Genomic DNA, 120,234 nt, shown 5'->3' on the forward strand with positions numbered 1-120,234 from the left:
TCGTGATTCCCATTTCGTATTTGAACCAGGCTTCATTTCAAGAATTACTAAGCCAAGCAGAAGAAGAATTTGGATATGATCATCCAATGGGTGGTCTCACTATTCCATGCAGTGAGGAAGCCTTCTTGGACCTCACTTCTTGCTTCAACTGACTATATGTAATTCTAAAGGAGACTGACATAGATTAATTGAGACACAATTTTGTAGTGGAAGCTAGTAGTTATCATCTCACTGAGATGCCAAGGATGTAAATATCAGAATTTTTTTTTCACAATTTCAATGAATTTATACACTTTATCATTAAATACGTATAGACTCAATTAGTTTGGTGTATTCTCTTCAATGATATTTATTCCTTCGTTGTGCTGCTGCTACTGTCTTATTAAAAAAAGTTTATAATCGAATGCTGCAGAGTTTTACTTTCTAAAGCACATAAGCACTCCACCATGTGAATTAGCGAAATGAAGGAGAAGCATATGGTAAAAGTTAACTGGATTAAAGTTTGAATTTCGGATAATTCAATGCATTTTGAAGTGTGGTCTTTTGTTGTAGATACACTAAGTTATTTCTCTAGAATACTAAGAAAGTAGTGTCATTGATGAAATCCAAATTATATCATTCTCTGCAGCAACTTCTTCTATTTGAGAGAGGTAGTTCTTGTAAGTCTCTTAAAGTCCCTAACTGTTGTTGTATAGGACCTTCGATTCGGTTTGAAGCAAGTGAAAGAAATGTTAGATTCTTGAATTCACCCAACTTAGAACGAATGGTAGCACTAAGAGAATTGAAGGAAACATCAAGAACTATGAGTTGAGTAAGACTTGAAAGTGATCTTGGAAGCTTTCCATGAAGATTATTATAGGACAGATCAAGAGTGACAAGTTTCGAAAAGAGTACCTATCTCAGCAGGGATGATTCCGGTGAGGCACATTCGAGGTAGGTACAGAGTGACTAAATTGGAAAATGCAGTGAGGTTCAAGTTCTGAAGCTTCAATAATGATGACGGAAGGTTGAAAGGGCAGTAGTGTGCACCCATTTGTGCACTAAACAGATTTATTAGACAACTGAGCAACTGAGCAAATCATTGATGTTCTTGAAATTCTATCAACATGAGGACTAAACTTTATTAGACAACCCTCAAAGCTTCTGCTTCTATATATATATATATATATATATATATATATATATATATATATATATATATTATTTTTAAAACAACGGCACGGAACTATGGAAGTGCTTCTTCCTTTAATTTCCAAAGAGTCCTGGCCTAAACAGATTTACAATAGTGGTTTCAAACCACTGTTAAGAAACTGTAACTTAAATGTTTGAAGGAAATGAATCATCAAATTTGGCAAAAGTCAAACTTAGATAGCCTAACATATTTTAAGTTTTCAATAGGAACTTAATTCTGATATTGTTGCATAAATAGGAGATAATACAGATTCAAACAAAAGGCAAAAGGAGGTTTTAACAATGAGATGCAATAACTTTCTCATTCATATAATTTTTTTACACTTCCAAAGGAATTATAAAAGGAAAAATCAAAATGGACAATCTCCAAAGCTAAAAAAAGGAGCCTTCTGTACAAAATTTGTCTCAACTAATCTATGTCAATCTCTGTTAGTTGTTTATTGGCCACCCAACAGAGAAGTGAGATTTAAGAACTCATCCTCACTGCATGGAATTGTGAGACCACCGGTTGGATGATCATATCCGAATTCTTCTTCTGCTTGGTTTAGTAATTCTTGAAATGAAGGCTGGTTCAAGTAACATACAGGAATCACAAACCGCCTCATCTTATCTCCCACATATACTGCAAGATAGCCTTTTGGAACATTAGTCCCTTTTGATGCAGAAAGTGATGCCTTTCTAATACCTGGAATGCGGAAAGCCATTGTTTCTTCTTGTTTTTCAAAAGAGAAAGAAATAGATTGTTTTGAAGGAGTTGTATGAGATAAATATGTGAACTCTGATACTTGAGGAGATACAACTGATTTGTGTTGCTTGAGAGCACAAGAAGAAGTGTATATATAGTTGCCATCCTGAAGAAATAATTCCGATGAAGCTGTAAAATGGGGTCTACAAAGTGAAATGATCACATGGTATTGTCTTGGAGGTTTCTTTCAAGGACTTGAAAGTTAAGTGAGAGTTCATACATCATACCCCACCTTCTGACATAATTGCCAAGAGATTATGCATGTCAAATCAAAGACATCTACATTAATGCCTGTTCAAGCATTGTAGTTATACTAAAGATACCGAATTAGACATGCTATAGACATATCTCATGTTTCTTCAGATAGACATCGCTATTGATAATGAAATCTGTAGACCTTGGCCACAACTCTGAACCAAAATTAGGCACATCCTCACAAACCAATGTGAACCTGATTTTTCAAGTACACCAGATTCTTAGAAACATATCCCATGGAATCCGCAAAACCATAGGCAACATGATCTAATCTGTGTTGGCCTCCTCTTCATAAGGTAGACTTTGAATTATCTACTAATAACAGGTTTGAAAAAATTCCATAAGACAACACCATGTGACCTCTTATATGCCCTTGTCTCCTAATAGGTCCCATTTCATAGCCTGCAACCACAACCAACCATTCAATTACCCATTTTATTACATATCCTTCATCTATATATATGTTTATGGTTGCAAGGATATGGCAGCAACACAAGTCATTCACATCCTAAAGCACAAGAAACTCAAATACTTGCATCTTATTACAAGTCATTTGTAAAACTAGTCTTTCTTCATCACATACAAAAATGGGTTTTCGGTTATCCAGTATTGTAAGAAAGGCATCATTTACTTCATCTTCAAAAGCTATGGAAGTGCCAAAGGGTTATCTTGCAGTTTATGTTGGAGAGAAAATGAAGCGGTTTCTGATCCCTATATCATACTTGAACCAGCCTTCATTTCAAGACTTGCTAAGTCAAGCTGAGGAAGAATTTGGATATGATCATCCAATGGGTGGTCTCACAATTCCTTGTGAAGAAAATATGTTCTTAGATATCACTTCTCGCTTGAGTTGATGCTAGCATCATCAAGATTAGGCTGACTTAGAAATAGATTACTTAACACAATTTTTGTAACAATTTATTGCCCTGAGAAAGATTTTCTCCATTTTTTGTTATCCTACTATTCATCTCAATGAGAAATTTATGCACATAAACATCTGTCTCCCATTCTCTCCTCAAATCTAAATTATTATTAAGTTCAAAGGCAATAATAAGCAGAAATTAAAAGTGCTGTTCATAAAATCAATCTTCACTATGCTGTACAATAAGTGAAAAGGAACCATCAGGTAATTTTTATGATGATAGTAAAAAAATGTTATGATAAAAAAAGCAGTAACTAAGTTTGAATTTTCATAACATTAGTTTCAATAATGATAACTTGTTTGGTCAATCCAAGTATCCAATTAACACTATAGGATGATTAAACAGCTTAAAGGACCAGTCCCTGTATTTACCATGTCCCACTTTGCTTTTATCTGTCTTTGAAATCTCTGTGGACCCTTCCCAGTTTGTACATGGTATCACTAAAATGTGACCTCTGAAATGACAATTGAGATTGAAACACTAATCCAGTTGTATTCCATAATGTGATTGTTACATTGTATGATGAGTTACATTTGTTTGCTGCTATCAGCTAATGACCCCATTTCTTCACATGAACATGTTATTTGGTTTAAGGGCCACAACAAAATTATATACAATTGACTGGTTCCTCACTAATCCATATTCACCACAAACACATTTGAAGATATCTACTATTCATTGCGATATTTCCTTCTTTCCAATAATGTCAGTTTAACAAATCAAAGAAACTTTAGGTCTAAAATAACCAAATAGACTAAGGGCCAGTGACTTGTATAACAGCTGTCATGAGTATGAAGCTAAAACCAGTATCAAACCTTCCACTTTTTAATTTGAACAGATGTGTCTTGGTCTTTCTTGGTATGATACAATGGTTCCTACAAAAATTCAGAATTATCAAAAGGAATCTAACTGTTGTATGAATCCTTATCCAAGAAAAAAAAGAAGGAATTCAATGCATATATAAGTCTGAATCTATAGTCTGATTGGAGCATGCTTTGAACTTTATGAACATATCCACTGTCATGTTATCATGTATGCTATGTTGGTTCTCTTTGAAACAATATCTTCAAATATAGCAATCAGATCTTGCTCATGGTTTACAAATTTGATAATTTATCACTCTGGTATGAGTTGGCACCTTGTAGATTCATGTCATGATGTCAGCATCAATGTCAATCTGAGGGAAAAAAAAAAGAAAAGAAAAAGAAAAAGAGAACGTGTGATGTCTAAAGCATATGTTTATCTATGGTTTAATGCATGAAAATATTTTTGGTGTCACCTATGCTATGCATATGTCTTTGCTTTCAAGAGGGTAATTTGTTAGCCACTGTATCAGAAAGTGGGGTATCCAATCCTTTTCAACTTAGCAATCCTCAGTAACACCTGCAAGACAATACCATGTGATCCCTTATCACTCATAAAAAATAATTTCAGTTGGAAATTGATTTGAAGGTTCCCTTGGCATCTATATATACCAAATTTCTTGAGGTCTAAAGCAACACAACTCATTTGCATCCTCAAGTATCCTAACTCAAACACTTATTTCTCATACAAGTTCTTTGAAAAATCAATATACAATATGGGTTTCCGCATTCCAAGTATTCGAAGGGCAGCAAAAACAATTTCCAAGGGTCTTGAAGTACCAAAAGGTTACCTTGCAGTCTATGTTGGAGACAACATGAGGCGATTCGTGATTCCGATATCATACTTGAACCAACCTTTATTTCAAGAATTGTTGAGTCAAGTTGAAGAAGAATATGGATATGATCATCCAATGGGTGGTCTTACAATCCCATGCAGTGAGGATGAGTTTCTAAACATCGATTCTCGCTTGAATGAGATGTAGATCAAGCTATTAGGGTGTAGATAGATTACTTGAGAGATATATTTGTACAGAAGGCACCTCTTTTTTTTCTTCTGGAGAGTTTTCATTTTGCATTCATTCCTATGGAATTGTAAAATCAATTTTCTGAATGAGAAAGTAGTTATGGCAAGATACTGTTGCAACTTGAAACACCTCTTGCTATTGTAATATCTCAATTCTCGAATGAACTAACTCGTTCAAATGATATACTGAACAAGCGAATATAGATCATTAGCTAGCATTTAAACTTTGTCATCTTTCTTTATATTCCTTTACAGAGAAGCAAGAAAGATGTACATAACAAAAATCAAACACAGATTATTGCAACTTTATCACTATAGTTCAGTTCAATTTCTTTCTTTCATTTTCTCATGACTTTTTTTCCAAGTTATCAAGTAAATATATTTGCAGAATATTTATGCTAATGCATGAAACTGGTTAGTGACCCCTTCAAGAGTTGCTTCCTTCTTTATTTGTTACTTATGATTATTAAATTTTGTCAGTATTCAGATTCCTAGATAAATCAAACCCGGCAATGTAAGAAGCATAGATTACTACACCAAAACTAAATCCCCATGTTCTTCAAAGCTTAACAATAGGTACTAGCCTACTAGGTGAACAATAATGATCGAAATAGTTAAACAGTAGCGCCTTTCGAGGTCATAGAGCTGGTAACCTGCAGACCCCTGCTTAGAGATATTAGGTTAATGACTCAAAAGATAAGTTATTCATGCCATAAATTATCAGCTGAAAATATTTATGTATCTGGAGTCACTACCTATAATCAGAGATCCAGGTTCTAATTATAGTTTTCATGAACAAAAACATGCCAGCAGTTACAACTATAATAAGTTTGATCAGTATCTCCAACACAATTACTTAGCTTAGTTAGTTCCCATAAAAAACTGATAGCCGACTATATACTAACTGAATTTGAATAGGATCTGATGCATATATTTCAATTAATTCTGATTTAACAAAAGTGTTTCGAAAAGAACTTGTCATATATAACAGATTTCTCATTCAACCAACTCTTTTCCACTTCCAAAGGAATGAATAATGATACAAGGAAGAAACAAAAAGAATCTTCATAATAAAAGAAAGTGCCTTCTGTACAGATTTGTCTCAACTAATCTATCCTAGTCTCCATTAACATGATTTATTTACAGCCCATTCAACCGAGAACTGATGTTTTGGAACTCGTCCTCACTGCATGGAATTGTGAGATGTCCATTTGGATGATCATAACCAAATTCTTCTTCTGCTTGGTTTAGTAATTCTTGAAACAAAGGTTGGTTCAAGTATGATATAGGAATCACGAACCGCCTCAGGTTATCTCCAACATAGACTGCAAGATAGCCTTTTGGAACATTAGTCCGCTTGGATGAAGAAATTGATGTGGCCCGTCTAATGCTTGGTAAGCGGAAAGCCATTGTTTCTTGTTGCTCCACACAAAAAGCAATATATATTGTTCTGAAGGATTGCTGTGAGAGAAATATGTGAGTTCTATTACTTGAGGAGATGCAAATGATTTGTGTTTTGAGAGAAAACAAGATATAGTGTATATATAGTTGCCAAGGGGTTCCATTAAGCAATTCCCAAAAGAAATAATTTTGATAAGATGGGGTCTACTAGTGCCAACTGACAAAGGGATCACAAGACATCTATATTAATGCACAGGTGAAGCCTAATTCTTGTTCTTGCATTGTACTATTGACATGCTATAGACATCTCACATGTTTCTTAGGTACTGATAATGAAATGAATAAATTATTATCAGGACCTTATCTATAGATTTGTTAAAACAAAGTATTCAAATGACAGAAGTGAACTAAAATTAGGTACTTTCTACGGAGCCAATATGAACCTCACCTTTCAAGAGGAAACACCATGCGAAATTTCTCAAACCATGGGAAACATGATGCGGCATTAGACTTTATTTGCATATATATATGTCTATTTTACTGCCAGTGGAGCAATCTGTTGGCATGCTCTTGATGCATTGTCTCCTAAGTCCATTATCAATAGCTTTCAGCTTCATAATAATTCATCACACAGATATATACAGTTGGCTGTATCACCTTAGCATTGAATTGTGTTTTCAAAATGATGAAAACAATGCAGGTTACATGCATCAATCATGTCTACAAAAATATGGAGTATGCTATAAATAATGTATGAACTAACATTTAAGAAGCTAAGCTCTATTGGCCTGTTTTTGGAGAAGGTGGGGCATGCACTTAGCACTCTTAAACAATTGCTTACTCATTGTTAGAGGACTCTAAGACAGCATCATGTGATCTCTATATGTATGGTCCCCATCCTTAAACCCAAATCAAATAATGATTTCTCTTAGAGTCATAAAATCTATAAATACACTTGCTCTTACCTTCAAAATCAACAAAACTCATTGGGAATAAGCATCAATACCTGAACACATTCTTCTTATCATCTCTAGAGCTCTTGCTTTTTCTTACATACATAGAAAGATGGGTTTCCGTTTTCCTGTCATCCGAAAGGCATCATTCTCTGCTAGGCAAGCAGCTTCAAAATCTGTAGAAGTCCCAAAGGGGTATCTTGCAGTGTATGTCGGAGAGAACCAGAAGCGTTTTGTGATTCCCATTTCATATTTGAACCAACCTGCATTCCAAGACTTGTTGAGTCAAGCTGAGGAAGAGTTTGGATATGATCATCCCATGGGAGGTCTCACAATTCCCTGCAGTGAACATGTCTTCCAGTTAATCACATCTCGCTTGAATTGATGATGAATCTCACCCTATAGGACACTGATATAGATTAACATAGACATGTTGTGTACAATAGATTAGTATAGAGCATCAGAATGACATTCAAAGAGTATGTCTTCTGTTTTTTGTACGATGACAAATTGACAATGAATTAAATTCAGTTATTCAATTATTTCTGTTTATGAAATCTTTCAATTCCCCGAGCAATTATCATCTTATATGAGCAAATAAATTTGAAAGCAGGAGCAGAAAATGCCAGTAAGAGAAAGATAACTCAGTTTTGGATGAAGTTAATTTTCTGTCTTTGAACCAATATGTGCAAACGAATTATCATAAGGTTAAATAATTCCATTGAATAACACTACCATACTTCTAAAAAAAAATCTTTCTATCATACCATCGACAGTTTATCTATAAATTCGTATGTGCAGATCTTCTGTTCCTCCTCTGCATCAAATTTCCAAAACTCAAAGATATCAGGGTTGTATCTGTCATATTTCAGTGCTACTTACTGTTTCTTGGCTATTCCATATTGTTCTCATTCTAACTAGCTCAGATAAATTAGAAAAGTGGAAAAATATTGAATCGATTTCTTTGGTCTATACTAACACTGTAGGAGCTCAAAAACTCTGGATAGGCTCCATCGATAAGAGAATAAGTATTCACAAATCTGAGAAATTTAACACATAAATCAAGTAGAGTTATTTTAATAGTTTCTTAATATGCATGCTATTTACACAGATTTTAAGGATAAATTACATTAACCTCCTTTGAGATTAAACAATATTAGACATAACATTATTATGTAATTTCATCTAACCTCAAAGAAAACAAATAATTTATCCTAATTTTGAATACTTTATTGGGTAGATTGTATAATTGATGTACCTCTTGAACTACTTGCATAATGGAAGTACCTTCCTGGATGGTACAACCAATACATAACTACCCACCCTAAAGTAGACAATTATTACTATTTTAGTAACTAGTGTAAGTGGTTGGCTCAACTGTAGGACCATACTTCATTTTCATGTCTTCTAAGTACTAGTAGTATCAGGTACGGTATTTTCCGCAAAATGTGGTCTTCTATGCAGATAAGATTCTATTAGGAGGAGCCTAAGTGATATGTTTTGAAATTGTCTGCTACATAAGAAATAGGCCATTAAGTTTGCCATGCAATTATTAAGCTTATTTTGTTGTAAAGTCTCTTTCTGAAGGTGTCAACCTTGATGGCTTTGAAATTTGAATTCTCAAATCTTAAGTAATCTTTTAATCAAACACCTTGAAGACACTACCATGTGATATACCATATAAGTCCTTGTGGGCTTGTCTATATGAAGACCCCATCAAATAGTACCCTAATAAAGAGACTCTCATGTTATATCTTATGTCTATATATACACACTATGACTATGGAACTCTCAAGCAATTCAAGTAACTCGCAAAGTTATAACTGAAACATTTCCTTCTTACACAAGCAACAGAAAAAAAACAATGGGATTCCGTTTACCAGCTATTAGAAGGGCATCATCAGAAGTTCCGAAAGGCTATCTCGCAGTCTATATTGGAGAGAAAATGAAGCGGTTTGTGATTCCAGTATCATACTTGAATCAACCTTTGTTTCAAGAATTACTAAACCAAGCCGAAGAAGAATTCGGATATGATCATCCAATGGGTTGTCTCACAATTCCTTGTAGTGAAGATGCTTTCTTAGATCTCAAGTCTCGCTTAGCTTGAAGTAGCTACTTATTAATCATAGTAGAGAAATCTGACATAGATTAGTTGAGTCAAATTGTACAGCAGGCACTTTTGCTTTTCATTTTGTCCTCCGTTTTTGTAACTGCAAAATGCAGTCTCATTGATATAGTAATGAGCAAAAAATTAAACAGTTCCTCTATATTAGATGTTCTTTTATCATTTCAATTTATTGTCACATGAACTCTATATCAGCTTATAAAATGAGAAGAAAATGTTTAATAAATGAATAATTGAGTAAGCACATAATAAGAGTAGTTAATAAATAATGGTATGGGATAGTACAGTAGTACCAGTTTTGGTGACTTATAAATAAATTTTTGGAGAGAGTGACTATCCGATACATCATACAATTATATATTAACTACTCTTTTTAATGGAAAAAATAACGAAAAATTTTTGAAAATTCTTTTATATAAGAATATTTTAAATTCCGTTTTGAACTAAATAAAATATTTCATAAAAATTCTTAAAATTCTTTCTATTAATATTCAAATAATCCTAAAAGATACATTCCCCAGGTCAAAAATATTATTCAAACACAATTTTAATATTTTTTTGTTTACCCAAACGGTATCCTCCAAGTTGGTTTATTATATTTTATTTTTTGGTTTCTCACGGAGCTCCATTTAAGGGTTTTCCGCTAGCCAATGGGTTGCTGTATGCACAAGGCGGGATTCGAACCCCCAACATTTGCTTAAGCGAACTAGTGAGCTAACCACTAGACCAACCCAACTTGATTTATTATGAAAAAGAGAACACTGAGATAGTTGAGATTTTTTGAAATTAAAAAAAAAATAAAAAGCTGGGCTTCCATTTTTTTGTAATTAAAACGGAGCTAGCCCAAGAAGGAAGAGCAGGCTAAATCTAAAACCAAGCTAACTGTTTTCATTCAGCTGGCCCTCTTTTTCATGGAAAATGACCAATATGGCCCATAATTAAAATTTTCAGCCCAACTTTAACCAACTAAACTATCGCCGCCTCTGTCCTTAAAAAAAAAAATCTCCGCCTAAATCCAGAAGCTAGCTGCGGCTGCGTAGCTCGGTCCAGACTCCGAGAAGAAGAGGTTTTGGTGACTTCCCGTCTTCCATCGCTCGATTCGGAACTCCGAATCAAAATCGCAGAGATGTCTGATCCGTACGAGCGGGTGAAAAGTGGAAGATTGGCCTTCAAAGGAGGAACCCTAGCCACTCGCACCAAAGGCATCGACAAGAAGAAGAAAAAGAAGAACAAGAACAAGAACCCTGACGAACATGATGAAAACCCAGCCATCGACGAGCAGCAGCAGGAAGGTGAGGATGTTCAGCAGCAAGGTGAGGGATCTGCATCAGGAGAAGCGTACACGATTGACGCCGCGAAGCGAATGAAGTACGAACAACTCTTTCCCGTTGAAGCCAAGAAATTCGGTTACCAACCCAAAACTAACTTCAAGTCCGTGGAAGATGCTCTCGATGACCGCGTCAAGAAGAAGGCTGATCGTTACTGCAAATGAGTACTCCTTTTATTTGTAAGAATTCACCTATTACCCTCTAGTCCTTTACCTTTAGCAATTTTTAGGGTTTGGAAGTTGAATTGAATTGCTTGAAGATGCAGCCATTTTCGGCTTTGTGATCAATTCTGTTATGTACATTTTGAATGAGCTGCATTAAGATTAAAATCTTGTGTAATTTATCTCTCTTTCTTAGTTAATACTTAACACAGTGATTAGCCTTCATTACATTGTGCATAAAGTTTTATTTTTTATTTTTAGAAAAGAAAAGGAGACTATATAACTTATTGGTAATTGCCTAATTGGTAATTTGCAGTTATTTATGAGATCTCATAATTCTTTTATGTAATACCACAATAAAAATTTGCTACCTGTGCTTCAATTAGTGACTTAGGGATACTCATTGGTCAGTGATACTCATTGCTTCCTTGATCATTTACTTATGGGATGATAAAATTAGAATTAGTGGGTGTATGCTTGTATGGAGTTTCATTTTTTTCCCCATGTGATCATATGAAGGTGCTGAGGGGTCAGGATGATGTTTGTTTTCTAGTAAAAATAGGGATAGTGAATTAATGATTTCAATTCTATGTCCGTCGACTATGTTCCATTTTTTTGTGGTTGAATTCCTTAAACAACTCACCAAACATAGCACCACCGTATTCATTACAAGAGCAACGAGAACCAAACATGGCACCACCATATTCATTGCAAGAAAATTCCTTCTTTCAAACACAACAATGCTCTTACTATTCTCCGCAAATCCCCCTCTTTCAAGATCCGCCACACTGTCCCTGAACCTTGAATGCACCAATTCAATGATCCTCCTAAGCCTGAGATTGGCGGAGGTGATTGCAGTGATGGTGGATGTGGTGGCGACAGTAGCAGCACTGGTGGTAACAGTGGAGAAGTAAAAGAGAACGATGGAGATGAAGAGTTCAAGGTTTTGTTGTATTTTGAAGCGGTTATGAAGGAAGCGGAAGCATGTGGTGTGAAGCTTCCATTGGATATGGTGGAGGCAGTGAAGACCATCGGCATTCGAAAAAATTTCCTTCAACGTTACTTGGACTTACATGTGGGTTTCTTTCAAAGTTTGAATTTTTGGGGAAGGAAAAGATCATTTCAGTGGTTAAGGTCGATTTGGTGTTTTTGTGTTGCAGGGATTGACTTGGTCAGTATGGCTATCGTGTGTGATGAAGCACTGCTCTATTATGAGAAATTGAATGCTTGTTGACCCTCGTTTTCTATTTAAAGTTGGAATTAAGGTTTGTTTCTAAATCAATGAAGTGTTACATACTTACATTTCCCCTGCTTGATATAATGTAATCGTCTGGCTTACACCAAATGAAAATAGTTGTGACTATGGAATTGATAAGTTGTTACAAGATGCTAGAATATTAGGAGAGGTAAAGAGATGAAAAAAGTGAAGGGAAAAGATTTGCAGATCCTCATATGAACCCTATCTAACATACACGTTATGGTTATAATGGTAAAATCACAAAGTTGTGTGTTTATCTTTAAAGAATTTTTGTGTGTATTTATTATCATAAAATTTATATTTTTTTCCAATAAATTTATGTGTTTTTTTTATATTTTTCCTTCAAAAAATTGTGTTTATCTTTTAAAAAGATATTCTGTATTTATCGTCAATAATTTATATGTTTTCTTCTTTTATTTCTCTTCCAAAAATTGTGTCTTTACCTTAAAAAAGCTTTTGTTTACTGTTGTAAAATTTTTATACTTTTCCCAAACTTTTCAAAAAATTGTGTTTATGTTAGAAATTTCTGTATTATCATAAAGTTTCTGTGCTTACTGCTTAGTGCTTAGTGTAAAGAGTATATGCTTTTTCCTTATACATTTCTTCTTTTCCTTTTTTTTCTTTTTAGTCACATTTTAAAAAATACACAAAAAAAAAACCGAAAATGCCCAAGAAAAAAAAATAGAAGAATGGAGGAGAAATAAAAGATCTAGAAAAAAAAAAAATTAAAGGTGGAAAAAGAAAAAGACACAGAAGAAGGAGGAGGAAAGAAAAGGAAGAAAAAATGTTGGGAGCTCAGCGTGTGAATAAGATAAATGAAAAAAATCACTTAAAAATACTTGATTAGAATTGATTATAAAATTGACATGGTCACAACTCACAAGCATTTTTGAAATCTAAATATACGCTAACATAATAGCAATACATTTTTTTAAAGAATTTAAAAAATAACAATTTAAATATTGATAGAGAAATCTCAAGATAATTGCAGTGAAATAATCAGTGTCTCAATTGACAACTTGTATAAAACCAATCATCCATTCTTCCTTTGAAAAAAAAGTACAAATATATATCTGCATTTTTAGATTCAATTTGCACCTTACAAATTTTGTTGTTTGCTTGCATTTGCATTGGAATAGATAAAAAAATGGTGCAATAATTGAAGGAATACGAGTTTACATCTACTGGCACTATTAAAGGAATGCGCATTATGTTGGAAAGTAATATAAAGGTTAACACGTTACTGATCTAGTAAAAAGTATGTTTCCCACTTCAAAGTGTTTTCTTCTATTCATGCTGCCATGCTACGCTATCCAATCACTATGACGCCACTATATTTATACACATTTCCCCGAATCCTCGGTATGCATCTCATTCCCATACAAACTAATCCTGATTGCATTGCATATTCCCAGTGCACACACAAATGGATTGCAAGAGAATCCAAAGCACCCTGTACCATAGTAAGAACTGGAAATATGATGTGTTTGTGAGTTTCAGAGGAGAGACTCGTAACAACTTCACCGATCATCTTTTTGATGCTCTCCGCAGACACGGCATAGTTTCCTTCAGGGATGATACTAAGCTCGAGAAAGGAGGACCTATATCAGCAGGGCTTCTGCAAGCTATTGAAGGATCGCAGGTTCTAATTGTGGTCTTCTCAATGGACTATGCTTCGTCCACATGGTGCTTGCAAGAACTCGCACTGATAGCTGATTGCATTCAAATACCAGGACACCGTGTTCTGCCTGTTTTCTATAATGTGAGTCCATCTGAGGTCAGAAAGCAAAGTGGAAATTATGAAAAAGCCTTTATGGAACATGAAGAAAGATTCAAAGATGATGCAGAGATGATGGAGCAAATGCTAAGATGGAGGGCAGCTCTAACACAAGTAGCCAATCTCTCTGGCTGGGATGTCAAGGATAAGTGAGTAATCAGTTCTATGTTTTGCTATTTATTCTCTTGAAATAATTTGATCACCACTCCTAACAGTAATTAAGACATTTCAAAGATTTCATTGAATATAATTATGGTTGATAGATATGTAGGTTTTCTTTTGCTGTCTTAAGTGAAGATTTTTTGTTGTTCTCCTTTGTTTTTTCTTGATGTATTTAGGTCACAATCTGCTGAGATTGAAAATATTGTCAAAGTGGTAACAAGCATTCTGAGTCCCAAACAATCATCAAGTCTATCTAATGATATAGTTGGGATGCATTCCCCTGTACAAGAATTAGAAAAGCTTCTAGTTTTGGACTCAGATGATGATGTTCGAGTTGTAGGGATTTGTGGAATGGGTGGCATAGGAAAGTCAACTCTTGCCACCATCTTATATGAAAAAATCTCACATCAATATGATGCTTCATGTTTTGTAGATGATGTAAGTAGAATTTACGAAGGTTATGGTCCACTTGGTGTACAAAAGCAACTTCTTTGTCAAGCTTTCATGGAAGAAAATTTTCCAACATGCAATCTTTCATTGGCAAATAATCTGATTCAAACTAGGTTACGCCATAGAAAGGTTCTCATAGTTCTTGATAATGTTGATCAAGGGATTCAATTGGAGAAGTTGGCTATAAAACCGGAATGGCTAGGCAGAGGGAGTAGAATGATCATAGTTTCCAGAGATGAGCATATATTGAGAGAGTATGGAGTGGACGACGTTTACAAAGTTAAACTCTTAAATGATGAGAATGCTCTCCAATTGTTTTGCAGAAAAGCTTTCAAATGTAATCATGTTGCAAAAGATTATGAAAACCTGACAAATTCTGTGTTAACATATGCTAATGGACTTCCGTTAGCAATTAGAGTATTGGGCTCATTTTTGTTTGGGCGAGATGTCTCTGAGTGGAGTAGTGCATTGGTTAGACTGAAAGAAAATCCAACAAAAGATATCATGGATGTGCTACGAATCAGTTTTGATGGACTTGAGAATATGGAAAAAGAAATATTTCTTGATATTGCATGTTTCTTTCACAATGAGTTTGTAGGATATGTAAAGGATATTTTGAATATTCGAGGTTTTTATGCTGATATTGGTATAAGAATTCTTATTGATAAATCACTCATAACTTGTAATCACTGGGGTTGGATTGTTATGCATGATCTGTTGCAAGAGTTGGGTAGAAGTATTGTTCGAGAAAAATCACCCAAAGAACCAGGAAAATGGAGCAGGTTATGGGATCAAAAGGATCTAAGATATGTCCAGCAAGAAAACAAGGTAAAATAGTTATTGGTAATTATTCTTTACTACTATTTTTAGAATCTAAATAATTTTAAAAGGTCTAATGTATCAGACAGCTGAGAACGTTGAAGCCATAGTTCTGCGAACATATGATGAAGCTGGGAAAGAGTTGTCAGCTGAAACTTTGTCACAAATGAGTGGCCTGAAATTACTCATACTTCCCAAAGGAAATTTTTCTGGAAGCCTGCATTTTCTTTCTAATGAGTTAGGATATCTTGATTGGAAAGAATATCCTTTCACATATTTGCCATCAAACTTTCAGCCAAATAAACTAGTTAAATTAATCCTTAAGTATAGCAACATCAAAGAACTCTGGGAGGGAATAAAGGTATGATAGATATTATTGTCTTTATTCATGTTGATTTTATTTAAATGAAAACAAGAGGACAATTTTCTCATCTTTCTCTAAATTAACAATGAGTTGGAAAGTAGTTATGATGCCCCCTTTTTTTTGTTTTGTTGTAGGATCTACATAACTTGACACATATGGAACTATGTCATTCCAAAAATCTGGTAAAGATACCAAATTTATCACAGTCCCCAAATCTTGAGCACCTAGATCTTGAAGGATGTGTTAAACTTGTTCACCTTGATGCTTCCACTGGTTCTCTAGAAAAGCTTCATTTTTTGAATCTGAAAAACTGCAGAAGTCTTGTTAGTATTCCCAATAGCATATTTTGTCTTAATTCACTGTATGATTTAAATCTATCTGGCTGCAAGAGATTGTTTAAATATCAGTTGTTAGAGAAATCCAGGCAAAGTGAGCAGTTGAATGCGGGTCAAAGTGTAGAAAGGCACATGACATCATCCATACGCAAAACTCTTTCAAGGCCTCTTCAGTTTTTGTCTTCTAGAAGGCGTGCCAATTCAGTTGGTTTGTTGGTGCCTTCTGTGTCTCGTTTCCCAGCTTTGGTATCTCTTGATATAAGTTTCTGTAATCTGATTCAAATCCCTGATGCTATTGGACTGTTACGTTGTTTAGAAGATTTAAACATAGGGGGGAACAATTTTGTGACGCTACCTCATTGCATCAAGGAACTTCCCAAGCTAACTTGGTTGAATTTGGAGCACTGTAAGCATCTAAGGTGGATGCCTAGTACCCTTTTGCCGATACGAGGAGGTAGCAATGGAGGAATATTTGTTTACAACTGCCCCAATTTGAGTGACACGGAAGGTTGTCGTGTCACAGTTATTTCATGGATGATAAAAATGATTCAGGTGCCAATTTCAATTCCTCGTTTGTTTTCCCTTTTGGCTTCTCTATGTATATTATGAACTGATATGGATAGCTAATTTCTTTTATTCCAGGTGAACATGCAATGCCCTTTAATTAAATGCAAATTTGAAGTTGTTATTCCAGGAAATGAAATTCCAAGGTGGTTCAAAAAACAGAATACGGGTGATTCAGTGATCTTGGATCCATCTCACATTCTGGATGACAATAATTGGATTGGCATTGCTTGTTGTGGAACATTTGTTGCACATCATGCTCCAACTCAGTTGTTTGAAGAAACAATAGAATCTCAAGATCTAATTAGTTTTGGTTTCCGTTGTACTCGTTCTGATGGGAACATTTATTCCCGAGTTCCAATATGTCTTAAGAAAGATTTGATCACAACTGAAGTAGATCATATGTTGTTAAGCTTTATCTCCCGGGAAGTTTTCATTAATTTTTATGCAAGTCATATAAAAGAAGGAGCATCTGATCTTCATGGTATTAAATTGCATGCCGCAAGTGATTATCCAGAAGAAGTAGTAGAAGTGAAGAGCTGTGGTTATCGTTGGGTATTTAAGGAAGATTTGGAACAATTTAACCCAACAATGATGTACAGTGCCAATTCTTCAGCTCAGAGTCCGAAGCACAAGTTTCTGGCAATTCAAGATCACCAATAAATAGCATTCTCTTATTGTTTAATGGTTCAGTTCTTCTAGTGCTTTTTGCTTTACATTTACAAATGGGTTATTGTAATTTAAATCTTTTTTAATTAAACTACGATAACATAAACATAAATCAATCAAGTTCTTAATTCTGCAGGTATAAACTTTCTGCCGTCATTTTTAAAAAATATTGGATTCAAAATTAAATATTCAATCGAAGTTTATTCTGATGTCATATAATGATATAGATTTAAGTTAAAAAATATCCTTAAAACATTAGTTCAAATGGTAAAAGAAGAAATTTTATCTTTTCCAATACACTAAATACATAAAAAAAACTTTAAATGTTGACTTATACGTTATATTTTCTATGAAAAGATTTTCTTATAATATCCTTAATTATATATATAATAAAAACAATTTAAGGATCCAATCCAACCAACAATGGGTACACGTTTGTGTCTTTTAGAAGAAAAACTTCTAAATAAGTATAAATATTCTGGGAAATTTAGATGCCGAAAATATTGAGGCCAGATAGCTAGTATCTCCCAAAATTCAGCTCCAATTTCAATTGTTTCTTAATACACACTATTTTCTTGCAACAGTAACATCTAAAAACTAAAAATACATTTGAAGAACGTATGCAAATTGCAAAACAATAGCATATTAGAAATATTTGGTGATAAAATGTATTAATCCATTTCTAATATTAACATCTTTGACATCTAATTCAGATGCTAGTTTCCACTAAAAATGGAGGATGAAAAGAAATTTCTGACTCTCATATGTGCAAAGTTGTCTCTCAACTACCCTGTGTGAGTTTCTTTTAGTATTACTTATAATCCATTCAAGCATGAAGTGAGGTCCATGAAAGCATTGCGATCGTCCATTGAATGATCATATCCAAAATCTTCCTCTGCCTTGGCTTAGTATCTCTCAAAACAAAGGTTGATTTAAATATGAAATTGGAATCACAAGCCCCTTCATTTTCTCTCTTAACAGAGATTGAGATAGCCTTTTTTGAACTTCATCAACTTTACAAGATTCTTGGCTAACAGCAGATGATACTCTTCTAACATAGGCTATGGACCCCTTTTTCACATTTCTATTGGGATGGTTCTGTTTCTGAGTTAATTTTACTACTGCCTGAATTGAACCAGTCAACAAACTCGTCTCGCAGATTAGTATTTAGCACTTTTTTTGTTCTAAATTCAACTTAGTCATATACAAGTAGACACTAGTATTCTACAAAGAAGTCCACCAAAAAAGGGAACAAGTTTACTAGAAACGTGTATATTTGTTCTTGTTTATTCTCTGTTTCGTGATTGTAGCAGAAATGTTTTTCTACTCAATTGAAACATATTAGGAAGCTACAATTCATGTATATGAGATCCTTCCCTACAAATATGCATGAATTTCGTTAGTCATCCATCACACAGTCATAAAACGAAAATGAGACTAACGGCACTTATATCGTTCAAGAAATTGGGTAGGTGCCATAGAGAAAATGTTTAGCAAATCATGACAAAGATTTGGAGCAAAGAGCTACCAATATTGAAGCAATGCGTGTCAAATTGGAAGTTAAGAAAGGTTAACGTCACTACTTATCTATTTTTTTTTTTAAAAAAAAAAGTATGTCCCACACTCCCGTTTCAATGTTTTGTTTTGCTCATAATAAACTCTAAACCACTCACTGCAAGAATTTTCATCTATCCTTTCCTCCACAGAAAAACTACTACCCTGCAAACTAACCAAAAGACACGTCCATTGACTTTAATATATATATAAATCCCTTATCCTCGGTGTGCATCTCATTTTCATAACAACTAATCCTTATTTCTGCATTGCTTATTCCTTATTGACTGTGCACACTTACAATGGATTGCATGAGAATCGAAAGCCCCTTGTCTGTTGAGAAGAATTGGAAATATGATGTGTTTGTGAGTTTTAGAGGGGAGACTCGCTTCAACTTCACCGATCATCTTTATGCTGCTCTCCTCAGACACGGCATACTTGCCTTCAGGGATGATACCAGGCTCCAGAAAGGAGGACCTATATCAGCAGGGCTTCAGCAAGCTATTGAAGGATCACAGATTCTGATTGTTGTCTTCTCTATCAACTATGCTTCTTCCACATGGTGCTTGCGAGAACTCGCACAGATAGCTGACTGCATTCAAATCCCAGGACACACTGTTCTGCCAGTTTTCTATGATGTGAGTCCAACTGAAGTGAGAAGGCAAAGTGGAAATTATGAAGCAGCCTTTATTAAACATGAACAAAGATTCAAAGATGATGCTGAGATGACGGAGCAAGTGCGAAGATGGAGGGCAGCTCTAACACAAGTAGCCAATCTCTCTGGCTGGGATATGAGGAATAAGTGAGTAAACAGTTCTATTTTGCTATTTACTCCTTTAAAATAAAGACATTTCAAAGATTTCAGTGGACAATTATGATTCATAGACCATCTCATGCTATATATAGTTTTTTCCCCTTTTGTTGAACTAAGAATTTATGTAGATTTTCTTGTTCTGTCTTTTGTTTTTCACCTTTTTTTACTATATATTCAGGTCACAATCTGCGAACATTGAGGAAATTGTGAAAGCAGTAACAAGTATATTGAGTCCCAAACCATCATCAAGTCTATCTAATGATATAGTTGGGATGCAATCCCCTTTGGAAGAACTCAAAAAGATTCTAGCTTTAGGCTTGGATGATGATGTTCGTGTGGTAGGGATTTGTGGAATGGGTGGTATAGGAAAGTCAACTCTTGCCACCATTTTATATGAAGAAATCTCTCATCAATATGATGTTTCATGTTTTGTAGATGATGTAAGCGAAACATACAGACATTATGGTCCACTTGGTGTACAAAAGCAACTTCTTTGTCAAGCTTTCAAGGAAGAAAATTTTCCTATATGCAATCTTTCATTGGCAAATAATCTTATTCAAACTAGGTTACGCCATAGGAAGGTTTTCATAGTTCTAGATAATGTTGAAAAGGGAATTCAATTAGAGAAGTTGGCTATAAAACGAGAATGGGTAGGTCCAGGGAGTAGAATAATTATAGTTTCTAGAGATGAACATATATTGAGAGAGTATGGAGTGGATGGAGTTTATAAAGTTCAACTCTTAAATGATGAGAATGCTCTGCAATTGTTTTGTAGAAAAGCTTTCAAATGTAATCATGTTGCACAAGATTACAGACGTTTGACAAATTCTGCATTAACATATGCTAGTGGACTCCCGTTAGCAATTAGAGTATTGGGCTCATTTTTGTTTGGGCGAAATGTGTCTGAGTGGAGTAGTGCATTAGTTAGATTAAAAGAAAATCCAACAAAAGATATTCTAGATGTGCTTAGAATCAGCTATGATGGACTTGAGGAGATGGAGAAGGAGATATTTCTTGATATTGCATGTTTCTTTCCCTCTAGAGAATGGGATTTAGAAGATATTTTAAGTATTCGAGGATTTCAACCTGATATTGGTTTAAGAATTCTCATTGATAAGTCACTCATAACTAATGTGGGGAATATGATCTGTATGCATGATTTGTTGAGAGATTTGGGTAGGAGTATTGTTCGAGAAAAATCACCCAAAGAACCAAGAAAGTGGAGTAGGTTATGGAATCAAAAGGATCTAAGTGATGTCTTGCGGGAAAATAAGGTAAAATAGTTATTGCGAATATTGTTCTTGACTTCATTTTTAGAATTTAAATAATTTTCAAAGGTCTAATGTTTCAGGCAGCAGAAAACCTTGAAGCCATAGTTCTGCCAAGATTTCATCAAAATAGAGAAGAGATGTCAGAAAGGACAACACTGAGGGTTGAAGCTTTATCACAAATGAGGCACCTTAAATTACTCATCCTCAGAGAAGCGAATTTCTTAGGATGTCCTAATTTTCTTTCTAATGAGTTGGGGTATCTTGATTGGAAAGACTATCCTTTTACATGTTTGCCATCAAGCTTTCAGCCAAATAAACTCGTTAAATTAATCCTACATTATAGCAACATCAAAGAACTATGGGAGGGAATAAAGGTATGATAGATATCATTGTATTATTTATGCTTTGATTATATTTGAAAGAAAACAAGAAGACAATTTTCTTATTCTTTCTCTTTTCGTTCATTTAATTAAAATGAGCTAGAATATAGTTATAATAATAGCCTTCTATTTTATTGCAGGATCTCCATAATTTGACATATCTGGAACTATGTCATTCCAAAAATCTTGTAAAGATACCAAATTTATCTCATGCCCCAAATCTTGAGTACATAAATCTTAAAGGATGTGTGAAACTTGTTTACCTTGATGCATCTATTGGTTCTCTGGAAAAGCTTCTTCATTTGAATTTAGAAAACTGTAAAAATCTTGTGAGTATTCCCAACAGCATATTTCATCTTAATTCTCTTCGTAATTTAAACCTATCTGGGTGTTGGAAATTACTTAAATATCAGTTGTTAGAGAAACCAAGAGAAAGCAAGCAGTTGAATACAGGTCAAAGTGTGCAAAGCCATATGACAACCTCCATATGCAAAACTCTTATGAGGCCTCTCAACTTTTTGTCTTCTAGAAGGCGCTCCAATTCAGTTGGTTTGTTGGTGCCTACTTTGTCCCGTTTCCCAGCTTTGGTATTTCTTGACATAAGTTTCTGTAATCTAGTTCAAATCCCTGATGCTATTGGACAGTTACGTTGTTTACAATGGTTAAACATAGGGGGAAACAATTTTGTTACGCCACCTGATTGCATCAAGGAACTTCCCAAGTTAAGGGTGTTGAACTTGGAGTACTGTAAGCATCTAAAGTTGTTGCCTAGTACCTTTATGCCGATAGGAGGTAGCAGTGGAAGATATTACTATGGAGGAATATATGTTTTCAACTGCCCCAATTTGAGTGACACGGAAGGTTGTCGCCTCACAGTTATTTCATGGATGATAAAAATGATTCAGGTACCAACTTCAATTCCTCCTTTCTGTGTATATTATGAACTTATATTGTTAATCGTACCTAATTTCTACGGTGGCAGGTGAACCTGCAATGCAGAATTCAAGCTGTTGTTCCAGGAACTAAAATTCCAAGGTGGTTCAGCAAACAGAAGACGGGTGATTCAGTGAGCCTTGATCCATCTCCCATTGTGGATGACAATAATTGGATTGGCATTGCTGTTTGTGTAACATTTGTTGTGCATCATACTCCAACTCAATTGCTTGAAGAAGCCATATATCCTCCCGCTCTAATTGCTTGTGGTTTTCGTCGTAAAGGGTATAGGGGCAGTTATCCCCATGTTCCAATACGTCTTAAGAACGATTTGATCACAGCTGAATTAGATCATATGTTGCTAATATTTGTATCCCGGGAAGATTTCCTTGATGAGAATACAAGAATTGCAAAAGAAGGAACATCTGATCTTCATGGTATTACATTGCATACCATAAGTGATTATCCAGAAGAAGTAGTAGAATTGAAGAGGTGTGGTTACCGTTGGGTATTTAAGGAAGATTTGGAACAATTTAACCCAACAATGATGTTTAGCGCCAATTCTTCAGCTCAGAGTCCCAACCACAAGTTTCTGGCAATTCAAGATCACCAATAAATAGCCCGCAATCCTTATATTCATCAATGATAATTTTGTAACTTGTAACATTTTTAACACCAATGATCATTTTGCTTTACATTTATAAATGGGTTTTTGTAATTTAAATGTTTTTTAATTAAATTACTATAACATAAAAATAAAACAATCAGTCAGTTTTAAGAATATTGGATTCAAAATTAAATATTCAATTGAAGTTTATTCATTTGAATTCATATAATCATATAGATTAAGTTATAAAAATATCCTAAAAAGTAAAAACATTAGTTAAAATGGTAAAAAAAGAAATTTTAGTTTTTCCAATAAACTAAATACGTAAAAAACTTAAAATCTTAACTTATATTTTATATTTTCTATGAAAAGATTTTCATATAATAATAATAATAATAATAATAATAATAATAATAATAGCAATTTATGGATCCAACCAACAATGGTACATGTATGTGTTTTTTGAAAGAAAAACTTATAAATTTGTAAGTATAAATATTCAGGAGAATTTAGATGCTGAAAATAGGCCAGATAAATAGTATCTTCCAAAATTCCGCTCCAATTTCAGTTGTATTTTAATACACACTATTTTCTTGCAACAATAGCAGTAGCTAAAAAGTAAAAAATACATTTAAAGAACATATGCAAATTGCACAACAGTAACAGTCTAAAAATATTTGATGATAAAATATATTAATCCATTTCTGATATTTACATCTTTGATATCTAACTAAGATGCTAGTTTCACGACAAAAGAAGGATTGAAAAACAAATTCTAAGCGCCTTATCTACAAAATTGTAACTCAACTACCCTCTGTGAGTTTCTTTTAGTATTACTCATAAATCATAATCCATTCAAGCAAGAAGTGAGGTCCATGAAAGCATTCTCATTGCAAGGAATGGTAAGACCGTCCATTGAATGATCATATCCAAATTCTTCCTCTGTCTTGCTTAGTAACTCCCGAAACAAAGTTTGATTTAAATATGAAATTGAAATCACAAACCATTTCATTTTCTCTCTAATATAGTTTGCGAGATAGCCTTTTTTAAACTTCATCAACTTTACAAGATTCTTGGCTATCAGCAGATGATACTCTTCTAATAGTTTGTTTCTTTTTTTATTTTATTATTATAGGTTATGGACCCTTTTTCACATTTCTGTTGGGATGGTTCTGTTTTGAGTTTATTTTACTACTGTCCGAATTGAACCTCTCAACAAACTCGTCTCGCAAATTAGTATTTAGCACTTGTTTAGTTCTAACTTTAACTTAGTCATATACAAGGAGGTTGATGACTTATAAATAAAGGTGAGAATTTGAGTTGTAAGAGTGTGAGTTATTTGTAACAAATATTTGAATAATAATTTTTTTATTAAAGCTTTTTTTATTGTGTTTTTATTTGTATTTTTAGTTTTCTTATTAAATATTAAAGGTTAGGTTGATTGGTTTTAATTTAAATAGTTAAATAAATCTAAGTGTCAACACAATAATATTAGAGTGTGTCCAAAACTCTGATACTAATCTTTTTAGACAGGTAAAAACTTTTTTCCTATCAATTTTCTTTAAAGAGATCCATTAATTCATGAATTTTTTCAATAATTCATAAAATTTATAATTTTATAATATTATTTCGTAATATTATTACTAGCAAAAATAAAATTCAACTTAGTCATATACAAGTAGACACTAGTATTCTACAAAGAAATTGACAAAAAAAAAAAGGTTTACTAGAGATTTTTTGTTCGTGCTTTTTTTATTTTATGTTTTGTGATTGTAGGAGAAATGTGACCTAAAAAAGAAATTGAATATAGACTGTTACAGACTGAACATGTTACCAAGCTATAATTCATGTCTACGAGATCCTTTCCTAAATACTCATCAATTTCGTTAGTCACCATCACACAGTGTCATATAAGAAAAATGAGATGAAGATTTATAATAAGATTCTTATTTATTAATTTAAAAAGAAAACAAAAAATACTTAAAATAAAAGGACTTACTTAAAAATTTTAATTTAGTATAAAAATTTAATTATAAATTTTTAAAGTATAAAAATTTAATTAAAATTTTAATAAAATTATAAAAATAATAGAATAATTAAACTTTACATTTTTTTATAAAGACATCCTTTAGATTTGAAAGAATAATGTGATCTATATTGGTCATGTTAGAGATATTCTTGTTTGCAGCACAAGGCATAGTGGAGAAGACTCACTGTAGATAGTCAATATTGTAAATTTTTTGGGTCGTTCATGTGGAGAATACCGAACATGCTAAGAAGCTACAAGTCATGTATATGAGATCCTTCTCTATAATTACTCATCAATTTCGTTAGTCATCCATCAATGACATGGAACCAAGACACGCACCATTTGCCATAGGAAAAATATTTGGCAAATGAAAAGATTTGGACAAACGAATCTGTTTATCTATTTTTAATATACTGAAATTGATATCTACTAGTGTTCTAAAATAAAAAGTATTGTCACATCAGTTTAATAGTGAATTTTGCATAATTTTTTTCATCTATTTTTTGTTCTACATATATAGTAATATTAATATTCATTTCCCTTATTTTCTTCTTTTTAAAGTAGTTAAATGATATGCTATGAAAAAAAAAAAGTGAAATCTTAAAAATCTGATTTGAAGACAATTATTACAAATAACACTTATATCTTGAGGACTTTGTGCCGACCTTCCACATATTATTTATCACTAAGGGATTCACATGGGTGATGGGGTCAATTGAGAAAGGACAACATACGCGTTTACGATTTTTTAAAAATTAAAATCTCCACAAAGAATTCTCTACATGTATAAATTTGCTATTTTGATAAGAAAAATTATTCTTTTTTTTAATTATAAGTTTGGAATTTTATCAACAAAATTAGGGAAAAAACTCAAATGGGAGAATCTCATTGTCTTTCTTTTTGTCCCAATAAGGACACTTGTAATTTCATTGAAAGCAATAGCATTCTAGAAATATTTGGTGATAAAATGTATGAGTCCATTTCTAATATTTACAACTTTGACATGTAACTGAGACGCTAGTTTCCACTAAAAATGAAGGATAAAAAAGAAATTTCTGAGTGTGTTATGTGCTAAGTGGTCTCTCAACTAGCCTGTGTGAGTTTCTTTTAGTATTGCTTATAATTCATTCAAGCAAGAAGTGAGGTCCATGAAAGCATCTCTTTGCAAGGAATACTGAGACCGCCCATTGGATGATCATATCCAAATTCTTCCTTTGCCTTGGCTTAGTAACTCTTGAAATTTACAAAGATTGATTTAAATATGAAATTGGAATCACAAGCCCTTTCATTTTCTCTCTAACATAGACTGTGAGATAGCCTTTTTTTGAACTTCATTAAGTTTACAAGATTGTTGGCTAACAGCGATGATACTCTTCTAATAGTTTGTTTCTATGGACCCCCCCCCCCCTTTTTTCACATTTCTATTGGGATGTTTCTGTTTTTGAGTTAATTTTACTACTGCCTGAATTGAACCAGTCAACAAACTCGTCTCGTAGATTAGTATTTAGTACTTTTTATAGCTCTAAATTCAACTTAGTCATATACAAGTAGACACTAGTATTCTACAAAGAAGTCCACCAAAAAAGGGAAGTTTACCAGAAACGTGTGCTTTTATTCTTGTTTATTCTATGTTTCGTGATTGTAGCAGAAATGTTTTTCTACTTGGAAATTAAAAAAGGTTAACGTCACTATTAATCTATTTAAAAAAAAAAAAAAAAGTATGTCCCACACTCCCAATTCAAAGTTTTGTTTTGCTCATAATAAAGTATAAACCACTCACTGCAAGAATTTTCATCTATACTTTCCTCCCCAGAAAAACTATTACCCTGCAAACTAACCAAAAGACACGTCTATTGACTTTAATATATATATATATATATATATATATATATATATATATATATATCCCATATCCTCAGTGTGCATCTCATTTTCATAACAACTAGTCTTTATTTCTGCATTACTTATTGACTGTGCACACATACAATGGATTGCATGAGAATCCAAAGCCCCTTGTGTCTTGAGAAGAATTGGAAATATGACGTGTTTGTGAGTTTTAGAGGGGAGACTCGCTTCAACTTCACTGATCATCTTTATGCTGCTCTCCTCAGACACAGCATAGTTGCCTTCAGGGATGATACTAGGCTCGAGAAAGGAGGACCTATATCAGCTCTGCAAGCTATTGAAAGATCACAGGTTCTGATTGTGGTCTTCTCTATCAACTATGCTTCCTCCAGATGGTGCTTGGAAGAGCTGGCAAAGATAGCTGACTGCATTGAAACACGGGGACAGCGTGTTCTGCCAGTTTTCTATGATGTGACTCCAACTGAGGTGAGAAGGCAAAGTGGAAATTATAAAAAAGCCTTTATGAAATATGAAGAAAGATTCAAAGAAGATGCAGAGATGATGCAGCAAGTGCGAAGATGGAGGGCGGCTCTAACACAAGTAGCTAATCTCTCTTTGCTGGGATGTGAAGAAGGATAAGTCAGTAACCCCTTCTATGTCTTGCTATTTATTCTTTTCAAATAATTTGATCACCACTCTTAACATTGATTAAGATAACACAAAATTTTCATTGAAGAATTATGCTTGATTGATATGTAGTTTTTCTTGTACTGTCTTAATTGAAGATTTTGTGTTCTCTTTTTTTTTTCTTGGTGTATTTAGGTCACAATCTGCTGAGATTAAAAATATTGTGAAAGTGGTAACAAGTATAGTGAGTCCCAAACCATCATCAAATCTATCTGATGATATAGTTGGGATGCATTCTTCTCTACAAGAGTTAGAAAAGCTTCTACTTTTGGACTCAGAGAATTATGTTCGAGTTGTAGGGATTTGTGGAATGGGCGGCATAGGAAAGTCAACTCTTGCCACCATTTTATATGAAAAAATCTCTCATCAATATGATGCTTCATGTTTTGTGGATGATGTAAGTAGAATTTACGGAGGTTATGGTCCACTTGGTGTACAAAAGCAACTTCTTTGTCAAGCTTTCATGGAAGAAAATTTTTCGACATTAAATCTTTCATTGGCAAATAATCTGATTCAAACTAGGTTACGCCGTAGAAAGGTTCTGATAGTTCTTGATAATGTTGATGAGAGGATTCAATTGGAGAAGTTGGCTATAAAACGGAAAAGGCTAGGTAGAGGGAGTAGAATAATCATAGTTTCTAGAGATGAGCATCTATTGAGAGAACATGGAGTGGATGAAGTTTTCAAAGTTCCGTTCTTAAATGATGAGAATGCTCTCCAATTGTTTTGCAGAACAGCTTTCAAATGTAATCACATTGCAAAAGATTACGAGAGCCTGACAGATTCTGCATTAGAATATGCTAATGGACTTCCTTTAGCGATTAAAGTATTGGGCTCATATTTGTTTGGACGAAATGTGTCAGAGTGGAGTAGCGCATTGGTTAAATTGAAAGAAAAGCCAACAAAAGATATTATGGATGTGCTACGAATCAGTTTTGATGCACTTGACGATATGGAAAAGGAAATCTTTCTTGATATTTCTTGTTTCTTTTTAAATGGTCGTGATCGTGGAAAATACGTGAAAGATATTTTACGTATTCGAGGATTTCATCCTGATATTGGTATAAGAATTCTCATTGATAAATCACTCTTAATTCAAAGAGAATCGTGGATAGAGATGCACGATCTGTTGAGAGAGTTGGGTAGAAGTATTGTTCGAGAAAAATCACCTCACGAACCAAGAAAGTGGAGTAGGTTATGGAATCAAAAGGATTTAAGCAATGTCTTACGAGAAAACAAGGTAATATAGTTATTGAAATTGTTGTAGGTTGCCACTTTTATTTAGAATCTAAATAATCTTAAAAGCTCTAATATTTCAGATAGCAGAAAACCTTGAAGCCATAGTTCTGCGACAATGTTGTGAAAGCAGGGAAGAGTTGCCAGTTGAAGCTTTATCACAAATGAGTAACCTGAAATTGCTTATATTTAGAGATGGAAATTTGAATTTCTCAGGATGCTTGCATTTTCTTTCTAATGAGTTGGGATATCTTGAATGGGAAAAATATCCTTGCACATGTTTGCCATCAAGCTTTCAGCCAAATAAACTCGTTAAACTAATCCTGCCTCATAGCAACATGAAAGAACTCTGGAAGGGAATAAAGGTATGGCAGATATATATCCTTGTCTTTGTTCGTATTAATTTTATAATTAAATTATTTTTTTGAGATCTATAATTTTATCAAATTTATAATTAGATCCTTATAATTTAAAAATGTTCAACTAAATTCTTATACCATTAAGGTAGAAGAATAAAATCTTAAGAAGAGAAAAATAATTTAAAAATATAAAATTTTAAAAAAGAGAAAATTAATTTAAAAATGTAAAATTTTAAGTAAATGTCAAGTTTTTTATTCATAAAATATGTATTCTTTTCTAATTCTTGAAAATAGTCATTATTAACAGATTCATATTTACTTAAAACTTTATATTCACAATAAGTTGTTTCTTGTAATAGTTAATATATATATGTATTCATTAAGTTATTTGATAAAATTGTATTTAATTAGAATTACTTGCATAAATGAACTAATTATTTAAATTTATAAGTTAAAAGTAATTATTTATGCTATTGATTTTTGTAACGTATTCTCTAATTACAAGAATAAAACCCCCTTTAAAAAAATTATAATTAGATAGGTGGATATTATAAACTATATACAGTTATTCATAAAATATTAATAATAATATCAATATATACGAATACAATTGGAAAAATAATTTGAGTTGTATTTATATTTGTAATTATAAATTAAAATAATTGATAAGAAAAGTATATCAACTAAATAACTTATTTGTGAATTTAAATATATAGTTTCAAGTAAACTAGTGAAGAGCCCCGTGCATATGATAAGTTTAATGAAAAAATATTTAATATTAAGATACAGTTAGATTAAGTATTTAACATGGAGTTTTTATATTAAATTGGATCATAAGAATAAAGATATATAATTTTACTTTATTAAAGAATTCAAAAATATATAAGATAAAATTTGTGAACAAAACAATTTAATAAAAGTTAATAATTGTATAATAAAAGTTGTGAATAAAACAATTTAATATTAACTTCCCATAAAAATTTCTTTAAAATTAAAATTTTAATAAACAAATTAGCAATCCATACTGTGCACGGAAAAACCTTATTCAAGTTAATAAATTTTTTTTATGAGCATATTGAAAATAGACATGGATATTTATAGACTTCCATCAAATTTAAGAATAACTATGATCATATACAACAATAATTTTCCATGATTCTATCCAATGATTTTTTTTATACGGGATTCTATCATATAATTACATATATGATAGAATTTATATAATTTAACAAATTTTTTAATTAACAAAACAAAAAAATTAAAATGCTACGAAAAAATAAATGTTTTTATAACTCGTGAAAGAAAATTAATTTAACCATTATAGAAACAAATGAAAGATAAGATGTTATCTAAAATTTAAAAAGTCTTTCGTATGAAACGAAAATAAATTAATATTTTGACAATAAACTAATAATTGCCGTTTATAGTTTTTATATTTCTTGAAATAGAATGTTTACTTAATCAAACACTAACATTTTATATGCAATATCTGAATATATGAAAAGATAAAATGAAACATTGAAGTGGAAAAGAACTAATAAAGAATGTTATTCATATAAGGATATCAATGAACACAACATTATTTATCATCCTGAAAGTATATCAAAAGCGTAATGATAAGAAAAAATATTATTCACATGTAAATAAAATTTAGATTTCATTTATGAAGTAAGCAATCTCAAAATAAGTATAAAAAAAAAGCTACTATATAAACATCCCTCTATATGTTAATATAGAAAAAACTACCAAATAAGCATTTGCTTGTCAGGAGGGATTTCTTTTTTATCCTAAATTTTAGCCTTAACAATCGTTTTGGAACTTTAATTTCCGTCTCCATGGTGATGACCTTTCCCCACGAAGATTTGCATCTGTTTAAAACGAAAGCCATAATTGTAACCAGTTCAACCATTTCAAAAACCATTACTATGACAAAACACCCAAAAACTGCAAACCAATTGCTAATAATGGTTATTTTCAAGAACTAGAAAGGAAGAATACATACTTTCTAAATAAAAATATTAAATTAAAATTTATTTATTTGATTTCATATCATTTTTGTCTTTGTTCTTTTTAAGTAGTTACTTTTATTTATTATTTCTTTTGTCTTTTAAAAGTTACATTTAAATATATACTACAGCTTAAAAATGAAAATATTTGACAAAATATATAAGTATGAATGTAATGTTTGAATAGTTGACAATAATATTTAATTTTTTAATTTTATATTTTATGAATCATAAATACTATCTATTTTTAACAATATTATTATTACAACTAGGTCATATATATTAAAAGAGTATAAATTGTTGAAAGAGAAAAAAAAATTATATATAGGAACAAAAATAATGTATAAGTAATGAAAACAATTAGGTGAAAAAGGACAAAAAAATTAATGAGTTAGAAGGTAGTTAACTAGATAGAGTAATATTGCTTTCTTTTATTGGATTTTTTTTGGTTGCAGGATCTGCCTAATTTGACACATATAGCACTAAAAGGTTCTGATAATCTTGTAAAGATACCAAACTTATCTCAGGCCCCAAATCTTGAGGAACTAAATCTTGAAGGATGTGTTAAACTTGTTCACCTTGATCCATCTGTTGGTTCTCTACAAAAACTTCGTTTCTTGAATCTGAAATGCTGCAAAAGCCTTGTAAAGATACCCATCTTAGCTCGGACTCCAAATCTTGAGAAGCTAAATCTTGCAGGATGTGATAAACTTGTACAGCTTGATGCATCTGTTGGTTCTCTACAAAAGCTTCATTCCTTAAATCTGAACAACTGCAAAAGCCTTGTAAAGATACCCATCTTAGCTCGGACTCCAAATCTTGAGAAGTTAAATCTTGAAGGATGTGATAAACTTGTTCACCTTGATGCATCTATTGGTTCTCTAGAAAAACTTCGTTTCATGAATTTGGAAAACTGCAAAAATCTTGTTAGTATTCCCAATAGCATATTTCATCTTAATTCTCTTGATGATTTAAATCTTTCTGGCTGTTGGAAATTATTTAAATATCAGTTGTTAGAGAATCCAAGACAGAGCGAGCAGTTGAATTCAGGTCAAAGTGTGCAAAGCCACATGACATCATCCATATGCAAAACTCTTACAAGGCCTCTCCATTTTTTATCTTCTAGAAGGCGTTCCAATTCAGTTGGTTCATTGGTGCCTTCTTTGTCTCGTTTCCCAGTTTTGACATCTCTTGACATAAGTTTCTGTAATCTAGTTCAAATCCCTGAAGCTATTGGACAGTTACATTGTTTAGAATATTTAAATATCGGGGGAAACAATATTGTTGCGCTTCCTCATTGCATCAAGGAACTTCCCAAGCTAACTTGGTTGAACTTGGAGTACTGTAAGCATCTAAAGGGGTTGCCAAGTACACTTCTGCCGATCAGAAGAGTATATCGTGGAGGAATATATGTTTTCAACTGCCCAAATTTGAGTGACACGGAAAGTTGTGGTGTGACAGTTATTTCATGGATGATAAAAATGATTCAGGTACCAACTTCAATTCCTCCTTTCTATGTATATTATGAACTTATATTGTTAATCGTACCTAATTTCTACGGTGGCAGGTGAACTTGCAATGCTCTTTCCCCAAATACAGCATTAGAGCTGTTGTTCCAGGAAGTAAAATTCCAAGGTGGTTCAGCGAACAGAATGCGGATAGTTCAATAAGGCTGGATCCGTCTCCCATTCTAGATGACAACAATTGGATTGGCATTGCTGTTTGTGGAACATTTGTTGCACATCATGCTTCACCTCAATTTGTTCGACGAGAGACAGGATCTCTTTTAGAATGTGTTTTTAGTCGAAGTTTCTATCTGAGCGTTCATTACGATGTTCCAATACGGTTTAAGCAAGATTTGATCGCAACTGAATTGGATCATGTGTTTCTAATGTTTTGCTCCCGGGAAAATATCATTGATTTTTTTTCAGAGGTTTTAAAAGAAGGGCCATGTTGTCGTGATGGTTGTGAATTGGCCATCGAAAGTGATTATCCAGAAGTAGTAGAAGTGAAGAGTGTTGGTTATCGTTGGGTATTCAAGGAAGATGTGGAACAACTTAACCCAACAATGATGTACGGAGCCAATTCTTCATCTCGTCACAATCAGAAGCACAAGTTTTTGGCAATTCAAGATGAGCAATTAATGTAGCCCGCAATCCTTAAATTGATGAATGAATGAAAATGTTGCATCTGCGTTTTGTCTACTACTTAACATTTTTAACACCTCCCACAATACATAAAGCATTCTCTTACTCTTTAGTGGTTCAGTTTGTTTAGAGGCTCCTGCTTTACACTTACAAATGGGTTCATGTAATTTAAATGTTTTTAACTACTACATCAGTCTTTCACATTGGTCGCATAAATGGTCATTTAAAAAAATGGATGTAATTGCGTGACTGTGTAAAACGTTTTACACTGTTAATGCATCAAAATTAACGAGCCTGCTACACATACAAGCAAAAACGAGTTACAAGTTTTACAAGTTAGCCCAGCCCATAAACAATACACGCGCATGAAGAGGGATTGAATGGAGCGTAAAATTCACGCGCTCCCATTCAAACGGTTACGTACGCTTCGAGTAATGGTAGACTCTTCCACTTCTTCCACTTCTCAAAGCAATTCGAAAAAAACGCAACCCTTCCATTTTCGAGCAAAATTCGAAAATCAAAATATACAACTCGTCGCTAACCTTCGAAACCTCCATCAACACACCATCAAACTCTCCAGAGAAAACAAAGCAACAATACTCAAGGTACGTTACATTACGATTCCTATATATTTTACAGATTACGAACTAGATTTTTCTTTTCTTCTACGTTGTTGTTCTAGGGTTTACTGTTATTCTTACTTCTTTATTACACTGTTCTTCTACGTTGTTGTTCTAGGTTTTACTCTTATTCTTGTTGTTCTAGATCTTCTGGTAACTGATTTTTTGGGGTATATTCCGTAGATTGGGGGTGTATATTGCTTGACCTTGTAATATTACTTGACCTTGTATATTGAAGCATGTTTGAGTGATACCTGACTGATATATATGGATGTATCTGAATCATATCTATGGGTGTATCTCACTGTTATCAATGGGTGTATCTTACTGATATCTTTGGGTGTATCTGACTCATATATATGGGTGTATCTTACTGTTATTAATGGGTGTATCTTACTGATATCTTTGGGTGTATTTTTCATTTCAGAGAAAATGGCAGCAAGAAACCAAACAAAAGACCTTAAGTGTGCCACACATCTCCTAAGTGATAAATTCAGAAACATGACTGAGGAGAAGAAGGCGATAGTGAGGGATCTCGGATTCGGTGGGTTGATGCACATCCCACCACTAAGGGTGCATCACCAACTGTTAAGGGAGCTGGCAAACAACTTCAAACTTGGGGAGAACAGACTGGAAACAAGATATGGTTCTTTCAAAATAACACCAAGAAAGATAGGTCATGCGCTTGGCATCAATGCAACAGGTAACTAGCTAAAAATTATAGGTGTATATTAAGTTGATGCTTGGGTGTATTTAAGTTGATGCTTGGATGTATTTGAACCGACTTTGATACTTTGTTGTTTTCTTTTTGTAGGAGATCTATTTCCTCAGAAAGTCGAGTATAAGAAACTTTCTGAGGATGACAAAATAATATTTAGAAGATTCCAGGGTAAGACCCTCAAAAGTCTTACCGATGAGATGATGGATATCGGCGTTGGTAACGAAGAGGAACGCCTAATGTTCAAGAGGATTTTCATCCTCTATATACAGATGGCGTTCCTTTTGCCAATGACGATAAACAAAATCTCGCCTGTGCACCTAGCCCCAATTTTTGAGATGGACGGCATCACGGAGCGAAACTGGGCGGGGCATGTTTTAACCTTCATCATCAAGGGCATCACAGACTACAAGGAAAAAAAGAAGAAGGCAATTGATGGCTGCCTCTTTGCCCTGATGATAATTTACTTTCATCTTTCAAAAAACAAAGGCAAGAAGAGGGCTGAAAGACCACCAAAACCCTGGATTGCCAACTGGAGTAAGGAGCAGTTGGTGGAAAGAATGAGTGCAGAAACAGAGGAAATTTTGGTAAGTAAACATAATATGTTGGGTGTATTTTATTTACCTGAATGCTACTAACTAAAATATCTAATGTTTCAGGGGATTGTAAAGATGGCAGAGACAAGAGAAAAAATGAAAAAAATAGAAAAAAAAAAGGAAAAAAACAAGAAATAAAAAAAAACAAAAAAGGAAGGCGAGTTCAACATCGTCTTCGGAGAGAGAAACAACTACTGACAGTGACAGTTCTACCTCTGAGTCTGAGACTCAAGAAGACTCAGAGGATTCACCAAGGAAACACCCCAGCAAAAAGGGAAAAAAGTAAGTACCATACTTGGGTTTAATTTCTTTTTGGAGTTGGGTGTATTCGGTGGAATTATTTGGGTGTATTTTGTTGATCAAGTTGGGTTTATGTAGTTTATTAAGTTGGGTGTGTTTCTTTTGCTACGTTGGGTGTATATTGTCCATTCAGTTGGGTGTATCTTGTGCATTCATTTGGGTGTATTTTATATCTTTAGTATGTTCTAAACAATGATTGTTTGCCTTCCAGATTGGACTCCAGAAAAAGAAAGAAGAGTCAAGAGGAGTCAGATTCTGATTCAGAATCTGAATCTGAATCAAGTGATGAGTAATGTTCTGAAATTATTACTCCTTTCTTTTGGCTTGATTATAAAGATTTCGTGTATTAACTGAAGTGTCTCTTATTAACTTATAGAAGCGAAGAATCAATACCGGTGGAGAAGGAAAAGAAAAAGAAAAAAACAAAAACAACACCAAAAAAGTAAGCACTTCTTTGGATAAATATTCTTTGATAAAATTAATTTTTTATTTCTGATTCATACTTTTTTTTCCACCCAGAACACAATCAAAAAAGAAAAAAGTTGTTGTAGAGGATTCATCTCTTGAAGAAGATCAATACTTTGATGGCTACAGTACCTCGTAAGCTATATTACCGTCTATCATCGTAATTATTTTTGTTAACATCTTCTTTTATGAATGTAGTGAGAGATATGAAATATCAAGCGAAAAGCTAGATGAATTGCTAAGGAAAAACGTTGATAAATCTGCTGTAGAGGGGTATGTCTTGCTGGGCTGTCTATTTCAGATTTTGGTGTGTTTTCTTTGCTAATAATTGTTTCTTGTTTCGCAGGGAAAACGAAGATGACCTGCGATCGACAAAAGGTCGCTTTGCCTCCTCTGAAACGTAAGAAGCTTTATTTAATAAAATCTTGTTATCATGGTTTGGGTGTATTTTGTGGAACCATTTGGGTGTATTTTGTTGATTAAGTTGGGTGTATGTTGTTTATTAAGTTGGGATATTTCGTTTGTTGTGTTGGGTGTATATTGTCCATTCAGTTGGTTGTATCTTGTGCATTTATTTGGGTGTATTTAATACCTGTCTCTTATTTTGTCTGAATAACATGAAATCTGTTTAGAATACCGGCTGTGAACTTGGGAAGTGATGATCCTTCCTCTCAAGGACGCACAGAACAGAGTAGTGTAAACCAGCCGTCAGAGAGCATGTAATTTCTCTTTCAAATAACCGTTACTTTTGTTCTTCTATTACCTTATACTTCTAATTCTGTATATATTTTTTTTTAGAAAAAAAAGCTCTTTATTATTTTATTCAAGAAAAAAAAGGCAAAAAAAAGCAAAAACTGCAAGTATGTAAGTTCTCAAAAAATAAAGCCTTTCTTCTTTTTGAATTGTTCGGGTGTATTTTTTGACTTTCTTTGGGTGTATTTTAGGTTGAGTCCGGTTCAACAGTCAGCCAGTGAGCCGGCTGATTCGAATATGATGGTTGTGAGGGAACAGACACCGTCGGATGCGCTTGTAATGTGAGTTTTTCAAGAATATTTCAACCTTATTACCTTATTATTTTCAAAGGTGTTGTTAACCTTTCATTTTTCTTCTTGTTTAGAGTCCCAATTCAAGTTTTTGTGCCGGCGTCCCAAACAACACTGTGCCGGAACTTCAAGAAACACCTGAGTCAGATTTTGAACTAACCCCTCTGCTACAGATTGAAGGAACTACAGAAACGTAAGAAATAGTATTGGGTGAATATTTGTTTAGAGTTTGGGTGTATATTGGGTTACAGTTCGGGTGCATATTTGGTAACAGTTTGGGTGTATATTGTTCCTGAGTAGTTTTTTTACGCCATGATTAATTTTGTGTAACTGTGCAGTACTCCTGAACCCCCCCAACAACTTCAAGAAACCACACCCACGCTTCCCCCAGCTCCATCTAAAATGTAAGTTCATCAGACTAAAATCAATCTTTGCTTATGATCTGTATATTCTTACTCTTATAATACGTTATACATGATGACGCAGTCATCCAGCCGCAAAAGACGTTGCTGCCCTGATGATGATGGCACGGACAGCATCCTATGTTCCTAAAACAGATCCAGTGCCATCATTCAGCCTTGGCTTGACTGATTCAAGCCAGGAGGGAGCGTCAGCGCAGGAGACAGAAAAGGCAAAATCTTTAGAAACTGCAAATTTGCTAGAACAATTAGACGATTTGGTACAAAAAATAGCAAGAAATGCAGCGAAAGAAGAAAGTAAAAGTCCACAAATTCAAAGGGAGACTGGGGGAGAAAGTTCTGGGAGGTTTGAAACTCCTGCGGGGATAAATGAGAATACGGATGATATGAAACAGAAGTACTACATTTGGGGGACGCGAGTGAAGACATACGCAGATGGCAGAACTAACGAGTATGAAAACATGTGCACTTTGATGGCCAAAGATAAATACATTTTGACAAAAATGCACATTGCATCACTCCAGCCAGCAACTTATATAGAAGCTGAGGTAATATTAGAATAACACTAATGTTTTTACACCAAAGTTTACTGCAATGTTTATTAATATAAATTGATTTCGGCATATATTTCTAGATTGTATCTGCTATGTGCCTCATCATGAACCAGACAAATGATAAAAGGTTTCAAGAACAAGTATACTGTCTCCCCCCCGATATTGTGGTAAGTGTTACTTCTACGCATTTTGGGTGTATTTTCTGTATTCATTTGGGTGTATTTTTTAAGTTCACTTGGTTGTAAATTGTGTATTCATTTGGGTGTATTTATAATATTCACTTGGGTGTATTTTCAGTATTATATTTGTTGTCTCATAATTGTTGCAGAACATGGCTATTTCGAAGCACCCAAACGGGGAATTCATATCACCTAGAACCAATAAAGAATTCAAGGTGGAAGATTACCCAAGTTTTATTCCCTTCATAGATGCAAAAAAATTAACTTTGCATCCATATGTAAGTTTTCATTAGTAAAATTTGTTAGTACCGTTCTTTACTTATATGCCAAATAAAATAACACACTGTTGAAATATGGCAATCCTTCAGATTTTTGCATCTGTTTGCCACGCGGACCATTGGTGGTTATGGGTGATTGATACAAAAAAGCGGAGATTTCATATACTTGACCCGCTACACAAGAAAGCTCCAAGCGATCAGAGAAAAAAGCTTAATAAATTCACTGTAAGTTGGCTCTGTATTCTCCTTTGGGTGTATTTTGTAGAACCATTTGGGTGTATTTTGTTGATTAAGTTGGGTGTATGTTGTTTATTCAGTTGGTTGTATCTTGTGCATTCATTTGGGTGTATTTCATTCGGGTGTATTACTGATTTGTTTTGGTATTTAAGGGATATGTAATTTCAAGAATGAGAGCATATGTTGGCGGGGAACCTCTGAAGAAAGGCGAGAAGGAGAAGGAAATTAAAGCATCATACGTCAAAATATCAGGCCAAAAATCAACGTATAAATTTGTGACTCTGAACAATAAACTTTCCTAAATGAGATTTGTAATTTATTTTCTTCATTTTCAGATATGACTGCGCTATCTACGTTATGAAATGGCTTGAGTTAATTGAGCCGGAAAACATTAAAAAGGGGAAGTATGAATGGGATAATTGGAAACAGGTAACTGTCTTTAGAACTATATAACTCTGTATTACTTTAATGAATTAATATTGCTGTTTAAACAGAATATACTTTTTAATTGTAGGACGAGGTGGACCACTATAGAGTGGAGTATGCTTCGCGGATACTATTCAGTGAAATGAGTAAAGAGAGAGATGAAGCAATTAGAGCGAGTAATGCAATAAGACTGTCGAAGCCATCCTCCGTATTATTGAGTCCGTTTTGTCAGATAAATTCTACTGATATAGAAAATGAGTAATCCAACTGCTAGCTAGTTTGTAAATTGAACAAATGCTGTAAAAAATTGCCATTTATAAACAACTTCTATTCAATGAAATTTTTTTCCATAGTTAAACTATATGTGCTGTTAAACTGTCTGTGCTGTATTCAAAAGTTGTATTACAGGTGGTTAAATATGAAGGAAAATATCAAGGCAGATCTAAAGACAGATTATAAATTTTACACCCAACGGGGGGTTTAATATACATCCAAGATTGCTTAAAATATACACCCAAACTGTATGTGCTGTTAAATTGTCTGTGCTGTATTCAAAATGTATGAATTATAGGTACCAAAATATGAAAAAAAACATCAAATCAAATATACACCCATAACCTGTGATTTTTTAAACCCAAATAAAGTTGAATATACACCCTGAAATATATCCCCCCATGATGCTTTGAGACTAAAACCCTGAACCCTAAACACTTAAAATGTAAAATGTGAATTCACAAAAATACACCCAAGAGAAACAGTGCTTTTATACCCATATTCTATAAAACTATACACCCAAAGAGTTATCCACTGCTGCTGGTACCATAAACTGATAATTCATAACATGTCCTTGATATTGCCTGTTATTTGAATGCACCACTGATGCAGCATCAAACAGGTTTATCTGAATATAACAGTCACATATTAGCTAAACTATTAACGAGAAAAATAAACTCAATTACCACAAATTTAAAGAACATTACTTTTACCTCGCTTAAAACTTTCGTTTTCTTCTTCTTTGTGGCATTTGCAATCTGTTTGTCCAACTTTGAACCTAGCCTATTTTTTGGACGTCCTCTTGTTCGGATCCTTGGAAGGCTTTGAAGCTCGTTAATGGATTCCAAGTTGGCATCTTCGTGGGATAAAGAAGATGTCCCCTTCCTTTTGGCTTTTAATGATTCCATCTCAGCCATGACGTTATCGTACGCACGGTGCAGAAATGCAGTCAGCTCCTCCGATTCGGATGCAAATTCGCAAATATTTTGCGAACGAAAAACCAATTGGTCAAACCTCTTGCTTCTTGGCTCCATCAGTGGCTCGTCGTGGCTGCTCTTGATGTGTGTGTGTCGCCTCTTTACCTTCTTGCTCCATCGTTCCAGTATATATCTAGGTGACACTTGGCTTACTTGTTCAAAGCTTAACACGCTTAGTGCGTGACGACACAGTATCCCTCTCGACTCGAATAATAAACATTGGCATTTTACCTCAGCTGCAACTGAGTCGTAAGTAACCACAAACTTGTTGAATATTGAGCTGGAAACTTGTTCTCCGACTTCGTATAGTGAATAGCCTAGAGCGGAATTCATTAATCTGGTGATGCAATTCGCCTTTCCTCTGAATTGCGCTTGGACTTCCCTAAACTTTTGATGAGTGTACACATCTTGAAACTGAGCTTCAATGGAGGATTTGGTTGCACACGGTATGACCGTATGAAAATCTGCAGCATCTGATTCTCTCTCTGCTTGTTCCCTGCTTCCGAGGCAATTATCGTATTATTTGACGAACTGAATAAGCGAGCTGTTCCGAGTGATAAACTTGTTAAAAAATGAATGCATGCTCTCGCTCCTTTGTGTGCTTCTCATCCCTGCCCAGAAGTGGTGATCCAGATAGATAGGAACCCATATATGACGGTCTTCATACAGATCTGCATAATACACCCAAACACAGACTATAAATACACCCGAAAAAACATGCAATTTACACCTCTGCTGCAGATTTTAAAAAGACATTACCTGAAATCCACTTGTTGTCCACAAGACCAAAATTTAGCAGAAAATCGTTCCAATTCCTATCAAATGAGTCTTTGCTATGAGAGTTAAAAACAATTTGGCTCATTTCTCGTTCAATATCTGCATGTCCCTTGTACCCGTTTAATTTGCTTGGAATCTTCTTCATGATGTGCCAAATACACCAACGGTGAATTGTTGTTGGCATACAGGCCTCTAAAGCCCTTTTCATTGATGCGCATTGATCAGTGAGAAACCCTTTCGGAACGTTTCCTCCCATGCAACGAAGCCAACATTGAAATAACCATTTGAATGATTCAATTTCTTCGTTTTTCATCAAAGAGCATCTGAGAAGTGTTGATTGACCGTGGTGATTCACCCCGACAAAAGAACCACAGATCAAATTATACCTGAAAATAAATTACCATAGTGCAGAATGCAAAATCATTAGGTACACCCTAACACATGCTTTGTATACACCCAAAAAATAGCCAATATACACCTCTGCTGCGGATTCATAAAAATACATTAATTTAGCATCATAAACAGGGGCAGTTTGTTACCTGTTTGTATTGTAGGTGGTGTCAAATGAAATGACGTCTCCGAAATACTCAAAGGCAACTCTACTTCTTGCATCGACCCAAAAAGCCAGCTTAATCGATTGATCCTCCTCGAGTTCAAGCTCAAAAAAGAAATTCTAATTCTTCTCTTTCATTCTTAACAAATATTTCCCGAATTCCTTTGCATCTTATTGTTCGGAAACATTCCGCACTTTCCTGGTAATGTAATTCATCACGTCCTTTTCGATAAAATTTAACTCGCGGTGACCCCCGGCAGCCGCAACAAATGATTGGTAGGTTTTGCTTGGTCTGATACCGGCCTCCTCGTTATTCTCTATTGTACGACGAATGGACATGCTTAGTTCCCTGTGCTGTTTGAGCATCTCTGCTTTACTTGGACAGCAGGGGTATGAATGATCCAGCACAACCCTTGAAATGATCCAAGCACCGACATCCTTCAATGTGTATATTTTAGATTTCCATTTTCCCTCTCTGCTACATGTAATCAATTGATTCTTAATCTCGTTTCCCTTCCTATTTGTGCTCCGAACTCTTGTAGAAAAACCTGCAACCTTGGCGTAGTTCCTGTAAAATTTTCCAGCATCTTCAAGGGTGGTAAAGGTCATTCCAACCTTCGGAATAAACTGGTCATCAACAATAGAGAGAGGCTGCAGAATACACCATGTCAAAAACTATAAATACACCCATAGATATGATTCAAATACACCCAATCATGTCTGATATGATACACCAGAACCGCAACAACTCAACTAAAATGACAATAAAAGCCATAAACTGTAAATACACAGGCTGGAGAATACACCATGTCAAAAACTAAAAACACACCCAATCATGTCTGATATAATACACCTGAACAACAACAACTCAATTAAAATAACAAAAAAGTAGTAAAGTGTAAATACACCCACACTTCTAGCAAAAATACACCCAAAAAAGGTCTGATCTACACCCGAGCGTCTGCTATAAATTCCAGATAATTAATCAAAACTAATACATTACATTCAATCCACAGATTTATCTTCATGCATTATTTTGACAGTCAATGTTCACGAATTATTCCCCTACACATTGCTAAACAAATTGCTGCAACAAAATTCATACTAATCCTATGTAAATCAAACCTCAAGAACTTCGTTAGATTCAAATTCATCGTCCACTTCGCCTGAATTCAGCTGACAATCTGAGGTTGAATCATCCATTATCTTCAAAAATGAATTCAAACTTTGATTTCAGAAATCGAATAGAAAACGAAGATGGAGTTGCAGAGAGAGAAACTAACGTAAATGACAAAGAATATACCAGTGAGAAAGGATGAGAAAAGAACGATCGAGAAGAAGCAGGAAGAGGCGCGAGAAGAAGAACGAGCAAATCTGAAAATAAGGAGAACAAAAAAGGAAACAGATCTTTTAAATTTGGTAATTATATATACGCATGATATTTATAGAGCGCGTGTATTCGACGTATGTGTAGCAGCACGTTTTTTGGGTTTATTACGAAATGAACTTGTAAAGCATACAAGCCATTAGGGCCTGTATGCGGAGCTTTTCTGCAAAATTAAACTCATACATAAATAAAGAAAAACTTTAAAAAATTAACTTAAAAAGACACTTCTTGTAAGTTGTAACATTTTTAACACCTCCCAAAAAATATAAAGCATTCTCAGATCTTATTGTTTAATGGTTCGGTTTTTCTAGAGGCTCTTGCTTTACATTTTCAAATGGTTCTTGTAATTTAGATGTTTTTTATTAAACCACTTATATCTATTCTTAATATATAAAAGTAGATAGATAAGTTTATTCATATTATTTTTAAGACATCTTTCTCTTCTTACTAATGTCATATCAACAACATTGCTTATTTGGCAAAATTTTAGAATCAACTACTCATTTTTTGTCAAATTAACTATTATTTTTAAATTAGCACAAAAATAAAATATACAAAAAAATATACAAGTAATAGAAATATATACAAATTCGGCTGCAAAATTACCAAGGACAATAATTAGAAATTAATAGTATCTAACCAAATTTATAACCTATAAGAATTCATATCCCTATATTTATTACATCTTATCATTATAAATAATACAATAAATTTATAACCCCAATAATTAATTTATTAATTTTTATAAATAACTCATTAAATGTAATAAACATTCATATTACAAATGTCATAATAATCTATTAATCATAATAAATTTTACGTTACAAATATTTAAATTCCATACTATTTGAACTACTTATATAAGTCTCTTATCACTATTTCTTCAAATAACATCAAATTTAGCACAAGAAAATTATTTTCGCACTACACAACATCTCAAACTTACTCAATGGAGTATCATTCCTTGGACAATATCACCAAACAAATAGACAATTGGTTTATCAAAGTTCACGTGGTTCGTCTATGGAAAATATTAACACCCACAAATAAAGAAGAGTCTCTTTACTTAGAAATGATTATATTAGATGAAAAGGTACAAAAAAATATATTTATTGTATTTTTAAATTGAATTTATGAAAAAATACTTTAATTATTTTTGCGTTTTATACTTTTATATTATTTTATAATACTTTATATATAATTATATTTTAATATCGTTAAAATTATACTTCTTTCAATATACTATTCATTGTTCCTTTTCTAATAACTTAAAAAAATTAATGTAATCAATTTTTTTAACTAATTATTAACTATGATTTACTAACATTGCAGAAACACCTCTTCATGTAATTATGAAGAGAAATATGATGAACAAATTTAAACATTTGTTACAAGAAGAAAAAGTCTATATTATAAAAAATTTAAAAATAGAAGATGCAAATGAGTTGTATAGACCAATTAAACTTACAATAAAAGCAAACTTTTTACTCATAACTGTTGTGAAAGAAATTAAAGATTCAATTTTGAACATTTCTCAACACTATTTTCAATTTGCATCACTTGAGACATTGTGGCAGAGTGGGTCAAAGAAAAAATATTAACAGGTAATTTCACTTTATACTATTTCAGTTATTCTTATTAAAAATAACTTATTCAAAAAAAATTCTACACATTTTTGTTCTTTTTATTGTAGATGTCGTTGCAAAATTGCATGCACATTAAAAGATTAAGAAGAAAGAAAACCATACAAATTCAAGACACATCTTCGAAAAAAGAACATACATACAAAGATAGAACAAACAACACAATAGAAAGTGCATACAACTTAACAATTCATAAATAACATGTCTTCACAAGAAGCTACGATAGAAAGAAGAAAGCAACAACTCTAATGATAACTAATAAAGAAACGGGAGGACGAGCGTCACATAAGAAGACTAAGTCTATCAACTAAAACAAATTCAAAAATCAAACCACTAACGGTGTGTTTAGCAAATGTGATAGAAGGGAAGAAGCATATTTAGGTTTCTTGAAAGCTTTCAACTTTTGGTTTGACAATTTTTTTTATAAATACAGAAGTGATTTTGTTACTAAAACCACGTCTATAAGAAGCAATAATTTCTAACTTTTGCGTTTTTTTAACGGGCTTTTAGCCATGAATACTAAATATTTATTTATCTTTTACCAACTTTATCTTGTATGTATGTTATTGTATTATTTATAGAATTCTTCTTATTTATATTTATATGAGCTCTGCTTTTTTATTATTTATTATTTATATTTTTTTGTCAACTGTTTGTTTGACATTATACACTTTTATAATTGTGATTTTTGTGTATTATGTTTGTTATTATCTTTTTATAATATGATTTATTGATCCTATTAAGTAAAGTAAATTAAACAAAAAATTAAACATAAATAATAATAATAATAGTAAAAAATTATAGCATACTAAAAATATACTATATAAAAAATATCATCCAGAACTTCTAAATTTATTTCAATCCCTACAAATTAAATTTTTATTTTTTATTATTTTTAGTACTCTCTTTTATAATTGTAATTCTCCTATACTATGTTTTAGTATAATTTTTTATAATATAGATTATGATTTAATTAAAAAAGATAAATTAAAAAAAATTAATCATAGATAATAATAAAATCATAAACGTTAAATTTCAATAATATTAAGAATAAGATTATTGAGAGTACTAGAATAAAAGTACGATGTAAAAAAAATACTAAATTAACATTCTCATATTAATACTTAAAAAATGTAACATATTTGATTATATATATATATATATATATATATATATATATATATATATATCTAAAATTTATATTTTTTATTTTTATTTAAAAATATATTTTGTCTATTTTTATTTTAGTAAGTAAATATTAATTTTATTATAAAATTAACTAATAAGATCTACTATTTAAATATCTAAATTAAAATGATAGAATAATATAAAAAAATATTTAAATTGATGTCTATTTTAGTAATTTTTTACCTAGAGGTGATTTTGAATAGTATATTGTATAAGCCAAACAACTTTATTTTACTATAATCCATTTTGATACAAAAATTGTCAAACGTAAATCACTTTAACACAAACTTATTTTTTTATCAAAATCAAGTTTGCAAAATCAATTTTATACAAACTACCGTTTGTAAACTATAATCCAAACACACACTAAATAAAAATATCACTTTGTACAACTCCAACATTTAAATCTTTTATACTATAAATTATTTTAAACAAAACACCTTTCAAATTTAACTTTAATTTACACATATTTAATTTAATTTTACAAAACATAACCATTTTAAATATTTATTATATACTATCATTAATAGATGTGTGGGTCTCATTCTAGTTGAGTCCTTAATTCTATAGGTGCATACTTTTTCCAGCCATTTTAAAAATATTGGATTCAAAACTAAATATTCAATTATAGTTAATTCATTTCACATCATATAATTCTATAAATTAAGCTAAAAATTTTCCTAAAAAAATTGGTTAATTTTTTGTTACAATATCCTTAACTATATGGTCCATAAGTTTTTTATTGGTCTTTTTTAGGATATTTTCATATACTATATAGTAAAAGAAAAGAATCATCACATGCATGTAAATATGAAATATGAAGTCTCAGTTATTATTGTTATTGTTGTTGTTGTTCTGAAATTTAGCAAATTGATAACAAAAATGGTTAATAATAAAAGCAACTAAAGCATCCAACCAACAATGGGTATACTTACATTTCAGACATTACACATTATTAAGGATTTTTGGAAGAAAAACTTCTAAATTTGTAAGAATAAATATTCAGGGGAATTTAGATGCTGAAAACATTGAGGCCAGGTAGCTAATATCTCCCAAAATTCAGCTCCAATTTCAATTGTTTCTTAATACACACTATTTTGTTGCAACAGTAGCAGCTAAAAAAAACATGTGAAGAACATATGAAACTTACAAAATGTTGGGAAAACTCAACACAGGTTTAAAACAAGAACCTGTCTAACAGCGGAAGCACCAGAAATAATTTTCCCACAACCTGTGCAATTAAATGAGCAACACCAAAGATACTCCAAGTAGCAAATATAATGGCAGAAATTAAATAATCAGACACCAGAATTTTAACGTGAGAAAACCCCCAAAAGAGGGACAAAAAACCCACGGGACCTAGTCCAGAAAAATCTTCCACTATCAGAATAATGGGTACACAAACAGTCTTCCTAGTGACACTAGGGCATCTCAACAATCAACAAAATACATCACCAAAACTGGTGGAATCAACATAAATCCTCCACAAAAGTGGGTATCTCAAATCAGGCAAAAGAGAAGGCAATACAACAAATAAGTTATATCCTAATGTTCATCTCTACACCAGGAACAACATACTAAAATTTCATAAGAAATGGAGCAAGTTTACCAAGTTAATGTGATCAAGGTTCGCTTGCCCTTTTCTCCCTAATTTCTCTTCTCCTCTTCGGCGCTGTTGTGTTTTCTTTCTTTCTTTCAAATTGAAAGAAGCCTTTCACTCTCTCTCTCTCGTGGCTCTCAGCCACTTCCTTTTACTTTATTTATTTTTTTTTTTAAACTTGTGGGCCCACTTAGTTTGGGGACCCACCAACAAATCTCCCCCTCACCAACTAAGTGGGGATAGGCTGCTCAACCAAGCCCGCCTTCTCTTTGCAGAAATCAAACTTCACTGCAGGTAAACTCTTAGTCATCATATCTGAACCATTATCATCAGTATGGATCTTCTCAAGTGCATATGACTTCATCTCAAGCGCTTGACGTATCCAATGATACCTCACCTCTATATGCTTCGATCTAGAATGAAACGTCGGATTCTTGCTGAGATGGATAGCACTCTGACTGTCACAAAATAACACAAACTTCTCTTGATTGATGCCTAACTCTTGTAGGAATTTCTTCATCCACAAGAGTTCCTTAGAAGCTTCAACAACAGCAATGTATTCTGCCTCTGTAGTAGACAAAGCAACACATTTCTGAAGTCGAGATTGCCATGACACAGCTCCCCCTGCAAAAGTCATCATATAACCAGAAGTAGACTTCCTTGAATCAAGATCCCCAGCCATATCTGCATCTGTGTAACCATCCAACACAGGTTGGCCACTCCCAAAGCATAAACAAACTCTGGAAGTACCATTAAGGTATCTGAGAATCCACTTCACTGCTTGCCAGTGTTCCTTGCCAGGATTAGAGAGAAACCGACTAACAACTCCAACTGCATGAGCAATATCCGGCCTGGTGCAAACCATAGCATACATCAAACTGCCAACTGCAGATGCATATGGAATCTTCTTCATTTCCGCTTTCTCTTTCTCACTTGTAGGACATTGCTGCGAACTCAGCTTGAAATGACTAGCAAGTGGAGTACTAACAGGTTTGGAATTACTCATGCTAAACCTCTCTAAAACCTTCTCAATGTACTTCTGTTGTGACAACCACAGTTTCCCATTCTTCCTGTCACGAGTGATACTCATGCCAAGGATTTTCTTTGCAGGACCCAAATCCTTCATAGCAAAGGATCTGTTCAAGTCTTTCTTAAGACTTTCAATCTTCTTAGTGTCATGACCAACAATCAACATGTCATCAACATAAAGCAAGAGAATTATAAAATCACCATCAGAGAATTTCTTAACATAAACACAATGATCAGAAGAAGTCTTACTATACCCATGACCTTCCATGAAGGAATCAAACTTCGTGTACCACTGCCTTGGCGCTTGCTTCAGCCCATATAAGCTCTTCTTCAACTTGCATACAAGGTGCTCCTTTCCTTTAACCTCGAAACCCTCTGGTTGCTCCATATAGATTTCTTTATCTATGTCACCGTGAAGGAATGCAGTCTTCACATCAAGCTGCTCAACCTCTAAATTCAAGCTAGCCGCCAATCCAAGCACAACTCGAATAGAGGACATCTTCACAACTGGAGAGAAAATCTCCTCAAAATCAATACCTTTCTTTTGCTCAAAGCCTTTCACAACCAATCGAGCTTTGTACCTTGGCCGTGAGACACTTTCATCCGCTTTCAACTTGAACACCCATTTATTCTTGAATGCTCTCTTACCCTTCGGCAACTTCACCAATTCAAAAGTATGATTCTCATGCAAGGATTTCATTTCTTCTTGCATGGCCTTCAGCCAATCTTCCTTATGCTCATCAGACATAGCTTCCTGGTAGCTTTCTGGCTCCTCAGTCTCAGTGTTCATCACATACTCATGAGGAGAGTATTTCTGAGAAGGATGACGCTCTCTAGTAGATCTTCTCAATTCAGGCTCAACTGGTGGTTCAGGTGGAACTTCAACATCTGGCACCTCAGGTTGAGGTGCAGGTTCATCATGCAAATTATCACCATCATTATCAACTTGTACATCTCCCCCATCAACAGGAGGTCTAGTGGAAGGACCAGGTTCATCATCAACAGAACGTCTAACAGTTACTGTTGGCTTATCTGTCTTCTCAAGATCTTCAATAGTTTGGTCTTCAAGAAAAATCACATCTCGGCTTCTAATTATCTTCTTGTTCACCGGATCCCATAATCTATAACCAAAGTCTTCGTGACCATAACCCATGAAGATACACTGCTTTGACTTCCCATCAAGTTTAGACCTTTCATCTCTTGGAATGTGAACAAAAGCCCTGCAGCCAAACACTCTCAAGTGACTATAGGAGACATCTTTCCCTCTCCAAACTTTCTCTGGAACATCACCATTTAGTGGAACTGAAGGAGAAAGGTTGATCAAATCTACTGCAGTCCTCATTGCTTCACCCCAAAAGGATTTAGGCAACTTTGCATGAGAGAGCATACACCTTACTCTATCATTAATAGTACGATTCATTCTCTCAGCAACTCCATTGTGTTGAGGAGTCTTAGGAACCGTCTTCTCAAGCTTGATTCCATGTCCTTTACAATACTCTTCAAACGGACCCCTGTATTCACCACCATTATCTGCTCGAACACATTTTAATTTCCTTCCTGTTTCTCTTTCAACACTTGCATGAAAGTGTTTGAAGATACCGAGCACCTGGTCTTTAGATTTCAAAACAAAAGCCCACACTTTTCGAGAGTAATCATCAATAAAAGTAACAAAATATGATGCACCACCTAGTGTCTTAGCATCCATAGTGCAAACATCAGTGTGAACTAAATCTAGAACATGTGATCTCCTATGAGGTCCAGAATTATGAAATGATACTCTAGCATGCTTCCCAACAAAACAATGAGTGCAAGTATTTAAAGTTGTACCTTTCACTGGAAGTGAGTGCTTCTTGGCCAAGACGCTTAGTCCTTTCTCGCTCAAGTGACCAAGACGTATATGCCACAAATCAGAAGAGGAATCATCAGCTACATTCACATCTTCTTTGCACAACTTTGCTTGCAACCGGTAGAGAGTAGTAAGACTATTGTCTTCTCTAGCAACAATGAGAGCCCCTTTGGTAATCTTACATTTTCCACTACCAAAGGAAGTGCAATACCCCTCTTGATCCAATGCCTTCACTGAAATGAGATTGAACCGCATATCTGGCGCATGCCTAACATTCTTCAACTGCAACTTGCATCCCATATTAGTTTCAAGCCACATATCACCCATACCAATGATATCACACACTCCTTTATCTCCCAATTTGATCTTGCCAAAATTTCCAGCAGTATAGGAAGTGAAAAATTCACGCCTTGGAGTGACATGACATGAGGCACCAGAGTCCATAATCCAAGTGGAATCATCACAGACAAGATTCACATAATTTTCATCATATGTGATAAGAACATCTTCATAAACAATAGCAGCAGTTTCTTTATCACTATCTTTACCTTTGTCTTCGTTTCTTCCCCTTGATTGTTCTCTTTTCAAGAACCTACAATACCTCTTGATATGCCCCGGCTTGCCACAATGGTGACAAATGAACTCCTTTCTTGGCTTGTACTTTCCTCTTGACTTGCTTCTACTCTCTGACCTGTCAGAACTGTGAGATTTTCTACTTTGACTTCTCCCCCGTGACTCTGAAACAAGTGCTTCTGACTGGGAGGAGGCATTAGTCAAACCCCGCTCTCTTCTTCTGGCTTCTTCATTCAACATGCTCTCTTTAACCATTGCTAACGTCAACTTTCCTTTTGGAGCTGAGTTAGTCAGTGTCACAACCAGAACTTCCCAACTATCAGGCAAAGAGCTCAACAACAACAAGGCTTGCAACTCATCATTCAAAGTGATTTCATTATTTGTCAGTTGGTTCACTGTCTCTTGAAAAATGCTCAAGTGCTCCGGCATTGATTTACCTTTAACATACTTCATATTGACAAGCTTCCTAATCAAGAATGCTTTGTTTTGCACATTCTTCCTCTCATATAACTCCTTCAATTTCTTCCACATCTTCTCAGCATTCGTTTCGGTGTCAACATGTGGATACACACTAAGATCAAGCCATTGCCTAATCAAAGCAACTGCCTTCCGATTCAGCTTCTTCCATTCAGCATCGGATTTAGTACCTTTGGATTTATCTCCTTCCACAGGATCATACAAGTCCTTGCTATACAGCATATCTTCCATGAGGGTCTTCCAAATTGAGTAATTTTGGGAATTCAGTTTGACCATATTCGGTCCATGAGTATTTTCCTCCATTTAATCAGCACAGAGATAAACAACCAAAGCTCTAGATACCACTTTGTTGGGAAAACTCAACACAGGTTTAAAACAAGAACCTGTCTAACAGCGGAAGCACCAGAAATAATTTTCCCACAACCTGTGCAATTAAATGAGCAACACCAAAGATACTCCAAGTAGCAAATATAATGGCAGAAATTAAATAATCAGACACCAGAATTTTAACGTGGGAAAACCCCCAAAAGAGGGACAAAAAACCCACGGGACCTAGTCCAGAAAAATCTTCCACTATCAGAATAATGGGTACACAAACAGTCTTCCTAGTGACACTAGGGCATCTCAACAATCAACAAAATACATCACCAAAACTGGTGGAATCAACATAAATCCTCCACAAAAGTGGGTATCTCAAATCAGGCAAAAGAGAAGGCAATACAACAAATAAGTTATATCCTAATGTTCATCTCTACACCAGGAACAACATACTAAAATTTCATAAGAAATGGAGCAAGTTTACCAAGTTAATGTGATCAAGGTTCGCTTGCCCTTTTCTCCCTAATTTCTCTTCTCCTCTTCGGCGCTGTTGTGTTTTCTTTCTTTCTTTCAAATTGAAAGAAGCCTTTCACTCTCTCTCTCTCGTGGCTCTCAGCCACTCCCTTTTACTTTATTGTTTTTTTTTTTTTTTAAACTTGTGGGCCCACTTAGTTTGGGGACCCACCAACACAAAACAATAGCAGTCTAGAAATATTTGTTGATAAAATGTATCAATCCATTGAAATTGTGAGGGAGAAATTTCTAATATTTACATCTTTCACATCTCACTGAGATGGTAATTTCCATTACAAAAGAAGGATAAAATTAAAAAAAAAAAGTTTAAGTGCCTTCTGTATAAAACTGTCTCTCAACTAGCCCTATGTGAGTTTCCTTTAATATTACTTATAATCCATTCAAGCGAGAAGTGATGAGGTCCATGAAAGCATCCTCTTTGCAAGGAATAGTGAGACCTCCCATTGGATGATCATATCCAAATTCTTCTTCTGCTTGGCTTAGTAACTCTTGAAACAAAGGTTGATTTAAATATGAAATTGGAATCACAAACCACTTCATTTTGTCTCCAACATAGACTGCGAGATAGCCTTTCGGAACTTCCACAGCTTTGGAAGATTCTTGGCTAACAGCAGATGATGCTCTTCTAATAGCTGGTAAGCGAAAGCCCATTGTTTTATGTTGCTTCACACAAACAACAATAAAAATGATCTCAAAGTGTGTAAAGAAGAATGATTGTTGCTATTGATTTGTGTTGCTTGAGAATGGCATAGTGATTGGTGAGTATATATAGATATAACAGATATATGTTATGTGGAGGTAGTTCTCTTCTGAAATGAATGGTTAATGTGCTATTTGATGGGGTCTAGGGAGAGACAATGGCAAATGAGATCACATGCTATTGTCTTGTCTTCAATGAGGTTTCTTGCCAACATAGTTTTATCTTCAGAAAGAGACTTTTAGAGACTAAAGCCAATATAATGCAAATAAAGCCATGGCCTACTTGTTATGCTATAGACAGGCTCAAAACATATTACTTAGGTTCTTCATGTATATCCACCATATCCTATTTTATAATCAAGCAATTTGGTATGCTTTAATAATGCCAAATCTATCTATAATGCTAACCATAATTGCTTAGGGAAAAAAGAAAGCAAAACAAAAAGAAAATCATGTAATTAAAATCTTAATCCTTGATCCAAAATATAGTTTCTGTCCACCATGTCTAGAGGAAAGTTCCTACATCCACAAATTATTGTACTAAGATTTTTAGAACATGAGGGTGTCAAGTATTCCATCTTTAACTAAAATTGTTGGGTGCATGTCCCAATTTATACTTCTAATTTCAATCATAATTTAACACTTGACAGTGCTTTGAACAACAGAACCATGTGATTCATCAAAATGTTATTGTCTCACCAAATTTCATGTCGTTGCTTATCTCTAAATCTTGCTGAGTAAATCTATCTCTATATATATTATATACACATGCATCGTCTCAGAATCTTTCATCAAGATTTCACAACATTATCCATCAACAAGTACTTCTGAAAAAAGGAAAAAAAAAATCCACATTCTCAGAAAACTATGGCTATTCGTTTGCCTTCTTCGGTGATCCATGCTAAACGTGTCCTCAGCCGGTCTCTTTCAGGTGGCAAAAAAGTGTCTGGAAATGTGCAAAAAGGGTATCTTGCAGTGTATGTTGGAGAAGAGGAGCAAAAGAAGAGATATATGGTTCCTATATCATACTTGCATGAACCTGCTTTTCAACAATTGCTAAGTGAAGCCGACGAAGAATTTGGATTTAATCACTCAATGGGAGGTCTAACAATTCCTTGCAGTGAAGACATCTTTTGCAGTGTGACTTCTCATTTAAAAAGTTAGAAAGCAAGCAGGTTCATCATTCATTTCACATGCTGTTCTTTCCACTGATATGCCAAAAGCATGCAACACCAAAAATGCAAAAGCTACTTGAATCGAGTGGCAGTTAGTAGCAGATCGCAACAGCTTGAGAGCAAATTGATCTGGCTATGATCTTTGCAGCCATTTCAGATGGACTAGGACCAAAGATTTCAATCCATTCTGCTGTTGAATCTTGCTGAAATGGAGACCAAGCATCTTGGATATCACTTCATGCTTTATCCAATTGATGACCACACAAAATCCCATAATGGATAGAGTTTATTGTGAGAATTTGAGTTGATGATCAAAAAGCTGAAAATGCACATCAGCTCTATGTAATTTTGTTAGGAGCACTGAGTTGTTCCAGAAATATTATAAACATTTTTTTTATATTTATGAAATAAACATATCAGTTGATGGCAATATGTGAATTCTTATTTAGCACAGTGTCTCTCTTTTTGCTATGTTTCTCTGATGACTAGCTTTATCAAATGAAGTACTAATTTGCTATTTGGATTAAATTGTGATAAGATTTGAGAAGATTTGATGATTTGTTTAAGGATTATTACAAGCAAAATGAACAGATTAATTTGAGAATCATGTATGTGGTACATGTTAAAACAAGTACAACTCATAAAAGTGATCAAACTCATTTTCTTCTATGGTTCCCAGCAGAGAAATCAAAGTGAAACTTAAAAAGAAAAAAGGGATATGCCAGTAGCTGAGTTTACCTTGCTGCAATGTCTCAATCCCCAATTAAATTATATGCTTAATTATGTTTTGAAGATTAAAAAAATGTGAGGATGTAGATGGAGACTACATTCAGAAGTACTTTCGGTACTCTTCACAAGACTTGTCATGCAAGCTGTTGTGAGTTGTGACAAATAACACCTTTGATTTTGATTGGTAGACAACCATCAATAGGGTTGTCCCTTCTTGCCTCCAAAAACTACAATTATTTCTCTTTCTCTATGAAATTATCCAAAAGCTACAAACCAAATTAATGGATTGTATATCAGATTTCAAATTTCAAGATATAGTACTTTTAGCTGTCAGTTAGCATATAAATATTATAGAAAATGTTACATGTCTTGCTCATGTCTTGAACTTATGAAGCAAGGCATTGCATTGGTTAAATAATAACTAAGTTCTTAGCTGTGCAAAGTTATTTCCTTTTCAAGAAGTGATATTGTTAGCAAATCTTCTACAACACCTTGTGATGGCACATGAGCCTGTTCTTCACTAAACCAGCAGACTGCATCATCAAGTAACTGATTAACCATTCAAATCCATAAAGATCAGTATCCACACAAGTACCTCAGATTCTATATATATATATATATACACTCAACTCTGTGTTCTCAAACACAAACTAAAACATCAGAATTAAAAAAACTTGTTCCTTCTACAAGTAATTTGAGATCTTTCCAAGAAGAAACCATGGGCTTCCGTTTACCTGGTATCAGCAAATCTACACAAGTAACCTCAAAGTGTGGAGAAGTCCCAAAAGGGTATCTTGTAGTGTATGTGGGAGAAAACATGAAGAGGTTTGTGATTCCAATAGCATACTTGAACCAACCTTCTTTTCAAGACTTGCTGAGTAAAGCAGAAGAAGAATTCGGATATGTTCATCCGATGGGTGGCCTCACAATTCCATGCAGAGAAGATATGTTCTTAGATATCATATCAGTTCTGGCTTAAGTTGTTCATCAGAGCAAAGAGACTGACAACATATTTTTGTTGAAACCAATTTTGTAGTGTACAATAGTGCTTTGGTAGATTTTTTCCTCCCTTTGCTTTCATGCAAAACTGGAATGTGTTTATTAGTTTCATTACTTATTGTTAATGAAAATCTAAAATATTATTTAAGCTCATTGTGTTTCTGTTATTTCGGTTTCTCTTGTTTATTCTATGCCCCTAAGGCAATATGATAGAAGAGTAAAGACTATAGAGGCTATAAAATCCAGTAAGACTATCCAAAATTTGTGGTAGAATTTACCATACACAGAAGCTGCAAATTCATTTGCTAGAACCTAACTTGCATACAGGATATGGCCAAAATATTTCGACACAGCCACAAATTGTAAAAGCAGTGTAGAAAATTAAAGCCTTGACATATGCAAAGTTGAATACTTAGCCATCAAAATTAAAAAATTAGTTAATGCTTCTTTCTTCTTAGTTTCACACTCTACACTGTGACACCAAATATTTTATGAATGCAATTAGTATTATTGATTTGCTTATGTATGATCATATACAGGATTTTGGAAGCAAAAATCTGCAGATTAAAAGACATAGATAAAAGTTTCCAGGTACTGAAAATCAATGGCAGTCTATAAAATTCATACGGGAAAATATATAAATTAATTTAACTTTTAGGGAATATTTATCGAGTAAATGATTAAATTCGTATCTAAAAAATCACTCATTCTCCAAATAGGTCTCCAAAGTTTTTTTTTAGTTAAATTTATCTTTGAATGATATTAAGTTGGTCAAATTAGTGCTTTCATTATTTCTATTGCTCATGATATTAGAGTTTGTTGATATCACATATTAAGTGATACAACATATTAAGTGATACCACAATACGTACCGGGCTGTTTTAATTGGCTGCTAACATAATAAGTTTATGAATTTAAATCAAATCAACCCTAAATTGAGCAATGTCTCAAGATTTTTTCGATTTGAGGTTGATTTAATCTAATTGCATAAACTTATCATGTTGGTTGCTAAGTAGGACTACTGTGTCTGTGTGTGTTATGGTGAGCATGGTGTCATTTGATGTGCCAGATAAGTAAATTTTGACTCTATCAGCAACGGAAGTGACGGGATGACTAATATGACTAACTTAAAATCTTTGAAGGACGAATTTGATTAAAAAAATCTTTTAGAGATAAATTTTAAAAACAAATAATATTTCAGAGACAAATTTGAATTTTTTTTAAGCAAAGAATTAAACACAAAGTGATGGAGCAAAAGAACAAACAAAGAAAAAACAAAATAAACAAAATGTAAAACTTAACCTATAGTCATCTCAGGTATTGCCATCAACAATTATAGAAGTCAACACCTTTCCACTCTCGGTAGTTTTTAACCGTTCTATAGATGATTTCCTGTACAGCGGGGTGCTTATTTTTGAAAATTCTATCTTTTTTTTAGGCCAGATATTCTAAATAACAGTAAAAAAACTAATCAACCCCCGGTTCCGCTCTTCTTTCCTTCTAGTCTATTCAAGGCAAACAATCAAGCACACCACACTTGCCAAGTATACTCAACCAAATGAAATATATTTTCAATTTCCTTTTTACATAATACACAAAAAATTATCATTCAGACCAATAACACCTAACGACACAATCTTTTTTTAGTATTAACTCGCCCAACCAAGACAAGCCAAGCTAGAGAAACTATAACTTGTTATATCTTTTAGAAGTATTTCTGCTTGCATAACCTATACCAAAGAGTTAGTAGAATAATCACTTTTTTTTTTTATAAAATTTCGATACAACTTGATCCTCTATCGCATATGTTAAGGTGACCGACTATAAGCTTCCATGCAGTTAGTTAAGTAGCCCCATCTCCCATTGAAACAACTCTCTCCTCCTATGAAAAATCCATATCCATTTTAATTTATCGCAAAACCCACAAACCCGGATAAAAGAACCTCTTTAGTTTGAGACGGAGAAAAAGCTTGAAAAAGTATGTTACAGTGCACTGCTTTATAATCAAATGTCTTCCCAAAAATGAATCTTTCTTCCATTCCTTAGGTGTATAAACAAGTCTCGAATCAATTTCTCTCTTCTTTAATTTATAACTAACAAATATCTTTTTAAGGACTTCTCTTTAGGTATGGGAGGCCTAGAAAGTATTTTTGAAAAATTTAAATTATTACATGAATACACAATCTTTTTCTATAACAGATACTCTTTTTTTGAAAATCGCCACCACCATTTAAACAAGAGAGCTATATTTCAAATCACTATATCTCCAATCCACCTAGATTTTTCAGAGTCTGCACCAATCTATCTATCTATCTATTTATCTATTTATAATATATAGAAGCTGATACCAATTTTCTCCACAATGAGTTTAAGCCATCTTTTCTTTGCTAATAATGTCACATCAGCAATTCTAATGACTTGGCAAAAGATAAAAATCAACCAATCACTATTTAGTAAAATGTTTTAAAAAAAATAAAACAAAAAACTCTTATATATTATTATTCAATTGAAACATCAAGTACTAATTAAATGTAATAAACATACATTAAAAGTGTCATAATAATAATTATTATAAAAAAAATTTAGTTACAAAGATTCAAATTCTACAACTTATACATATTAAGACTCTTACTATTCTTTCATTTCTTAATCTCTTATAAACTTATACTAATTGTAAAAAATTTCAGTTACAAATATTCAAATTCTATAACTTATACATATTAAGACTCTTACTACTCTTCATTTCTTAATCTCTCATACTAATTGTCAAAAATTTCTTAAATTTAATATAATATTTCTATATATTTTTTATTCTCATTCATTTATTTTTTTAATTATTTGCAAACAAAAAAACCGCAAGAAAAGATAAAGTGTAGCCATTAATGCAAATCAAAAAATGAAAAAAAAATGAAAATATAGTTTTGTATAACTCTAATATAAATAGTCTATGTATTTTTTAAAAATAAATAAATTTAAAAATTATTTATAATATGTTCTCTAAAATATTTTTAATATAATATTTATTAAAATATACTATATAGTATAAATAATCTATCTCTCCGCACATTATGCAGGTCTCATCACTCTAGTTCCATTTTATTAAAGGTATTCCATTTTTTCCATCATTCTTATTCTACAAAAGTCTCACTTGCAGTGAAATTAGCTTCTCTTCCATAGACTTAGTACTTATTTGGGCGTCATTAAATCTATAAAAAAGATCTTTTTTTCAATAAAAAATATTTTTTTTATTTTTTATTGTATTTGATAAATTTCTAATAGTAAAAATAAAAATACTAGAAAAATAAAAAATATCTTTTTTAAAAAACTACAATTTATATATTTTTTTTAAAAGATCTTTTTTCCTTAAAAAATATTTTTTAAATAATAAATAAATAAATAAAAAGTACTTTTATCTTATTTTATCCAAACTTAATTAATAAATAAAAAATCTTTTTACATAAAAATACTTTTATTTTTATAAAAAAATTTAAAAAATATCATTAAAAAAAATTTCAAAAATAATATCCAAACAAATTCTTACACATCTTATACAAACTAAAATAATATACAAAGAAACTATTAAAGACAGATTTAAAAAGAAATAGGTTTTCAGTTTTATTAAAAATTTTCGCTTTTCACATGCCGAGTCTTTTGATCATTTACTGATTATATCAATACCAACTAGAATCTTATCTCATCTATATAGAAGATCACATATTGTAAAAATACCCTATCTAATATTACTAGTACTTACAAAACGTGAAAAAGGCTAGTTTTTACGGTGATTATCATTGTCATTTTTTTTTTCAAAGATAATAGGTTATATTTCATTAATTATTAAAAAATAAAATACAAAGATGTCCAAAAGCAGGACAGCATAATAAAATGTGGGGATTTTCCAAAAACACTACACTGAAGGTATTCATCCAACGGTGCGTGGTCGAAAAACGAAGAAAAATCTTAAAGAAGAAATAATGATAAATCAAATTGAATGCATCTAAGAGCTTGTCTCATGGGGATGACGACTTAAACTAGGAGTTCTTTGGATTTCACGAAGCAACTTGACAGAACTTGCTAGAATGGCAGACGGCATAGAAGTAGAACCTTCAAAAATCAACTGGTTGCGAGCTTTCCAGCAGTTCCAGCAAATGATGGCAAGCAATTGAGGATTACGGTCAGCATTCTTCAACGGGTTAAGTATCTCTGTTGATGCAGTCCATCATGTCCAAAAGTCGTTAGAACTCTGAGGGGGAAGACAGTCACGAAGATAACTCTGAGACCATACGTCTTTAATTCTAGAGCAATCGATCAAACAATGAGTGACTGTTTCCGTTGCTTCATGACAGCAAGGACATATTGGTGATATAGATGGGATGCGGTGATGAATCTGAGCAAGCACCGGAAGTCGGTCATGGAGAGCTTTCCAGATAAATAGCTTAATTTTGTGAGGCAAGTTCAACTTCCATAGATCAATCCACGGCTTTTTCTGTTGCATATAATTAGGGCAAAGCTCCAGAGGCGGATGGTAAAATAAATAGCCAATTATGTAACCTGAAGCTGTATCATATTGCTTAGATTTGTTCAAATTCCATTGCAATTTGTCCTTACTCTGCTGAATTTTAACTGACAAAATCCTGTTTGCAACGTCTTGGGGAAATAGTTCTTGAATGAGATTCTGATTCCAATTTCTATCTTCAGTAATTAGATCTTTAACTCTTGGAAACAACTCAGAAATAGCCTGTCTATTTGGCATGTCAGAAATCATTAAAGGATACGGAGGAGGCAGCCAAGGATCCTCAAAGGTTCGGATATCCTCACCAGTACCCACAACCCAATTAAGACCTTTTTCAACAATCTTTCGGCCTTCCAGTATGCTCCTCCATCCCCAAGAAGGTAAGACTCCAATTTCTACCGTTATAGCATTACCATTGCTAAAGTATTTACCTCTTAAGATTTTGGATAATAAGGAAGTAGGATGTGTTACAAGTCGCCAAAACTGTTTGCCTAAAAGCGCCAGATTTTGGATTCTGAGATCTTTAAATCCAAGGCCTCCTTCTTTTCGTGAGCGAGTCATAGTGTCCCAGCTAATCCAAGCCATCCTCCTTTCAGAACCTTTTTGTCCCCACCAGAACTAAGAAAGTAGAGAGTGAATTTCCAAAATTAAACCATCAGGCAACTTGAAGCAAGACAATGTATAAATAGGAATAGCTTTTCCCACTGCCTTAAGCAATACGTGTCTACCACCTGACGAAAGAAGATTGCGCTTCCACCCTTGGATTCTTTTCTGAACCTTTTCTTTGATCATACTAAAAGAAGCCTTTTTCGATTTAGAGACTGTAGAAGGCAAACCAAGGTATTTATCCTGAGCCCCAATATGATTAATATTCATAGAGTTAGCCAGTAGTGTACGAGTAGTGGACGGAGTGTTATGGCTAAAGAATACAGCAGATTTATTAAGATTTACCCTCTGGCCACTGATGCTTTCATAAGAATTCAATAAATGCAGGATATTTGAACATGCTTCAGAATTAGCCTTATAGAATAAAATGGAATCATCAGCAAATAGGAGGTGGTTGACCTTGGGACATCGCCTATGTATCTGAAGACCCTAAATTAGTCTGTTTTGTTCTACCTTGTGTAGCAAGAAGGAGAGACATTCTGCATAAAAAAGAAAAAGATAGGGGGATAGAGGATCTCCTTGTCGAATACCTCTATTTGGTTTGAAGAAACCATAAGGTTGTCCTTCCACAATAACAGAATAAGAAACAGTTGTCACTAATTCTCGAATCCACATGATCCATCGAGAGTCAAAACCAAACTTCTCCAATATAAACCAAAGAAAGTGCCATTCCACCCTATCATATGCCTTACTCATATCTAATTTTAGCGCCATTTCATTTTCGAGACCCCTTTTTTTGTTCTTCAAGTAATGCATACACTCGTGAGCAATTAGGATATTATTAGAGATTAATATGTCTTTAATAAAAACACTTTGCGTAGGGCTAATTAGTCTATTCATCATACTCTGAAGCCTATGTACAAATACTTTGGAGATAATCTTGTAAAAGACTGAAGATAGGCTTATTGGTCTTACCTGAGTCATATCTTTAGCATCAGAAATCTTGGAAATAAGACAGATCTGAGTGTGGTTAAAACCCTTCAAGATTCTGCCCCCAGAAAAGAAGCTCTTAACTACTCGAAACACATCACCACTAAGTATGTTCCAGAAGCTTTGAAAAAATTTTGCTGTCATACCATCATCTCCTGGGGCACTTTGAGGATGAATGCTAAATGTTGCGCGTTTCACTTCCTCCATAGTCACTGGTCTTTGAAGCCTACAGTTCATGTGAGCTGTAACCTTAGGTTCAAAATCAGTAAACAGAGGTTCAGGGTTCTCATGACAAGTGGAGGAAAAGATGTCCTTGAAATAAGATTCAGCCACAGAAGCAATACCAGCATTTGAAGTAGCCACTTCACCATCATTGCCAGTTAGTTGCCAAATTCTATTCCTTCGGGTTCGATTTCTAAATTTCTGATGGAAGAAAGCTGTATTCTGATCACCAGATTTGAGCCATTTGACTCTAGACTTATCTTTCCAATAAGATTCCTCATTTTGCAATGCTTTTTCAAGTTTGTCCTCTATTTCTGAAATGATGTCGCCTTCATGAATTCCTGCTAAACAAAGTTCCTCTAATTCCGACTGTAGTAAATCAATCTCCACCTTCGAATTAGATTTGTGTTCTTGCTACCATTTGACAATCTTATGACGACAATGCTTTATTTTTTGAGTTAGGATATATATGGCTGAACCATCAATCTGTTCATGCCAAACCTCTCTAACAATCTGCCGTATTTCATCATTGGAACACCATCTTTCTTGGAATTTGAATCGGCGTTTAGATCTCTCAGTTCTCGGATTAGAGTCTAGGATAAGAGGGGCATGATCCGAGCCTGATTTTGACAGTCTAAGAACCGTTGCATTGGGATAGAGTTGCTGCCAATCAACTCCTACCAGGAATCGGTCCAGTCTTTCCTGTATCAACTCATCACCCCTCCGTCTATTTGACCAAGTGAATGGTCTTCCGACCATACCAATATCAATCAGGGAATTATCATCAATAAAACTATTAAAGGTTTCAATAGAAGAAGGAGATTTAGCACCCCCACCTTCTTTCTCCAATTGATTAGAAATGGCATTAAAATCCCTATTAACACAATCTTACCATCGAACAGTTGGGTGAATGAAGTTAATTCAGCAAATTGAGCCATTCTATGTTGATCATTTGAACTGAGATAAACACCTAGAACACCATAGGGATCATTAACCAGCTGTCAGAACTGATGCCGCAATAAAAAATCTACCATGCTGTAAAATCTGAACAGTGCAACCATCCCTCCATGCCATTGCCAAACCCCCTGATAATCCATCCGGATCTACAATAAACCATTCCTTGAAACCACAAGATCTTAATTTTCCTTCAACTTGTCGAGATTGATTTTTTGTTTCACAGATAAAACCAACCTCGGGGGAGTAGGATTTGCAAATCCCTTTAAGATTGTGGATTGTCAGGGGTCTCCCCAAACCCCGACAATTCCACGAGAGCAGTTTCATATTTCTTTGGGTGCCACTTGAAGGCTGACACCCTCCACCGTCATAGCAATTATACGAGGGTTCTAAGTCTCTGATTTGTTGTTCATGATGTAAAGAAAATCAGAATTGGTATTCAATGATTCCAAAGAGACATAAGATATATGGAATGAGTGAATTAAAAAATAGAATGAATTAAAAGAGCAATGAATTGGGAGAGAAAACGAAAATTAGGGAGCTAAGTGAAAAAGAAATTAAGAAAAAATAAAAAATAGAAGAAGATGGAAAAGAATTTGACGAAGAAAAGACAAAAAAAAGGTGTAACCATGGAGGTGGCGCAGTAAAACCCTAGCAGAGCGTCGGACGCTAGATGAGAAGTACGTACTCCCACTAAAATGCATTTGATTGTCATTGTCATTTGGCATTCAAACGAAAGAAACTCTTTATATATATTAGTTGATTAGGATATACACGGTCTAAATGTTTAGAGTATTTTCAATGTTATTTGATTTAACTTTAGGAATATTTAAAGACAATGCCCTAAAAAATACTATTCAAACTAATTTTCACTCTTTTTTTTTTCAAGAGAAGAATTTAAGAAATCAGAAATAAACCTTTTAAAAATACATGCCACTTTGAATTTTCTAAAATAAAAAATAGAAAAATTTAATAAAATAATAAATAAAAAATTAATCATTATTAATTTTGTAACTTTTATAAAATATATACTCCATCTTAATATAAAATTAAAAGTGATTAACTCTTTATTTTACCACTTTATCAATATTACTTTGTAAATTAATTATTTTTGAATTTTGATAGTGAATAACTCCAAAAGAAAAAAAAATAAAGAGAGAGACCTTCCGGTGCTAATTACATAAATGCGAAAGTCAATTAGTCATTGACCGACAAAAGAAAAAAAAAGATTACACAGAATTAAAAATTTATAATTATAATTATAATTATTAAATGTCTACACACATGCATAAAGTACACTAAGCTTAAAACACCGCCATTGACAACCTATATAAGAATGCGAAACTCTCTTCTCGACACTTCCTACGCTGGTTGTGATTTCTCGGTAAACGGTTCTTGTTCCTCTTAAATTTGGTATTTTCCCTTCTTCTTTCTCCATTGTTGGGTTCTTTCTTTCTCTGCTATTACTTTGAATAATGGGATCAACACTCTACTGTGGGTGAATTCGGAGGCTCGGTTCAACAAAATTTCAACGGTGAATACGAAGGTAATTGGTGCTTTTGCAAAATCTGCTTGATTAGCGTTTTAAAGATGTTTATTATCTTCACGTTTCAGTAATGGGGATGGATCTCCCCCCCCCTCCCCCCTTTTTTTTGTTGGTTCTCTCCCCCCCTTTTTTGTTGGTTCTCTTTATAAAGATGTTTCTCTGTTCAAATCTTTTGCATTTTGCTACTTAGCGTCGGGGTCAATTGTAAAGATGTTTTTTTTTTTTTTTGCAAATCATTGCTGTTATTGAATATTTTCAAGTCCGAGAAAAGAAGAAGGGTTTGCTTTTTAATTGTGATGTTAGTTTTTGATTATCGTGGGAATGAATTGGTTTTGGAAAAGTTGGTTTTTCTTTATTTCCCAAGCTATTTTTCTGCTATTGAATTTCGGGCAATTGAGTTTTGCCATTTGATAGTTCTGGGATGCCCTGTTTTTTTCTCTCTTCTTTTTATGATTTGGATGTGACTTTGGACTTTAAATTTATTTCAATTCTACTTTGCACAATGCATGTTTAAGCCGTTTGGGAAAAGAATTTATTGCAGAATGATATATGAATGACTTTTATAGCAGGACAAACTTAGTTGCAGAAGTGTTTCAATTCTTTTGCAATGAATTTTTTACTATGTGGATCAAATAAGATGTTGTCTCTTGAAAAAGTAGTGTAATGGTTTGTTGATGGAAAAATTGTGCGATAATTTTCATGATTCTTGTGACCCTTTAAAACTAAAATGTGTGGAAGGGTAATATACTTGGCTTTTTCTGTCCAATGATATATGTAACCATATATGTGGCTCTATGAATTGTGATGAAGGATTTTATTCCTTATGACCTGACCCTATGAATTGTGATGAAAGATTTTAGTCTCTATGACCCGATAAAACCGGATAAGATGATATATGTGGCCCTACGAAATTGAATTGTGGCAAAGTATCTTAGTCCCTATGACTCAAGAAAATCGGATGCAATAATGTGTGGTCTTATGGAATTGAATTGTGATGAAGGATCATAGTCCCTATGACCCTAAAATATCAGATACAATGATGCGTGGTCCTATGAAATCGAATGATGGCGAAGGATCTTATCCCCTATGACTCGAATATATCGGATATGATAATATGATTGACCCTTATGTTGCAAAATGATGTTATTTTGCTTTTTTGGACCCATGAATATTGAAGTTTGATGAGATAGTCACCCTATGACCTTAAAATTTGGTGAAGGGTTTTTCTTGTCTCCAGTGTGGTTTGAATGTGGTGAAGGATCTCTTGTCTCCAAACTAGTATTTCTTTTCTCCGATGTGCTTTTGTTCATGCTTTGAAACTTATCAGAACAGTTAACAGTTAAATATGGTTTTTCTTATTGCAAGTAGCTTTGCATATAAGCTCTCAAGAACTGAAAGGTGTTATAGATAATTATTTTGTTGAAAAATGTTATGGATAAACAGAAAATAATTGAGTGACTGAATTCATTGTCAATCTGTGTTTTACAAAATTTTGTGTGCAAATCGTTGCTCTTATGGAATATATTCATGTCTTAAAAAAGAAAAAAGGTTTGCTTTTGATTATTAGTGCTATCTTTTTATTATCTTGGGGATGAGTTGGTTTTGGAAAAGTTAGTTTTTCTTTATTTCTCCAACTATTTTTCTGTTATTGAATTTCTGTTATTGAATTTATGGGCAACTGAGTTTTGCCATTTGGGTTTGGAAGTTCTAGGATGCACAATTTTCTCTTCCATTTTTATGATTTGGATTTGGATGGGACTCTGGATTTTGAATTTATTTCAATTCTACCTTGCACTTTGTATGCTTGAGCCGTTTGGGAAAAGAATTTGTTGCAGAATTGTTTCAATTCTTTTGTGATGAATTTTTTTTTACTATGTGGATCAAATAAGATTTTTTCCCCCTGAACAAGTTGTAATGATTTGTTGATGGTAAAATTGTGCAATAATGTTCATGATGCTTATGATCCTAGAAAACTGAAAAGTGTGGAAAGGTTATTTAGTTGGCTTTTTGTCCAATCATATTGAAATGTAATGACATATGTAGCCTTATGGATTGTGAATTTGTGATGAAGGATCAGTCCCTATGACTTGATAAAATTGTATTGATGATATATGTGGCTTTGCAAAATTGGATTGTGATGAAGGATCTTAGGCCCTATGACCCGAAATTGAATTGTGATGAAGGATCCCTATGACCTGAAAAAATCGGATATGATGATATGCTTGACTCTTATGTTGCGAAGTGATGTTATTTGGCTTTTTGGACCTATGAATATTGAAGTTTGATGGTATAATTTACCTTGTGACGCTGAAATATGGCGATGGATCTTTTGGCTCCAATGTGGTTGAAATGTGTTGAGGGATTTCTTGGCTCCGAAATAGAGTTTTCTTTCTCTGATGTGTTATTGTTCTATGTTTTGAGATTTATTAGAACATTGAATAGTGAAATATGGCTTTTCTCTCTACAAGTAACTTTGCATATATAAGCTGCTACTCAAGAATTGAAAGATGTTATCAGAAAAATAATTGAGTGATTGAATTCATTATCAATTTGTGATATAAACTTTTACAGCATGACAACTTAGTTGCAGAGTTATTTCAAGTCTTTTGTGATGATTTAGTTTTTTTGTTCACTTACTATTGGATCAAATTAAAATTTTGTCCTTTGAGAAAAGCTGTGTAATGATTTGTTGATAGTAAAATTGTGGGACAATATTCACTATTCTTGTGAGCCTAGAAAAATGAGATGTGTGGAAGAGTAATATGTTTGACCTATATATGACTGCAAAATCAGATTGTGGTGATGTATGATATAGCTGGATTTTTCTATCCAACAAAATTGAAATGTAATGCTAGATGTGGACCTACGAAATTGAATTGTGATGAAGGATCTTAGTCCTTATGACTCGATAAAATCCATTATGTTTATCGGATAGGATGTTATGCTTCCTTCTTATGTTGCAAAACGATGTTGTCTGCTAATTTTTTCCTCTAAAATATTGAAGTTTGATGGTATAGTTGTCTATATGAAGTTGAAATGGTGAAGGATCACTTGGTTCCAAAACAGAGTTTTTCTTTCCTTGATGTGTTCTGCTCATGCTTGAAATTTATTAGAGAAGCCAAATTTGGTTTTTCTCATACTAGTAAATTTGCATATATAGGCTGCTAATTGCTTCGAGATAATTGAAAGATGTTATAGATAAACAAAAAACAATTAAGTGATTGAATTCATTGTCAATTTGTTTATACAAAAAAAAAAGAAAAAAAAATAGTACACGCTCTTTGAATTTGTCATTCCAATTCTCTATATTAATCTATTATGACATGTATGCTAATCTATGTCAATTAGTCTCAGAGTCTAAGATTCTTCATCAGTCTCAACTCGAGGGAGATGTGAGTTGGTGGAATACATCTTCACTGCAAGGAATTGTTCAGACCTCCCTTGAGATGATTATATCCAAACTCTTCCTCATCTTCACTCAACAACTCTTGGAATGAATGTTAGTTCAAATATGAAATGGGGATTAAACATTTTTTATTCTCTTCGACATGCACTGCAAGATAACCCTTTGGGACTTCTACGGATTTTGAAATTGCTTAGCTGAGAATGCTGCCTTTTGGATGACAGGAAAACGGAAACCCATTTTTCTTGTGTATGTAGGGAATGAAAGAGCAAGGAAAAGCTCTAGAGCTTAAGAAGAATGTGTTAAAGTATTGATCTTCAGATTGCCAGTGACTTATGTTGTGTTGTTTTTGAAGGCAAGAGAAAGTGTATTTATAAGAGAAATAAGTGACTTATGTTGTGTTGTTTTTGAAGGCAAGAGAAAGTGTATTTATAAGAGAAATAATTGTTGAAGGGGGTTAAAGGATGGGGTCGTGTTAAGTGCGTCCCCCACCTTTTCAAACAATGGCGGCCAATAATAGATCATAGTCTCCTACATTTCAGTTCATGCAACTCAATAGCAAGGTGAAACAGCCAACTAGCATGATAAATTATTATTAAGTTGAAAGCTATAGATAATGGATTTAGGAGGCATGCAACAAGAGCATGCCCTCAGATTGCTCTGGTTGAAATAACACATACACATCTATGCAAACTGTTGAATGCCCTGAGAAAACTAATGCAAAGAAAGAAATAGAAGATAAAAGAGAAAGAGCAAATGGTCTCATTATTAGGAACGGAAAGATTCTTCTTTTGTCTCCTAATTATTTCAAAGAATTTCATGATACAAATGTGGGTGAATATTTTGGATACTTTCGGACCTATAAGAGAATTTCTGCAGTGATGTATTGATAAGGGATGAAAAGACAAATTCTGCAATACATCAAAGAATGTGAGGTCTGCTAAAGGAATAAGCACCAGACATTGCTACTTGCTAGCCTGTTATAACCATTACCAATTCCCATAAATGTTTGGTCTGATGTGTATCTATGGACTACATTGGGCGATTGCCCAAGGCTTTGGAAATAGACACTATTTTGGTGGTTGTGGATAGGATGACTAAATATGCTCATTTTTTTAGTCTAGCATACCTTTACATAGCCAAGGAAGTAGTTGATTTGTTTGTCAAAGAAGTGGTGCAACTTCATAGTTTTCTAAATTCAATTGTTCGAGATAAATCATTCAAGAGAAATTTTTGGGGTGAGTTCAAGGAAGCTGGGACCACCCTCAAGATATATAATAAATTTCCCTTTGGAACTTAATTTTTGCAAGAACCATTCATTTTGTTAGACTGATTATCTATATTCACTTGTTCAGTATCTCATTTAAACGAGTTAGTTCATTAGAGAATTGAGATATAACAATAGCAACAAGTGTTTTAAGTTGCAAAATTATCTTGCCATAACTACTTTCTCATTCAGAAAATCCTTTTTACAATTCCATAGGAATGAAAGCAAAATGGAAAGTTCCCATAAGAAAAAGAATGAAGTGCCTTTTGTACAAATATGTCTCTCAACTAATTTATCTACATCCTAATAGCATGATCTACATCCTATTCAAGCGACAATCGATGTTTAGAAACTCATCCTCACTGCACGGAATTGTGAGACCACCCATTGGATGATCATATCCATATTCTTCTCCAACTTGACTCAACAATCCTTGAAATAAAGTTTGGTTCAAATGTGATATCGGAATCACGAACCGCCTCATGTTGTCTCCAACATAGACTGCAAGGTAGCCTTTTGGTACATCAGTTCCCTTGGAAATTGTTTTTGCTGCCCTTTTAATACTTGGAATGCGGAAACCCATGTTGTATAGTGGTTTTTTCAAAGAACTTATATGAGAAATAAGTATTTGAGTTAGGATACTTGAGGATGCAAATGACTTGTGTTGCTTTAGAATCTCAAGAAATTTGGTATATATAGATGCTAAGGGAAGTAGGGAACCTTCAAATCAATTTCCAACTGAAATTATTTTTGATGAGTGATAAGGGATCACATGGCATTGTCTTGGAGGTGTTTCTATGGATTTGCTAAGTTGAAAAGGATTGCATACCCCACTTTCTGATACAGTGGCTAACAAATTGCCTTCTTGAAAGCAAAGACATATGCATAGCATATGTGACACCAAAAATATGTCCATGCATTAAACCATACATAATCTATTAGTAGATATGCTTTAGACATCACATGTTCTCTTAGATTGACATTGATGTTGACATGCATCTGTGAGGTGCCAACTTATACCAGATTGACTTTGAAAAGTAGTGTTACAAAGAGAACCAACATAACATACATGATAACATGCTAGTATATATGTTCATAAAGTTCATAGTATGCTCCAATCAGACTATGGATTTAAACTTATACATGCATTGAATTCCTTCTTTTTTCTTGGATAAAGATCATACAACAGTTAGATTCCTTTTTATTATTCTGAATTTTTGTAAAAACCATTGTATCATACCAAGAAAGACCAAAAGTGGAAAGTTTGATAATGGTTTTAGCTTCATACTCATGACAGCTGTTATACAAGTCACTGGCCCTTAGTCTATTTGGTTATTTTGGATATAAAGTTTATTTGATTTGTTAAACTGACATTATTGGAAAGAAGGAAATAAGGCAATGAATAAGTGGATTAAGATATCTTCAGATGCTTTTGTGGTGAATATGGATCAGTGAGGAACCAGTCACTTGCATATAATTTTGTTGTGGCCCTCAAACCAAATAACATGTTCATGTGAGGATGCTGCGTGACTCAAAATTGAGGAATCATCTGTCATAGAAAAAATGGGGCCTCAGTCACATGAAGAAATGGGGTCATTAGTTGATAGCAGCAAACAAATGTAACTCATAATACAATGTTAACATCACATTATGGAATACAACTGGATTAGTGTTTCAATCTCAATTGTAATTTCAGAGGCCACATTTTAGTGACCACTATGTACAAACAGGGGAGGGTCCACAGAGATTTCAAAGACAGATAAAAGCAAAGTGGGACATGGCAAATACAGGGACTGATTCTTGAAGCTGTTTAATCATCCTATAGTGATAATTGGATAATTGAACTGACCAAAAACGTTCTCATTATTAAAACTAATATTATGCAAATTCATACTTAGTTACTGCTTTTCTTATGATAACTTTTTTACTTAGGAGTATAGCATCATCATTTTTAAATCATGAAAGTTATCTGCTGCTTTCCTTTTCCTTTATTATAAACCACATCATGAAAATTGATTTTATGAACCGCGCTTTCACCTTATTATTGCCTTTGAACTTAACAATACATTTAGATTTAAGGAGAAAATGGGAGACATTTGTTTATGTGCATAAATTTCTCATTGAGTTTAATAGTAGGATACAAAAAATGGAGAAAATGTTTCTCAGGGTAAGAAATTGCTACAAAAATTGTGTTAAGTAATCTATTTCTAAGTCAGCCTAATCTTGATGGTGCTAGCATCAACTCAAGCGAGAAGTGATTTCTAAGAACATATTTTCTTCACAAGGAATTGTGAGACCACCCATTGGATGATCATACCCAAATTCTTCCTCAGCTTGACTTAGCAAATCTTGAAATGAAGGCTGGTTCAAGTATGATATAGGAATCACAAACCGCTTCATTTTATCTCCAATGTAAACTGCAAGATAACCCTTTGGCACTTCCATAGCTTTTGAAGATGAAGTAAATGATGCCTTTCTTACGATACCGGATAAACGAAAACCCATTTTTGTATGTGTTGAAGAAAGACTAGTTTTTCAAATGACTTGTAAATAAGATGCAAGTATTTGAGTTTCTTATGCTTTAAGATGTGAATGACTTGTGTTGTTGCCAAATGCTTGCAGCCATGAACATATATATAGATGAAGGATATGTTATAAAATTGGTAATTGAATGGTTGGCTGTGGAGGAAGGCTATGAAATGGGACCTATTAGGAGACAAGGGCATTTAAGAGGTCACATGGTGTTGTCTTGGAGGATTTTCTCAAACCTGTAATAAGTACATAATTCAAAGTCTACCTTATGAAGAGGAGGCCAACACAAATTAGATCATGTTGTCTATGGTTTGCGGATTCCAAGGTATATGTTTCTAAAAATATGGTGTACTGGAAAAATCAGGTTCACATTGGTTTGTGAGGATGTGCCTAAGTTTGGTTTAGAGTTGTGGCCAAGGTTTACAGATTTCATTGTCAATAGCATCGTCTATCTGAAGAAACATGAGATATGTCTATAGCATGTCTGATTCAGTATCTTTAGTATATGAACAAGCATTAATGTAGATGTCTTTGATTTGACATGCATAATCTCTTGGCAATTATGTCAGAAGGTGGGTATGATGTATGAACTCTCACTTAAACTTTCAAGTCCTTGAAAGAGACCTCCAAGACAATACCATGTGATCTCTTGTGATCATTTCACTATGTAGACCCCATTTTACAGCTTCATCAGAATTTTCTTCAGGATGGCAACTATATATACACTTCTTCTTTTGTTCTCAAACAACACAAATCAGTTGCATCTCCTCAAGTATCAGTACTCACTACTCACATATTTCTCTCAAATCAAATCCTTCAAGAACAATCTATTTCTTTTTTCTTTTGAACAACAAGAAGAAACAATGGCTTTCCGCATTCCAGGTATTAGAAAGGCATCACTGTCTGCATCAAAAGGAACTAATGTTCCAAAAGGCTATCTTGCAGTCTATGTGGGAGATAAGATGAGGCGGTTTGTGATTCCTGTATGCTACTTGAACCAGCCTTCATTTCAAGAATTACTGAACCAAGCAGAAGAAGAATTCGGATATGATCATCCAACCGGTGGTCTCACAATTCCATGCAGTGAGGATGAGTTCTTAAGTCTCACTTCTCAGTTGGGTGGCCAATAAAAAACTAATAGAGATTGACATAGATTAGTTGAGATTTTGTACAGAAGGCTCTTTTTTCTTTATACCTTGAAGATTCTATAATTCCTTTGAAAGTGTAAAAATGCTATATGAATGAGAAAGTTATTGCATCTCATTGTTAAAACTACCTTTTGGCTTTGTTTTAATCTGCATTATCTCTTATTTATGCAACAACATCAGAATTAAGTTCCAGTTTAAAACTTAAAATATGTTAGGCTATCTAAGTTCGATGATTGCCAACTTCGATGGTTCGGTTCGTTCAAACATTTAAGTTACAGTTTCTTAACAGTGGTTTGAAATCACTATTGTAAATCAGTTAAGGCCTGGACTCAGTTTTCTTATAATAAAAGTAAAGAAAGAAGAAGCACTTACATGCCATTGTTTTAAAAATAAAAAAAGAAATTTAAAAAAAAATAGAAGAAGAGAGTCAGAGACTAGCTTTGGGTTGTCTAATAAAATTTAGCCCTCATGTTGATAGAATTTTGAGAATTTCAATGATGATTCAATCGAGGGCTTAACCAATCAAGAGTTAACTTTCAACAATTTTAGTTAGATGGCTGGAAGAAATTGCTACCGGGAATGATAGAATTTGGATTTCATCAATGACACTATTTTCTCTGTATTCTAGAGAAATAACTTAGTGAATCTAAAACAAAAGACCATAATCAAATTGCAGGAAACATTGAATTATCCAAAATCCAAACTTGAATCCAATTTATGAAATTTAACCATATGCTTCTCTCCTTCATTTCACTGATTCACAAGGTGGAATGCTTATGTGTTTTAGAAAGTACAATTCTGCAGCATGCCATTATAAATTAATAGACATTTTTTTAATACCACAGTAGTAGCAATACAACAAAGAAATAAACAAAATTGAAGAGAATATACCAAAGAAATAGAATCTATAAGTAATTAGCGATGAAGTTTATAAATTCATTGAAATTGCAAAAAAAAATCTGATATATATTTACATCCTTGACATCTCACTAAGATGATAGCTACTACTTTCCACTACAAAATTGTGTCTCAACTAATCTATGTCAGTCTTCTTTAGAATTAGATATAGTCAGTTGAAGCAAGAAGTGAGGTCCAAGAAGGCTTCCTCACTGCATGGAATAGTGAGACCACCCATTGGATGATCATATCCGAATTCTTCTTCTGCTTGGCTTAGTAATTCTTGAAATGAAGTCTGGTTCAAATATGAAATGGGAATCACGAACCGCTTCATGTTCTCTCCAACATAGACAGCAAGATAGCCTTTTGGGACTTCCAAAGCCTTTGAAGATGCTTGGTTTGAATTAAATGATAGCTTTCTGCTGATACCAGCAAAATCAAAACCCATGTTTGTATGTGTTGATGAAAGACTAGTCTTAGAAATGACTTGTAAATAAGATACAAGCTTTTGAGTTTCTTATTGCTCGAGGATGTGAATGAATTGTGTTGGTCCTAAATGCTTCCAACCATGAATATTTATATAGATGGAAGGATATGTTATAAACATGTAGCTACTTGAATGATTGGTGGAGGAAGGCTATCAGATGGGACATATTAGGAGACAAAGGCATGTAAGAGATCACATGGTATTGTCCTCATTAGAGGGCAGGCCAAAAAATTTTAACTTATTTATACAAGAGAAAATCTAATTGCCCATGGTTTGCAAATACCACGGAGTTTTGTTTATAATCTGGTGTACTTGAAAAGCTGAGGTCCATATTGTCTTGTGAGGCCAACTTTTGGTTCTGTTCTGGCCTCAGAACAGTTTTTCAGAGCTATAAATGTCTATCTGAAGAAACATGTGAGATGTCTAAACTCTAAAACATGTTTGACGGAGTAGCTTTACCACAACTACAAGTGGATAGATAGAGACCTAACCTTTGATAGAAATTTCCAAGACAATACCATGTGACATCTTGTGATCATTTCTCACTTTGTAGACCCCATTTTACAGCTTCATTAAAATTATTTCTTCAGGATAGCAAACTATATATACACTACTTCTTGTGTTCTCAACCAATACAAATCAGTTGCATCTCCTAAAGTATCAAAACTCACATATTTCTCTCATACAAATCCTTCAAGAACAATGGCTTTTCGCATTCCAAGTATTAGAAAGGCATCACTTTCTGCATCAAAAGGGACTAATGTTCCAAAAGGCTATCTTGCAGTCTATGTGGGAGATAAGATGAGGAGGTTTCTGATTCCTGTATATTACTTGAACCAACCTTTATTTCGAGAGTTACTAAGCCAATCAGAAGAAGAATTCGGTTATGATCACCCAACTGGCGGTCTCACAATTCCTTGCAGCGAGGATGCCTTCCTGAACCTCACTTGTCAATTAAGTGGGCAGTAAATTTTGCTTATAGAGACTGACATAGATTAGCTGAGACATTTTGTACAGAAGGCTCTTTCTTTTTGTTTTGAAGATTGTCCATTTTGGTCTCTTCATTGTATCATTCCTTTTGAAAGTGTAAAAATGAACATGAATGAGAGAAAGTTATTGCATCTCATTTGTTAACTTCTTTTATATTTTTATTTTTGGCTTTTGTTGAATCTGAATGATCTATTATATATTTATGCAGCAAATCAAAATTAAGTTCAACGTTGTTTTGAAGAAATTGACTGAAGTTGATTATTCGTTTCATTTAAATTAGAGTTTTGAATTGCTTTTTGAAAGTACAACTGAAAATCTGTTTAGAAGTCACAGTTTTCTTACATTAAAAGTAAAGGAAGAGAGGCATTCCATGTCATTGTAAAAAGTAACACAAGCTTGAGACATTCCATGATTGAATGCAACACATAACATGCTTCTTGAAAATGTTAAGGCATGGCTAAAACTTCAATAAAGAAATAAGAGAACAGACATATATAAATAAATGAGTCATACATCCCGTGTAAGAAATTTCTTTAGCTATAGTTTTCCATGCATATTCTTTTATTTAAAATATTATAATTTTATATATTTTGAATTAGTGCAATCTATGAGAACAAATGAACAATTAAGTATGGTTTTTCTTACACCAGGCTGCTTACTACTAGACACTGCATGATGTTCTGTTTGTAGAGAGAAGATAAAATGTTTAAAAAAGAAAAAAAAAATGAAATACGAGAGTAGTTGAATTCTTTCCTGGTCATTAAACAAAAAAACAGAGGAAACACTTTGAACTTTTCATAGTAATGGTCATTCTTCTTTCATTTGCTTAGAAAAATGTGTAATTACAAGTTGCCTATTCTACAAAATTGCTATACTAATCTATGTCAGCCTCCTACAGCATGAGATTCATCGTCAATTCAAGCGAGAAGTGATTTGTTGGAAGACATCTTCACTGCAAGGAATTGTTAGACCTCCCATAGGATGATCATATCCGAACTCTTCCTCAGCTTGGCTCAACAAATCTTGGATTGAAGGTTGGTTCAAGTATGAAACGGGGATCACAAACCGCTTCTGTTTCTCTCCAACATACACTGCTAGATGCCCCTTTGGGACTTCCACAGATTTAGAAGCTGCTTGGCTAGCTGAGAATGATGATGTCCTTCGAATAACAGGTAAACGGAAACCCATTTTTTTAAAGATGTATGTAAGAATAACAGGAAGGAAAAGTTCCCAAGTTTAAGAAGAATGTGTTTTTAAGTGTTTGACACTTAAGATTGCCAATGAGTCGTGTTGTTTTTGAAGGCAAGAGCAAGAGTATTTATAGATTTTAAGATTCTTTGGAAAACTATTTCTAAGATAAAAGATTTTTGAAAATGATAGGAATGCATACGGATCACTACACGAGAGATCACATGGTATTGTCCTAGAGGCCTCTCTCAAGGATTAAGCAGTTGTTTGAGAATGCATACCCCACCTTGTCAAGGAATGGCTAATAAAGCAGCCACTTGCAATCAAATGCTAGGTGCTTAAGTGAAACTTAAATGTTAGTTCATAGTAGATAATACAAGGCCCACCATATATATGTAAGAGGAAGTGTAATTGAAACATGTTTGCTCATGGTTTCAAATTCCAGTTGGTACTGCTTATAATCTGGTGTACTTGAAAAGGCTGAGGTTCATATTGGCTCACTACCAATAGTTTCAAAGCTAATAAATAAGGTCATAGTCAAGGTTTACAATTTCATTGTTAGAAGCAACCTCAATTTGAATAAACATGTGAGATGTCTAAAGCATGTCTACTAATTAATGGAGTAGCTGTAGTACAATCCATGAAAGAAGCATTATGTAAGGTATGCACTGTTTTGATGTAGATCTCATTAATTTCAAGAGGCTAATATGTTGGCCATTATATGAAGAAGTGGGATATGCACTCTTAATGAACCTCCTAACACCTTCAAGACAATATCATGTGATTTCTTGTGATGCATAATACATTGTCAATTGGTAGACCCTATCTTATTCATGATTCTCTCTTCAGGAAATTGGTTTGTAGAAGATCCTAGCAACTATATATACACTACTTCTTGTGTTCTGAAGCAACACCAATCATTCACATATCCTCAAGAATTACAAGTTTAGAAAAACTCAATATTTCTTTCTCCTAAAAAACAATGGCTTTCCGCATACCAGGTATTAGAAGAGCAACAAAGAACAATGATGTCCCAAAAGGATACCTTGCAGTTTATGTTGGAGATAAAATGAAGAGGATTTTAATTCCTATATCATACTTGAACCAACCTTTGTTTCAAGAATTGCTAAACCAAGCAGAAGAAGAGTTCGGTTATGATCATCCGAATGGCGGTCTCACAATTCCATGCGGGGAGGATGAGTTCTTAAACCTCACTTCTCAGTTGAGTAGGCTATAAATCATGCTAATGGATAATAGATTAGTTGAGAGTAACTTGTACAGAAGGCACTTTCTTTTTGAGATTTTATATTTTGATTTCTTCGTTGTATCAATCATTTGATAAATGAGAAATTCATGACAAGATATTTTTTAAACAAATTTAGCTTGTGATCAAATCTGAATGAAATCAAATTTATTCATCAGTATCATTTTCAAGTTTCAGTTCATATATATCATGAGACTATCTGCTTTCGATAGAGACTATAGTTCCTTATTTGTCCTAGAGTTGATCATGGAACAAAATACACATTTCTGTTGAAACAGTTTTAGCCAATTTGTTACTACTACAACAAATGAGGTTCATGGTGTCCGCAACTCAGAATCAAATTTAGTTAATCTGTTGTTCCCATGTTTTTCCAATTCAATCATCACTGCAAAATAATATTTCCTGTTTTGTTAAAAGCTTGACACATAATACTTAAGAAATAGAAATTAACACCACATAAATCTATTTAAAAAGATTATTCTCACGATTGATAATTATACAATTGATTATGATTTTTTTTTTTGGTGTCCAATTGATTATGATTATTGTCATAATAATTCATTATCATACATTGTTACCATCACATTATGGAATACAACTGGATTAATATTTCTATTTTTTTTATCTTCTCTAAAATATGGATAAGCGTCAATCCCAGTTGTCATTTCAGAGGCCACAGTTTAGTGACCACCATATACAAACTGGGGAGGGTCCACAGAGATTTCAAAGACAGATGAAAGCAAAGTGGGGACATGGTAAATATAGGGACTGGTCCTTGAAGCTGTTAATCATCCTACAGTAATAATTGGATAATTGAATTGACCAAACAAGTTATCATTATTGAAACTAATATTATGCAAATTCATACTTAGTTACTGCCTTTTTTATCATAACTTTCTTTTACTATCATCATAGAAGTTACCTGCTGGTTCTTTTGCACTTGTTGTACAACATAGTGAAAATTGATTTTATGAACAGCACTTTGTGCATGTTATTGCCTTTGAACTTAACAATATATTTAGATTTAAGGAGAAAATGGCAGACAAATGTTTATGTGCATAAATTTCTCATTGAGATGAATAGTAGGATAACAAAAAATGGAGAAAATCTTTCTCAGTGTAACTGGGTAAGAAATTGTTACAAAAATTGTGTTAAAGTAATCTATTTATAAGTCAGCCTAATCTTGATGGTGCTAGCATCAACTCAAGCGAGAAGTGATATCTAAGAACATATTTTCTTCACAAGGAATTGTGAGACCACCCATTGGATGATCATATCCAAATTCTTCCTCAGCTTGACTTAGCAAGTCTTGAAACGAAGGTTGGTTCAAGTATGATATGGGGATCACAAACCGCTTCATTTTCTCTCCGACATAAACTGCAAGATAACCTTTTGGAATTTCCATAGCTTTTGAAGATGAAGTAACTGATGCCTTTCTTACAATACCGGGTAACCGAAAACCCATTTTTATATGTGTTGAAGAAATACTAGTCTAAGAAATGAAAATAAGATGTAAGTTTTTGAGTTTCTTGTGCTTTAGGATGTGAATGACTTGTGTTGCTGCTAAATGCTTGCAGCCATGAACATATATATATAGATAATAGAATATGCTGTAAACATAATGCCACTTGAATGATTGGTGGAGAAAGTGTAAGAGATGGTAGCCATGGGACTTATTAGGAGACAAGGTCATAAAAGAGATCACATGGTGTTGTCTTAGATAATTCAAGGTCCATTTATGTATACAACAGCAAGTTTGATTCGATCATGTTGCCTATGGTTTTGCAAATTCCAAGGGATATGTTAACAATCTGGTGTACTTAAAAATGAGGTTCATATCGGATCATTATCATGTGTCCAGTTTTGGTTCTCTTCTGGCCTCAGAACACTTTGTTTCAGAGATATAAATCAGGTTGTGGACAAGGTTTACTGATTTCATTGTCAATAGCAATTCAAAATCTGAAGAAACATGTGAGATGTCCAAAGCATGTCTAATTCAGTATCTTTAGTACAACTACATTGCTTTAATTTTGATGTCTTTGATTTGATATGTGTAGTTTCTTGGCAATTATGTCAGAATATGATGTATGAACTCCAAGACAATACCATGTGATCACTTGTGATCATTTCACAATGTAGACCCTATTTTACAGCTTCATCTGAATTATTTCTTCAGGATAGCATCTATATATACACCAGTTCTTGTGTCTCAACCAACACAACTCATTTGCATCTCCACAAGTATCAAAGCTCACATATTTCTCTGATACAAATCCTTCAACAACAATATATTACTTTTTCTTTTGAGCAACAAGAAACGATGGCTTTCCGCATTCCAGGTATTAGACGGGCCACATCTTTCTCTGCATCCAAGGGAACTAATGTTCCAAAAGGCTATCTTGCAGTCTATGTAGGAGATAAGATGAAGCGGTTTGTGATTCCGGTATCATACTTGAATCAGCCTTCATTTCAAGAATTACTGTGCCAGGCCGAAGAGGAATTCGGATATGATCATCCAACTGGTGGTTTGACAATTCCATGCAGTGAGGATGAGTTTCAAAACCTCACTTCTGAATTAAGTGGACAGTAAATTGTGCTAATAGAGACTGACATAGATTAGATGAGACAATTTTGTAAAGAAGGCTCTTTCTTTTATTTTGAAGATTGTCAATTTTGGTGTCTTCCTTGTATCATTCCTTTGAAAGTGTAAAAATGTTCTATGAATGAGAAAGTTATTGGCTTATTGCAGCTTTTTGTTCAACCTGAATAATTTCTAATATATGTGGCAAACTGGCAATATCAAAATAAAGTTTCTTTCACAATTTGTTAAAACTACTAAAGTAAATATGTGAAGGACTAGTAGATTTCTTGTATTAAAAGTTGAGGAAGAGGCACTTCCTTTCTTTCTTCTATGGAAGCAGACCCAAGTAGGTGGTGAAGGCAAGAGTCTAAATAAAGTTCCATCTGTTACAAACATGAAAAGGAAGAGGCACTTCCTTGTTATTGAAAAAGGATGTACAGGCTTTGAGAACAACCTAATGCCTGCTTAAATTCATGCTTCAAGAGTCATTTGATTTATTTGAACAATTTTAGTTAGCTGGATGAGAAAGCAAAACAGAAGTTGCTGCATAGAAATATCTATCTATTTGGATTTCGGAAACGACACTATTTAGAGGAATAGAACATTTCATCATAAGATCAATTGCAGCAAATTTTAGATGGATGGCTCTCAATTTCAGAATTCACAACCCAAAAGAATAATAATAATAATGAGGGGAACATTTAATAATATAAACTTGGATCCAATATATTTAACTTAGCCATATGACTGAAAATCAGTTAATGATTCAGTCCTTCATGTCATAAAGCAATTTACAGATTCAAGGCCAACTTGTGGTGTGCTTATGTGTGTTGGAAAGGGCTTTTGGAAGCAAATTTGCAGCATTTCATAAGGTTAATGCAAACTTTTTTATACAACAGAAGCAGAAACGGAACAAATGCACGAGTGAAGAGCATATGCAAAGAACTTAAATCTATAAATCTTTTGAGATGAAGTCTATAAATTCATTGAAATTGGGAGGAAAAATTCTGATATTTACATCCTTGCCATCTCAATGAGATGATGTTATGCTACAAAAAAAACGTATACTATAGTTCCTGCTACACAAAATTGTCTCTCAATTCTTGTTACAGAAAAGGAAAAGTTTCACTCTGAATTAATCTCTGTCAGTCTCCTTCGGCAGGACTTGTGCTAAGTCAGTTTAAGCGAGATGTGAGGTCCAAGAAAGTATCCTCACTGCATGGAATAGTGAGACCGCCCATTGGATGATCATATCCAAATTCTTCTTCTGCTTGGCTTAGTAATTCTTGAAATAAAGGTTGATTCAAATAAGAAATGGGAACCACAAATCGCTTCATCTTCTCGCCAACATACATGGCAAGATAGCCTTTCGGGACTTCCACAACTTTGGAAGTTGCTTGGTTTGCAGTAAATGATGTCTTTCTTCTGATACCAGCCAAAAGAAAACCCATTGTTGTATGTATGTGTTGATGAAATATTAGTCTTAGATATGACTTGTGAATAAGATGCAATCTTTTGAGTTTTTCTTTTGCCTTAGGATGTGAATGACTGCAACCATGAACATATATATAGATAAAAGGATATGTTAAACACAACGATATTAGAATGGTTGGTGGAGGAAGGGCATCAGATAGGACCAGTTAGGAGACAAGGGCATGTAAGAGTTCACATGGTATTGTCTCGGCGGACTTTCATATGTATCACAGTATCAGCTTGTTAAACTACATTATTCAAGGTCCACCTTGTGGAGGGTAGGCCAACAGATTGCAATGTTTTGCAAATTTCATGGTTGTGTTGTTTATAATCTGGTGTACTTGAAGAGTTGAGGTTCATATTAGTTCTCATCTGGCCTCATATCAACAGATTTCATTATCAGTTGTATGTCAATTTGAAGAAACTTGTGAGATGTCTAAAGCATGTCTCATGGAGTACCTTAAGTACAACTAAAATGCTTGAAGAAGCATACTTCACCTATGAATTTGTGTAGATTTTCATTATATTTCAAGTGGATATCATATATTAGCCACTTAGCAATTACCTCAGAAGGTGGGATATGTACTCTCACTTAACTTCTTTGGTCCTAATCTTATGAAAGAGACCTCCAAGACAATACCATGTGATCCCTTGCTAACCCTTGTCACTATGTAGACCCCATTTTACTGCTTCATCTGAATAATTTCTTCAGGATGGCAACTATATATACACTTCTTCTTGTGTTCTCAACCAACACAAATCAGTTGCATCTCCTCAAGTATCAAGAACTTACATTTTTCTCTCATACAAATCCCTCAGGAACAATGGCTTTCCGCATTCCAGGTATTAGAAAGGCATCACTTTCTGCATCAAAAGGGACTAATGTTCCAAAAGGCTATCTTGCAGTCTATGTGGGAGATAAGATGAGGCGGTTTGTGATTCCTGTCTGTTACTTGAACCAATCTTCATTTCAAGAATTACTAAACCAAGCAGAAGAAGAATTTGGATACGAACATCCAACTGGTGGTCTCAAAATTCCATGCAGTGAGGATGAATTCCTAAACCTCACTTCTCAAATGGTTGGGCAGTAAATTGTTCTAATAGAAACTGACATAGCTTAGCTGAGACAAATTTTGTACAGAAGGCTCTTTCTTTTATTATAAACATTGTCCATTTTGGTCTCTTCCTTGTATCATTCATTTGAAAGTGTAAAAATGTTGAATGAGAAAGTTACAGCATGACATTGTCAAAATTTGTTTGCTTTTGTCTGATATGAATGATCTCTAATATATGCAACAACATCATAATAAAATTAAACATGTTCAGATTGCCCAGAACTTTTAAAGAACAATAAAAGAGAATTGCGAATTTGTAATCCACATAGATTCAATGACTATCTAACTAATATTATATGAAATTGGAATCCATTAAAACATGGCCCTACAAATGAGCAAATCTATTTCTTTCATACAAATAAAAATTAAAAGTACAATATGCAATGGTTTCAAATATACTAGTTACAGTTATATATATCAGAAAGGTGTACATCATTGTAAAAAATTAGAGAAAACAAGCTTCAGAGGGATGTCAAATTGAGTACAGTGTGAATATGTGGTAATAGTATAAACTGTGAAGACTATAGAGACATAAGATCCAACAACCTTTAGCATAGAAGAAACTAATTCAAAGGAAATATCAGAAGAGATTGGTTGAATAACACATAGATTTGCTCAATTAGCTTTAAGTAATCAAGAGTTATGGATTTCTTTCAACAAATTAGCTAGCTCACTGAATAGCAAAACTGAAGATGTAGAGAAGGATCTGTATCAATTTCAAAAATGACAGTTCTTTCACTAGTACCTAATAACTGCTACCTAGAGAAATAATTTAGTCTTATATCTTCTACATGGCTAAAATCAATGACTAAAGTTTGTGACTGCATTTACTATCTCTAGAGAAGTAAAGCTGTTCATCATAAGCAGGAGATTCATTTTCCAGCAGTAAAGCATTTACTATTTAGATGCATTCATGTTCACATGGATACATTCAAAAGTGAAGATCATATGCAAAGAAATTGAGTATACAAGTCCTTAGGGATAAGTTGTTTAAATTCATTGAACTTGGGAAAAATTTTCTGATATTACATCCTTGACATCTCAATGAGATGGTAGTTAGTATCTGCCAATAAAAAGGAAGTAAAAAAGAAAAAGTCTAAGTGCCTGCTGTACAAATTTGTCTCTCAATTAATCTAAGTCAGTCTTGTTTTCCTTGGACTATACTATAGTCCATTCAAGCGAGACGTGAGATCCACAAAATCATTCTCCTTGCAAGGAATAGTGAGACCACCCATTGGATGACCATATCCGAATTCTTCTTCTGCTTGGCTTAGTAACTCTTGAAATGAAGGTTGACTCAAATAGGAAATAGGAATCACAAACCGCTTCATTTTCTCTCCAACATAAACTGCAAGATAGCCTTTTGGGACGGAGGCTGCTTGGGTTACAGCAGATGATGCCCTTCTAATAGCAGGTAAGCGAAATCCCATTGTTTTCTTTTGCTTCAAACTAATAAAAATGCAAACGATCTCAAAGGGTGTAAAGAAGAATTGTTGTTGCTACTGATTTGTGTTGCTTTAGAGTGCAAGGGTAACCGTCTATATATAGATATACCATCTATAAGTTTTTGTAATTAGCCATTTGATAAGGCCTACTGTGAGACAAGGGCGAAACGAAGATCACATGCTAGTGTCTTCATTGTGTTTATGAAAGATTACTTTAGATTTGAGAGTTCTTGCCAAACAATGTTGCCACCTTTTGAAAGAGACAACTGAGAAGCTAATAAATGGTTAAATACAAAGCTGATTTAATGGACTACTACTTATGTCGCAGACATGCTTAAGACATATCACATAAGTTGGCTCTTCATACTGATGGGTAACCTACTAAATCAGTGGAAATTGTCTAATAATGATGCAGAGTGGATACATCAGTACTTGAAAGGATTCATATGAGATGTCTTAAAACATGTCCATAAATCAATATGAATATATGATATATAGCCATCAAGTACCTGTTTCATTGCCAAGATTAGTTCAACAGCTGGTAGCTATATATTAGCATTTAGTCAATTTCTCAACATGAAGAAGAAAATGTGACATGTCTAAAGCATGTTTACAAAATTATGGAATACCAATTAAGACATGAAACAAATATAAGGCTTCAGTTTGATCTTATCTCATTTGATTGCAGTGGCTTCAGTCTTGGCTATTCTTTGAGAAGGTGGGGGCATTCACTCTTAACCACTTCTAAGACAGCACCATGTGATCTCTCGTGTGTACGCCCCACAATCCTATAGTGACTTCAACAATAATTTTATCTTGGAAATAATAATCTTCCAAAGAATCTTAAAATCTATAAATACATTTCCTCCTGTCTTCAGAAACAACACAATTCATTGCCATTCTTAAGCATCAACACTCAACACATTCTTATCTTAAACTTGAAAGCTTTTCCTTGCTCTAGTTCTTACATACATACAGAAAAAATGGGTTTCCGTTTACCTGTTATTCGAAGGGCATCATCATTCTCAGCTAGCCAAGCAGCTTCAAAATCTGTGGAACTCCCAAAAGGATATCTTGCAGTATATGTTGGAGAGAATCAAAAGCGTTTTGTGATCCCTGTATCATACTTGAACCAACCTTCATTCCAAGACTTGTTGAGTCAAGCTGAAGAAGAATTTGGATATGATCATCCCATGGGAGGTCTCACTATTCCTTGTAGTGAACATATCTTCCAACGAATCACTTCTCGCTTGAATGGGCTATAAATCTCAGACTGTAGAAGATTGACATAGATTAGCATATACATGTTGTATAGAATAGATTAGTATAGAGAATCAGATGACAAACTCAAAGAGTATGTCTACTTTTGTTGAATAGTGACAAATTGACAATGAATTCAGTTACTCAATTTTGTGTTTATCATATAGCATTGTTCACTTGTTCCTGCAATTAGGAGCTTACATAAGCAAAGTTACTCACTGAAACTTGATTATTTGCCTGTTTGAATAAATTTCAAAGTAGGAGTTGAACACCTTACTTCTTATTAAAACATTTGCACTTGAATAAAAAGTTACATTGCATATTACAAATTTGTTTGATTTTGCATTACAATGGTGCAGTAAAATAACTGCCAACTTATACACACATGCATCAAACAATTCTTTATTCATATTCACACAGAAAAGTTGTTGGACTGCAACTTCTGTGATTTTTAAAGCAGAATATTCTCCTATAAAACTATCTGAAGCTGCATAATTTGAATTTTACATCCATCAATTGTCAGAAAATCATATCTTGATGACAACTTTGACACAATTTGGCTCTTTGAGTAGATCAAATGCTTTGCTTATATCTGTCAATGGGACCTCATGGGTGAATAGCTCCTGAAGAGGGAACTCCTGTGAAAATGTAAATAAATAGTCCGAATACATTAAATAATTGTGAGACTTCTTCATCAATGAATTAAGCATATTCCAGAAACGATAACGTAGTGTATCTATTGAACTTAAGTGTCTTTAAAGTTTAAAGTACCTCCTTTTGGCATTTATCAGCTACAATTGAAAGGTCTGACATGGTTTTTAGACCTCCAAAAACAGAACCCTTCAGAGTTCTGCCAGCCAGAATTGTTGTATGATTGAAAGGCACAATAGGTTCATTTGGCGCGCCAATAGATATTGCTTTACCGGTTCCCTATATAATCCGAAACAACAATTAGAAGCAAGGATCATATAATAATTTGATGAAATCAAACAGCTGAATTACTTGACAGAAGTGAAACTAACCATCTTTGTGGCTGCTAAGGATTCACTAATCAAAGATGGAACTCCAGTGCACTCAAAAGAATAATCCACACCAAATCCATCACTCAGTTCCTTCACCAATTCTGATGGAGGTTTATCAGAATCTTGAGGATTTATAAAATCAGTCATTCCAAAAGCTTTCCCTTTTTCTCTCTTCATCTCATTTGTGTCAACCCCTATTATCTTAGTAGCCCCCAGCATTTTCGCTCCGCTTATAGCCTGCATCACAAGGTCATTATCATAACTCATCAAGGCTCAAAACTAGAAGCAAACTACTCCCTCCATCCATCGATAACTGTCGGATATGCAAGAAATTTTTCTCACTCCAACAGTTATTGATGGACGGATTGAGTAACTTCCAAACAAATCTATTTGAAGCATACCCCTAATCCTACAGCACCAAGACCAAAAACAGCAACACTTGATCCACTTTCAACTTGGGCTTCCTTCCATGCAGCTCCATAGCCAGTTGAAAACCCACATGAGATGAAGCTAGCATGGGCTAGATTGATGCCTGGATCAACCTTGAGAAGGTAATTGGCATTGACAACCGTGTACTCGGACCACGTGGCGCAAGTCCAAGTGTGTTGTAACTTCTTGCCTCTGCAGGACATTCTAGAAGTGTTATCTGGCATGAAGCCAGTAATTCTGAAAGGATATGTCAGGCAAAGGTTGGTCTTTCCAGAAACACAATTCCGGCAATGTCCACACTCTCCTATATATGTTGGAATCACCATATCCCCTTCTTTAAGATTTTTCACTTCATCTCCAACTGTCTCTACAACACTGCAATAATTAATTAAAATTTAAAACCAATTCATCATGTTCATGGATGAAATTCTATCATTGATACAATACAATGCAGTATTTGGACATAGAATCTATCTTACCCAACTCCTTCATGTCCAGGTACAAGAGGGAAACCATTAACATATGGAGATCCTTGAATGCCTGAAACATCAGTGTGGCAGATGCTAGCACAAAGCATCTTGACTCGAACTTCGCCTGATTTCGGCGGATCAACTTGAATCTCTTCAAGCTTTACTGTCATTCCTAATCCCCAGCACACTGCAGCTGCAAAAAGCAAATAACTTTGCATAATATCATGTTTGAAAGTAACATGAAAATTAATTGATTTCTACATGCATGCTTAATGTTGATATAATGATAAATATTATACCTTTGCATGTAATAGCACCCTGTGAAGTGCTCATCTTTGTAAGAATTTGCTCAATTTAGAAACTTGCTGTGCTGAAAGCCAAGGTTTTGGCTTTGAACTGAAAAGAATGGGAAGGTTCAGTTCTAAACTTAAACTAGCAAAGTAATATGTACAACAAGATAAAGATTCATTTCAACACGTGATTCTTTTTCTTTTATTATTATTATTATTTTTTTTCAAAAAAATTGTTTTAAAAGAACCGACATACAAAATTAATCTAAACAATATAATATTCATGTAATGCATAGGATGCGCAGCAAGAAGATAGGAAGGAAAAAATGCTAAATTTGGTTTACATAAATACCAAAAATGAAAGTGTCAAAGGAAAAATTAATGTGTGCAGACAAACAGTTGAAAATGACAGTTGAAAATGTGTATATAGACTTGAAGTGGAAAATTGCATGGACTTGAAAAAACTATTAAATCCATTTGATTTGCTATGCACCTGAAAATTTGTCCCACCGAATTATCTCAGAACTCAGAAGTCTCAAAAACAAAATTTTAATATACGTGTTAGATAAACAAAAAATATCTTTAAAATACAAATCAATATCCTAATAGAAGGATGAATTCATCTCGAAAATTTTTAAAGTAATAAAAATTTGTTGAATATCAGTGTTCGATCTAAAATTCTTGAAAACCAATTTAAGTGTTTACTCTTTTGAAAAATTTCCTTTTGTATATGTCTAAGCATTATTTTTTCTTCTATTAATTTTTTTTCTGATACACAATGTCTTGCGATTTAATCTACTTAGGAGAGCTATTATTATTATTATTATTATTATTATTATTATTATTATTATTATTATTATTATTATTATTATTATTATTATTATTATTATTATTATATATGTCTAAGCATTATTTTTTCTTCTATTAAAAGCTGAGTTAGGATGCTTTAAACTTGGTATGCAAATGACTTGTTCTGCTTTGAGAGCTCAAGAATTATATAGTTGCAATTTGCTAACAATCAATTTTGCAATGAAGAGGACTAAATTAGAGTTGATTGTGTTCATGTGTTCATCTATTATTACTAGACATGCTTTAGACATCTCACAAATTTTCATTAGATTGACAATTTTATGCCATACATCTGCCAACAAATAATAGCAGAGTAATAAATTATGAAATTTGTGAATCACAAGCAAGACTTAATTGATAGCTTCAAAACAGTGTCCGGGAATCAAGATTCGAGCCGACACTGAATACATGATCACAAGTTTGTGTGGATGTGAATCAAGTTCTAAGCAACACCAACTGGATAATAGATGAGGTTTGGCATGACTTTGCCTAACAGCTATACACAAGATTTTCAAGCAGTGATTGTGTTGAGAAATCTTGCATAATGTGGGTCATTTACTCCTGAATCATTAATAGTTCTTCATAAAGACCTCCAAAACACTCCATGTGAAGGTTCATGAGTCTTTGTCTTTCACTAGACCCCATCAAACAGTTCATAACCATTCAGTTAGTTCCACACAAGCTGAAGCAATTTTATGATCTATATATACTAATACTCATCTTAGCATTCTAAAACCCAAAACATAAAGCATCAAACTTGAAACAAGCGTGAAGGTTCATGAGTCTTTGTCTTTCACTAGACCCCATCAAACAGTTCATAACCATTCAGTTAGTTCCACACAAGCTGAAGCAATTTTATGATCTATATATACTAATACTCATCTTAGCATTCTAAAACCCAAAACATAAAGCATCAAACTTGAAACGCTTGTTTCGCATACGAGTTACTTGAGATCATTCTTAACAAAGAAGAAACAATGGGATTTCGCTTACCTGGTATTAGAAAAGCTACACAAGCAGCTTCAAAGGGTGGAGAAATTCCAAAGGGGTATCTTGCAGTGTACGTAGGAGAAAAGATGAAGAGGTTTATAGTTCCAATATCATACTTGAACCAACCATCATTTCAAGACTTGCTGAGTAAAGCAGAAGAAGAATTTGGTTATGTTCATCCAATGGGTGGCCTCACAATTCCTTGCACAGAAGATTTGTTCTGCAGCATCATATCAATTCTGGCTTGAATGCTGCATTCTTCAAAAAAAGAAAAAGCTGACATAACATAGATTAGCTCAAAGCAAACAATTACAATTGTACATTGTGTAGATAGATTGTTTATTTTCCCTTTGCTTTCATGCAAAAGTGGAACATGTTTATTTGTTCATATTAATATAAACTAGGCAACCAAACCCTCAATTTTTTTCCTTATCTTATGTAGCAGCTAGCAGGAGTCGTGAAAAGGAATATATATATGAGATAAGGAAAAAAATTGAGGGTTTGGTTGCCTAGTTTATATTAATATGAACAAATAAACATGTTCCACTTTTGCATGAAAGCAAAGGGAAAATAAACAATCTATCTACACATATATATTATGCTAGTATAGTTCAGCAAGTATAGGGATATGAGAAGAATAAAATGGCCCATGCAGGTTTCGAACCTGCGACCTTCGCGTTATTAGCACGACGCTCTAACCAACTGAGCTAATAGGCCAGTTGTTTATTAGCTATCGTTATTCTTGTTGTGTTTGATGTAGATAGTTTTTTTTTAATTATTATATCATAACTTATCAATTTGGAGTAAAAATTTATTTATTTTATACTTTAAAGGTATACATACATTTGTTTCACATTAATACATAATAATGATATACTACTAATTTATCTCCCTAAATGACCAAAAATATTTATACTATTATTTTTTCGATGATTTAAATTAGTTTTAATATCTTTTATAATTAACTACGCAGCAATCAATTCTAGGAATTAAATAATTAATAAAATACTCATGAGATCAAGATAAACAATCACTGGAGTGGTAGGCTAAAGTATGCTATTTTGTTATTTATTTATTTGTTTTTGGATTGTTAGCTTATCATACAAACGATAATTCATTGATTGATGATGATAGGAAAAAACTACTAGAAGTATTGTCTTTTCGATGATTTAAATTAGTTTTAATATCTTTTATAATTAACTACGCAGCAATCAATTCTAGGAATTAAATAATTAATAAAATACTCATGAGATCAAGATAAACAATCACTGGAGTGGTAGGCTAAAGTATGCTATTTTGTTATTTATTTATTTGTTTTTGGATTGTTAGCTTATCATACAAACGATAATTCATTGATTGATGATGATAGGAAAAAACTACTAGAAGTATTGTCGTTTGAAATGAATAACAAAAGAAAAAGGAAAAAGCAGCATACTCTACTCGTGCATAGTCTATACTACAGTTCTCTCTTCCATCATGTTCGTTTAAGTATTTTCTTTGCAAATTATGATTCTTGTATTGATATATTAATTGAATAATAAATCGTTAATGAATATTTATAACAAAATTATTTGTTCTATGGTATAAATATTAGAAAATTATTAATTTTTAATTTATTTATAGGTAATAATATATATCAATTATAATCTCTAATTTGAACTATTTTATATTAAATGACTTATATAACAATAATTTTATTTATTATTATAAATGCTAAATTATATAAGTTTTTATTATTTTTAATTTAAATTTAAATGACTTATATAATAGATTTTACACTCAAATATAAATAATAATTTAAGATTTTAGTTTTTAATATATCAATGTCATCTCTATAGTCTTTTTTTTTCATGGAATTATGATTCAATTCTATAAAAAATATAAAAAATTTTAGTTGAAAAAGATTAAAGAATAAAACTCTTTCAATTATATTCATAAATTTAAGTACATATTTACTCTCAATTTCTTTCTTAATGATTTTACCTGGATAAATAAATTATTTATTCTATAAACACCTAAAAATGACTCAATTTTTTAGAATTTTGCATATCATTTAGTTGAAAATAAATAATGAAAGAACTTTTATAAAGTTATAATGACAAGAAAAAGAATATATTTATTATCTTCGTATATTAATGCAGGTTTTAAATCTGCAATCTTTGCGTTATTAGTACGACACTTTAACTAATTGAGCTAATAGACCAGTTATTTATTAATTATCGATATTTTTATTGTGTTTTATATAGACAGTTTTTATTTGTATAGACTATCAATTTAAAATAAAAATTTATTTATTTTATATTTTACAGGTATACATAAGTTTTATTTCTCATGAAATTACAAAAATTCAGTTTTATTAGAGATACAAAAAATTTTAATTAAAAAATATTAAACAAAAAAGCTCTTTTAATTATGTTCATGAATTTAAGTACGTTTTCGCTTTCAATTTTTTTCTTAATAATTTTACATGAATAAATAAATTATTTATTCTGTAAATACATAAGAATGACTCAATTTTTTAGAATTTTACACATCATTTAATTGAAAATAAATAATGAAAGAACTCTTATAACAACGGGAAAAAGTGTGTTCGTTTAATCATTTATATAAAAGATTATTTTAAAGCCGTACATGCTTTATATATTAATACATACATGCGTATAGAAAAGAGGAATATAAATAAATTAGACAGGGTAGGTCACCTATATATAAAAAGTGGATGCATAAGTAAACCAAAATAAATACATATGCAATTAATTATTAATAATCCCTGAATTAATTAATAAGATGGGTTGCTAAGTGTGGACGACGGAGGGGATGGCCTCTATGGCTTGGTCCTGATGGTGGGATTGGTGCCTTCGTTAGAAGAACGAATGCAGCTTTGTTATTACCTGATGAAGCCCTTAACATGGTAGAAGCTCCACCACTTATTCCCTTATTTTCTTCTCCACTTCCTGACACTCCTTCCCCCACCAACACCACTATGATTATCAAACAACAAACTGACTGCATTGTGCCACCTAATTTAGCCATATTACTATTACCACCAAATTTGAGAAAACTCGTGTTTACCGTGAATTACATGATACACGATATATATAATCTATTTATAGGTGAGAAACAAATGATAGGACAATCAAAATAATAACAGATCGATGATATAGTATCATTTTAATAATGAAGAAACGTTATTAAAGAATTTTCAATATATATACACTAACAATGATAATTTTGAGATCATTTATTAATTTAAATGTATAAAATAAATGTTGATTTATATAACAAATATAAGAATGAGTAAATACGAAAAAAAGAATAAATTCTGTTTTATTATTCAATTTATACTTATTAAAAGAATAACATTAACATTGAAAATTTGAAATAATATAATATTCTATATAAAAAATATAAAAAATATAGAGCCACCTAAAAAAATAAATGACATAAAATGAGAAGAAAAAAATTAAGTTGTAATTTTATATAATAATCATAAAAAAGAGTGAGTATAAAAAAAGATGAATTATGTTTATAGTTAATAAAAAAAGTAATATTAATATTGTTTGAAGACATATAATATCCTATATAAAAAATAAAGAGTAAAAAAATATAAAAATTATAAAGTAAGCTAAAAAAATAAATGTCATGAGAGTGAAAGGAAAATAAAAAAAATAAATGACCATTTGTATCCATAAAAGATGAAAACATGACATATGTATCTATATTAATCAAAATTAAACTTTTACCCACGCAAGATGCTCTCTGTGTGACAAAAGTATCTTATATGGCACTCCAACCCTTTAAAGATAGGATACTTTTGTCACACAGAGAGCATCGTGGATACAAATTTAGTTTTAATTTAGTGTGAATACATATGTTAACAATTTCATTTTTAATGAGTACAAATGGTCATTTATTCTAAAAAAACTCCTGAACTATAATAATAAAGCACATGAAAAATAATTAATCAATCTGTATAAATTAATTAATTTATCGGATTAAAAGATATTATAAACAATAATAAAAAAATATATTTTATCTATCTATTTGTTTTTAATATATTAAAACGGAATGTAAGATAATCTTTTAATACATTATTCATCAGCTAACTTTCTATTATTATACTATATTAACGTAAATGGTTAATTGACACAATTTATTTATTACTAACTTAATTAAATTTCTACTCATCTTTTTACTTCTAACTGAATTATTTTTTAATCCTTTTGCTTTTATTTCTCATTTACATCATTATTTTGAACTGTAATATTAATTTTTAAATACAATTAAAAACAAAATAAAAAAGAGTGATTATCATTCTCATAATTTATCAATTGTAATACTAGTTTTTAAATACAATTAAATGAGATTCCGCGATGCGCGAAGTGATAAATTAATAATAGTATATAATAAATATTAAAAATTATTATATTTTATAAAATTAAATTAAATATATGTAAACTAAAGTTAAATTCAAAGTTATTTTGTTTAAAATAATTTATATTATAAAATATTTGGATGTTGGATTTCCACAATGTGACTTTCGATACGATGTTCCTAAAATTATTAGTATATAAATGAAAAATAAATTACTTGTATATTTTTTTACTCTTTAAGTATCAATTTCATTCTTTGTATTTTTGTGGGTTTTTCTTTAACATATATTCGTTTTTCTTCTCCTAGTACATACAATTTTTCAATGACATCTACAATAAAAAGAACAAAAATGTGTATAATTTTTTTAATAAGTTATTTTTTTAATAAGAATAATTGAAATAGTATAGAGTAAAATTACCTGTTAATATTTTTTTTAACCCTCTCTGTCAGACAATGTCTCAAATAATGCAAATTTAAAATAGTGTTAGAAAATGTTCAAAACTGGATCTTTAATTTTTTTCACAACTATTGTGAGTAAAAAGTTTGATTTTATTATACCTTTAATTGGTCTATACAAATCATTTGCATATTCTATTTTAAAATTTTGTATAGTATAGACTTTTTCTTCTTGTAACAAATATTTGAATTTGTTCATAATATTTTTCTTCACAACTACATAAAGAAATGTTCTCTACAGTGTTAGTAAATCATAATTAATAATTAGTTAAAAAAATAATTACATTTATTTTTTTAAGTTATTAAAAAAGGAACAATGAATAGCATATTGAGTAAAAAATTAATTTGGCAAAAATTGAATAATTAATTCTAAAATTTTGTCAAATAAATTATGTTGCTAACATGATATTAGTAAGAGAAAAAATATATTTTAAAATTAAAGTAATGTGAGTAAATTTACTCATCTATTTTTATATATTAAAAATAGATTAAAACAATATAATTGTCTATTATGTTATGAATGACTTCATTCGGTGAGAAATAAATAATAGTATATATACTACAACTGCCGGTGAAAACAAATAATGTAAGTTTTAAATGCAATTAATAATAATATAATTATCTATTATATACCATCAAATGACAAACAATATAGAACAACATACATAAATATTTGTACACTTAAATGTATATTTCTAATTCTAAGATACTTATTCATATTCATAGTATAACTATTTTAAAAAAAAAAATAAATTTGTTTTTTCAATTTTATTATACTTTGTTCTTTTTTTCAAACAAAAAACGAATGTTTATAGGTTGATTATGTGTAATTCATACGTTGATGGAAGATATTTTTTTTAATATTCATGACCATTAAAAATATTTATTGTACAAAATAGACAAATTGAAACAACAAAATTAAAAATAAAATCCTAATAAAAAAAAGTAATGTTAAAAACACTTGCTTCTAAAAATTGTTGGTGAATATTGACAAATTTAAATACTTATGTTCTTTATCTCATTCATTTATTTTCCATAATTTATATTTTCGAATATTGTTTCATTTACCAAATATTAATTTTCAAAATCACAACTTACTCAACTAATATTGCTCAATCTCGAGAAGTAAGGTGATGTCCTAAATAACAGCGAAGGTCAATTGTTAACAGATACCCTCCAAGAAAATTTAAATGTGCAAAGTGAATGTTAATTTATATAAAAAAATATAAGAATGAGTAAATATAAAAAAAAGAATGAATTATGTCTTATTATTTAATTTATACTTATTAAAAAAATATTAATATTAAAAATTTGAAATAATATAATATTTTACATAAAAATAAAAAATATAAAATATAAAAAATTATAGAATAACTTAAAAAAATGACATAAAATGAGAAGAAAAAAATTTTAAGTTGTAATTTTATATAATAATCATAAAAAAGAAGTGAGTATAAAAAAAGATTAATTATGTTTATAGTTAATAAAAAAATAATATTAACATTGAAGGTATATAGTACCTTATATAAAAAGTAAAGAGTAAGAGAATATGAAAATTATAGAATAAGATAAAGAAAAATAAATGTCATGAGAGTGAAAAAAAAATAAAAAAATCCTAAACTATAATAATGAAATTCATGAGAAGTAGAAATAAAAAATTTTAAAGTAATTCAATTAAAAATAAAAAATTACAAAAAATTCAATTATTAGATAAATAGTAAGTAAATTGTGCCAATAGCTACTTATATTAGATGTGGTATAATATTAAAAAGTTAGAATATTAAAAATGCATTATAATTAAAATACTACCTTCAATCCTATTTTAATATATTATAAATAGAAAGATAAATAGATTCTTCAAATATAATCCACACAGTTACATTTATCTGTCATTGCCCCTTTTTTTTCATTTATTATTTATCTATCTATTATTTCATTAATTTAAGTTGTCTAGTGATTAATTTTTTTATCTATTTAAATAAGTGTAAAAAATTTAAATCATACTTTATCTCATATTGTGTATGCAGCAATCAATTAATTAATCGGCTTGCGCAAATTAATTGGTCTATCAAATTAAAAATATAATGAAAAAAATTATATTTTATTTATTTATCTATTTTTAATATATTAAAACAGAACCTAAAATAATCTTTTAATACATTATTCATCAGCTAACTTTCTATTATTATACGATATTAAAGTAAGTGGTTAATTGATACGATTTATTTATTACTAATTAATTGAATTTCTACTCATCTTTTTTACTTCTAACTGAATTATTTTTTAATTCTTTTGCTTTTATTTCTCATTTACATCATTATTTTCAATTGTAATATTAATTTTTAAATACAATTAAAAACAAAATAAAAAAGAGTCATTACCATTCTCATAATTTATCAATTGTAATACTAGTTTTTAAATACAATTAAAACAATATAATTGTCTATCAAAAATGTTTGATAACAAAAAAAATCAGTCAAAAACAGTCATAACTTATCTTATTTAGCATTTATTAATTGTTATGACAATTAATAAATACTATGCTATTTTTTGTCTGCTTAACATTATTCATTGTCTATTATGTGATGAATGACTTCAGTCGGTGAGAAATAAATAATACAACTGCGGGTGCAAACAAAGATTGTAAGTTATAAATGCAATTAATAATAATATAATTATCTATTATATACTAAATGACTATAACGGGCATCACTAGGTCATCACAAACAATATAGAACAACATAAATATTTGTACACTTAAATGTATATTTCTAATTCTACGATACTTATTCATATTCATAGTATAACTATTTTAAAGAAATTAAATTTTTGTTTTTTCAATTTTATTATACTTTGTTCTTTTTTTCCAAACAAAAAACGAATGTTTATAGCTTGATTATGTGTAATTCATACGTTGATGGAAGATTTTTTTAATATACATGACCATTAAAAAAATTTATTGTACAAAATAGACAAATTGAAACAACAAAATTAAAAATAAAATCCTAATAAAAAAAACTAATATTAAAAGCACTTGCTTCTAAAAATTGTTGGTGAATATTGACAAATTTAAATACTTATATGTTCTTTATCTCATTCATTTATTTTCCATAATTTATATTTCGAATATTGTTTCATTTACCAAATATTAATTTTCAAAATCACAACTTACTCAACTAATATTGCTCAATCTCGAGGGTAAGGTGATGTCCTAAATAACAGCGAAGGTCAATTGTTAACAGGTACCCTCCAAGAAAATTAACAGAGGTTAAATTTTGAAGAAACTCTTCAGTTCCTTTTTTTTCCTATCCTCTTCTCTCTTACCATTAATTTAAGTATTTAATACGCAAAAAGGTTCAATGAATACATGAACCAAAGAATTTGATTACGCAAAGTGTATCAGTAATTTAAGCCTTTCAATTCTTTCTGGATGAGGAAGTAGGGAAATTAATGCTTAAACAAACAATGCATATCCAATTCAGTAGTGAATTTTACTTTTCAATTCTTTCCAGCTTTAAGTAGCTCATAAAAAATTTAGGTACGAGGCAACAAGACAAGGAAGCAAGATATTTTAAGCGTTTCGTGAAAGTAATTTCTTGCGATAATTTGTCGTGTTTTCATCAAGGGATTATTTAAAGAAATGTTTAGGACTTCTTATTTTTGGACATTTGGGAATTTAGATAAACAAGATGAAGATATCGTTTTCATAATTGCTTTAATTTTTTAAGTTGCTTGTGTAATGTAGTATTAAGTTTACCAGAATATTTGAATCACGTTTCATATCAAATAATATCGTTGAACTCTATTTATTTATTAAAAAAATACCTTAAATGTTAATATGTTATATTCACTTCAGCTATAATTAGATATTCGATCGTACACAATGACTTTTGTAAACAATATTTCAGCTATAATTAGATATTTGATTTTATTTGGTAGACAATGATTTTTGTAAATAATGTGAACAATGAGTTCTAAAATTGACCCAATAAAGTAAAAAAAAATACTCTACCCCAAATTACTTCCTAAATTTTAACATTAGAATAATTATTTACACACCTAGTGAATTGAACATCTAGCCATTGTTAACTGTGCATGAGTAAATCGAATAAAAAAAATAAACATCCAATTAAAAATAATAAACATAATCATCTGCATACCTATTGAATTGAACATCTGACATATTCATTGTTCACATTATTTAAGATCTCATTGTCTACCTATACTTTTCTTTAAATATCTAGTATCTATTTATCCATTTATATCCTATAAAAGTTAATAATAATACCTAATAAATAGAATAAATTTATGCTATATTGACACTTGTTTAAGCAGATTAGTGAATTAATTACTAGACCAATCTAAATTAATTTCTTATATAACATATATAAGTAGGTCAAATAATATAAAATTTAAATATTTGTAACTGAAATTTTTTATAATTATAATTATATAAATAATTTAATTTTAATGCACTATCAATGTGAATTAGTTTTATACTGTATCTAATTACGTATCAATAAAAATAACTATCTTTTACATTAATCACATAAATAATCATCTAAAAAAAAGGATGTGATTGCACAACTATGTAAAATGCTTTACACTGCGAGTGCATTAACATGAAACTCTATTATGAATATGATAGTTTTAATGTATATATTCATTATATTTACACATTTAATTAGTAATTTATATTTTAGTTGAATACTAATAATAGGTAAGATCTTTTCTATTTTTTTATTTTTTAAAAAATGATTGATTGATTTTCGTATGTTATCTTGTATTTAGAAATACTAAGGTGACATCATTAGGAAATTAAAATGGTTAAAACTCATTATATATATATATATATATATATATATATATATATATATATATATATATATATATATATATATATAGAGAGAGAGAGAGAGAGAGAGAGAGAGAGAGGGGGGGGGTTGGTATCCATTTTTATAGATTATAAATAGCTAGATATATAGATAAATTTATCATCCACCATTACAATATTTAAATCAATTTTAATATGTCATTAAACAAAATTTTAAACTTCTTAACTAATTAAATTTAATATATATTATTACTCAATTGAATTAAAAAATAACGGTTGATTAAGTATAATTATTATTTGCATTAAAACTATATATGTTTTTTTTTGGTTGAATAATTATATTAAAATTATATATAAATTATTAAATAAATATATTGTATAATATTTTTTATAAATTAACTTTTAAATTTAAGGGTTAAATACTGTTTTCGTCCTTAACGTCTTGGGTCATAATCAAAATCGTCCCGACCTTTTTTCGTTATTAAAATCATCCTCAACATTCAAAAACGCTTTAAAATCATCATTTTCCGAATTCTTGGACCAAAATACCCTCATCATCATCATTCTCCTCTTCACCTTCCTCACCCCACCACCTCCACTGCCACCAACAGAAGAAGGCTTCGCCGGCAACCCGCAAGAAGAAGAAGAAGGAGGGTTGCCGTAGGGCCGCCGTAGGGTTGCTGCTTAAGGGCCGCCGTTGCTACTGTAGGGTTGTCGCTGCTGCCGCCGGTTCATTGGAGGAGAGAGAGAGAGAAGCGATGCGAAGGAGGCGCTGCCGCCGCTGGTTCATCGGAGAAGAGAGAGAGAAGCAATGCGAAGAGAGGGAGGGACGGGTTGCTGCTGCCGCTAGGTCACTGGTTCATCGGAGAAGAGAGAACGAAAGAGAAAAGCGATGCAAAGGAAGTGCTGCCGTCGCTGGTTCATCGGAGAAGAAAGAGAGAGAAGCGATGCGAATGAGGAAAAGATAAGATTAGTTTATCTACATCAAAATAAAACAGCAAAAATTGAAGATAGAATTTTAAAGATAAGATAGATGAATAATAAGATAATTTCTAAAAAGATAATAAAATTGAAATAGGCACAGGACACATTTCAATCGATTGGGTAGCACTACCAATCGATTGAAGTTGGCAAAAAATTCAACTTCATCACCTTCCAATCGATTGGATTACATTACCAATCGATTGAATTTGACTAAAACTTCAATGTCATCACTTTTCAATCGATTGTATTTGGCAAATCCATGTTGTTTTCATGAATTCAATCGATTGAGTAACAAAAACAATCGATTGTTTTTGGGCATTATTGAAAAGTATAAACAATCGATTGGTTTAAGCGAAAACCATTCTACCTTACAACTTTCAATCGATTGTTTTGTGATACACTGTAATTCAATCGATTATTTTGATAAACTAATCGATTGAATTTCAAGGAAACATGATTTAGAAGTCATGGACGAACGTCACGAGATCAAATTTAATATTTTAATCGATTGGAATGGCCAAAAACTTTATTAGGATCAATGGAAGATATAATTGGTTGTTGTTTTTGTATTTGATTATTAATAAATATAATAGATAATTAATAAAATAATAATTTATAAAATAAAAAACAGTTTTATAATTAAATAAAATATATGGGGTTAATTTGTAATTAAAATTAGTTCAAGGAATATGTAACAATTGTTAAAAACACTCTAAAAACATGTTTTCTAATGGGACCATTAAGTGGTCCAAAGGTTCTGGGACCACCGAATCCTGAGCCATGAAATTATGGTTAATCTCAACAAACAATGGAGAAGCAATTCTGTTTATATACTATAGGACTAACGATAATAGTTAGAATCTCTATTTAACTCATAAATTTTGAAGAAATTGGACAGCTACACAATAGATATCATTTCATAATATTATGTTGCATTAATAATTTAGAGTGCTAGAGGGTCAGCAACTTTTGTGTTTTGTAACTATCAATTGGTCATCAATAATGTTTTTAATAGTGTAAGATAATATCCAATGGTGGGAGATCACTCACTTTTCTTTTGGTGGTTACCACAAAACACAAGCTGGCCCTAGACTTTCTCAATAAGTTAATATATTTCAAAGCACTTCAATCAAAAAACTCACCCACATTCTGCATTTAAGTATTTTATTCGCCATGAAGCTAAGGTGGTACCAAATGAAGCTGATGTGCAACAAGTGATTAGGGGCATCCATATTCATTATTCAAGCCCACTTTTCAATAGTACTGTGCATTGATCTAATAAGTTCAGTTTACCATATCCTCTAGAAAATATTAGCAAACAAATAGATAGTTCATTTCTTAAAGTTCGTGTAATTTGTTAATGAAAAACATTCATGCCAGCAAATAAAGATAAACCTATCTGTGTAGATTGATTATATTAAAAAGCTTTTTTATTATACAAGAACAGTAGAAAAAATGACAAGCGATGAATATTTGAGAAAGAGGTCAAGATTTTGTTGTTGTTGTATAATTGTCTTTGTATTTTCTTTTTCATTGAATAATTATATTGAACTATACAGAAATTGTCAAATCAATATTTTGTACAATAATTTTTACAAACGAATCTTTAAATTTAACATTAATTTACATATTATGTAATAAATCCTTAAATAATATAGCACTTTTAAAATTATATTAAATAATACAATATCATGTATGTAACATCTATAATTACATATTTATTAGGTAAGTTTAACTAAATCAAATAAACTGGTTTTTATAAAAATTGTAGTTTCAGTTCAATTTTTTACTTAAAAATACTGATTTATTTAAAACAGTTTTAGTTAAGTTTGGTTAATTTTTTTTTTAATACTCCTAGCTTATTACATTTAATATTACACGATTACTATAGCAGGGTTTAATGAATACAAAATATAATAATTTTAAATTGTTTTGGACTGATTATATGTTGTTTGCCAAACATTATTGGTTTTGGACACACTTGATGTGTCTTATTTTGGAGTTAGTGTGGATCCAACTTCTGCTTGATCTGACTTATGTAACATAATCATTATGGCCGGTTTTGACCAAAAAAAAAAAATCATTATGGCCGGTGTGATGTAAGTTAATTTTCCCACCAAATTTTCACTGCTCATTGTATAGATATCATCAATTTGTAATCAACAACCTAAAATAGTGGGTGAAAAATGAAAATTCAAAAAGGAAACTAGATTGATTGTGGATGTTACTAATGTGATTTTCATTTTTTTTTATCAGATTTCAACTTATTAATTCACTTCCAAATTTGTCTTACTCTATGTATGACCTATAAGTTCAAACTTTGTACATAATTAATTTCTTCACAGCCATCTGTGTTTGTAAGCAATATAAAGACATATACAATTAGAATGGGTCATCAAGTACATGTTGTGACTAAGAAACTAGAAGCCAAAGTTGACCAAGTCAACTACACAGTTCAAGTTGACCAACCAAATCATCTACACAGTTCAATACATAAGCTTAAGAAACCTAGCTAGCAGCTTCCTCTGCATAGGAATTGGACACAACACCTGTCAAATAATAATAATAATTAGTAGGAATTTAGCCATTGCTCCTTGTTTCAGGCTTAGCTCTTTCAGCAATTGATATGGTGAGGTTTTGTTAGTGGCTTGGTGAATTCCTTTAAGTCTTGCTCTTGGCCAATTCATGGTTTCATGCATTTAAACTTTCATCGCCATTTTGTTAACTAATCCGTCGCAGATCTGAGCTCCATTTAGGGAAGGGTCTGCCGCTGACTAATGAGTTGCTACATGCACAAGGCGGGATTCGAACTCTCGACAATTGCTTAAGCGAACGAGTGAGCTAACCACTCAACCAACTCAAGTTGGTTAACTTTCATCTGCATTTTTAATAGAGGATTTTGATCATTCTTATTGTAAGCAGATTTCAATATTATTAGACTCTTTCTTTTAACCTTTTATTGTCTTAGTTTTTATTCCATGCACTAAATTATGTATAATCATGTATGTTCCTACTTTTACATATAGATGGAAGGTGGGAATCCTGATGATGTTTTAATCAAGATTAATGCAATGTTGGAGGAAGCACAACCTCTTCTTACTGATGAATGCTGCATCTATAGGGTGCCCCATGAAATCCGCAAGTTCAAAACAGATGCATACACTCCAAAGGTTGTTTCAATTGGTCCTTTTCACCATGGGAATCCAAAGTTGCTAAAGATGGAGGACCAGAAAAGATTATATTGCAGACAATTCATTGAAAGATCAGAGACAAAGAACTTGAAAAGTTTTGTGAGTTGTGTGCAAGAGCTCGAGCCAGAGGTTCGTCGTTGTTACTCAGATGACATCAAAATTAGCATTGAAAAACATATCAGGGTGATATTGGTGGATTGCTGCTTCATATTAGAGCTTTTATGCAGGTACCACCATAGGGATGCCATTCTTCTGCCACCAAGGTTAGGGAATTTTATGCACTATGATTTGTTGTTGCTTGAGAATCAAGTCCCTTTCTTTGTTCTTGAGAAGCTTCACAATCTAGCTTTCCCTTCTACTTTAAATAGTAGAGGCCAGAACAACTATCCTTCATTATTATGGCTCACTTTTCATTATATCATTCCTAATTATATCATTTCTAGTGATAAGGTTGGGTTATCCTTATCCAATGTTAGTACAATAGCTCATTTCACAGATCTATCAAGAAAGCTTCTATTAATATCCTCTCACTTATTCCAACCATCAGTCTCTGGATGCTCAAGAACTGCAGAGGTAACACACCTTTATAGTGCATCTAAGTTGAAGGAAGCTGGAGTGAATTTTGAAGTAAACAAAAATAGTCAATGCTTACTAGACTTGCAACTTTCTGGTCATACTTTGAGAATCCCGTTCATTAGAGTCGACGACAATACTGAAATTGTTTTGAGAAATTTGTTAGCGTTCGAGCAATGCCACTGTGTTAATGAATCCTATCTCACTGACTATATTACTGTATTTGACTACCTAATCAACACAGACAAAGATGTAGATTTACTGATTAAGAAAGGAATAATTGATAACTGGTTAAGTGATAGCAATGCAGTGGCTGAAATGTTCAATGGTCTTGGAGTCAACATTATGCAGACAGATTTTAATGTGAAATATTCAAGCATTTTCCAAGATTTGAATGCTTTTTGTGCTCATCCTTGGAATAGGAAAGTAGCAACTTTGAGGCGCGACTACTGCAACACTCCATGGAAGACGGTAGCTTCCATTGCTGGAATTTTTCTACTTATTCTCACCATCATTCAGACAGTATTCTCCATCCTCCAAGTAGTACATTAGTACAGGATTAATGTTTGTGTTGTGTAGATTGGATTGGATGATTATATGTTCAAAGTTCGCTCAATGTGATGGGGTATTTTAGTGAATACACATGTTATTGTTTTTAGTATGTGTGTGGTTGTGTGAGATAAATATGTATGTAATATTTGCTAAATAATAGTCATGAACTATGATACTATTTATATAAAGAATTGAATAGAATGAATATATTAACAAGTTAATGTGCTAAATTGTTCTAACTAGAGCTTCTATGTTTGAACCTTTTTTTGAGTTATAACAAAAAACCACAATTACCATACAAAATTGTTCCAAATGGAGTTAACTTAAGCAAGTAATGATGGTCAATAAGCTACTAATTGCAAAGAGAACTGAACAATTTTATTGATGAGAAGAAATATCTGAGTTATTGAGCTCACTGTCATTATAAAAAAAAAAAAACAGAAGACATATTCTTTGAATTTGTCAATCTGGTGGTCAACTCTTACCTATTGTACAAAATGTCTATACTAATCTAAGTCAATCTTCTATACAAGAGTTAAGGCTATTCAAGCTGAGAAGTGATCTGTTGGAAGACATATTCGCTGCAAGGAATAGTGAGACCACCCATGGGATGATCATATCCGAACTCTTCCTGAGCTTGACTCAACAAGTCTTGAAATGATGGTTGGTTCAGATATGATATAGGAATTACAAAACGCTTCTGTTTCTCTCCAACATACACTGCAAGATACCCCTTTGGGACTTCCAAGGATCTTGAAGATGCTTGGTTAGCAGAGAAGGACGCCCTTCGAATACCAGGTAAACGGAAACCCATCTTTAGTGTTGTTCTACAAGGAGAATAAGGCAAAACTCTCAAATCTAAGAAGAATATGTCTAAATTCTAAACGTTGATGCTTGAAGGTGGCAATGGGTTGTGCTGTTTTTGAAGGCAAGAGGAAGTGTATTTATAGATTTTAACATTACTTGGATAATTATTTCTAGGATGAGGACATAGTGATGAGAAATCACATGGTGCTGTCTTAGAGATTTCTATCAAGCATTAAGCATTTGTATAAGAATGCATACCCTACCATCTCAAGCAACGGCTCATAGAGCAGCCAGTTGTAATCAAATGAGATAAGCTCAATTAATCTATTACCAGACATGACATGAGTTACACCTAATGTGTTTTCATGTGTTGTACCATTGATAATCCATTATTAGACATGCTTTAGACATCTTACAGTTTTTTCTTAGATTGAAAACTTATGTCCATACATTTGCCTACTAGTAATACCAGAGTACCAAATTATGAAATTTGTAAACCATAAGCAGGACTTGATTGATAGCTCTGAAAGTGACATTATCCAAAAGCTACAAACAAGTTTTATGGATTATAGATATGATATCAACGTTCAAGATCAAGTACAAACAGCTATTAGCTAATAGACCACTGAACTGAAATGTTTGGGCATGTCTTGTACGTGAGAAACAGGCCATTACATTAGTTAAACAATAATAAGATTTTCAACATTCAACAGTACTAATTTGTTTCATTTTCAAGCAAGTGACTGTGTTGGCAAATCTTCCATATTGTGGGCCATTTACTGCTAAATCGTAGTAGTTTTTCAAAAAGACTCTCCAAGACAACAACATGTGAAGGTTCATGAGTCCTTTTCTTTCACTAGATCCCATTAAACTGTTCATTCATTAAGCATTTAATTCCTTAGAGAAGGGTATCCACAGAAGCAACCTATTAATCTATATATACCAATACTCATCTTTGCATTCTCAAACACACAAACATCAGAGTTGAAACACAACTTTCTCATACAAGTTACTTGAGATCATTCTGCAGTAGTGTGTGTGTGGAATATCAAAGAAGAAACAATGGGATTTCGTTTACCTGGTATTAGAAAAGCTACAAAGGAAGCTTCAAAGGGTGAAGTCCCAAGGGGGTATCTTGCAGTGTATGTCGGAGAAAAGATGAAGAGGTTCATAGTTCCAATATCATATTTGAACCAACCATCATTTCAAGACTTGCTGAGTAAAGCAGAAGAAGAATTTGGTTATGTTCATCCAATGGGTGGCCTCACATTTTCTTGCACAGAAGACATGTTCTTAGACATGGTATCCGTTCTGGCTTGATCATTATCAGAAAATTGAGGCTGATATAACATAGATTAGTTCAAATCAAACAATTTTGTAGATTAGTTCAAATCAAACAATTTTGTCAAGTACAATTGTAAGCTGAGTAGGTAGGAGGGAGAGTTTGTTTTCACTTTGCTTTCATCCAAAAGTGGAACATGTTAATTAGTCTCATTCATTGATGCAAAATCTTTGCATATATTGCACACTCACCATGTTCCTGTTATGCTTACTTGCTATTCCCCTCTTTTTAATTATTTTGAAGTCACTTTAATTGAAAGAAAACATATTTAAGAGAAATGTAATTAACATCACCAATAATGATTAGCAAAAAAAATTATTAAAAAATGATCAAGATATAATCAATATACAATAACTAAATAAGAGAATTATTTTCTAGAATAATAAAAAAGGTTGTGGAGTCAAAATTATAAAAAGAAAATTCATCTAAAAAAAATCAGTTAATATGTCAAAATAAATTGTAATGCCCTTTTTCTCCTTCAATTTATGTGTATATAAATATTAATATTATTATCGTTATAAGAACAAACAATGAAATCAAATCATATCCTTCATAGGGTCTAGGGATAGAGACAGCAAATGGGAAATCACATGGTATTGTCTTCAAGGATTACTTGACATTTGAGATATGAATCCAACATTTTTGCCCACCCTTGAAAATAGAGTTTACAAATTACATCCCATATGCTAATAACTAAATTTAAAATATTAGAATTCAGGACACCATAGTTGACACCTTCAGAAAGAGACTTTACAAGGAATAAGTTAATAATTATGCAGCCAAAGTAATGCTTAATTTCTATATTCCAGATTGGCTCAAAACATATCATTGGTTCTCTACTCTCTGATGCAATACTTCTTGGATCTATTGATCATGAAATGAAGTTGATTGCTCTTAAATAAGGGACTACATTTTGTGACATTCACTAGTAATTTGAAGTCATGAAATATTTTCCTAAAACTAGCCAACAATTCCATCAATTATTAAAACAGTTTTAAAAAGAGAAAATAAAATAAAATCAGTATTGTAGAGTGGAGTGGTTATATATATTTATTTCATCATCCACACGCAAAAGTATGAATGAGCCTTGCAAAAAATACAGAATGAGAAATCAGAATGAGAAAAACATGGAACAGTAGATCAACAGTAGGTGTCATGTAATTCATATATATACAGCACTCATCATTCATATCTGGAAATTTTGGGTCATAATTAAAAACCAAAATTAAGAAGAGAAAATCTACACTATGTTATTATAGATAACATGCATTAATGACATTTGCAATGGCTATTTCTATAAAAGTGAGTTAGTGTTATTCAAGGGGATAATTAGACCTTGATGCTGTCATTGCTATTGTGCACCTGCATAGGTTGGGAAGGCACAACATGCATAGTTGTGATCAGGCCCCCCAAAACCTTAACCTCGGGTCCAAATGGAGCTATCTTTTTCTTCTACCATAGGAAACATACTTGCTCTTTGGAATTTATCAAAGTGGATAAATTGGATTTTACTTAAATCAAATAAAATGATGAAGAAGCTACTAATTGCAGAGAGATGTGAACATTTTTGTTGATAAAAAGAAATATTTGATTAATTGAATTTGTTGTTATTACACAAAAAACAGAAGACAATTTCTTTGAATTTGTCATTCTGATGGTTAACTCTATACTATTGTGCAAAATCTGTACACTAATCTAAGTCAGCCTCCCACATAATGAGATTTATAGGCTATTCAAGTGAGAAGTGATTTGTCGGAAAGCATCTTCACTGCAAGGAATTGTGAGACCACCCATGGGATGATCATATCCAAACTCTTCCTCGGCTTGACTCAACAAGTCTTGGAATGATGGTTGGTTCAAATATGATACAGGGATCAGAAAACGCTTCTGCTTCTCTCCAACATACACTGCAAGATACCCCTTTGGAGCTTCCAAGGATTTTGAAGATGATTGGCTAGCAGAGAAGGAAGCCCTTCGAATAGCAGGTAAACGGAAACCCATCTTTTGTGTTGGTCTAAAAGAAGGAGAACAAGGCAAAGCTCTAAAATCTAAGAAGAATGTGTCTAAACGTTTATGCTTGAGGATGGCAATGGTTTGTGCTGTTTTTGAAGGCAAGAGGAAGTGTATTTATAGACTTTAACTTTCCTTGAATAATTATTTCTAGGATGAAAGATTGTTGAAAGGATGAGGACATACAGATGAGAAATCACATGGTGCTGTCTTAGAGATTTCTATCAAGGATTAAGCAGTTGTGTAAGAGTGCACACCACACCTTCTAAAGGAATGGCCCAAACAATAGCCACCTTCTACTAGACATGCTTTAGACATCTCATATATTTTCCTTAGATTGAAAACTTTATATCCATACATCTGCCAACTAATAATACCAGAGTAACAAATTATGAAATTTGAAAACCCCAAGCAGGATGTGATTGATAGCTCTGAAACATGGTAGTTAATAATTGAGCCAACATTGATACATTATCACGGGGATGTGTGAATGTGCATCAAGCTCAAAGCAACACCAAGTGAAGAATAGATAAAGTTTGGTATGTAGATGAGAAGCAGGCCATTAAATTTTTTAAACAACAATTAGGCTCTCAGCAATCAATACTTCATACCTCTTTCATTTTCAAGGATTGATTATGTTGGCAAATCTTCAATAATGTGGGCCATTTGCTCCTGAATCATTAGTAGTTCTTCATAAAGACCTCCAAGAGACAGCACCATGTGAAGGTTCATGAGTCCTTGTCTTTCTAGACCCCATTCAATTCCATACAGAAGGGTATCCACACAAGCATCCTTTTGATCTATATATACTAATACTCATCTATGCATTCTCAAACACAAAACATCAGACTTGAAACACTTTTTTCATACACAAGCTACTTGAGATCATTCTATAGTTGTGTGAGTGGAACAACAAAAAAGAAACAATGGGCTTTCGCTTACCTGGTATTAGAAAATCTACACAAGCAGCTTCAAAGGGTGGAGAAGTCTCAAAGGGGCATCTTGCAGTTTATGTTGGAGAAAAGATGAAGAGGTTCATAGTTCCAATATCATATTTGAACCAACCATCATTTCAAGACTTGCTGAGTAAAGCGGAAGAAGAATTTGGTTATGTTCATCCAATGGGTGGCCTCACAATTCCTTGCACAGAAGATGTGTTCTTAGATATCATATCATTTTTTGCTTGAATCACTCATTCATCAGAAAAAAGAGGCTGACATAGCATAGATTAGCTCAACTCAAACAATTTTGTAGTATCATAATACAAGTGTATATCTTGTTTTTCCCTTTGCTTTCTCGCAAAAGTGGAACATCATAATTATTGTGACTGATTAATGCATAAAAATTTTGTAATAACTTCATTGTATTTTTCTTCACTAAGTTTTCTTTTCTCATCCTTGCACACTTATATGCATCTTGACATGTTATCTTTTTGAACCTTTTTAGGTAAAAGAAAATATAATCTAGGTGAAACGCAAGTAACACACTAATAACTCTCAACAATAAAAAAATATTTAAAAATTATCAAAATATAATCATTATAAACTAAGAAATATAACTTTTAGAATTAGAATAAAAAAGTATAAGAGTCAAAGTTAAAGAAATTTACACCTCATGAAAATCAATCAATATGTAAAAATAAATTATAATGATAGTTTTTCCAATTGTGTATGTAAATATTATCTTATACATATATAAAAAAAATTAAAAAAAAAATCAAATCATACCCTTGATGTGGTCTATTGATAGACAACAGCAAATGGGATATCACATGGTTTTGCCTTCAAGGATTAGTTGACACTATAGATTTAATGCCAAATAGTTGGCACCTTCAGAAAGTGACTTTACAACCAGTAAGTGATGCGTGAGTATCTTTTCTATTTTTTCTTAGTGAATTTGCATTCGAATTGTTAAGTTTAATCAAGATTTAAATACCTTTTAGTCACTATGAATGCTACTTTAAATTGTGTACAATTCTGTTTATTTCAGGTAGCATTCGAATGGATTTGACAGAATTTTTATAGAAGAAGAGAAGAAAGTGAATGATTCTGTCAACTATGACCTCCTGGCACTCCAACAGGAATACTTGAGCTAAAGAGGTCCAATTGACGTAATTCTAGTGGCATTGGAAAGCTAACTTTCAGAGCTTTCCAATGATGTATAATAGTATACACTTCTTCTCCAACATATTCGGCCATACTGGCGCCTAACTTGGCTATTCTCAAGTTAGGCACCAAGACAAAAGAGATGCGTCCAAGCTTGCTGCCATAGTGGTGCCTAACTTTGGATTTTTCAAGTTAGGCGCCGGCTCAATGATTCACAATGGTCCGCATGTCTCAATTGAAGCTACACGAAGAAGTTTATTTAATTTTGATTAAAACTTTAATTTATTTATAAATAGGAAAAGATTATTTAGTTTTGGAAAATATATTTTACATTAATTAGGATTAGTTATAAAAATGGAAAAGAATCAACCCTTCGGGCTCTTCTCTCTTCTCTTACCTCATTCCGCACTTTACAGTTTTTCAGAATCCTTGTTTTCTCTCTGAACCATGAGCAACTGAACCTCCATTGTTAAGATTAGGAGTTCTTTTTATTCTATGGATTAATACTATTACTTTTCTATTTTAATTTATGTATTGATTTCAAATTCAATAATTGTTTTTGTTCTTCATCTTATGAATTTGGGTGGAACGGAAGTATGATCCTTATTTTAATTGAGTTCTTGTAAACCTTAGAAAAGCAATTTAACTGAACAACGGTTTGAAAATAAATTCTCCTAAATCACAAGTTATCTGGACTTAACGGGATACGTGACATATAATCCTCTTATATTTGGATAATTAGGGTTTCTGTGGCACATAAACTAGTTTTGAACTTAACCCTCTAATTGGAATCAAGTGACCAAGGAATTGGCAGTTGATGAAGGTTAGAGGAGACTAAAAAGGTCTAAGGTATTAGGGTTTAGTCACATATAATTTGCCATGAATTGAATCTTATATGCTTAAAATAGTTGGTAAGAAAAGTTAATTCGAAAAATAAATATCTCTGAAACCTTAACTGTTTTCTCATATATATTTCACAATCCGTTTACTGCTTGCTTTCTGATCTTCTGAATTTACTGTTTAATGCAATGGAGACCCAAACACTCTTTTCTGCTTGTTTAACTAAGTAAATCACTCAATTATTGTTGCTTAGTCCATCAATCCTCTTGGGATCGACCCTCATTCACTTGAAGTACTACTTGGTACGACCTGGTGCACTTTCCGATTAGTTTGTGGGTTATAAATTCCACACCAAATTTTTGGTACCTTCTAACCAAATAGAATTCTAAACCAAGATTAATCAGATGGGTACTGCTCCTTCAGGAGTTTGATATTGAGATCAATGACAGAAAGGGGTCAGAAAATCAAAATGGCTTACCACCTTTCCAGAATTGAACCTGAAGAAGGAATGCAATCACCCACAGCTGTGACTGAGACATTCCCAGATGAGCAACTTTTTATCATTCAACAGGCTCCATAGTTTGTAGATATTGCAAATTACAAAGTCATGAGATTCATTCCCAAGGAGTACAGTAAACAACAAATTAGGAAGTTGCTGACTGATGCAAAGTACTACTTTTGGGAGGATCCTTATCTTTTTAAAAGATGCTCAGATTGTATAATCCGGAGGTGTGTCTCAGATGAGTAGACACAACAGATTCTTTGGCATTGTTATGGCTCTGATTATGGAGGCCACTTTGGTGGTGAAAGGACAACTACAAAGGTCCTTCAGAGCAGTTTTTATTGGCCGACTCTCTTCCGAGACTCAAGAGCATTTGTGAAAAACTGTGAAAAATGTCAGAGAGCTAAAAATCTTCCTGTCAACCATGAGATGCCACAGCAGGGGATTCTTGAGATTGAGTTATTTAATGTGTGGGATATTAATTTCATGGGACATTTTCCACCCTCATACTCCAACTCTTATATCTTAGTGGCAATTGATTATGTGCCCAAGTGAGTTGAAGTTGTGGCTTTACCCATCAATGATGCCAAAGTTGTGATGAGCTTTCTCCAAAGATATATTTTCAGCTGGTTTGGTGTCCCAAGGACACTCATTAGTGATGGAGGAAGCCACTTCTGCAACAGACAGCTGGACTCATTTCTGTAGAGATATGGAGTCCGTCATAAAGTGACAACCCCTTATCACCCTCAGACAAGTGAACAGGTGGAGGTCTCTAATAGAGAACTTAAGAGGATTATAGAGATGACCGTCAGTATCTCAAGAAAGGATTGGTCTAGGAAGTTTGATGATGCTCTCTGGGCATACATACCGGACAACATACAAGACTCCTATTGGCATGTCCCCTTATCAGTTGGTCTATGGTAAAGCCTGTCACTTGCCAGTTGAGTTCGAGCATAGAGCATACTGGGCGATCAAGTTTCTGAACTTTGATGCCCAAGCTGTAGGAATAAAGCGGATGCTTCAGCTGAATGAGCTTGATGAATTCAGATACTCTGTCTATGAGAATGTCAAGCTCTATAAGGAGAGAACCAAGATATGGCATGACAAGAAGATTACCATCAGAGTCTTTGAGCCAGGTCAGAGAGTGCTCTTATTCAATTCAAGGCTCAAACTCTTTCCTGGGAAGCTGAAATCCCGGTGGTCAGGACCGTTTGTGGTAACTAGAGCATCGCTGTATGGTCATGTGGAAATTCAGGAAGAGAATTCTGACAGAAGGTTTACAGTAAATGACCAGAGATTGAAGCACTATCTTGGAGAAGGTCCACTCATCTGCTGGATTAACAAAGTTGACCGTCAAGCTAGTGACGATAAAGAAGTGTTTGTCGGGAGGCAACCCAATGTTTTCGTATCCTTAAGTTTGAATTTTACCTTGATTTTTTTATTTTTGTTTCATTAATTTTGTTTGAGTTTCTATTATTTTTCCTTTGTTTTATGTGTATGTTGATCATGCAGAGTTATTAGAACAAAAACAAGTGCATAAAGACAGAATTTCGAACATCCTAAAAAAGCTGGATGCGGATAGGGTGGCGCCTAACTTCACTTTCTGAAGTTAGGCGCCACATGCAAAGCAAAATTGAAGGAAGCTGTTGGAGGGGTGGTACCTAACTTCACTTTTGTGAAATTAAGCACCAGTCATGCGTGCAAAATTGGAGTTTTTATTGGAGGCTTGGCGCCTAACTTTGCTTTCTTGAAGTTAGGCGCCACATGAAGAATCTTGGAGGATTATCCACTGTTAGGTCTGCATAGTGAAGTTAGGCACAAAAAAAAAAAAAAAAAAAATAGAGGGTGGCGCCTAACTTGAGCGAGAGAATTTGTTCCTTTCTGTACACACAGCACCTAACTCCAAGTTTCTCAAGTTAGGCATCAGCATGGGTTCAAGAACAAAGTTAGGCGCTGTGTTCTTTAAGCTAGGCGCCAAGGGAGACATCTCACTCCAAGTTAGGCGCTGTTACCCTCAAGTTACGCGCCAGCTCTCATAAATTGCCTAATTCCTAACTGAATCACGTGAATCCTGCACCAAATCACTGTGATTCCATTCCCCAACCCTGCACATATTCACTTTCCTTTTTTTTTTCTATCCCTCAAACCCCATCCCAACCCTTCCTTTTTCCTTCCCCGACTACCCTCCCCTGACCAATATTCCTATCCCTTCCAACCCTCTTCCCTATAAGTCCAGTCCCAACCCACCTTGACCGAATCCCCTACCCATTCCCTGATCCCCTCCCTTTTTCCCTTTCCTATCTATTTCCAACCCTTCCTTTTTCCTTCCCCAAACCCACCGGTGATCAAGCCATTCCCCCTCACCTATATAAAGACCCCCCTTCCATTCCATTATCACACAACAAATCCCTTCCCTTAACCCTCCCCAATTCCCCTTCTAACCACCACAACAACACATTAGTCGTTTCCTCCTTCCCCAAGCTAACTACACCCAGCCACATCAACCCCCTGCCTATATAAATACGTCCCCTCTTCTATACACATAACCACCCCCGTTCTTTCATTACCCCACCTCTGTGCGCCCCTTTCCCTTTTTTTATTTTTTTATTTATTTATTCAGTTTAATTCAAAAAAAAAATTTAATTTAATTTTACTTCATTATTTTAGATTTCTTCATCTTTTCCTCTATGTCTTACTCTTTGTAATTCTCTAATTTGTTCGAGAACGAGCAAAAATTTTAAGTTTGGTGTTATCGCTTCACTTGTTATTTTTCTGCCCATTGTAATGGCACCAAAAACTATTAAGTCCTCAAGGAAGAGGAAAGGCAAAGAGCCAGCCACCAGTTCTTATAATGCACAGAGGTTCCGCTCCAAGCTTCATGAGAAACACTTTTATGAGAATACTTACAAGAAGGCTGTAACTCCGGAAGTGAGATTTGCGCTTCAACCAGATGAATATCCGGAAATTCAATTTCAGATTCAAAGGAGAGGATGGCAATTTCTGTGCAACCCGCACACTGAAGTTGGACAATTAATGGTCCAAGAATTTTATGGCAATATCTGGGTCGCTTACAAGGATGTTGACGGGATCAATGAAAAGAACTACCAAAGCTATGTGAGAGGAAAGGTCATTGATTTCAGTCCAAGAAGCATCCGACAGGTCCTCCATCTGCCACCTCCAGATCATATATCTGCTTGCTACAGTGAGAGGATGCATAGAAATCAGCAACTGGAACAAGTACTTGAAGAAATATGCATTCCGGGTTCTCAGTGGAGAATAGGTGCAGAGGGGAAGCCTAACCAACTAAAGAGCACTGATCTTCTCCCTATAGCTAGGGGATGGTTAGACTTCATTCGAAGGTCTATCATGCCAACTAGTAACCGGTCCGAATGCACTGTGGACCGGGCTGTCATGATTCACTGTATCATGAAAGGAGAAGTAGTGGAGGTAGAGGACATTATTCCAGAACAGATATATAACATTGCCTCCAATCCTCTTAAGAAGGCTAGGCTTGGTTTTCCACATCTGATTTACCGTCTGTGTGAAGCAGCAAAGGTAAAGATGGATAATGACTTCCCCATTCCTGTTGAGAGGCCAATTACTAAGAAGACCATGGAGCATCTTAGGGAACACCACAGGGTCCCTAAAGAAGATCAAGCTGGGGAGGAAACTCAACAGGATCAACCTCCATTACCTCAGGGGCATTACTTCCCACCTCAGGAGTACTGGCAGCAGCTTATTTCCTCTATTGAACAGATGAGAATCACACAGGATAGCCGTTGGCAGCAGTTCAATGCATCCATGGAGCAGATGAGGGTGACACAAGACAACCGCTGGGAGTATCTCACCTCCACCCTTGATCAGATGAGGGCTGTCCAGGACTCTCAGCGCCAGGAGATTTTCCAGCTGAGACAGGACTTTGGCCATCTGAAAGGACTATATGGACCATAGCTAGAGGAGAGAGATCCCCACCATGGAGACTGAGGTAGTTTAGTCCCTTTTCACTTCCTGTTTTATTCTGTTATTATTATGTTATATTCCTATTTTCTGCTATTTTGTCTTAGTATCTGCATAATCTTTAGTATTTCAATTCTTAGGTTTTTGTTTAATTTTGCTATTTTTAATTCTGTTCTTTGCTTTTAGCTCTAAAAAGTTGTCTCATGTACCACTCATTGAGCTTGAATCTAAAGAAAAAAAAAGAAGTGATGTATTACATGAGAAATTGAGTTGTTATTAAAGAGTAGTCTTATTTACTTAAATATGGTGGTATTATCTGTAATTCTGAATGCATGATATGAACAGTGCATATTTGAATTTGAATTAAATGATGTTGATGCATGAGGAACAAGAATTTAAAGAACTATTATGAATTCTCTGAAGTAAACAAAAGCTTAATCTTTGAAGCAAAAGAAAATAAAGAAAAATAAGGTTCAAGGCTCTGAGCATCAATAACTAGGGAGGTCAGACTTGATTAAAAGGTCAAATAGTTGTTTTCCTAGTCATATGCTTGTAGTGTAAATGTGTCAAATAATCATTGAGACAAAGCACTAAGAGTCAAGATCAAGTGCATTTAACAGAGTATGCCAAAGGTTTTGAGTACCACTGTCTGGGAGTAGCTGAAAGAAAAATTAGAACCAAAAGAGAGTTTCCCATTTAAGTGTTTGTGATGTTTTTGTGTCAAGTAAAGTTTGAGTTTGAGACAAAGCATTTAAAGTCATGGCTAGACTCAAGATGCAAAACACCAAAGAAAAGAGAATGAAAAAATTTTGTTGTGTTCAAGGATTAATCTAAGATAAAAGGCCAGAGAATTCATAATATTATCCAGACTCTAATTCCAAAGGATAGTGACATTCCTTAGATTCAAACGATAGTAAGATGCCGAACCTATTCAGAATTGCAGTATATAAACTCCACTTTAAGAAGAGACAGGAGCTTAATTGAGTACTCACTTCTCGTGCAAATTCACATCCTAAACCTATATTAGTTTTGGTTGCTTGAGGACAAGCAACAGTTCAAGTTTGGTATTGTGATGCGTGAGCATCTTTTCTATCTTTTCCTAGTGAATTTGCATTCGAATTGTTAAGTTTAATTAAAATTTAAATACCTTTTAGCCACTATGAATGCTACTTTGAGTTGTGTGCAATTCTGTTTATTTCAGATAGCATTCGGATGGATTTGACGGAATTTTTATAGAAGAAGAGAAGAAAGTGAATGATACTGTCAACCATGACCTCCTAGCACTCCAACGGAAATAACTTGAGTTACAGAGGTCCAATTGACGTGATTCTAGTGACATTAAAAAGCTAACTTTTAGATCTTTCTAACGATGTATAATAGTATACATTTCTTCTCCAACATATTCGGCCATACTGGCGCCTAACTTGGCAATTCTCAAGTTAGGCGCTAGAAGAAGAACAAAGCCTCACTTGCTTGCTGCCAGGGTGGCGCCTAACTTCAGAATTCTCAAGTTAGGCGCCAAGACAAAAGAGACGCGTCCAAGCTTGCTGCCATAGTGGCGCCTAACTTGGGATTTTCCAAGTTAAGCGCCAGCTCAATGATTCACAATAGTCCCCACGTCTCATTGAAGCTGCACGAAAAAGTTTATTTAATTTTAATTAAGACTTTAATTTATTTATAAATAGGAAAAGATATTATTTAGTTTTAGAAAATATATTTTACATTAATTAGAATTAGATATAAAAAGAGAAAAGAATCAGCCTTTCGGGCTCTTCTCTCTTCTCTTACCTCATTCCGCACTTTACAGTTTTTCAAAATCCTTCTTTTCTCTCTGAACCATGAGCAACTAAACCTCAACTGTTAAGGTTAGAAGCTCTGTTTATTCTTTGGATTAATAATATTACTTTTCTATTTTAATTCATGTATTGATTTCAAATTCAAGAATTGTTTTCGTTCTTCACCTTATGAATTTGGGTGGAACGGAAGTATAACCCTTATTCTAATTGAGTTCTTGTAAATCTTGGAAAAGCAATTTACCTAAACAATAGCTTGAAAACAAATTCTCTTAAATCACTAATTATCTGGACTTAACAGGATACATGACATATAATCCTCTTATATTTGGATAGTTATGGTTTCTGTGGCACATAAACTAATTTTGAACTTAACCCTTGGAATCAAGTGACCAAGGAATTGGCGATTGATGAAAATTAGAGGAGACTAAAAAGGTCTAAGGAATTAGGGTTTAGTGACATATAGTTTGCCATGAATTGAATCTTACATGATTAAAATAGTTGGTAAAAAAAGTTAATCCGAAAAATAAATATCTCTGAAACTTTAACTGTTTTTTCATATATATATTTCACAATCCATTTACTGCTTGCTTTTTTATCTTCTGAATTTATTGTTTAATATAATTGATACTCAAACACTCTTTTCTGCTTGTTTAACTAGGTAAATCACTCAATCATTGTTGCTTAGTCCATCAATCCTCGTGAGATCGATCTTCATTCACTTGAGGTACTACTTAGTACACTTGCCGGTTAGTTTGTGGGTTATAAATTCCGTACCAATAAGCTAAGAATTATGTGGATCAAAACATATCCCATTGGTTCTCTACTAGTGCAATACCTCTTGCAATGTGAACTATCGACCATGGAATACTTCTGATTGCTCTTAAATAATTCGTGGCAAGAGAAGACCACATTTTTTTTACAATACCTTCCTGTTACCACTAGTTCTTGGAAGTCACAAAGTATGTTCCAGCAATTAAACCAATCATTCCACTAATTATAAAAACCCTAAACCCAAATAAAAATTTAAAAAAAAAAAAAGAAGAAAAAACTACTGTAGAGTGGATAGTTATATGGATTTGCAAAGGTCATGGAGGAGGTAAATTGAGTCATTACTAGCTTCACCACATAACTAAAGAAGTACTAAACAATACAGCAAGTATAGAGATTAGTTTGTTAACCAGGTTCATACATAAGTAATAACAACATGAAAATACACAGTCATCCAAAAAACAATTTGAAATAAAAGGTCAAAAGAAATGTTGAGACTTGAGAGAATATAAAAGTGGCTCATAGATATGAAATTGCAATAATCTTTGTTAATAAATTTTATCTGTGTAGATACATCATTCTTCCTACTTCGTAGGAAAGAACAAGAAAGAAAGCAGATAATCTACAATGTTAGCCTATGATTTCTTTACAAAAATGAGTTGGATAATTGACCATCTATGTTCGATCCTCTCCTATGACTTATGCAACTGAGAAGTGATCTCAAGGAAGACATCTTCTTTGCAAGGTATTGTGAGCCCACCCATTGGGTGGTCAAATCCAAATTCTTGTTCAGCATGACTTAGTAAGTCTTGAATTGAAGGTTGACTCAAGAATGATATAGGAATCACAAATCGCTTCTTTTGATTTTCTCCTACATAAACTGCAAGGTGACCCTTTGGGACGTCATTGCGCCTTTGAAGACCAGGCAAACGGAAACCCATTGCGAAAGAACAATTTGGACAAACTTCTGTTGAAAGTATTGATGCTTAGACAATGCAGAGGAATTTACTTGTATGTGACTTCTTCAACCATGACTATCTATATATATAGAGCACTTTCAAGAACACTTTGAAATGCTGATAATTGAAGAAAAGCTAATTGAATGGGGTATACAAGGAGACATGGGCGTGAAGGATCACATGGCATTGTCTAGGATGTGTTTCAATATAGATGAAGAAATTATGTGTGACTGAATGACCAACACCTACTGCTTATCTGAACAGTCAGCTGGTTGGCATACATTTTGGTCCACAGATTTCAAACAATCACTCTGATAGAAGTGTATAGATATGTGTGTGTAGCATATCAATCTAATTAAAAAAATATATGTGAGATGTCTAAACCATGTCTACTAGCATTGAAGTG

The 120,234-nt window shown here is 33.0% G+C and overlaps 14 protein-coding genes, 2 long non-coding RNA genes, 1 other non-coding gene and 1 pseudogene across 50 annotated transcripts; 12 read left to right on the forward strand and 6 right to left on the reverse strand.

Annotated features, from left to right (window-relative positions):
• Positions 1-7,353: 7,353 nt before the first annotated feature.
• Positions 7,354-7,897, forward strand: LOC112789106 (auxin-induced protein 6B). Its single transcript, XM_025830867.3, has one exon. The coding sequence runs from the start codon at positions 7,468-7,470 to the stop codon at positions 7,738-7,740; it is 273 nt and encodes a 90-aa protein (XP_025686652.1). The 5' UTR covers positions 7,354-7,467; the 3' UTR covers positions 7,741-7,897.
• Positions 7,898-10,479: 2,582 nt separating this feature from the next.
• On the forward strand, positions 10,480-17,510 carry LOC112789104 (disease resistance protein RUN1). 23 transcript variants are annotated; one of them, XM_072226381.1, is made up of 8 exons: positions 10,502-10,987; positions 11,643-12,044; positions 12,130-12,234; positions 13,779-14,153; positions 14,343-15,444; positions 15,521-15,796; positions 15,934-16,686; positions 16,777-17,510. In XM_072226381.1, exons 4-8 carry the CDS (start codon positions 13,891-13,893, stop codon positions 17,359-17,361), a joined length of 2,979 nt encoding a protein of 992 aa, XP_072082482.1. In that variant the 5' UTR covers positions 10,502-10,987; positions 11,643-12,044; positions 12,130-12,234; positions 13,779-13,890; the 3' UTR covers positions 17,362-17,510. The 23 variants fall into 23 exon arrangements, 14 of the variants coding, with proteins under 14 accessions (XP_072082489.1, XP_072082486.1, XP_029151397.1 ...); XM_072226378.1 differs by having other exon boundaries at positions 10,505-10,987; positions 11,802-12,044; positions 13,367-14,153; XM_072226386.1 differs by having other exon boundaries at positions 10,515-10,987; positions 14,600-15,444.
• Positions 17,511-18,605: 1,095 nt separating this feature from the next.
• LOC112789103 (disease resistance protein RUN1) lies at positions 18,606-23,024 on the forward strand. Of its 5 annotated transcripts, none has more exons than XR_011876896.1 (6): positions 18,780-19,723; positions 19,914-21,009; positions 21,087-21,380; positions 21,527-21,973; positions 22,059-22,291; positions 22,369-23,024. XR_011876896.1 is itself a non-coding variant. In XM_072226375.1 (6 exons), the coding sequence occupies exons 1-6, from the start codon at positions 19,224-19,226 to the stop codon at positions 22,933-22,935; spliced, it is 3,135 nt and encodes a 1,044-aa protein (XP_072082476.1). In that variant the 5' UTR covers positions 18,780-19,223; the 3' UTR covers positions 22,936-23,024. The 5 variants fall into 5 exon arrangements, 3 of the variants coding, with proteins under 3 accessions (XP_025686642.1, XP_072082476.1, XP_072082477.1); XR_011876897.1 differs by having other exon boundaries at positions 21,527-21,943; XM_072226375.1 differs by having other exon boundaries at positions 21,527-21,943; positions 22,031-22,291.
• Positions 23,025-26,861: 3,837 nt separating this feature from the next.
• LOC112789102 (disease resistance protein RUN1-like) lies at positions 26,862-33,340 on the forward strand (annotated as a pseudogene).
• Positions 33,341-35,027: 1,687 nt separating this feature from the next.
• Positions 35,028-39,431, forward strand: LOC140181746 (uncharacterized). Of its 2 annotated transcripts, XM_072226390.1 has the most exons (17): positions 35,028-35,160; positions 35,233-35,451; positions 35,681-35,758; positions 35,846-35,911; positions 35,989-36,207; positions 36,281-36,334; positions 36,567-36,653; positions 36,879-36,968; positions 37,052-37,170; positions 37,316-37,381; positions 37,464-37,944; positions 38,031-38,117; positions 38,279-38,407; positions 38,498-38,632; positions 38,797-38,909; positions 38,980-39,073; positions 39,159-39,431. In XM_072226390.1, the coding sequence occupies exons 11-17, from the start codon at positions 37,495-37,497 to the stop codon at positions 39,330-39,332; spliced, it is 1,182 nt and encodes a 393-aa protein (XP_072082491.1). In that variant the 5' UTR covers positions 35,028-35,160; positions 35,233-35,451; positions 35,681-35,758; positions 35,846-35,911; positions 35,989-36,207; positions 36,281-36,334; positions 36,567-36,653; positions 36,879-36,968; positions 37,052-37,170; positions 37,316-37,381; positions 37,464-37,494; the 3' UTR covers positions 39,333-39,431. The 2 variants fall into 2 exon arrangements, with proteins under 2 accessions (XP_072082491.1, XP_072082490.1); XM_072226389.1 differs by lacking the exons at positions 35,028-35,160; positions 35,233-35,451; positions 35,681-35,758; positions 35,846-35,911; positions 36,567-36,653 and having other exon boundaries at positions 36,068-36,207.
• Positions 39,432-52,614: 13,183 nt separating this feature from the next.
• Positions 52,615-52,896, reverse strand: LOC112789114 (auxin-induced protein X10A-like). Its single transcript, XM_025830876.3, has one exon. The coding sequence runs from the start codon at positions 52,894-52,896 to the stop codon at positions 52,615-52,617; it is 282 nt and encodes a 93-aa protein (XP_025686661.1).
• A 915-nt stretch (positions 52,897-53,811) lies between these two features.
• Positions 53,812-54,108, forward strand: LOC140182886 (auxin-responsive protein SAUR21-like). The gene has a single exon (XM_072230710.1). It carries the CDS (start codon positions 53,812-53,814, stop codon positions 54,106-54,108), a length of 297 nt encoding a protein of 98 aa, XP_072086811.1.
• Positions 54,109-55,566: 1,458 nt separating this feature from the next.
• Positions 55,567-55,827, forward strand: LOC140182887 (auxin-induced protein 15A-like). The gene has a single exon (XM_072230711.1). The coding sequence runs from the start codon at positions 55,567-55,569 to the stop codon at positions 55,825-55,827; it is 261 nt and encodes an 86-aa protein (XP_072086812.1).
• An 8,600-nt stretch (positions 55,828-64,427) lies between these two features.
• Positions 64,428-68,627, forward strand: LOC112789120 (uncharacterized). 2 transcript variants are annotated; one of them, XR_011876906.1, is made up of 2 exons: positions 64,428-64,678; positions 68,033-68,627. It is a non-coding gene; the product is annotated as an uncharacterized lncRNA (long non-coding RNA). The 2 variants fall into 2 exon arrangements; XR_003196166.3 differs by having other exon boundaries at positions 64,433-64,678; positions 68,027-68,627.
• A 16,334-nt stretch (positions 68,628-84,961) lies between these two features.
• LOC140181747 (uncharacterized) lies at positions 84,962-85,741 on the reverse strand. Its single transcript, XR_011876907.1, has 2 exons — positions 85,468-85,741; positions 84,962-85,256 (listed from the first exon to the last, which is right to left on the reverse strand). It is a non-coding gene; the product is annotated as an uncharacterized lncRNA (long non-coding RNA).
• Positions 85,742-85,960: 219 nt separating this feature from the next.
• LOC112789111 (alcohol dehydrogenase 1) lies at positions 85,961-90,273 on the reverse strand. 4 transcript variants are annotated; one of them, XM_025830873.3, is made up of 7 exons: positions 89,782-90,273; positions 87,949-88,045; positions 87,659-87,842; positions 87,152-87,554; positions 86,751-86,987; positions 86,500-86,658; positions 85,961-86,366 (listed from the first exon to the last, which is right to left on the reverse strand). In XM_025830873.3, the coding sequence occupies exons 2-7, from the start codon at positions 87,980-87,982 to the stop codon at positions 86,256-86,258; spliced, it is 1,128 nt and encodes a 375-aa protein (XP_025686658.1). In that variant the 5' UTR covers positions 87,983-88,045; positions 89,782-90,273; the 3' UTR covers positions 85,961-86,255. The 4 variants fall into 4 exon arrangements, with proteins under 4 accessions (XP_025686658.1, XP_072082494.1, XP_072082493.1 ...); XM_072226393.1 differs by lacking the exon at positions 89,782-90,273 and adding an exon at positions 88,292-88,378; XM_072226392.1 differs by lacking the exon at positions 89,782-90,273 and adding an exon at positions 88,196-88,256.
• On the forward strand, positions 89,766-90,026 carry LOC140182889 (auxin-induced protein 15A-like). The gene has a single exon (XM_072230721.1). The coding sequence runs from the start codon at positions 89,766-89,768 to the stop codon at positions 90,024-90,026; it is 261 nt and encodes an 86-aa protein (XP_072086822.1).
• Positions 90,274-90,421: 148 nt separating the features above from the next.
• On the reverse strand, positions 90,422-90,495 carry TRNAI-AAU (transfer RNA isoleucine (anticodon AAU)). Its single transcript has one exon. It is a non-coding gene; the product is annotated as a tRNA-Ile (tRNA).
• Positions 90,496-102,922: 12,427 nt separating this feature from the next.
• LOC112789112 (UPF0481 protein At3g47200) lies at positions 102,923-104,972 on the forward strand. 2 transcript variants are annotated; one of them, XM_029295579.2, is made up of 3 exons: positions 102,923-103,055; positions 103,166-103,340; positions 103,453-104,972. In XM_029295579.2, the coding sequence occupies exon 3, from the start codon at positions 103,453-103,455 to the stop codon at positions 104,740-104,742; it is 1,290 nt and encodes a 429-aa protein (XP_029151412.1). In that variant the 5' UTR covers positions 102,923-103,055; positions 103,166-103,340; the 3' UTR covers positions 104,743-104,972. The 2 variants fall into 2 exon arrangements, with proteins under 2 accessions (XP_029151412.1, XP_072082495.1); XM_072226394.1 differs by having other exon boundaries at positions 103,166-103,262.
• Positions 104,973-105,283: 311 nt separating this feature from the next.
• Positions 105,284-105,556, reverse strand: LOC140182890 (auxin-induced protein 6B-like). Its single transcript, XM_072230733.1, has one exon. The coding sequence runs from the start codon at positions 105,554-105,556 to the stop codon at positions 105,284-105,286; it is 273 nt and encodes a 90-aa protein (XP_072086834.1).
• A 1,055-nt stretch (positions 105,557-106,611) lies between these two features.
• Positions 106,612-106,869, forward strand: LOC140182891 (auxin-induced protein 15A-like). The gene has a single exon (XM_072230734.1). It carries the CDS (start codon positions 106,612-106,614, stop codon positions 106,867-106,869), a length of 258 nt encoding a protein of 85 aa, XP_072086835.1.
• Positions 106,870-108,455: 1,586 nt separating this feature from the next.
• LOC112789116 (auxin-induced protein X10A-like) lies at positions 108,456-109,035 on the reverse strand. The gene has a single exon (XM_072226395.1). The coding sequence runs from the start codon at positions 108,890-108,892 to the stop codon at positions 108,614-108,616; it is 279 nt and encodes a 92-aa protein (XP_072082496.1). The 5' UTR covers positions 108,893-109,035; the 3' UTR covers positions 108,456-108,613.
• A 4,975-nt stretch (positions 109,036-114,010) lies between these two features.
• LOC112789110 (uncharacterized) lies at positions 114,011-119,023 on the forward strand. Of its 2 annotated transcripts, none has more exons than XM_029295584.2 (2): positions 114,011-116,333; positions 118,760-119,023. In XM_029295584.2, the coding sequence occupies exon 1, from the start codon at positions 115,133-115,135 to the stop codon at positions 116,297-116,299; it is 1,167 nt and encodes a 388-aa protein (XP_029151417.1). In that variant the 5' UTR covers positions 114,011-115,132; the 3' UTR covers positions 116,300-116,333; positions 118,760-119,023. The 2 variants fall into 2 exon arrangements, with proteins under 2 accessions (XP_029151417.1, XP_025686655.1); XM_025830870.3 differs by lacking the exon at positions 118,760-119,023 and adding an exon at positions 117,507-118,246 and having other exon boundaries at positions 114,419-116,333.
• Positions 119,024-120,234: the final 1,211 nt, after the last annotated feature.

The sequence above is a fragment of the Arachis hypogaea genome, chromosome 3 (genome assembly GCF_003086295.3).
Source record: "Arachis hypogaea cultivar Tifrunner chromosome 3, arahy.Tifrunner.gnm2.J5K5, whole genome shotgun sequence".
In the NCBI taxonomy this organism is placed as follows: domain Eukaryota; kingdom Viridiplantae; phylum Streptophyta; class Magnoliopsida; order Fabales; family Fabaceae; genus Arachis; species Arachis hypogaea.

What these genes read in the sequence shown, in the direction of transcription:
- LOC112789106 (XM_025830867.3), top strand. Translation starts at nt 7,468, where the DNA reads ATGGGTTTCCGTTTTCCTGTCATCCGAAAGGCATCATTCTCTGCTAGG.
- LOC112789104 (XM_072226378.1), top strand. Translation starts at nt 13,654, where the DNA reads ATGGATTGCAAGAGAATCCAAAGCACCCTGTACCATAGTAAGAACTGG. An exon ending in ATGTCCAGCAAGAAAACAAG is followed by an intron (nt 15,445 to 15,520) that starts GTAAAATAGTTA and finishes CTAATGTATCAG; the next exon opens with ACAGCTGAGAACGTTGAAGC. An exon ending in AACTCTGGGAGGGAATAAAG is followed by an intron (nt 15,797 to 15,933) that starts GTATGATAGATA and finishes GTTTTGTTGTAG; the next exon opens with GATCTACATAACTTGACACA.
- LOC112789103 (XM_025830857.3), top strand. Translation starts at nt 19,224, where the DNA reads ATGGATTGCATGAGAATCGAAAGCCCCTTGTCTGTTGAGAAGAATTGG. An exon ending in GGCTGGGATATGAGGAATAA is followed by an intron (nt 19,724 to 19,913) that starts GTGAGTAAACAG and finishes CTATATATTCAG; the next exon opens with GTCACAATCTGCGAACATTG. An exon ending in GGATGATAAAAATGATTCAG is followed by an intron (nt 22,292 to 22,368) that starts GTACCAACTTCA and finishes CTACGGTGGCAG; the next exon opens with GTGAACCTGCAATGCAGAAT.
- LOC140181746 (XM_072226390.1), top strand. Translation starts at nt 37,495, where the DNA reads ATGATGATGGCACGGACAGCATCCTATGTTCCTAAAACAGATCCAGTG. An exon ending in AATTAACTTTGCATCCATAT is followed by an intron (nt 38,408 to 38,497) that starts GTAAGTTTTCAT and finishes GCAATCCTTCAG; the next exon opens with ATTTTTGCATCTGTTTGCCA. An exon ending in AATGGGATAATTGGAAACAG is followed by an intron (nt 39,074 to 39,158) that starts GTAACTGTCTTT and finishes TTTTAATTGTAG; the next exon opens with GACGAGGTGGACCACTATAG.
- LOC112789114 (XM_025830876.3), bottom strand. Translation starts at nt 52,896, where the DNA reads ATGGGCTTTCGCTTACCAGCTATTAGAAGAGCATCATCTGCTGTTAGC.
- LOC140182886 (XM_072230710.1), top strand. Translation starts at nt 53,812, where the DNA reads ATGGCTATTCGTTTGCCTTCTTCGGTGATCCATGCTAAACGTGTCCTC.
- LOC140182887 (XM_072230711.1), top strand. Translation starts at nt 55,567, where the DNA reads ATGGGCTTCCGTTTACCTGGTATCAGCAAATCTACACAAGTAACCTCA.
- LOC112789111 (XM_025830873.3), bottom strand. Translation starts at nt 87,982, where the DNA reads ATGAGCACTTCACAGGGTGCTATTACATGCAAAG. An exon ending in CCTGGACATGAAGGAGTTGG is followed by an intron (nt 87,555 to 87,658) that starts GTAAGATAGATT and finishes TAATTATTGCAG; the next exon opens with TGTTGTAGAGACAGTTGGAG. An exon ending in TTGGTGCTGTAGGATTAGGG is followed by an intron (nt 86,988 to 87,151) that starts GTATGCTTCAAA and finishes CTTGTGATGCAG; the next exon opens with GCTATAAGCGGAGCGAAAAT.
- LOC140182889 (XM_072230721.1), top strand. Translation starts at nt 89,766, where the DNA reads ATGGGATTTCGCTTACCTGGTATTAGAAAAGCTACACAAGCAGCTTCA.
- LOC112789112 (XM_029295579.2), top strand. Translation starts at nt 103,453, where the DNA reads ATGGAAGGTGGGAATCCTGATGATGTTTTAATCAAGATTAATGCAATG.
- LOC140182890 (XM_072230733.1), bottom strand. Translation starts at nt 105,556, where the DNA reads ATGGGTTTCCGTTTACCTGGTATTCGAAGGGCGTCCTTCTCTGCTAAC.
- LOC140182891 (XM_072230734.1), top strand. Translation starts at nt 106,612, where the DNA reads ATGGGATTTCGTTTACCTGGTATTAGAAAAGCTACAAAGGAAGCTTCA.
- LOC112789116 (XM_072226395.1), bottom strand. Translation starts at nt 108,892, where the DNA reads ATGGGTTTCCGTTTACCTGCTATTCGAAGGGCTTCCTTCTCTGCTAGC.
- LOC112789110 (XM_029295584.2), top strand. Translation starts at nt 115,133, where the DNA reads ATGGCACCAAAAACTATTAAGTCCTCAAGGAAGAGGAAAGGCAAAGAG.